At 42.1% G+C, this 144,179-nt stretch overlaps 2 long non-coding RNA genes across 3 annotated transcripts; both read right to left on the reverse strand.

Annotated features, from left to right (window-relative positions):
- Positions 1–16,506: 16,506 nt before the first annotated feature.
- Positions 16,507–27,349, reverse strand: LOC307180060. Of its 2 annotated transcripts, none has more exons than XR_013825658.1 (3): positions 26,969–27,349; positions 26,373–26,592; positions 16,507–16,797 (listed from the first exon to the last, which is right to left on the reverse strand). It is a non-coding gene; the product is annotated as an uncharacterized lncRNA (long non-coding RNA). The 2 variants fall into 2 exon arrangements; XR_013825659.1 differs by lacking the exon at positions 16,507–16,797 and adding an exon at positions 16,940–16,995.
- A 3,227-nt stretch (positions 27,350–30,576) lies between these two features.
- LOC307180061 lies at positions 30,577–68,524 on the reverse strand. Its single transcript, XR_013825660.1, has 3 exons — positions 68,444–68,524; positions 43,373–43,472; positions 30,577–30,717 (listed from the first exon to the last, which is right to left on the reverse strand). It is a non-coding gene; the product is annotated as an uncharacterized lncRNA (long non-coding RNA).
- Positions 68,525–144,179: the final 75,655 nt, after the last annotated feature.

The following is a 144,179-nucleotide window of genomic DNA, read 5'->3' on the forward strand; positions in this document are numbered from 1 at the left end:
AAATGAAGGGAAAAAATCTTATTATTGTCTCAGTAGATGCAGAAAAATCATTTGGCAAAATTCAACATCCTTTCATAATAAAAATTCTCAATAAATTAGGTACAGAATGAATTGTACCTCAACATAATAAAGGTGATATATGACAAGACCACAGTTAACATCATACTGAATGGTGAAAAGCTGAAAGCTTTTCTTCTAAGATCAGGAACAAGACTAGAATGCCCACTCTCTCCACTTTTATGCAACATAGTACTTAAAGTCCTAGCCAGAGCCATTAGACAAGAAAAAGAAATGGAAGGCATCCAAACAGGAAAGGAAGAAGTAAAACTGTCTCTGTCTACAGATGACATGATCTGAAATATATAAAATTGTATAGACTCTACCAAAAGAACTGTTACAACTAATAAACAAAGTTGCAGGAGGCAAAATCAACACTCAAAAATAAATTGTATTTCTGTACACTAACAATGAGAAATCAAACAGAATATCAAGAAAACATACAAAACAAAATAAAATCCACTTAGAGGAGCAATCAAGATGGCAGTCGTAGGACATGAAGCTCACCTTCTCCCACAAATACATCAAAATACATCTACATGTGGAATGATTCTCACAGAATATCTACTGAATGCTGGAAGAAGACCTCAGACTTCTGAAAGGGCAAGAAAATCTCCACGTAACCAGGTAGGACAGAAGAAAAAAGAGAGAAAAAAAGTGAGAAAGGAATCGGGACAGTACATACACCCCTGGGAGGGAGCTGTGAAAGAGGAAAGTTTCCTGCACCCCAGGAAGTCCCATCACCGGAGGAGAGATCAGCTGGGACAGAGGGGGAGCTTTGGAGCCTCAGAGAAGAGTGCAGCAACCGGTTTGCAGCAGCTAGGATGGAGAGAGACCTGCAGAGACTGTGAGTGCCACCGCTCTGCACTCCCCAGCCTGAGACGTGTATCCGCCAGTGCAAGCAGGGGCTGGGTGTGGAAGCTCGGGCTTCGGAGATCAGACCTGGGGAGAGGAATGGGTGGGCTGCACAGAAACAGACTGAAGGGGCTGGAGTCTGGTGCAGCCGAACCTGAGGGTTTACGTGGAGGAAGCCTGGGCCGCCTTAGAGGCCAGGTGCCATTGTGGGGGCAATGCATGCAGAGAGGGGTGGGACCTGCCATTACACCCTTTTTCCCTGTGTGAGCTCTCAGTCAACAGGACACCACTTACACGAGCTCCAGGAGTGGTTGTAAGCCACCACCACCACCACCCCCTCATCTTCAGGAGCAGTCTCAAGCTGCCTCTATTCCCATCATGTGCTTCAGGGGTACGCGTGAGCCAACACACCACCAAGAACCTCATGACTGGGCACCAGTCGCTGCATCTGCACACCCCATATCAAGGGGATAACAGCCAGCACACACTGAGGAAAGAGGCAACAGGCATCCATACTAAAAAGAGCCCATGCACCAAAAATATTAAACTCACACAAGCTACACAGGGACACTCCCACATATAAATAGCCCTCCAAGACCCCAGTAGATAACTGTGTCTCCTAAACTCACAGAATAAGAGAAATAGAAGTAAAATGAAGAAGCAGAGGAATCACTCCCAGTTAAAAGACCAAGAGAATTCCCCTGAAAGAACAAACAATGAAACATACCTCTTCAGTCTAATAGACACCAATTTCAAAAAGGAGATAATGAGGGCTTCCCTGGTGGCACAGTGGTTGAGAGTCCACCTGCCAATGCAGGGGACACGGGTTTGTGCCCCGGTCTGGGAAGATCCCACATGCCGCAGAGCAGTTGGGCCTGTGAGCCATGGCTGCTGAGCCTGCGCGTCCGGAGCCTGTGCTCCGCAACGAAGAGGCCACAACAGTGAGAGGCCTGTGTACTGCAAAAATAAAATAAAATAAAAAATTAAAAGGAGATAATGAAAATATTGAAGGAATTAAGAAAGGCTATTGACAGTAATTCAGAGTACCATAAAAAGGAACTAGAAACTATAAAGAGGAACCAAGAAAAATCAGAAAACTCATCTGCTGAGACAAAAAGTGAACTAAAGGCAATGAATAGCAGAATAAATAATGCAGAAGAAGGGAGAATTCCCTGGTGGTCCAGTGGTGAGGACCCCGCAACTTCACTGCCAAGGGCATGGGTTCAATCCCTGGTCAGGGAACTAAGACCCCCACAGCTGTGTGGCGTGGCCAAAAAAACCCAAAACAAAATAAATAATGCAGAAGAACAAATAAGTGACCTGGAAGATAGAATAATGGAAATCAGCCAATCAGGACAGCAGATAGAAAGCCAAATGAAAAAGAAATAAAACATAAGAGACGTATGGGATAATATAAAGCATGTCAACCTATGCATAATAGGGATTCCAGAAGGGGAAGAAAGAGAAAAGGGGATCGAAAATGTATTTGAAGAAATTACAGCTGAAAACTTTCCAAACCTAAATAAGGAAACAGACATCCAGGTGCAGGGAGCACAGAGCATCCCAAACAAGGTAAACCCAAACAGACCTACACAAAGACATATTACAATAAAAATGGCAAAAGTTAAAGAGAGGATGCTAAAAGCAGCAAGAAAAAAAAAGAGCTAATTACAAGGGAACCCCCATATAAAGCTATCAGTTGATTTCTCTACAGAAATGTTGCAGGCCAGAAGGGAGTGGCAAGAGACATTCAAAGTCCTGAAAGGGAAAAATCTGCAACCTAGGATACTCTACCCAGCAAGATTATCATTTAGAATAGAAGGAGAGAGAAAGAATTTCTCAGACAAGTGAAAAACTAAAAGAATACAGCAATACTAAGCCTATCCTAAACGAAATGTTGAAAGGTCTTCTCTAAATAGAAAAGAAGTAAGAATATATAGGAAAGAGAGAATCACAATTGGAAAGCACATCACCTAAATAAGCCAGTACCCAGATTTTAAAAAATCAAAAAATTTCTGTGAAAGTGATGATAACCACCATGAACAGCAAAAGGATGAACGTGAAGATGTAAAAGAGGACATCAAAATCATAAAATGTGGGGGAGAAGCATAAGAAAACGTAGTTGTTGTTGTTTGTTTTTTCATTTCCTAGAATGTGTTTGAGCATAAATGACTACCAGTCGAAGGGAAGTAGATATAGGATGGGGTTAACATACTTGAAAAACAGGGTAACCACAAATCAAAAACATAGAATAGATTCACAAAAACCAACAAGAAGAGAACATAAATATAATATAAAATAAAATCATCACACCACAAAAGGAAAAAGAAAAAGGGACAAAGAAGAAATATAAAATCCAGGGGGAAACAAGGTTAAAATGGCAATAAATACATATCTATCAATAATTACCTTAAATGTCAATGGACTAAATGCTCCAATCAAAAGACACAGAGTGGTGGATTGGATAAAAAACAAGAGCCTATAATATGCTGCCTACAAGAGACCCACTTTAGGGCAAAGGACACACATAGATTGAAAGTGAGGGGATAGAAGAAGATATTTCATGGAAACAGAAATGAAAAGAAAGCGGGGGTCGCAATACTCCTATCAGACAAAATAGACTTTGAAACAAAGGTCATAAACAAAGATAAAAAAGGACACTATATGACGATAAAAGGATCAACACAAGAAGAGGATTTTACAGTCATCAACATATATGCACCTAATATAGGAGCACCCAAATACATAAAACAAATACTAACAGACATAAAGGGAGAAACTGATAAGAATACAATAATAGTAGGAGAATTTAACACCCCACTCACATCAATGGACAGATCTTCTAGACAGAAGATCAATAAGGAAACAGAGATCCTAAATGATACAATCAAACAGTAAGACTTAATTGATATTTCCAGGACATTACATCCAAAAAAAATTAAAAACCAGAATACACATTCTTTTCAAGTGTACATGGAACATTCTCTAGGACTGACCACATACTAGGGCACAAAACAAGCCTCAACAAATTTAAGAGTATAGAATTATCTCAAGCGTCTTTTCTGACCACAACAGCATGACACTAGACATCAACCACAGAAAAAGAAATGAAGGAACAAAAAAAGAGATTACATGGAGACTAAATAATATGCTATTAAAAAACCAATGGGTCAATGATGAAATCAAAGAGGAAATTTGAAAATACCTTGAGACAAATGACAATGAAAACACAACCATAACAAAATCTATGGGATGCAGTAAAAGCAGTTCTTAGAAGGAAGTTCATAGCGATACAGGCCTTCTTCAAAAAAACAAGAAAAATCTCAAATAAAACAACATAACTTACAACTTAAAAGAATTAGAGAAAGAAGAACAAACAAAACCTAAAGTCAGCAGAAGGAAGGAAATAATAAAGATCAGGGAGGAAATAAATAAAACAGAGACTGAAAAAATAGAAAAAATCAATAAAACCAAGAGTTGGTTCTTTGAAAGGATAAACAAGACTGACAAACCTCTGGCAAGGCTCACCAAGAAAAGAGAGAGAACCCAAATAAACAAAATATAAAATGAAAAAGGAGACACAACAACTGATACCACAGAATACAAAAAACCATAAGGGATTACTATGAACAATTATATGCCAACAAATTCAACAACCTAGAAGAAATGGACAACTTTCTAGACAAATACAGCCCACCAAAACTGAATCAAGAAGAAATAGATAATTTGAACTGACTCATCACTAGAGGTGAGAGAGAATCTGTAATTTAAAAAAAAAAAAAAGAAAAACTCCCTACAAACAAAAGTCCACGACCAGATGGCTTCACAGGTGAATTCTACCAAACATATAAAGAAATACTTATACTGATCCTTCTCAAACTTTTCCAAAAACTTGAGGAGGGAACACTCCCAAAGACATTCTATGAAGCCACCATCACCCTAATACCAAAGCCAGACAAAGATACCACCAAAACAAATTACAGACCAGTATCTTTGATGAATATAGAATTTTCAAAAATTCTCAACAAAACAGTAGCAAACCAAATCCAACAACACATTAAAAAGATCATATACCACCACCAAGTGGAATTCATCCCCAATTAACGAGGATAGTTCTACATACACAAATCAATGTGATAACACCACATAAACAAAAGACAAAAACCACATGATCATCACAATAGATGCAGAAAAAGCATTTGACAAAATTCAACATCCATTCATGATAAAAACGCTTATCAAAGTGGGTATAGAGGGAACATATCCCAACATAATAAAAGCTATATGTGACAAATCCACAGCCAATGTAATACTCAATGGTGAAAAGCTGAAAGCCTTCCCACTAAAAGCTGCAACAAGACAAGGATGCCCACTCTCACCTCTTCTGTTCAACATAGATTGGAAGTCCTAGCCACAGTAATCAGACAAGAAAAGCAAATAAAAGGTATCCAAATTGGAAGGGAAGAGGTAAAATTGTCATTATATGCAGATGACATGATTCTATATATAGAAAACCCTAAGGACTCCACACAAGAACTACTAGAACTGATCAACGAATTCAGCAACGTAGCAGGATACAAGATTAACATACAGAAATCTGTTGCATTTCTTTGCACTAAAAATGAAATATCAGAAAGGGAATGTAAAAAAAAATACCTTTCAAAATCACACCCCCCAAAATAAAATACTTAGGAATAAACCTGACCAAGGACGTGAAAGACTTATACTCTGAGAACTATAAAACATTAATAAAGGAAATTGAAGATGATTCAAAGAAATGGAAAGATATCCCATGCTCTTGGATTGGAAGAATTAATATTGCTAAAATGTCAATACTACCCAAAGGAATCTACAGATTTAATGCAATCCCTATCAAATTACCCATGACATTTTTCACAGAACTAGAACACATAATCCTAAAATTTATATGGAACAATAAGAGACCCAGATTTGCCAAAGGACTCCTGAAGAAAAGAACAAAGCAGGAGACATAACCCTCCCAGACTTGAGACAATACTACAAAGCTACAGTAATCAAAACAGCATGGTATTGGCACAAAAACAGACATATGGATCAATGGAACAGAATAGAGAGCCCAGAAGTAAACCCACACACCTACAGTCAATTAATCTTCAACAGAGGAGGCAAGAATATACAATGGAGAGATGACAGTTTCTTCAGCAAGTGTTGCTGGGAAAGCTGGACAGCCACATGTAAATCAATGAAGTTAGAACACACCCTCTCACCATACACAAAAATAAACTCAAAATGGCTTAAAGACTTAAACATACAACATGACACTATAAAACTCCTAGAAGAGATCATAGGCAAAACATTCTCTGACATAAATCATAGCAATATTTTCTTAGGTCAGTCTCCCAACGCAATAGAAATAAAAACAAAAATAAACAAATGGGACCTAATCAAACTTACAAGCTTTTGCACAGCAAAGTAAACCATAAAAAAAAAAAGACAACCTACAGAATGGGAGAAAATATTTGCAAACAATGTGCCCGATAAGGGCTTAATTTTCAAAACATATGAACAGTTCATGCAACTTAACAACAAAAAAACAAACAACCCAATAGGAAAATGGTCAGAAGACCATAAAAGACATTTCTCCAAAGGAGAAATACAAGTGGCCAATAGGCACATGAAAAGATGCTCAACATTGCTAATTATAGGGAAATGCAAATCAGAATTACAGTGAGGTACCACCTCACACTGGTCAGAATGGCCATCATTAAAAACGCTACAAATAACAAATGCTGTAGAGGATGTGGAGAAAAGGGAACCCTCCTATACTGTTGAAGGGAATGTAAATTGGTACAGCCACTATGGAAAATAGTATGGAGGTTCCTCAGAAAACTAAAACTAGAGCTACCATATGATCCAGCAATCCCACTCCTGGGCATACATCCAGACAAAACTCTAATCCAGAAAGACACATGCACCCCTATGTTCATAGCAGCACTATTTATACTAGCCAAGACATGGAAGCAACCTAAATGTCCATCGACAGAGGAATGGATAAAGAAGATATGGTACCCATGTACAATGGAATACTACTCAGACATAAAAAAGAAAGAAAGAATACCATTTGCAGCAACATGGATGCACCTAGAGATTATCATACTAAGGGAAGTAAGTCAGAAAGAGAAAGACAAATACCATATGATATCACTTATATGTAGAATCTAAAATATGACACAAATGAACCTATCTATGAAACAGAAACAGACTCAACGACATAGAGGACAGACTTCTGGTTGCCAAGGGAGGGTGGGGTGGAGTGGGAGGTTGGGGTTAGGAGATGTAAGCTATTGTATATGGAATGGATAAACAACAAGGTCCTACTGTAGAGTATAGAGAACTGTATTCATATCCTATGATAAACCATAATGGAAAAGAATATTAAAAAAAGAATGTATATATAACTGAATCACTTTGATATATAGCGGAAATTAACACAACATTGTAAATCAACTATACTTCAATAAAAAATATAAAAAATAAAGCCCACTTAGAATTATTTACATTGATAAGAAAATTCAGTAAAGTAGCTACACACAAGGTAAATATACAGAAATTAATAGTTTTCCTTCCTCAAAGTAGCCAAATAGAATAAATACTTGAAAAACAGATCATACCCACAAGAGCAACAAAAACATGAACTACCCATTTATTTAATATGCAGAACCCCAGTGATTAAAAACTATGAAATCTGGGACTTCCCTGGTGGCACAGTGGTTAAGAATCCACCTGCCAATGCAGGGGACACGGATTCAAACCTTGGTCCAGGAAGATACCACATGCTGCAGAGCAACTAAGCCCGTGCACCACAACTACTGAGCCTGTGCTCTAGAGCCTGCGAGACACAACTACTGAAGCCCACGCACCCAGAGCCCGTGCTCCGCAACAGGAGAAGCCACCACAATGAGAAGCCCACGTACAGCAACGAAGAATAGCCCCCCGCTTGCTGCAACTAGAGAAAGCCTGTGCGCAGCAACAAAGACCCAACACAGCCAAAAATAAATAAATAAATATATTAAAAATAAATAAAAGTTATAAAAAATATAAAATTTTATTAAGACATATAAAGACGGAGTTAAATGTATAGAATTGTGCCATACTCCTGGCTGTCACTGACAGAATGTCATTGTCAATTCTTCCTAAAATGATTTACATATAATGCAATTCCAATCAAAAATATTTTAAAATTAAAAAATGGAATTATCTCAAAAATGTGTGTTATGATCCGATCTTTTACTCTAACCATCCTTGTAATTGCAAGTAAGGTGAAAAAGAGAAAGATTTGGCCTATGACAGCATCAATGAGATTAGAGGAATATCCTGCACTTTGGAAGAACACAGGTGTTCCAGAATCAGGACGCATGTTCATGTGTCCCATCCTGTCTCAAGCAAGGCTACTGCTCTTCAGTCCGTACTTCTTCTAGAATAGAGTTACCTGGTGATTACTTCCATCAACTTTTTTCCCTTCTCAACTAGTTGAAATTTAATATTTATGTACATCTGAATATTTGCCTGCTTATCTACTGATTATGGACATGGTGGATGACCCCAAGGCCCAATATATCTAAAATAGTCCAGATTCTTCATATGCTGAAGATCATGAGATGCCAAGAGCGCCCAAAGATGGGAGATGAGTTGAATCACCATTTGCAGCATCAGGTGGCTTATCACAGCCCCTACAGGGTTCCTCCAGCCCCACTGTTATGCACTGTGAAGAAGCTTAATGGTAGGCTGCTTTAGAAGATTCTCGAGCACTCACTAAGCCTCCATAAAGGACTCACACCCTGGAGACAGGATTCAATTATTATGTGGGTCCTATGCAGCCCACTGGTTGCGTGAGGGTCCTAATCCTCCCATGGAATTGGTCCTTGTCCTCCTTTCATTATCCCAGGACTCCAATGTTCCTGGGAATGAAGTCCTTCAGGACTTGTGGGTCCCTCAATATGTGACTCCAAGACCCCCAGGGCATAGTTCTCATCTCCATGGTCAAGGCCAGGCTGCGGGTAAGTCTGGCACTGTGGCTAGCACGAAGAGGGACCGAGCAAAGGAACTGGAAGCTGCACATTTTCAAATGGCACTGAGGAGAACTTGGTCTCATGGACACACCTAATTCCAAGGGGATCTCGGAGTGTAGATTCTACCACCTGGGAGAAGAGGAGAATGGGTTCAGGGGGCAACAAGCTGCCTTTCAAAACCCCTCTGTTAATCTCTGCATGGATCAGAGCAGCAAAGGGGCACAGGCTTAAACATTTCCAAACAAGGGGCAGAGCTCCTGCCCCATCATTTGCACACTGGGTGCCTGCATTTTAAAAGCACCTCCCCAGGGACTTCCCGGGTGGTACAGTGGTTAAGAATCTGCCTGCCGATGCAGGGGGCACGGGGTGGGGAAGATCCCACATGGGTGGAGCAACTAAGCCCGTGCACCAAAACTAATGGGCCTGCACTCTAGAGCCCACTCGCCACAACTACTGAGCCCGCGTGTCACAACTACTGAAGCCCGCATGCCTGGAGCCCATGCTCCGCAACAAGACAAGCCACCACAATGAGAAGCCCGCGCATCGCAGTGAAAAGTAGCCCCTGCTCGCCACAACTAGAGAAAGCCTGCGCACAGCAACGAAGACTCAACGCAGCCAAAAAAAAAAAAAAAAAAGGACTTCCCCTTTGAAAGTATTGGCCTGTCACAGTGTCATGCTTTCCCAGATGCACTGCTGAGCAAAGCCTCAAGCTACATGACAGAATGTGCTAACAAAATCTCAGGCATTTGGGGAAGGACCTTTACCCAACACACAAATTTAGCGAATTCCCTTCTAGGTTTGGCTAAGTAACTTTCTCCCTCTTGCTTTTTATATTTCCCTCATGGTTCAAAACAAATCACTAGGGGAAGAACTTGTCAGTTTTTAACCAATCAAGTCCAAAATGGCTTCCTAAATGTATTTTTCTCTGGCTTTGTGTTCTTCATTTATCACGTGCTTTGACGTTGTTACACCCAAGGCCATCTTCCAGTCCCACTTTTACCGAAAATGAATCACATTTATTTCTAACTAAGACATCCTTGGGGGAAAGGGAGAGAAGAATGTACTTGGTTTCCTTAAGTATAGAGCCAAGAAATGCAATATCCCTCCTCAGTTTTTGGAAGCTCCTTCCTGAGGCCATAATATATTCCTCCAGATAAGCACAACTAAGAGGTGCTGCAGCAGCAGCAAAGGAGACGTTGTTCAAAAATACCATCTTTTGACTAAAAATATAATCGTCTCGTTACTGACATTGATCAGAATAATCTAAACCACTGCATTTCACATGAAGATTGAAGAATGGTCTAAATGGAGCCTGGCATCAATTCTAAAATGGGCAAGTGGTTGGAAAAACAAAGTAGTCCTTCCTTAGGCAGCTGAGTCTCCGCTGCTGATGACTTATCCGTGTTGAATAACACCTTAAAACGGATGAACCGTCATGAATAAAGAGGTTTCTTTGTGGCTGCCTTTCTATAAACCACACACCACTTCTGTTTACTTTTACTAAAGAATGAGATGAATGTAAGTTGAAGAGTGTAGCAAATGAAGTGGCTGTTAACAGATATGTTTAAGGGATAAATCTTTAAAAAAAAATCACATTGCTTTTTATAGTGGTAGAAAAGGATAACAGATGCTAGCAGTGCCACCAGAGGCAATTTATCTGGATCTCAGAAAGACAGTTGATGACCTTTGGTACAGTACACTAATAAATAAGATTAAGGAATTTAAATCCTGAATTAAAAATCAGTGTTAACATGGAAATTATCCTAGCTGGAGTTTGAGCTGCAATATTTTAAAGGCAATGGTACCAAATATGTCATACTAACTAGGACAGAAAGACATTCCTGCTATTTGCTTAGGTAAGATAAGCTATCAGGTAAAAATTCTATTCTAAACAAGAAAATTCTTTTAAGGAAAAAAATGTATGTTTCTCTATATAAGGCTAAACATAGACTCTAAGTCTAATAATATTTTAAAGTTTAATGTGCGGCCTTCCGTGGTGGCGCAGTGGTTAAGAATCCACCTGCCAATGCAGGGGACATGGGTTCGAGCCCTGGTCCGGGAAGATCCCACGTGCCGTGGAGCAACTAAGCCCGTGCGCCACAACTACTGAGCCTGTGCTCTAGAGCCCACAAGTCACAACTACTGAGCCTGCGTGCCACAACTACTGAAGCCCGCACGCCTAGAGTCCCTGCTCCGCAACAAGAGAAGCCACTGCAATGAGAAGCCCGCACACCGCAACAACGAGTAGCCCCCGCTCATCTCAACTAAAGAAAGACCACACGCAGCAATGAGGACCCAACGCAGCCAAAAATAAATAAATAATAAATAAATAAAATAAAGTTTAATGTATAGTCATTTCTCTTTTATAAAAGGAAATCACTCTTGCCTGTCACTGGAAATTGGAATTCCTTAAATTTTTTCTTGGAAATCTGTTTGCAAAAACAATGTGATTCTGAAGTTGCAATACCAAAGGCATGGCAAAGAAGGCTTTTATAACCTGGTTCCAACATATCTTTCAACATTAATTCCCATCACACCCTGCTGCTGCCATGCTTTCTAGGCTCTAATTATTAACGAATAGCCATTCTTTCTGGAACAGGTCATTACTCTCCATCTAATTTTGTCATGTTTTATTCCCTCCACCTAGAATGCCTCCCCTACCTTCCCCACTATTCCCCTGGCATCCTGGCAAAATCTTACTTATCTGGATCTCATTAAGAACCAGTGCGTATGTCTCTTCCTTTATTGAGATGGTCCTTAATGATCCCAAGCAGAGTTGATTCTACTTTCCTTTGTTCTCTTAACAGTGTATACATCAGCTCCAGCCATGGCCACACTCTATTGCCATCTTCCTGTCCAGGGTATGAGGTAGGACAAAGAAATGATCACAAACATCTTTGAATTCCTGGAGTCTTCCCCATAGTCACTGCCCAGGGCATGTGGGATAAAGGAACTTACACGTAATAAGTGCCGTTGGTGCTGTGCCCACAGCCCCTTGGCTCTTACTTTTCAGTGCACATAGGCTCAACTTCCAACTGTGAATGCCTGCAACATTTTGTCAGGGGACTTTCTCTGGCTGCCAAAGCTTGTGCTGCCCATGCTTAGGCTCAAAGTACAGAGCAGGCTACAGATACAGGAGCAGCCTTCAACCACTGGCTGACATGAGTTGGTGGGCAAGACTCCAGCCCTCTCACCCCTTGGGTGGGATGACTCCAACTTCCATAATCTACACTGTCCACCAGAATTCCCCAGACTGGGATTAAGCTCAAATTGCCCTTAATTTAATGTCTTGATACCATACCCTGCAATGAATTCCTTACCTTCCCCATGCTCCTACCGGTGTTTCCTGGGACCGCCTTGCACATTAACTCCTAGCACTCAATCCTTGTCTGCAGGTCTACTTGCTGGGGAACCCAAATTAAGAAAACAAAATACTGAGTTGAACGTGGCACAGAGTTTCAAGAGGCTATCAGTTAAGGTGAGCGTGTCCTTTTAGAGACTGCTTGCTTGAATTTGCCCTTTAGATCAAATGTACCCTTGCAGAGATCACCTACCCTAACACTGGTAGTCTTGACTTATTTGTTGAAAAAACAGAAAGCTATTACAGCTTTTTGAGCAGAGGAAGAGCATAATATATGCGGTGTTTTAGGACACTTATTCTGGCAGCAGATGGATGGATAGACGGATGGATAAGCAAGAAGACATCAAGGAAGCTAACAAAGCAGCTGAAACCTGCAGGAGGGCCTTCACCAAACCTGAGCAGGCTGGCACCTGATCTCAGACTTCCATCCCCCAGAACTATGAGAAATAAATTTCTGTTGTTTCTAGGCCACGCAGTCTACGGTCCTTTGTTATAGCAGGCTGAAAGGACGAAGACATGTACTGTGGTTATGCACGATAACATCTTTTAAAAAGACTTTTCTTCCCATGATGACATCGTAAGGGAAAACTGGCTGAATGGTACATGGAAACTCTGTACTATTTTTGCAGTTTCTTGTGAGATTATCATACTAAATGAAGTCAGACAGAGAAAGACAAATACCATATGATATCACTTATATGTGGAATCTAAAATATGATACAAATGAACTTCTTTACAAAACAGAAACAGACTCACAGACATAGAAAACAAACTTATGGTTACCAAAGGGGATAGCGGGGAAGGGGGATAAATTAGGAGTTTAAGATTAACATATACACCCTACTATATATAAAATACATAAATAACAAGGACCTACTGTATAGCACAGGGAACTGTACGCAAAATTTTGTAATAACCTATATGAGAAAAGAATCTGAAAAAGAATACCTATGTGTGTTAATGAATATGCTACCCAAAAAAGTTCTTGGTGAAAATGAAAAATGTGTCTTTTGGGACTTCCCTGGTGGCACAGTGGTTAAGAATCCGCCTGCCAATGCAGGGGACACGGGTTCGAGCCATGGTCCAGGAAGATCCCACATGCTGCGGAGCAACTAAGCCCGTGCGCCACAACTACTGAGCCTGCGCTCTATAGTCTGCGAGCCACGACTAAGCCCACACACAACTACTGAGCCCACGTGCTGCATCTACTGAAGCCCGTGCACCTAGAGCCCTTGCTCCGCAACTAGAGAAGCCACCGCAATGAGAAGCCTGCGCACCGCAAGGAAGAGTAGCCCCCGCTCACCGCAACTAGAGAAAGACCACATGCAGTAACGAAGACCCAACGCAGCCAAAAAATAAACAAAAAAAATTTTTGTTTAATGTGTCTTTTATTTTTACTTAAAACCGAACAAACTTTTTGGCCAACCCAATACATATATAACTGAATCACTTTGCTGGACACATGAAACTAACACAACACTGTAAATCAACTATACTTCAATTTTAAAAAAGATGTTATCACAGGAAGAAAAGTTTTTTTAAAAGATGCTATCATAAGCGGAAACTGGGCGAACGGTACATGGAAACTCTGTACTATTTTTGCAATTTCTTGTGAGTCAAACTACATTATAATAAAACATATACAGAAGTAAATTAATTTTTAAAAACATTTGGGCCAAAGTCTGGACACAAGTGGATAAGTACCAACCACTATGTCCCTTTGCTCAGAGGTCTAAACCTTTCAAGTCCACTCCTTGTCACCGGATGACAGTTCCCCGTACCGCCTACCTTTCCCCTGCGCATCCAAGGCGAAGTGATTTCTGTGTGGCTCTTGTCCACCCTCTGCTACTTGGCTTCTGGAGCAACATCCTTTTCTGTTTAATCCCCAATTCCTCCTAACTGGATCACATCAGCATCAAAGCCCACCTGCCACACAGCTCAGAGGAATCCCCAAGTCTGCCCACCAGCCTCAGTCCCCTCTGCTAACCCTGGTCAGTGAGCTTTCCCACCACCCCTGCATCTGTATCCATCACTGCTGCAGCTGTCTTACCTTCTCTGGTGAGGAGAGAAGGGGATTCCTATTTTGTATCCTCTTATCTCCTCTCACACACACATCAACTCCCCTAGCCAGTCTGGAGGGCCTTTCCTCCATGCAGGAATCTTTTTTTTCCTTTTCTTAGGGATCTGCTTTAGCACTTCAACTAGAATCATCCTTGACCCATCCACGGGAATCATCCATCTCCCCTGCACATCAGGCACCCACACCCAGCAGCCTGAAGCCAAGGTACCCGGGAGACTTCGGGTGATGTGCTTCCCTCCACCACTCAGCATACAGAACCTGGCTCAGAGCAAGAGTGCTTGACTAATTGACAAAAATCATATCCTTCCTTTCAAATATTAAAGCATGTAATCCCCTCATTTTACTTTTTTTTTTTTTTTTTGCGGTACGCGGGCCTCTCACTGTTGTGGCCTCTCCCGTTGCGGAGCACAGGCTCCGGACGCGCAGGCTCAGTGGCCATGGCTCACGGGCCCAGCCGCTCCGCGGCATGTGGGATCTTCCCGGACCGGGGCACGAACCCACGTCCCCTGCATCGGCAGGCGGACTCTCAACCACTGCGCCACCAGGGAAGCCCCCCTCATTTTACTTTTAATCTCATTGTTCTCTCCTCCCTCTTTAGGGTAACCCCTTAACTCAAAAATTTTTTGAAAGAGTTACTTTGGCAAAGCCTGCCATTGCCTAGGCTCTGAAAAACCAACACAACATCGTGCATACTGTATTTCAGTGGATGTGAACATGTCCATCAAGACCCAAGGTCCTGATTAGTCCAACAAATTGCTATAGTATCCATCTAGAAACTGGGTGCAGGATGGAGGATTTCAGAGGTGCGGACATTGGAAATTGGTCTATAAAGCCCAATTAGTCTATAAATGAGCCCCTTGTTCAATTTCTGTTGTCAGTACTGTAAAATCAATTCGGCAGCAGAGCCACAAATACCTACGGGAATTCATGTTACGCTGATGTTTTTTCTGGCATCAGGCCTTCCTGCTGTCGTCAGGTGTCAAGATGCTCTCTGGCTGGGATGGCGTTGGTCCTCTCTAACACCCTCCTCTCCCAGCACCTGCGTCATGTTCCTCAGCACTGTCATCGGGGCTTCAAAGAGTTCCGCTTCCTTTGTCGTGGGTGAGGAACTTTGACTCCAAGTCCTTGGAGCTGTTATGAATATTTTATATTTATATTTATATATATTTACCAAAATACTTCTGTATTTACGTATGTAATATATTTATATTTTATATTAAGCACATTTAGCCTCAGCAGCAACAATCTCAGAATAAAGTTTTTCCTTGAATCTCAAATTTCTGGTAAATTCATACCCTTTCTATGCTTTTATCTAAGGTTTGAGAGTGAGGTAACTTTTGAAACATTGTTAAGTAGTTTAAAAAAAAAAGGTTTCTACAATCCAACTATAACTTGGGTAATGTTGAGCCAAAGACTAAGAAATCTAAGTTCTGCTACTAAATTAATTCTCTCCCAGCTCAGTTCATAAGATAAATTGGAACCTGATTGGTATCAGTTTGTTACCCAGATCAGCTATATCATTTGTAGGGCCCAGTGAAAATGAAAATGGGCCCCTTGTTCAAAAATTAAGAATTTCAAGGTCCCAACAGCAGAGCATTAAACCAAACATAAAGCGCTCCCGAGCACGGGAGCCTGTACAACTACACAGGTTTGCGTCTCACCACTAAATTCCACTGTTTCCTTGGAAATGGCTTGGAGCCTCAAGGTTGAAAGCCAGCCCTGTGTATCTGAGTTAAGAAATCAAAATTTAAACATGTTTGGTGCTTAACCAGACAAGCTGGGGAAGCCAGTGTTTTAGTTAGCCATGTCTGGGAAGCCGTTGATTATAGTTCACCCAAATAGGGATGTGTTTATTTCAGGCTCCAAGAAGTCTGGGAGTAGGTAGCCAGGGCTGGTTCAGCAGCTCATAGATGGCAGGAGAAAACAGGCTCCTTCAGTCTCTCCCATTCTTAGCAACAGGGCTGACACCTCTTAGCATCAGAGGTGTTCCAAGCGGGAAGGAGGAGGCGAAACAGCACAGCAGATTCTGCATATATCTCATTTGGTCAAGACTAACGCATGGGTCCAATATTAGCTGGAAAGGAGGCTGGACATATGAGTTCTTAGCTTTCCAGTCTCCAGAGTTAGATCATAAGGCTGGAATAGTTGATGCAGAGCTTAGAATACACAGGTTGGAATGTAAGTCGGCTGGAACGCAGTATCTGCCAAGCCACTGAGGTGCTCCTTTAGAGCAGTGCTCCTCAAATTCAATGTGCCTATAAGTTACCTGGGAACTTTGTTCAACTGTAGATTCTGAATGAGCAGGTCTGGGGTGAGGCCCGAGATTCTGCCTTTCCCAAGTGATGCCAATGCTTCTGACCCGTGCACCACACTTTGAGCATTGAGTCCCTAGGATACTGAGGGCCAGGAGAAGAAAAAGGAGATAAAAAGGAATAAACCTGAAGTAGAGGAATAGACATCGATATGCACTCGTAGGAAAAAGGAAACTCAGTTCTCCATAACTGAGGCAGAGCAGTATGGAAGCCTCCTGACGAGAATGCCCAGATGAACTTCCCAATCAAAGGGACAGCTTGTTCCTGTAGGGTACTTGCATCCTGAAACCAATAATGGGACATTTAGGAAAGATTCATTTATATTGATAACGTTGATGGTTTGGAAAAGGATAGCTCAGCCTACCTGAGTGAATTAATTAGCACAGTGAGTTTCAAAGCCTGGGTCTGTAAGTAGAGGCATAAAAATAAAAGCATGAAAATGGAAAAAGCTGGAAAGTACAGGTTAACTCTCCAAGCTGAGATTGTCCCAGCAATTATCTTAAGGGTATAAGACTCAAATTGACAGTGTGAATTCAACTCAAACCGACAGGGTGCTTCCAGAGAAGAGAGTTTTGTTTTGTTTTTGATAATTTCAGGTGATGATACCACAGAGTTACCCACGGTCAGCAGTGACAATGAACCATCCAGGATGGTATTATCCATCAGGATTCCATACTTGCAAGGAACAGAAACCAAGTCTGGCTGACTTGAACATAAGGCAACTTACTGGAGGACTATAGATGCTTACAGAAATGATGGGTCTTGGGAATGGACAAGAACCAAAAGAATCCCCGAGGATTAGGAAGCAGAAACCCCAGCCACAGTCTTAGATCAGACAAAGTCTGTTTAGCACACCATTCCTTCCTACCCCTGAGTTAAAGTCCCAGAAGAGAACTTCCAGTTGGCCAAGCTTAGGTGATGTACTTTTTATTTTGGCTGGGTTGGGTCCTCGTTGCTGTGCGTGGGCTTTCTCTAATTGCGGTGAGCGGGAGCTACTCTTTGTTGTGGTACGCAGGTTTCTCATTGCAGTGGCTTCTCTTGCTGCAGAGCACGGGCTCTAGGCTCACGGGCTTCGGTAGTTGTGGCTCGCGGGCTCCAGAGCGCAGGCTCAGTAGTTGTGGAGCACAGGCTTAGTTGCTCCGTGGCATGTGGGATCTTCCTGGACCAGGGATCGAACCCGTGTCCCCTGCATTGGCAGGCGGATTCTTAACCCCTGCACCACCAGGGAAGTCCCTTAGGTGATATACTTTTATCCTGCCAGGTCCTCTTGGCTTCTGTAAAAATTTGTTGGCATTTAGAATTGCTCTCCCACCAAGACTACACTATGCAAAAACCTAACTCCCCCAAAAGAAATCCAAATGATACCAGACAGATGAGATGGACGCTGGGCGATCAAAAACAGTAACAAATGCTTGCTGTAAGTGGAAAATACGGTTTCTCTCAAGTACAAACTCCAACTGGTTGCTGGTGGCTGCCTGGAGTATATGCTGAGAAGGTTTCTGAAACCATGTCCAAGCATAATGGGAAAAGGTGCCGTGACTGATTAGTGGAGTTGACGATCGCCACAGAAAGAGGAAGTAGTGAAGTATGTCCCAGCTCTTTGCCATTTTTTGCATAGCAGACATCTCCCTCCTCCATAAAAGCTTTCTCTCACCATTCCTGCTAGAAATAAACCCTCCCTCTTTGGCTCATATTATATTCCACTCCTGAATAGCTGAGCAACTACTAGCAACAATCTGAGCCCCTCTGTGCCTCCACTTTTCATGGGTTAATGCAATGTTAATACCCAATTCAAAGGGTGGTTTTGAGTGTTATATACACTAAAACATGGCAAACATTTTGCCTAATGCCTGGCAGAAAGTCAGCACTCAGTATTAGTATGCCCCCAATATGAACCTCTTTATGACCAATGATACATTCAGTGCTGTGTCATGGCTCTTCGTGTGTAAGTACACAGAGGTAGGATCAAGGGACACTGGACTTTGAAACCTCCTACTCATACCTTTTCCACTCACTGGCTGTGTGGCCTAGTCTTATTTATCACTGTGTTTCTACCACCCAGTAGAGCACATTATCACTTACAGCAAGAGCTCAAGGAACAGGTATTGAATGAATGAGGTTAACCTCTCTGAGCCTCAGTTCTCCCAGCTATAAATTGGGATCCGACCTGAAAACATCAACATCGCCTGGTACAGTCTTTAACCCCCTATTTGCTGCCTCAGAAACGTTAAGTTTCCTTCCTGTCTCAAAAACTGGTATTTTCAGTGAATTCAAAAAATGGCCCTGGAGTGTGATCCATTTCATATACTCAGATTAAACCAGTGAGTAGCTGGATTCAATTAGATTTGAACACATATTTTAAAAACATAAATGTATGAGCCACAAAGGAACCCACTTCAATTTTAACTGAAGGTAACTGAAATATACATTTCTATAAGGAAGAAGCCAGACCAAAAGAATCTTCTTTGTTCCTTCCCCCTTCATTATTCCAAGAGGTGTCAAATTATTGACATACACCCAGAAAGTGGTTTTCATGGACTTCAGAGGAATAGGAACAAAAGTACACTATTAAAATAAAGCAAATGGGCTTCCCTGGTGGCGCAGTGGTTGAGAGTCCGCCTGCCGATGCAGGGGACGCGGGTTCGTGCCCCGGTCCGGGAAGATCCCCCATGCCACGGAGCAGCTGTGCCCGTGAGCCACGGCCGCTGAGCCTGCGCGTCCGGAGCCTGTGCTCCGCAACGGGAGAGGCCACAACAGTGAGAGGCCCGCGTACCGCAAAAAATAAATAAATAATAAATAAAATAAAGCAAATGCTTACTATTATTTTTAGCTCCAAAACTAGAATGGATAAAAATTGAAAACTGCGTATTTCTGCAAGCTCTAAAGGACTAGTCATTCTGAAAACAAATGTATACTTCCTTTAAGATACACTTGGAAGATAAAATCACTGTAATAAGTTGAAACTCAATGTGGTCTCCTTTCACAATAGGATTTAACTAGAGGGAGAAATTTTCTAGCAATCTGTACTTCTGTACAAACACAGATGCATGAAAGAATAGTTTGGGAACTCTGTTTGCTCCACGGTAAAAAATAAAAGCTGCTCTTTTCATTTAAAAATGTTTCAATTACCTTTTGCTTCCTTCTGTTCTACCTTACAGATGATTTCTTTTCTTCTTTCTTGGTTGCTTTCCATTTCCACTTATGGAAAAGGAAGCCAACTGCATAATTCTTATGGTAGATCTATACCCTGTTGATGACAGAGCTCTCTTAATTTTCCAATTGTGGGTTTTAGCTACATTAGGCAAGAACTCTGGTTTTTGTCCTCTCTAAAGAATACTGACAGAAATCGAGCCATAGCAAAACACCCATTTGAGTGTTTGTGTGTTTGTGTCAATGTGTCTGTGTGGGCATATACAAAACACAGAGGAAGCAATAGGCTAATTTAAATGATGACTGTTTTTAACAAAAATTTCTCTTTACTAAGAGGAAGCGAAATGTCACGTGGGCCACAGGTTGATCATCAGAAAAGCAGGACTTTCAGTTCTCATTTCTTGGCTAAATAGGTCTGTGAGTGTGGTAGTCAGCCTCCAAGATGGTGTTCATGATCTCTTCCTTCCGCACTTACATGGTCCCCGCCCACATTCCATCAGGGTAGGTCTATGTAATTGACAGAACACGGCAGAAGTAACGTTTACCACTGCTGAGGCTAGAGCATAAGAGACATTGTGGCTTGTCTACCTGGCTCTCTTGGCTCACTTACTCTGAGGGAAGCCAGTTGCTGTGTTATGAGAACACTCAAGCAGCCCTGTGGAGGGGCCCTGATGGGGTTCAGGGAAGGCCACTCCAGAATGTGCCACTTTGGCATGTGGATTATTTTGAACTGAAGACAGTCAAGGTCCAACAGACTCAGGAAGAGCTTTTTACCTCCCCCTTAACTCCATATAAGAATTTACATAGGGCTTCCCTGGTGGTGCAGTGGTTGAGAGTCCGCCTGCCGATGCAGGGGACACGGGTTCGTGCCCTGGTCCGGGAAGACCCCACGTGCCGCGGAGCGGCTGGGCCCGTGAGCCATGGCCGCTGAGCCTGCGCGTCCGGAGCCTGTGCTCCGCAGCGGGAGAGGCCACAGCGGTGACAGGCCCGTGTACCGCAAAAAAAAAAAAAAAAAGAATTTACATAGAAGTCCTGGTCCTAGAAGATACCTACAAAGAGTATGGCTTAGGTGTGGTGAGCTTGGGGACTGGGAGGGGATGTCAGCAGGGCCTGTTTGTTCAAAGCTTTCTGCATGTCCCATTGTCTCTGCAGGCATGACAAACATTTGTTTACCAAACATTTGCTTTTCTTACCTCCCTGTGAATTGCCTTCCTCCTCTTTACAGCCCCAGATCCCTACCCCCTTCTCCTTAGCTCAGGATGGCATATAAGCTTCAATTGCCTGACTGTCTTTGACCCTCACATGTCTATGTGGCTCCCATACATACAATTAATGTGTCTTATGTCAATTTAATTATTACACCAGCCAAAGAACCTAGGATAGAAGAAGGGAAACTTTCCTCCCCCACAGCCCACATGGTGAGGAACAGAGATTTATGACCAACAGTCACTTCAGTGGGCTTGGAAGGAAATCTTCCAGCCCCAGTCAAGCCTTCTGATGACTCAAGTCTTGGCTGACATTTTGACTGCGACCTCATGAGAGATCCTGAGCCAGAACCAATTAAGTAGTTCCTCAGTTCCTGACCCTCAGAAACTATGACATAATACAATCGTCCTTTGGTATCCACGGGGCGTCGGTTTCAGGACCCACTGCTGATACCAAAATCCCTGGATGCTCAAGTCCCGTAGTCGGCCCTCCATATGCATGGGTTCTGAATCTGCACATTCAACCAAGCACACATCACAAATGTCGTTACATTATCTGCAGTTGGTTGAATCCGCCGATGTGGAACCCCCGGATATGAAGGGCCAAGTATACTGAAAACAATCTGCATATAAGTGGACCTGTGCAGTTCAAACTTGTGTTATTCAAAGGTCAACTGGAAGCATTCATTCTCTTAAGCCACTAAATTCTGGGGTACTTACAGTAACAATAGGTAACTAATACAATTACCCAGTAGGAGGAGCCATTTTATGTTGCCATTTCTCAGGTTATTTTTATTCAGTCAACTAATATTTACTGCCTAACATGCCAGACATTATTAAAATGAGAGTTGGACTAAATGCTCCTTCCAGAAATAACATTTTGATGTTCATGGATAATCACAGAATCTGTCAGACTATTCTTTCAATAGAATCTGCAGTTTGCTAGATCGAATGCTCACTTTTAGAGAAGAAGTCCAAACACTACCTGAAACCCATACCATTAATTGGATGACCCAACAATCATTCCCTTATCACTTGTTGCTTTCACACTAACACACTGGAAACACTACTAATTGGTTTTTTTCAGCTTCCCTTGCCATCAGTGGTGGCCATGTAACATAATGCTGGCCAATGAGACAGAAATAGTCATTTGTTTAAAGGGTTTCCAGGAAAGATTTTGATAAAATAGGCAAATAATGCTGCCACCACTCTTCCCTCTTTCTTCCTGCCTTGGCTATGGCCCAATGCCTGGAGCTGTGGCAGCCATATTGTAACCATGAGGAAAAGGCCTAGGGAATTAAGACATATCGGGCCTTGACATAGCTGAGCTGCCAAATCAATACCAGTAGCTCCCTGCCTCCAGAGATGCAGTACTTCCTATTTAAGTCATAAAAGTTACGCTTTGTATTTCTTATAGCCAAATTCAGTCTGAATTGATACAACTGATACAATATCATAGAAAGTGATTGATTTCAAAAGAAATAAGGAAGAGTTTTCCCACTAATATATCTCCTTTGCTCTGAATTCCATGAATTGTTGAGATATATTTTTCTTAACATCAACACCAACAACAAAAAAGCCTCTCCCTGCCTTCCTAAACAATAGGCAATAGTGTATTCATAAGACAACATTTCTTGAGTCCTCACCATGAAAAAAGCACTGTTCTAGAAGTATTAATTCATCTAATCTTCATAATTCCTTGAGGTCAATACTATTATTTTCTACATTTTACAGATGAGGAAACATAGAAGTTAAGGAAACTTGCAAGGTTTCATAACTAGTTAAATAGTAAAGCTGAAACTTAAACTAAAATCAGGTAGTTTCTTTTTTGTTTTGTTTTAAAGTTTTTATTAAGAGAATTTCCAAACATATAAAAAGTAGAATAGTTACAATGAACTTTCATATACTCATCAACCAGTTTCAACAACAATCAAGATTTTGCCTTTCTTATCCCTCTCTGCATTTTTTTTTTTCCTGAAGTGTGTTAAAGACTCCCTGGACATCATATAATTTCACCTATAAATATTTCAGTCTATCTCTAGCAGATAAGGACTGTTAAAAATACCATTATCATACCTAACACAATTAAAAATAATTCTTTACTAATTCTAATACTTGGTATATGTTCAATTCCCACCCCCTCCCCCATCTCAAAAAACTTTGGATTGTTTAATCAGGTCCAAACAAGGTCTACTTACTGCATTCACTGATATATAAGATCATTTAGTTTTTATCTTCACCATTTTGCTTCCTTACCTGACATAATCAGATACAGAAATAAACACAAGAAAAAGTAGCCTCCTCCAACTGCCCCCCCCCCAAAATGCACAGGATCTTCCACATTTTTAATTTAAGCTCCTTTAGTATTTTCTCCTTCTGTAACTTTAAATTTTATGTACAGCCAGCAGGTGGAAAAGAGCTGGGCTAAGCAATAGAGTAAGATGTTAGATACATGAGTCTGGATGGAAGGAAAAGTAACAGTAACAGCTGTCATCATATCTAACACTCATTGAGTTTCTGCCTTAAACTATGCACTACTCTGGTAGGTATCAAATCATCTTTTTTTTTTCTTTCTTTCTTTCTTGGCCATGCTGCGCAGCATGCAGGATCTTAGTTCCCCGACCGGGGATCGAACCTGTGCCCCCTGCAGTGGAAGTGCGGAGTCTTAACCCCTGGACCACCAGGGAAGTCCCACCATGTCATCTCATATATATAAAGATCTAGGGTTGTTTCCCCAAGGGTCGGTTAGGGCTGATTTTCAAATGACCACTCAAATCAACGGAGACACAAGTATCCACGAATTAAGAGAAAACCAAAGGCATCCTCAGATGAACCTTGGGGAAATGTAACCAAAGCTCTTTAATAGAAAGACGAAAAATTAAATAGCTATGCTTTATTGAACCCTTCCTCTGTGCCAGACACTGCACTGAATGCTTTACACCCATCATCTGTAATCTTCACACAACTCTAAGAAGTAATTCCTACCGTTAGCTTTTGGTTCCCTCTGTCCCCTGGCCACACCTGCTGGGAGGTGAGAGGAGGGGATGCAGAGGCTGGGAGTAACTAGATAAAATCTCTCAGGCACCAGTCCCATCCTCTATGTTCTATACATATGAAATAATTGGACTCTTGGCTCAGAGGCCAAAGATGAAGGACGGCAATAGCAGTAGTCAGAGTAACATCAATTGCACTGGTTCCCAAGCCCCAATTCCCACACTGATGCCTGAACATGCAGTGAGGAACTCTGAGCCTTGGAAACACAGCTCTTTGATAAGAGGGCTGCTACTAAACCTGCCCTGGAGAGAGACAAACTTCATTACTATCCTGGAAAGCAAGCAAATCTGCCCTCTGCTTTGGAGAAAGACACTATCTCTATCTTGTAAGGCTTTTCATTACACAAGTATCCTTTGAAAGACAGTCTAGAATGCAAATCTGCAGATGCCTTTGCTCAGAAGACGTGCAGAAATGCGAGACACCCGTGGAGGATTATCTCCCAACAAACAAATGATCCAGAAAGGTTTTCACAGGGTCATTCCAGCGTTCCCAGGTAAGTATGAATGTAGGAACTGAAATTAGGATTGTACATATTACTGAGCTTCTATTTACTTAATCATTTGGAAAGCAATCATAGAATGTTCGTAGCCTAAGATGTCAAAAATGATTCACCTATTTTGAAGAAAATATAGTATGGAAAAACATTTATAAATATTAGGTGTCCTTCAGGGCCTGACACGTAGAAAGACTTCACAGAACCCACTTATATCCACCACCATCTATATTTAGTCATCGACATCCTATCACTGCACTCTCGAACATTCAGTCATTAAAGTCATCAAATGTGCTTTCTGAGAATAAAGTTATTAATGATATTGATGATGAAGTTTATGAATAAATGTGTCAATACTCTAACTACTAAGCTGCTGAAAAAGCATTATAGACTAGGTGCAACTGGTTTAGTTCAATCATCAGTCTGTTAGATTAATGCCTAAATAACCCTATTAGGTTCCTCTTTACATATGAGGAAACCAGGACTCCCATAGATTAATTAGACCCCCTCAGATCACACAGCAGGTTGATGGCAAGAACCACATCTGTCTCATTCCACATGTAATCCCAAAATGTATCCACAGGATTCTTTTGATCACATTTCGACACATCAAAGTAGTCTTGGAAGCCAGGAACTTTCATAGGTTCTTAGTAAAAGAACTGGATGTAGGGTCTGAGCCAAAAAAAAAAAAACACTATTTTTTTTTCTAAAATAAACACTCTCCAGTCAGGAATTGAGACCTGAAAATACCTTTTCCCAAGTGGAATGGGAAAATATAAGCTATGATGTTTGTAAAAGCTATTCAATGATGAACTAGCCTCTGGGTAATCCTAAATCTCTTTTGGTAGTTCCCTGAATGTTATGAGGTTAATTATAACTTGGGAATGACACCTACAGTCCTCAGTCATTTTTCTAGTGCCAACAAGAGCCCAGAAAAATTATTTAAGCCACATCACATATGTTGAGAAACAAAGTTCAACTGACTAAATTCGAAGATCTAATTGGATTTATTCAAGGATTCTTTTCTCACTAGTGCTGACTAGGAAATTCTAGATTGATTGGCTTAAAATTCCACAATTGGGAAAGACTGAAACTGCAATTAGGTCAGGTATAAAGTCTTCATGGGGCTTAGCACAAGTGACTCCATTTGAGGCTTGGTGTTTCTTTTTAACACATTTATGAGGAAAAAAACAACAGGATTATTTATTAATTAATAGGAATCTCCATCCTTGGAATTTTTAAACTACCTTTAAACATACAGAAAACATAGGAAATAAATCCTAATCATGTTTAACATAGGAAATAAATAACACATAGGAAATAAATAGGAAAACATAGGAAAAAGAAATAGAAAACATAGGAAATAAATCCTAATTATGATATTATAAATGTCACAGTGTAAGAGCCCCATAGTTTGATACAAAATAGCTTTCTAACGATGTATGCAAATTCCAGTGTGAGAAAGTCAAACGATAGGATTACACAGGAATGAAAGGGAGCAGAATTTGCCACCGAAAATATGCCTCTTTGGGATAAGGATTATTTTAAGAAGGCTGTTTTTTTTCCCAGCAGACATGCGAAAAGCTCTGAAAACCAAGTGGAAGTTACCCTTTAGTAAGAACGATTTACAGTTACAAGGGAAATCTCCATATGTAAGGGTGTCTCCCTCTTAGTACCAGGAAGAGGAGGACGACTAGATCTTTAGAAACTCTTATCAATGGAGAAAGCTTGGACTTAAATGTGCATAACATCCTTACCTTTGTTTACTGTGCTTTGCCTTGAAAACCTGGCTCTCCCCTTGCCCCACGTCTTTTGTCTTTAGCTGCAGATGGTATCGAAGGTGGTGGCATGGGCCATCTGCGGGAGTGACTCAGCCTTCCTGGTTCTCTTATGTATACAAGAGGCATACATGATATTAAACTTCTGTTTGTTTTTCTCCCATTAATCTGTCTTTTATTACAGGTCTCATCCAAGAACCTAGAAGGGTGAAAGGGAAATTATTTTCCCCCCTTACAAGAGGATGTAATTCCCAGAGATATTAAAAAATATCAGAAAAACTCAAAACACATCGATCATTTTAACACACTCTTCAATAGTATATTTTCACCATTTTGGAGATGTTTATTATTTTTATTCATTTTCTTCACAATTAACGAAGTCTACATGTCTAAGTCTGATGAGCGTCTAAATAAAGTTAAAGATTATCAGCTTTCAGCATGCTTAAGGATCTATATTGTGTTTGAGATGCAGGCTTCTCTCACTGACATTTTTATAAAATAATAAAGAAAAATCTAACAAAACATTCAAATAATGGCACAAGCACTGCTGTGCAAAGATGGAGATGCTTCCAAACCTGACTGTGGATGGTACCGAACAAAACTTGGGTCCACTGGCCCGCAAGCAGTAAAGCCAATCTCCTGACGCCAGGCTGTGGTGAAGGGAAGGGCAACGTTTATCACAGGGCAGCAAGAAAGGAGTTCAGGACAGTTGGTGCTGAAAAAACCCGAACTCTCCGCAGGGTTTCAGCAAAGCATTTTCAAAGGGCAGGTGAAGGAGGGGCGTCCCAGGGTATGTGATTAGCTCATGCACAGTTCTCTGATTCTTAGTTGATGGCGAAGTAACAGGGCGGTGTCACAGGGGTTTGACAATATCAGTCCTTAGGCTCCGGTAGGTCTGGGACCACGTGCTCCTTATCATTGAGTAGTTAATTTCTTCAATTTGGTGGTGGTTTTAGCATCTGTAAAACAGCTCAGGAGATATGCATCAGATACTATTGTCTAGGTACTTCAGAGAGGAGCTACAGCAGAGGATGGGGGGCGGGGGCGGGGGCGGGGGGGTGGTCTGTCCCGGGAAGGCTCCATAGGGTCCTGCTGGGTTATGCTGAATGACAGGTAGCCCCAATATGTGATGGCTTGAAATCCTCATTCATCACCTGTTGTATGAAAATTTCAATTTGGCTCAGGAAAGGCAGTTTAAAGATTTCCCAAAGAATAATGGATTAATATGTAGGATGGATAAAACTCAAATGACAAAGGTCTGCACAGCCCCAAGGTAAAATACTTCTGAACTTCCCAGGTATGATGGTAGCAAGCTTGCACTGATTCTCCATATCCATTACGCCTGCAGACTGTCCACTGATGCACAGCACAGTTCGATTCAGAGTAGCCTTGGAAGCTGAGCAAAGCAATTAATGACACCCTGTTCTCTGGGAGAAATTCTGAGGGCTGTAGGGGAGATGAGCCTGACTGTGAAACTGACAGAGTCAGAGAGGAAGTGGGTGGGGGTGAGATGTAACTGCCTGCTCCAATAGCCACTCCTATTTCAGAAAGAACAGATCTGACAACACCTTTTCTGCAGGAAAACCATTTTCTGAGACGTTTAGGATTATAGATACCAGAAATTTGGCTAAGGGCTGTACCCATCAACTCCCCCACCCAGGTTAAAATCTGAGTCAGAAACTGTGACAATCCCTACTTGGTCCATAAACCTAACCAGGGGGAATAGCATCATCTTCACTGTTCGAGGTGTAGGGGGGCAACTGCCACCCCAAAATGCGTCTCTTTGGCATGAGGATTAATTTAGATTATTTTTTAAGAAACAAAAGACTCAGGAAGTCTTTCTACCTCACCCTAAAGAATTTAAAGGGCCTGTTCCTGGCATAGACCTATCACCAGAGATATCTTCAAACAATTAGAGCTAGATGTGGTCGGGGAAGCTCTTAAGAGATCAGAGTCCACTGTGTGTCCCACTGTCTCTGCCTGGCCCAGCAAATATTTGTTACCAAACACTTGCTTTTCCAGCTCCATGTGAATTGCCTCTCTCCCTTCTGAAGTCCCAAACCACTACTCTCAACATTCTCTTTTGTCTTGAGCTGAAGATGGTATTTAAGGTGAGGGTTTCAACTATTTTGGCGAGTGACTCAGTTTTCCTGGGTCTCTCCCATGTATACACGTTATTAAACTTTTGATTTTCTCCTGTTAATCTTTCTCATGTCAAGTTAATTCTCAGACCAGTCACAAGAACCTAGAAGGGTGGAGGAAAATTTCTTCTTCCCCAACACAGGCTAGGTCTTTCTTTCAAGGATACACTGGCAGGGAGATAAGAAAAAAAGAATTGAACATGGAAAGAGCAATAAAAATATTTTGCAACATTAAAGATTGATCACATAGCAGCTATTTTTCAAATGACCATGGTACAGGTACTCTGCTTGGCACTTTACATACTCATCTAATTTAATTTTCAGACCCTCGTCATAAAACAGAAATTATTTGCATTCTGGAGGTGAGGAAACTGAAGTGTGGGAAGGATAGCTAAATCTCCCAAAGTCACCTGACTGATGGGTGACAATGTTAGGGGAACCACTGACCAAAACCGCCCGCGCTGGCCAGGCACCATAGTAACCACTTGCACGAGTTATCTTACAACAGGAGGTCCTCATAAGGAACGCGAAACTAACAAGCTACCACCAACTGGAAGAATTTGGGGAAGGTCAAAAGGAGAGAGGAGACGCCAGTCCATCTGTCCTACCAACCTCCCAGAATCCTTCTCGCTGGAATGCATCTTGGTTGAGTGATGCATGTGCCACCAGGAAGGACCCTGAGTCAGAATGACTGGCCAGAGACAACCCGGAAACTAATCTCATCACCATAAAACCCGAGACTGCGAGCCACGTGGCAGAGAAGTCCTCCTGGGTTCTCTTGCCCTCCTGCTCTCCACCCGGGAGCCCCTCCCCAATAAAGTCTCTTGCTTTTTCAATTTATTTCCGAGTGTTAGAGAAGAGCCCACTCTCGGGCCCTGGAAGGGGTCCCCCTTCCTGCAACAGCAAGGCTGAGACTCAAATAAAATTGAGTCTCTGCTCCTAATCACAACCCCAAACCATCTTCCAGGGAAATATGGATCTGTGATTCTCAATACTTTCTCACCCTTACTCCATTATAAAAACAAATCACGGAGGGCGGGGCGGGGGGGGGGGTTCCTGTTACAATGCAGCTTCTAATTCAGGAAATTTGGAGTGAAGGCCAAAAATCTGCATTTCTAACAAGCTCCCTGGGAACGGTGATGCTGCTGGAGCTCAGACCACAGTTTGAGTAGCAAACTGCGAAACATGGCACTGTGGGAAAACAGAAGAAAACTGGGCTTTCAAAAAATAGAGAAGAAAATGCGAACTCTCTGAAGTAGGCAATTCAAGGTGAAATGAAAGCACAAAAGGCCGGAATGAAAATAGAAGGCTCTGAGAAGGCAAGCGCGGAAGTGAGAGCCGAAAACAATTGAAAAGACTCCAAGGAAACTACCAAGGCAGAAGTGTCCACCGGAGCTAACAAAGGGGTGGAATCTACATTAGAGAACAAACAAATCAAAAATGTGTAAGGCCAACTTGAACGGCATTCCAAAAATGACGAGGAAAAAGAATAGACGGATGAAAATGTAAGAGATTACAGCTATGGGGACAAAGACGCAAGCTTCTGCAAATAGGCATTGCAAAGGGGAACCAGGACAACGGGGGCAAACAGTAAACGTGAAGATACAGGAGAAGAAAACATTACTACTTAAGATACTAAGACATAACACTAGTTCTGAATGATGAAGGGTCGGACATCTTCTGTGGCAGACACTGCTGGTGTCCCACCCAGTCTCACCTCCACCCACTTCAGAGTCCACCTGTAGCTAAAGTGGGTGGTCCTAGACCCCCTGGCAGCTCCCTGCCTCAAGCACCCATGTCCCTCTCTGTGACCAAGGAAGCGCGTTCAGCCTGTGCACTGGGCAGCCCAGTCTCAACACCTCGGTCAAATCAATGAAGGCGGGACAGGAGTCAGTGGCTAAATGCTCCAGCTTCCGCTTCACAGGCTGGGACAGTTCTGAGGAGTCTCCTACATTGTCTTCCAATAGGCCCAGCAGGATTGAGCCCCAGTTGCCCACAGCTGTAACACACACATTAACTTGTTTCTCAGGTTTTCTCTCTTCCTTACCTCATTCCCCACTCCTTCACTCGTGCATCCTGGGGTCACCTCCCAATTGAGTGATCGGTTCCCAAGTCCTTGTCTCAGGGTATGCTTTTGGGGAAACAGGAGACGTGACCCAAAGATGTCAGATGAAAATACCTAACTATATTCAAAAGGAAAGAAATTCCATATTTAACAGTGTGTTATTTAAAGGATCAAGTGCTCCCACCTGCCCACCATTTTGAATTCAGGATGGAGGAGGCAATGATGTGGGTGACATATAAGCCTTCCCACATCCCATCCCTTATACCACTTCCCCCTCTTTGGGCTCCACCGTACAAGGTTATAATACCCAGAATGTTCTAGAGCATGATTCCTGGTCTCCCACTCTTATCTGTAAACTCCTCACAAACTAGAACTGTGTTTTATTAGCTTTGTATCCCGAGCACCTAACACAGTACCTTGTACAGAGATGGGTCTCGATAACTTTGTTAAGTAAATGCTGGATGAATCACTGGGTCCAAATACTGCTCTGCCACTAACAAGATGCGTGACCTTGGACAACTCACTTAACCAGTCTGAATCATAGTTACATCCATCTGTAATATGAGAGAACTCAACTCTATGTTCTCTGAGGTCAAGTTACTATATGAAATCAGATAAGCGAAATGTCTCCCTACTCTCCCATCTCTTAAGCCTGATTAATGAAGCATAAAGCTGGCTACACTAATAAAGGAGCATTCAAATCTTTTCGGACCACATTAATCTATAACTAAGATATATCCTAAAATCCTAGCATTTAGCAACCTCTTTGGGGGCCGAAGTAAAACTGTACTGGTGATTATTACGTACTCTCAATGACCAAGGCATTGTCTAGACCTATGTTGTCCAATACAGCAACTGTCAGTCCCATATGCCTATTGGGCACTTGAACTGTGCCTAGTCCAAAATGAGATGTGAAGTAAGTATAAGATACACACTGGCTTTCAAACATTTAATACCAAAAAATGAAGAAGAAGAATGTAAAATATCTCAACAATTATGTTATATTGATTACGTGTTAAATGATCATATTGGGCTAAATATATTATTAAAATTAATTTTACCTATTTCTTTTTACTTTTTTAAGGTAGCTATGAGAACATTTAGCATGAAGAAAGTTTAGTGACTCATTCTATGTCTACTGGGCGGTGCTGCTCTAGAAGCTATCAGAGATAGAAAGATGAGTGGCTTAGTCTCTGACCTTTAAGATGACTTTAGTATAGTGGAGAGAGAAATGGAGAGGAGGAATAGATCCAAAAGTAACCGATACAAGACAGAGCGACTGTGAGACAAAAGAATAGAGAGACAAAGTGCTACCCGAGTGAAGGGGAGGGGATCATTCCATCGCGGGGTTTTATTTGAAGGGGGATTCTGGGCGGGGTGGGCGTGGATTTCATACACAGAAAATCACCCTGCTGTGTTTCGGCATCATTTTTCTCACAGAGATTTGGGTATTATCACAATAGGCATTTGCTAACAGTTGCAGAGGAACCAGAGAAAACCAACCGAAACCTGGACTCAAAGATATCATTGTCCTTAAAATCCTCTGAGTACAAGAAAAAATCTTGTTTTTATTTCCTGCCTGCGGTGTTAAAATCTATGCACGGATGGGATGATACAAATTCTCCAAAATAAAGCACTACGGCTCGACTTTCCCTATACTGCTGTAAAAAGACAAACTGTTGCTCACAATGCAGTCTCTTGAATTGGCTAAATGGTCTTTCAAATAAACATATTGAGAGATGGGTCTCCCGGGTGCTTATAAATTTCTCCAGTCCCTTAATGAATGTTATCAGTGTGACTTCATGACAACTGGATGGAAAATGAAAAACGTGATGTGGAGCAGAGTTGGCTGGGATGGGTTTAATAGACATCCACTTTGTAATTCCAGATTCACAATGGTCTTACGCAATAGCAAGTGAGACCTACAGGCAGAAAACAGAATTCTACCTTTAACAATCCAATAGCTAACATGTAAAAGAATGAAATGAGAACATTCTCTAACACCATACACAAAAATAAACTCAAAATGGATTAAAGACCTACATGTAAGATGGATACTATGGAACTCCTAGAGGAAAACATAGGCAGAACACTCTTTGACATAAATCACAGCAATATCTTTTTGGATCCATCTCCTAGAGTAATGGAAATAAAAACAAACACAAACAAATGGGACCTAATGGGAGCAACCTAAATGCCCATCGACAGATGAATGGATAAAGAAGATGTGGTACATATATGTAATGGAATACTACTCAGCCACAAAGAAGAATGAAAAAATGCCATTTGCAGCAACATGGATGGACCTAGAGATTATCATACTGAGTGAAGTAAGTCAGAGAAAGACAAATATATGATATCACGTATATGCAGAATCTAAAAAAAAAAAGATACAAATGAACTTATACACCGTAGAAACAGACCCACAGACATAGAAAACAAAGTTATGATTACCAAAGGAGAAAAGGGGATGGGGGAGGGATAAATTAGGAGTTTGGGATTAATATATACACGTTACTATATGTAAAATAGATAACCAACAAGGACCTACTATAGAGCACCAGGAACTATACTCAACATTTTGTAATAACCTCAAAGGAAAAGAATCTGAAAAAGAATATATGTGTGTATATATATGTGTATACATGTGTTTACATATATATATATATGTATAAAACTGTATCACTTTGCTGCACACCTGAAACTAACACAACATTGTAAATCAACTACACCCCAATAAAAAAAAACTCAAACAAACAAAAGAACAACAATCCAATAGCTACTCCTTCTTTTCCTTCCTAACAGAATTCTGCTTTTGCTGGAAGAGGCAATATGCCCGGCTAAAAACTTCTTTCCCCAGCCTCTCTTGGAGACAGGATAACCAGATAACACAGTTGAGGCCAATGAAGCGTAGTAGGAAGTTGAGCAGGGCTTCTAAGGGAGCTCCTGCACCACGGCAGACTCAGACACGGCATCCTCCACCGTGCACTCTCTGCTCTGCCCTTCTTCATGCCTGCAATGTGGGCACAGTCACTGGGGGGCGGGGAATAGCTGATTACGGCCCCGCAAGCAGCAATCGCACACTGAGGATGGTTGAGGAAGGAGCTGGAGCCTGGAGCCGGGGAGTCATTATGGAGCCACCAGGCCTAGAATGTCCAACTCCAGACTCTTTGTTATGTGCAAAATATTAAATAACTATTTGTTTAAGCCACTTCGGTTGTGTACCCAACCAATGATTACAGCTTCTTTGTTTGGTTGGTGATTTTCACCAGATGGGTTGATGTGTGTGATCTACCAACGCAACATTAATGGCAATGGCAGTGTCCATCATTACTGATTAATGGAACATGTAACCTAAAAAAATAAAACACATAAGCTGCAAGAAAGGTTATACTGGGCGTGACCTGTGGTTTTTCTGGTCCAGTGTTGTCACGGACTGTATTCACTAACACATCTTAAGAGCCTGAGGACGATGATAAACTTGTATTGAGTACTTGCTATTGACCAGGCACTGTTTTCAATGTATTATAGATATTATGCCTTTAATCCCTGGACGGATTCTGTGGCAAACGTAGTTATTTTTCCCATGATACAGATGAGGGGAAGGGAGGGCATGTGGAATTAAATGATGTGCCCCGAATCCCAACTACTAAGTGGTAGATGCATCAGAATTCAAATCCATGTGAGCTGATGCTAGAGCATACCCCTCTACCACCTATATTTGATTGCCTGCGGCTCACAAAGAGCCCGAAATGCTTCCCTCAATGATTCTTTAAATGCCTAGGGTAACCATTCTTTTTTTAAAATTGAAGTATACTTGACTTTCAATATTATATTAGTTTCAGGTATACAATGTACATTATATCCGATATAAAATTATTATAAAATATCGACTATATTCCTTGTGGACCATTCTCTCTCTCTCTCTCTTTTTTTTTTTAAAGAGCTTCAAATGCTTGGCTTATTTATTTATTTATTTATTTATTTTTGGCTGTGTTGGGTCTTCGTTTCTGTGCGAGGGCTTTCTCTAGTTGCGGCAAGCGGGGGCCTCTCTTCATTGCGGTGCACGGGCCTAGCACTATCGCGGCCTCTCTTGTTGCGGAGCACAGGCTCCAGACGCGCAGGCTCAGTAGTTGTGGCTCACGGGCCTAGTTGCTCCGCGGCATGTGGGATCTTCCCAGACCAGGGCTTGAACCTGTGTCCCCTGCGTTAGCAGGCAGATTCTCAACCACTGTGCCACCAGGGAAGCCCTCTCTCTCTCTTTTTAAAAACACCTACCTAATGTTTTAATGTCTTGAACCTATTTACAATTTTATTCAATGCTACTGATACTTCTCCTGGCTTCTCATGGTATGTTTCAAAAGCATCACCACCACCACAAGCAGGGTCACCCAGGACGTATCTCCAGCTGATGGTGGGTTAGAGATAAAATAACGACACATACTCTTTGGTTTGGAACAGGCCAGTTTATATATCCACTGTCCCAGCATCTTGTCAAGTTTAGCATTTGTTCTGGATTTTTCATTTTTAATGAAGTGACATTATTTTTTAACAGCTTTATTGAGATATCTTTGTATATATTTAAAATATATAATATATAAAATTGTATATATTTAAGGTGTCCAATATGATGTTTTGATATACCTCTATCTTGTGAAAAGATCACCACATCAAGCTAATTAACATATCCATCATCTCTGCAGAGTTATCACTGTGCGTGTGTGGTGAGAAGATTTAAGATCTATCCTTCTAGCAAATTTCAAGTCTACAATACAGTACTGTTAACTATCCTCACCGTTCTGTACGTTAGATCTCTAGAATTTACTCACCTTGGAACTTCCCTGGTTGCACAGTGGTTAAGAATCCGCCTGCCAATGCAGGGGACACGGATTCGAGCCCTGGTCCGGGATGATCCCAAACGCCATGGAGCAACTAAGCCCGTACGCCACAACGACTAAGCCTGCGCTCTAGAGCCCACGAGCCACAACTACTGAGCCTGTGTGCCACAACTGCTGAAGCCCATGCACCTAGAGCCCATGCTCCGCAACAAGAGAAGCCACCGCAATGAGAAGGCCGCGTACCGCAACAAACATTAGCCCCTGCTCGCCACTACAGAAAACCCGCGCGCAACCAAAAATAAATAAATAAATAAATAATAAAAATTAGCTATTAAAAAAAAGAATTTATTCCCCTTGCATAACTGAAACTTTGTACCCTTTGACCAATATTGCCCCATTTCTCCCTTCCCTCATGTCCTGGCAACCATCATTCTACACTCTCCCTCTGCTATGGCCTCCTGCAGTAGTGTGCGACACCCAAAGGCAGCCAATAGAATTCACCTTTTAACAAGTGATTAAGTATTAAACATGGCTACTAATAACCAATCGCTTCTTTTCCAGTCTTTTCCAGATACAGATTTCTCTCCACCACCCTTTCAAGGACAGCATGCAGAGCACCAGTTGATAAAATGAAGTGCTCTCAGACTAGAGCATCTAAGGACAGGGCATCAGTTACCTGTTACTGTCTAACAAACCACCCCAAAACTTCATGACTTAAAACAACCACTGTTTTGTTTGCTCCTAAGTCTATGTGGCGGCAGCTTGGCCTGGTAGCTCAAATATCACTAAATGATCTAGACAGTGCTTATCAAACATTCTGGTCTTGGGATCCCTTGAGGACCACAAAGAGCTTTCATTTAACTGGATTATAGTTATAGATATTCACCATATTAGACAGAATTTTTTTTTAAACATGAATACATAAGCACACATTTTCTATTAACCATCAGCAGTGATGTCATCACACATCACACAACCTCTGGAAAATTCAAATACGCACTTGTGAGCGAAGGAGAGCAAAGAAGGCACTTAGGATTATCCCCATCTTAGGATAAGACGTCTTAGGATTACTATGCAAATAGTTTTGAACTCACAGACCCCCTGAAAGGGCCTCAGGGACCACCAAGAGTCATCAGACCACACTTTGAGAACTGCTGGCCTAAGATGATCTTGTGCACATGTCTGAAAATTGGTACCAGCTGACCCCCGGGCTTCTCTCTCATTATACTACAGTCTCCCATCCCCCCCCAGCCATGGTGATCTCAGGGCAGCAAAGAGAGTAAAAGAGGAAGCTACAAAGGGTCTTGACGTCTTGATCAGCAATCCCTCAAGAGTGCTTCCACTACCCTCTAATGGTCAAAACAAACCACGGGGCTATCCCAGGTTCAAAGGGAAAAGAAGTAGGACCCAGCTCTCGGTGGTAGAAGTGCAAAGATATGGCCTTCTTGGCAAACAATCTCCCTCGGACAGCTAACCCCTTCTAGAACGAGGTGGTTGTAGGGCAAATAGTTGACGCTGCTGACTCAGCTGGTCACATGAGCCATCTGGTAGTACATGGTCTGTTATCGGCCTGAGAAATACACAAATGAGTCAGGTCACCACTAAGTGGTGCTGGTGGGAACACAAGACAATTTAGGATAAGACTATGCGAACTACGTGTGGAAAATAAAGGCTGGGGCTTCCCTGGTGGCGCAGTGGTTGAGAGTCCGCCTGCTGATGCAGGGGACGCGGGTTCGTGCCCCGGTCCGGGAAGATCCCACATGCCGTGGAGCGGCTGGGCCCGTGAGCCGTGGCCACTGAGCCTGCGCGTCCGGAGCCTGTGCTCTGCAACAGGAGAGGCCACAACAGTGAGAGGCCCGCGTACCGCAAAAAAAAACAAAAAAAAAAAGGAAAGAAAGGCTGGACAACAATCCTGTCGTAGAGCATGCGGAGAGTAGTCTGAATGTTCTTTTTATAGTGCTCTTGTCATTTATCGTATGAGGTAAATCATAAACATTGATTTATTTTATTGTTTGGCAAACCTTTTTTTTTTACTTTGTAGCTAACAAAAAAGGTTTAATGAAATATTAAGTACTGAATTTCCTTTCCTCAAGCAAGGTATTGACACATTTATAATTTGCACAAAATATTTGTTAACATTTACCATCTACAGTGAGGGTATCCTTATGATATCATTTTCCACCTGAAAACCAGAAGACCAAACCTACTAAGGAGGCCTCAGCATCTCTTCAAAATTTGCCATTTTAAAACCTCTGTAGCTAAAGATAATTTAACACAAGCAGCTGCCGAAGTTCTGAGGATCTAGCCCTCCGCAGCAAGGCTGCTCATTTTGACCAGCTGACAACTCTTCATTTGCTCATTTTCAATTCCAAATGTTCTGGCGCACATAACATCACAGGTAATGTGTCAAGTCAATTAGCAGAAAAGAACTCCCCAATTAAATGAGGCCAGATTTATATCAATGGTTTCCGATGTTTCAAATGGAAAGTCAGTTAATACCAATGACAGTTTTTCCATCAGTTTCATGAAAACAAAGCAAAGTTCAAGTCATTCTGTTGAAAGTGAAGCAGCTGATGCTGTGAACACTAGTACACATTCAGTTATAAAGCTCAACACGGAAGGTAAAAGTACTTGTTTTTATGTGAAATATATACTTCTTATTTCGTGGAGGGCAGTGATACGGTACAAACAATGGCATTAGTTCATTAAGAAACCTATGGAAAAAACGGTTCTTGGAATTGGTTTGCTGCATACATTATTCATGATCTGATGGTGCTCAAACAAGCAGGAGTATTCCACCCATCAAAATAGAAGCTGTAGCCGTCAAAATTCCAAATGTGTCTATAAATACACAAAGCAAATGAACTTCAAAATTTTTTGAAAAAGACAGTGTTAAATGCAAATAATAATGATAATAATCAGCACGGCAATACATGCTTTCTTTCTTTGCTACCCTCATCCACCCGATTTTAGAAATGTTTGAGCTTCTGAGTCTTCCCACGGCACAGGATTTTTGCGAGTGTGCAAAGAGTTCTCTAACTTTTGGTTACATTTTTCCAAAATCTACTGAAAATCTTTAGTCAAGTATTCAACAACGGAGAACCAAAATATTTGGCTTTCAACAAACTGTAGTAATTGAAATGAAGCCTGTAAACAGAAGTCATTAAAACATCCATACAGGTTAAAACAGTTATCACCCTCATCTAAGCAGAAATTGCTTTCATGTATTTCCAAAGTAATTGTCTAATAGAGTTTAAATGATATCTAGTGTTAAATGACAATTTGTTCACACACACACACACACAAAAACATATCCATGCAGATGCAAGAGAGAAAGCAAACAATATAAATGATGAGAACTCAGATCATGTACATGATTTAACTTTGAGAGTCTATTACTGTGTTTTGGGATATGTTGTTGAGGAAGAGCCTTTAGATGGCGCTCCTCTCATTAACTGGGTTAATCCACAGATTCTTCACTAAATGAATTCAAATTGGTAAAGCTTACAATTTTGCAGCATCTAAATGTGGTGACATACAAAAGAATTAAAAAGAGACAATTTTTGGATAAGTTTTGTCTGTAAAATATTTCTTGAACATACCTGGAAGCAAAATGATAGCACCTGTAAAAAATTAGTTGGGCTTAAATGCTTACACATTTCAATATCCACAAACATAGAGATGAGAGGATCCCCCTTTAGCAGAATTTGTTCAGAATCTATAAAGAGGGTAAATTCTCAACTAAAAATATTGTGGTCTAAAGAGAAAGAGTTGATTGATCTGTCAACAACTTCAAATTATCAACCACAAAAATGCAACTTTAAAGAAAATTACAGCCAGTTTTATGAAAAAATGATTAAAAACAATAAAACCATATTAAAACACATTCTTTAGGACTTTCCTGGTGGCGCAATGGTTAAGAATCCGCCTGCCACTGCAGGGGACATGGGTTCGAGCCCTGGTCCGGGAAGATCTCACATGCCTCAGAGCAACTAAGCCTGTGCGCCACCACTACTGAGCCTGCGCTCTAGAGCCCATGAGCCACAACTGCTGAAGCCCACGCGCCTAGATCCCACGCTCAGCAACGAGAAGCCACTGCAATGAGAAGCCCGCGCACCGCAACAAAGAGTAGCCCCCGCTCACCACAACTAGAGAAAGCCCGCGCACAGCAATAAAGACCCAGCGCAGCCATTAAATAAATAAACAAATTTACCAAAAAAATACATTCTTTAGATAAACATCAGTGACACAGTTTCAATGCAGAAACACAGCTAAGAAACTAGTAAAAATGTATAAATTACAAACATTAACTCATTATGTTATATACCTGAAAGTAATATAATGTTATATATTAGTTATACCTCAACTTTTTAATGTATAAATATATACAATAATTGCTCTGCTTCTGTTATTCTTTAATGTCAAAGTTATCAATGTAAAAATGTTTTCATTTTGCTGTAATGTATACACATATATATTACTTTTATTTTGAAAGATTTTATTTCTAATAAAACTATTTTTAGATCCATCAGTATAACAAAACCAAATCATTTGTCAATAAATAAATATTTATTTTGATGGTCAATAAATAAATATTTATTTTAGACCTTCCCCCTTTCACTTTGAAAGCGTCCTGGTTTGGACTAACTTATATGGTGACCCTAGTTATAATCGTATGGTGTATGTTTCCGCAGGGCTATCTAATATTGGGTTAAATTGTATTAGGATAAGAGAAGCTTTGATGCTATCATAAGAGGGGCTGAAGAGATGCTCAATTTTCACTCAGCATAAAAGATCTTTTTTTTTTTTTTCCTCTGTCTTTTTCGCCTGATAGCTTCAGGGAGCAGGATTTGATGGTATATCATCCTGTTGGTTATATTTCTCATTCCTTCCTACTATATTCCATCTTCATGATGCTCAAGGAGGGGTTCTTACTACAGAGTCCCCAAGGGTTCTTCTTTTAAAGGTTAGGATATTTGCCCTAGGCCAGCACAGTGCCCCTTTCCTGAGTGGTCACACCCTGCATGACCTACTCAACCTTATTTGGATCAAGTTCTGAACCAGAAAAGCCACTGGAGAAAGCCAATTGTTATTCCCTTACAGCCCTTCTCTTCTTTCTTTCTCTTTCCTCTCCTCACCCCCACCACTTTTAATAAGTTACCACAGTAAGTAAAAAAGCAATAAAACCCTTCTGTCATTGAATTATAAATAGGAAAGTGTCCTTCTTCATTAATGAATGGTTTTTTGAACTGAAATGTTTTACATTCAGTTTGGTTATTATTTTCGTTGGTCCTTATTGAGGCCCCACTTCAGTTATTTGCCAGTATGTGGGCAGCTGCTGCATAATATTTTGAAAATGGACTGGCTCAGATCACTACAATGGGAGAGGTCGAGTGTGCCTACATACTTCTGTCGTTTCTATTTTTACAACTGTAACGATCATCACAATTCCCGTTTCTGTTGTTTGTCCATGTTTCTGTTGCTTCTGTTCTAGAGTGTTTTCATTCTCTACCCTGTACGTGAGTTAGGGTGATGCTGGTTGCCCAGAAATCTCAGTGGTCTAAACCATCAAAACTGATTGCTCTCACAAATCAAGCCCAGTCAGCTGGAGGCTGGGGATGCGGGTTGGGTCTCTGTTCCACAGTCTTCCAGAGACCCAGGCTGACTAAGACTTTGCAACTTTCAAGGAAGTTGTAAAGAGTCAAACCTGAAACTGAACCACATAGCTTCCGCCTACATTCCATGGACCAGCGCTCAGTCACTCCTAAAAGTACCTAACTGCAAGGGAAGCTGGGAAATGAAGTCCAGCTGTGGGCCTAGGAGGAAAGAAAACAAGTGTGGCGAAAAGCCCACTAGCGTTTGCCACAAACCAATGAGACATAGTCACTGTAGTTATTAGAACCTCAAAACAGGCTGAAGGAAAGCTTTCTGAAGAAAAAACCTTAAAGTATAAGCTCACTGCCAAATGCACGTTATGACTGCTTGTTAAATGATGAAAATTGCCTTTAATTACCAGGGGAACTGGTAATTCATTTTAAAAAGTAGCAACATAACTTGTTTAGGGACTAAAAAAGTTCGTCTCTGAAGAGAATGTGTGATACAAATCGACTCCCCTTTGTCTTACTATTGATACTTTTGAGTATCTGACTGCCCCATATGCCCTGACTGCCCATTTGAAAACAACTGGCAAAGCTACAGCCCTATGCCTCAGCCCTGCTGAACCTCTGGAACAAATTTTACACACAATTACACAGTGTTGGAATCTGGCGCTCTTTGGAATCGCTTGTCTACAACATCATAGCAGAATGGAATTCTCTAACGTAAGTCTGAAACTGCTTATCACTGCTACTGCAATGATAATTTTGCAAAATTGTATTTTGCAAGTTTGTTGCAATCATTGCAATCCTTCACCGACTTTGACAGAATTTCCATTCTCATTTTACAAGTGAGGTAGCAAATGACGCTCAAAATTCTCGTTTTGCAGTCCTGAACTGGGCCCCCTCTCCCGTATCTTTATCTGCAGATAGATGATAAGTAGATAGATAGATAGATAGATAATCTGCAGCTGTAGTTTCATCATCCTTCTTGTTAATGTATTTGTGAACATGTTTCATCTACAAGTGATAAAAAAAAAATTGACCACATCTGCTTTCATGAATCTCTGCCCTAATAAATGACAATCCCATTGGTAGAGCTTACTTCCGAAATTGTCTTCATAAAAGCATTTACATGATGGCAAAGGAAAATGGTATGATCCAAACTAGATTACTGTTTAAGCCAAAAAAATATTCATTTTACCTGTGTTAGCTCATTTGTTCATTTTTTTTCATTTCTCCATTCATTCCTTCAGTCAATCATTCACAGATATGGTTCCATCATTTTAGTCAACTGAAAAACAGCTACATCTGTGGGGTTCTTTTCAGAGGACACATTCTGAGCAACATGAACAGGGTTCAAGTTCCACAGACACAAAACTACAAGCAGAGAACTCTTGTTACTAAGTTGTATTCATGACATATTTGCACGTGCTGCACAGATACCCAGTTCACACATTCATTTATTTTTTCCAGCTGTACTGAGGTATAATTTTAAAAAATTGTAACATATTTACAGTGTACAGTGTCATGATTTGATATACACATATATTGTGAAATGATTAACATGATCAAGTTAATGAACACATCTGTTATCTTCCATGGTTACTTTTTCCCCCTTTTTTGAGAATGCTAAGATCTACTCTTTTAGCAGAGTTCAAGCATACGATACAGAATTAGTTAATATAGTCACCATGCTGTACATTATAGCCTCAGAATGTATTCATCTTATGATTTAAAGTTTGTACCCCCTTTGACCAGTATCTCCCAACCCACAGCCTCTGGCAACCACAGTTGAGCTCTCTGTTATTCTGTGAGTTTTTATTTATTTATTTTTAGATTCCACATATAAGCGATAGCATACAGTGTTTGTCTTTCTGTCTGGTTTGTTTCACTTAGTATATTGCCCTCCAGTTTCATCACTGTTGTTGCAAGTGGCAGATTTTCCTTCTTTTTCATGGATGAGTAGTAATATTCCATTGTATACATACATCACATTTTCTTTATCTACTTAGTCATCAGTGGACACTTAGGTTGGTTCCATAGCTTGGCTACTGTAAATAATGCTGCAGTGAACATGGGGGCACAGATATCTCTTCAAGAGAGTGGTTTCCTTTCCTTTTTATTTATACCCATAAGTGGGATCACTGGACCGTGTGCTGGCTCTATTTTTCTCAGGAGCCTCCTTACTGTTTTCCACAGTGACTGCACCAGTTTACATTCTCACCACCAAAGCACAAGGGTTCCCTTTTCTCTACATACTCGCCAGCACTTGTTACTTCCTGTCTTTTTGACAGGTGACATCCTTATTTATTCATTCATGCATCTGTTCTTCACTTACCTATTGAGCAGGTACCAGTGCTGGGCTCTGTCTTAGATGCTGAGGGTCCCAAGATGGATCCCAAGACAGACAAAGTCTATCCCTCATGGAACTTCCATTCCTGTAGAGAAGACACTCAATAAGCAGATATATGGATGGATAGATGATATATATATAATATTTATAGAATTATCATATACATCGTTAACAACCGTAGATAACAATGATATATATTATATCATGGGTAAAGCCAATCTGCGACTTTTCCTGTCTCGACAACAGCCCTATATAAACACCCACATTCTACCTCTGCCCTTTTAGCATTCAGCACTTCAGGAACATTCTGGCGATTGGTGAACAAAAGGGCTACAGCATAATAAAAGGTAACAAAGTTCATGAATGACCAGGATACACATACAAGGGTTGCGTTTTGCCATTTTTAAATTATATTATTTTAGAAAAGAAGACTCCAGGGCCCCAAGTTGTTGCTGGTTGAGTTGTTTCTCTTCTTCCCGTCACATGAACACAAATATATAGAATTCTAAAGGCACTGAGAGATCATCTTCGCTCACCATATTATGTTACAAATGAGGCGAGTTAGGTTCAGAAACATGAAGCAATTTGCCCGAGATTACAGAAGTAGTCGGGGGAAGAGCTGGACTGGATTTCTGTTCTAGTTTTACATCCCTGGGAGAGCACAATAATAACAATCTATTTTATAATACTAATGAGAAGGCAGACTCAGCTATATAAAGTGCGAATTTGAGGTTGTAAACTAGAAAATTGAAAAGTCTATTGAAAGTCGTTTTCTTTTCTTTCTCTCCCTGCCTCTCTTAGGGAATGAGACAGATTTTCTTCACAAAGTTGAATGACTTTCTGACATGGTTGGGAAACTGAATCGGAGCCGAAAATTGAGAAAACAACTCACTGGAGAAAAAGAAATTAAATTCAGGATTGTCCCCCTAAACACAAGCCAACTGGAAGGCACTTTTTCAGAAAAATATACCAGGAGTCCTGAAACGCTCACACCCTTTGACTCAGAAATGCACTTTTAGGAACTGGTCCTAAGGAGATAATCAGCGATCCAACTAAAGATTTATATTCAAGGATACTCATCACTGTGTTGTTCATGATGGCAATATATACATATTTTTAATACACATTTATATATTTATATAACAGACTAAACATCCAACAAACAAAGCCGTGAGTTAAGTAAAGTATGGTATGGATTTTTCTCTGATTATTCATGATGTGAGAGAAAACGCTCACAATGTAAAGTTACATCAGAGATTCTCAACTGGGGATGACCTGCCTACCAAGGGACACTTGGCAATGTCTGGAGTCGCTGCTGGGCACCACAACTGGGGGGAGGGGCACTACTGGCAGCTAGTGGGTAGAGGCCAGGGAAGCTGCTGGACATCCTATAATACACAGGCAACCCTCTCCGCCTACAGCAAAGGATTTTCCTGTCAATAGGGCCACAGTTGAGAAACTGTGTGTCCGATGGATAAAACACGCACCTTGTTGATTTATCTCAAGCTTTAAGAGGATAAAACAAAGACATCACTGGGTGATAAAATTAGGGATGAGGTTTATTTTCTTTACACTTTACTCTCCTAAATATTCTACCATGAACATGTATTATTCATAGAGTCAATTAAAAAATTGCAAATAATCCTTCAAAAGCTCTCTGCAGTCTCTCACATCAAATCAAACTCCTCACCTCCACCCTCAGGATCATGCGTAACTTGGCCCTGCCTGACCTCTAGGAACCTTCTTCCCCGCTTTTCATCAAGAACTCTCCACTTTAGACAGATTTCTCCTGCACCGCCAACCTACCCTTCTCATGTGTTCATCTCCTCGATCGTCTGTGCCACGGGGTAACTGCCCACCTCACGGGATTGTTGCGAGGATCAAATGAGCTAAAATGTGCAGAAGGATTTTATAATTGTCGAGTCCACAAAGGGCAGTTTGCACTGTCACCATGCCCACCTTCTCTCCAGCTCAACTAAACCCATCCACGATTCAGCTCCTCACCCATGAATCTCTTTTCCTATGATGTCTGTCCTGACTTCCCCCAGGCTGTTTTGGGGAACCGTGAACCCTACAACTTTGCCACCCTAGTAAAAGCAAGGTTGAAGTTGAAGCATAGTTTCCCAAAGTATACTCCTTGGAACGCTAGTCTCATATCAGTCGAGGTTATGTCAGGAAATACATGGTACTTCGAATTGGGCGATTTGAGGGAAGTTTAACAATGGGCTATTCACAGAGATGAGGACAGAGTGTAGGGAAACCACAAGAGATAGAGCAGGGCCCCCAGATCTAGTAACAGCAGGGAGCTGTGACCGTCCCTAGGGGAAAGAGGGTGGAACGATTTACCAAACCCATAACCAAGAAGGAAAGAGTCCTAGGGAGAAGGTTCCAGATAGGAGCTGGGAGTTCTGTCCACAGACACAGCCAAATATAAGTGACTCAGCGGAGTGTGATCCAGAGAACACCGTAACCTGACTCTCCTTCCTTCCTCTAATCACCTGCAGGTAGGCCTTACTGGCCAAACCAACCCAGAAGTTAAGGTGTGTATCAGTCAGGGTTCTCCAGAAAAACAGAATCAATACTGAGAAAGAGAGAGAGATTAACTGTAAGGAATTGGCTCATGTGATTGGGGTTGGAGTGGGAGGCTGAGAGTGAAATCTTGAACTAGAATTTCTTCTTCAGGAAACCTCAGTTTTTGCTCTTAAGGCCTTCAACTGATTGGGTGAGGCCCACCCACATTACAGAGGGTAATCTGCTTTACTTAAAGTGCACTGATTGTACAGGTTAGCCACATCTACGAAATACCTTCAGAGCAACATCTAGATTCACTGTAACCATGACAGAGGTCAGCCTCCCTCGTGAGCACACAGCAGAGGGAGGGAGGGCTGAGGGCAGACCTGGAGGAGCAAAGAGGAGACAGAAGCTCTCCAGCACAGTTTTAAAGGCCATCTTGTGAGCAACAGTCTTCCATGGGAAAATAAATTTGAGAAACACTGAGTTAAACAAAGTTAAACCAATTATATCCCTGGTAAAATGAAGCGGGGAAGCACTGTGAACAAGAGAGGTGGGATGTGCAAAGGCTCACAGTTAATAAGTGGGGATAAACGTACACTGCGGGTGTCAATGGTCTTATGAAGCTGGAGTAGGATGCCCAAGTGGAGGAGGGCAGGCAGGGGGCCATTAAGTGGAAGACTTTACAAGCTGAGGACTTCAGCGTATATAATTACGAGGTTTAATTTTATTCAAGAGGTAATTGAGAGGTATGCTGGGCTCCTTAGAATGAGAGTGACCTAATCCAAATAAAAGCCAAAGAAAGTATTCATGCTGCTATGTGTAGGATGCATTGGAATAAAGACAAGAAACTAAGAAGACAGAAAGGAGGCAGCTGATACACTGGGACCTAAGGTGGCCGTTCATTATTATGGGATTATGGTGGGAATGAAAAGGAAGCAGGAGAGCCAGAAAAGCTTCCAGAGGAAAAAATGCTTAGCGGCAGGCTTGAAGTAGAAAGGAAAGGAGGGAGATACTTCTAAAGGTGGAAAATAACTGCAACGTTATTTCATCATAATTGAAGGTCTAGGATACTCACGCAGTCCAGCCAACTCCAATCAGCAACCAGTTCTCTCATCCCCAACAAAAGTTAGAAGATGCTTTATGTGAGAGGTCAAAATAACACAACCCCCATCCACTCCATTGTGCCACCGGAGAGCCACTTCTTATAATAATAATATAATTGAGACGAAAACTGCAGAAGCTTCTTGAGGAAAAAGCTCAGAAAAGAATAAGCTCATAATGGGAAATAATCAGTGTAACTGAAGAAAACTGTGGAAGGATCGTGTTACCAGATGCAATAAGAGAGTGTCTTTCATGATTGCAGTCGATGAGGACCTCCACACTCCAGCAGGCAAAGAATCAGGAACCAGGGAAGAAAGGCCATGTGCATGTTTTCTACAAAATATTAGTCTCTCGTGCCGGCACCTGAGCTTTTCATGGAAATGCATAAAGCTGTGTCCCGTTCCCCATCACAGCCTCCAAGGAGGACACAGGTAAAGCCTCACTCTCTCCAGCCACCCAACCTGCCACAGTGGACAGGGAAGACGGTTTTGGCATATACCATGGCCCCAAAGTAATGGCCATTGTTCTGAGAGTTGGATGATACAGACCCTGGCTCTGCCACTCGACTTGAGCAAACCCCTTCACCTCTGCTTCCTCGTCTTTCGAACGGAAATAACTTAGAGTGATAACACGATTACATAAAATAATGTAAATAAAAACATTTCATGGACTGAAAACTATAATCCGGTTTATGGTATGACTGTTCATTGGGATCCTTTTGCTATCAGCAGTCACCACGACATCCACTGGCCCCACCTTGAGTAGAAAAGGGCATTTGGAGCTCGGGACTTGGGTGCACTGAAGACACAGAGAGACGCCATCCACAAACGGATTCTCTAGGGTCCCCAGTGAGTGGGAGAAAAGTACCAAGAGCCCAGAACTCGGTTTCCTCCCTCCCTTCTTCCTACCTGGTTGCCATGGAAACCCCTAGTCATACTTCCAAAGATTCATTTGACCTGCCATTTTGATGTGATAGAGACAGAAAAATAGGCTTTAATATAGTTAGAATTAAAGACTAGTGTTAATTGCTTCTACAGAATTTTTCAGCCATTTAATTAAGGAAAAAGCAAACAGCGGTAATTTTCCCCAAAGGTCAGTGAACAAGAACATAGAGGTAATTGCTCTTCTCTCAGAATGGCTTCAACTTGCCTGATAAAATACCGTCTCCCCTGAGTAAGAAGTTACTGTTTTCCCAGAAGACGTGGCAGAAAATTAGAAAATGTCAACTGTGATGACAGTTCCCATTACAGAGGGCCTGAGATTAAGAAGAAACCATGAGCTGTGTCCTCTTGCCACATCAACCATTAAAGATTAGAAGAGGGACTTCCCTGGTGGTCCAGTGGTTAAGACTCCATGCTCCCAATGCAGGGGGCCCGGGTTCGATCCCTGGTCAGGGAACTAGATCTGCATGCCGCAACTAACAAGTCCGCGTGCCGCAACTAAAGATCCCGCGTGCCGCAACTAAAGATCCCGCGTGCCACAACTAAGAGCCCGCATGCTGCAACTAAAAAAGATCCCACGTGCCACAGTGAATATCCCACACGAGGCAACGAAGATCCCACGTGCCACAACTAAGACCCGGCGCAGCCCAATAAATAAATAAAATATTTTAAAAAGATAAAGATTAGGAGGGATCCAAGACCCACAAGTTACCGACGATATCACGGTAGTCCAGTCAGCGGGTCATGTTAGCAACTCCAAGAGTTCTATAAAACTGAGAGAGTACATTTCAGACTGTGGATGTGATGACCACACAACGAGAGCTCACGTTTATTGAGTGCTGACAATGTACGCTAGGCACCAGGCAGAGCTCCTTCCCTCCATCAGCCCACTGAATCCTCACAACAATCTCTTAAAGTAAGTGTGATTATCTGCCTCCGCTCTACAAGCAAGGAATCAGAGGTTTAGGGAGTTAAGTACGTAAATAGCTGAAGCCCTCCAAGAGAATAAGGAGCAAAGCCACCATACCGGTGTGGACAAGTATAAGAATCCCAAGGGCAAAGCAGCCTGTCCATAAATTCAGGGTGATTACCATCAGCATCTCAAAGTTCTTGCATCTTCCTGCTCACACAGACCCTCAAAAAAAATCCTCCCACCCCAAAAGAGCAATAAAAGCCTTCACAAGATGCCTCTCCTGTGCCCATGGACCAGCTTGTCAGCCAGTCAGCACCTGCCATTTTCACAGCCCTTTCTCCTCCAGTTCCCTCCATCAATGTCTTTGCTAATGCAGCCACTAGGGGGAGACTCAATGCTGACATGGCTGACGGACGTCTTGGAACAACCTTGCCCATGTCTCCTCCTCGTCCAGAGTTGCCAGTTTTGAAAATGCCAGAGTGGTCCTGGGTGCCACGGAGAAATGGGGACACTGGCTCTCATCCTTTCACAGTGATGCCCGTTGTCACGTGGACCCTGAAGCAGCTCACTGAGTGTCTGAGTGTCTTCCTCATGAGGGTTCAATACCTGACCCGCCTTTCCTAGTTTTCCCCAGTCCCCTTCCCTGCACCTCAGGCACAGAAGCAAACACAAGAGAACAGAATATCGAAGTCAGTTTACACTAGGGTATTTTTCAGAGCACCTTTCATAATTAAAACTTCTATAATTCAAGAATAATTTTCCTGTAGGATTGACAAAGAATAGCATCATGTAGTTTTGTTTATCAGTGACCGTAGTAACAGCACAGAGTTTTCGATTCACTCAGTCCTCCAGTTCTAAACATATGTGATTACGGACTTTTTTTTTTCTCATTTGGGGAGGTTCACATTAGTTCAAATTTTGTTCCAGAAATAAGACTTTGTAAGTATATTTTTAACCACATTTATTTCATATTTACATAACCCAAATTCACATAAGGCTACATTAATACAGGAATATTTCAGCCCTTCCCACTTTCCGCCTGTTTCTAAAGAGGAAGTAATCTTACTTGTGAGTTAAGCGCCGAGTGTCTCCTATGGAGTGTGGAATCTGGGAAATGAGATGATTCTCAGAGAAATAAAACCAGATTACCCACCCCAGAGGCCCAAATGTATCACAGAGGGTCAGATACCGGCTAGCTTTAGGAAGGTATGACTGTATATGAACAACTTAGGGATGGAAAAGAAAGAGGTGGTGAATGAGGGAGTATCACCGTGATGAGGGTAGAGTTTAGAGGACAGGACAAGAAAGAGATACTTAGCTCTATACTTGATCGGGGACTCGTAGTCAAGAGACCAAAAAGCTGCGCCTTTTGGCTTCAGGGAAGAGTTTTCAAAGATTAAAGAGAAAACGGGAAGAGAACATTTTATTTTTTCATGAGCCACTTCCAGAGAGTTCTTAGGAGTGCTGTTATAAGGCATTATAGAAAGAAAGACTGAGAACAATAAAGATGTCTAAAGAAGATGCTCTTTGAAGCTCTGCTAGCATTAAGAATGTACTCCCCTCTTTGGCATTTTTTTTTTCAAGAGGCTGAGTACAGATGTGATTTGCTGTCAGTTATGTTTTTCTGCCACAATACTGTTTCTTTGAAGGCAACATTGCTCAGAGACTGAGCCATATAGGGCTTCAGTTGCACTCAGGTTATACAGAGTAACAAAGAACTCCCTCTCTTTTCCGGAAAAAAAAAATTGGCCCTCAGGCGTATCATACATATAAACAGATACCAACCAAGGCCACCAACTTCTGAATCTCAGTATGACATGAACTGGGACATAGACCATAAAAGTTGAATGCCTTCTAGAATCGGCGCTATCTTCCTTCATACCAGTAGGCGTGTTTAAGATACTCAGACCCATTCAAATACTCTGGATTTTTCACAGCAAATACTGCCAAGAGATTTGTGTTTTCTGGGTAGTTTTAGATACGTGCATCTCCATATCCTTTTTTTCTTCCCTTATTCTCCTCTTTGGGCCACAAAGTCAAATTTTACAGATCTCACTCCACTCCATTGCTGAATCCATCCCATTCTCCCTGTTTAAAACTAGGATCACAATCACCTCATATGACTGCTCATATCAGTTCCTAGTGGATTAAAACAACTACCATTTATTCAGCTCATGATTCTGGGAGTTGGCTTGTTGCTCTTCTGATCGGGGCTGGCTCAGTAGATCCCTGCTGGACTTCTCTGTGCTCCTGGCGTCAGCTGATGGACAGATGATGGCTGGATGATCTAAGGTGGTCTCACTCATATGTTGGGCGGTTGGCAGGCTCGAGTGACAGAGCCATGCGCCTTTCATCATCCAGCAGGATCGCCTGGGTTCCTTCACACAGTGGTCACAACGTCCCAAGACAAACAAAAGCAGAAGCCGCATGGCCTCTTGATGCCTTGGTTTGGAACTCACTTGATGTCACTGGTCACAGCAAGTCCCCAGGCCAGCCTCAGTTTCAAGGACCGGGAGATAGACTCCATCTCTTGATGAGAGGAGCCGAAAAGTATTGAGGCCATTTTTTGCAATGTGTTTTACTATTGCTGTATCTGAATGCATTCTACCCCACTGCAGAGAATGACACTGCAGCTGAAGCTTCATGCACTCTTCCTGCCATTTACTGGCCGCTCCTGAAGCGGGAGCAGTATTTTGGCAAAGCTCCTATCAAGACTACCAAAAGGTAACCACTTACATGGGTGTGTGTGTGTGTGTGTGTGTGTGTGTGTGTGTGTGTGTGGTAGTGAAAGACCTGCGTATGTGCTAAATTCCAGTAGAGCCGCTAGCGTTGCTACACGGCCTGCAGGGAGAATGTCCCCTCTTATGTATCTTCATTAACCGGTTAATCGAGTGGAAAGATGGCCCTTAGAAGAGGACTCTGCCGTAACAGAGTGGGACATAAGACATACAGACGAGACACATCGAAAAGGATGAATCCAGAGACTGGAGACAGAGATAGCCAAGGTCACCCGGTGGAGAATGGGAGTGGGGTTGGGAGGGAAAGGGCCCTTCACTAGTTACAGAGCGATAGAATGTCCTAGAAATTTGAGGAGGCTGCTACTAACAGATAGTAGGCACATGAAATGGTGATGGAAAATTCCAGTCACCTCACAAGTTTATCTAGCCCCTTTTTTCCTAGCCTACCCTCTCCCTTCCCACCTCCCCCATCCTCACTCCAATTCACTGATCCCCATTTGCAATTTGCTAAATGATGTCTTCTTTGTCTTAATACCCTGCCAGCGCCTGACACAGTGACCAACTCATAAAGGTGGTCAGCAAGAATGAATGATGCTTGGGGGGGATGAATTGGGAGACTGGGATTGACATATATACACTAATACGTATAAAGTAGATAATTAATAAGAATTACAAAAGATAAATAAATAAAATTCAGATCAAAACAAAAACCAAAAAAACGAATGAATGACGGCAAGACCCTGACCCTTGAAATTAGTGAGTTGATCGATTCACTTTTTCCCTGAAGTTTTCCCTAGGTCTGAGTGATTAGGTAATGCAGATCAACATCATTCCCAACTTCATCGATGCTTTTATAATTAACTTCTTATAAAGTGGTGCTCAACAAAAGCTTGTTGGATAGAAGGAGGGATGGACAAATGAACACCAAGGGTGGGAAGGAATTCTGAGGTCCAACTACAGCAGCAGTCAGAGGTGGAGCCTGGGACAGCGAGGTTGTCCAGAGGCTTTCACTGAAGAAGAGGCATGTGGAGGATGAAAACATTCCCCCAGCTGCTCTGGAGCAGCCAACTCACACAACAGCAAACCTGGTACTTTTATCCTCAGGATGTCTCTGAAAAGATCTGGCCTCGTGATCTTGGGTTGTTTTAGTTTTGAACCATGACTTTGCTAGGTAATGTTTTAAAATGCGAGCTTCCTTTGAACGAGTTTTTGCATAGTCCTTTGGCTACTCAATTAGTTCTCTCCAAAGTCTGATCCTCATTTCCACATCTGTGTCGTCCACAACATCGACAACATTTGTACACTGTGATAGAATAATAAAATCATGTAGCTTACAGACATCTGTAGCTCTCGGTGTTTTAGAAACGCAGACCTGTAGTATCAAAACTTTAAAGGATAAAACCTGTAGCCATCATTTTATTTCTCTGCCTATGCAATCCAACAACATTACAAAAATCCCGTCATACGACATAAACTGTGGCATCAAAAGATAACTTCAATAAATGAAATATTGTTCTGTCCTTTCTGTTTAATTATGTAGTCCCAAATCCAATTTTGGATTGAAAGCCACTTGATTGATTTTGAAACTATGTATGTCGGGAATAGTCTCTTCAAAATTATAACCAAATAAAGAAGTTAATAAAATCGACTTTTTTTAAAAAAAGCAAAACCTGCCCATATCTGGTATCTTCCTTCTGTAGAGTCTGGCATATTTTATTATTTTATTTCAATTAGTATTCAAGGAGAGCTTTTGAAACCATTTTGATTACCCTGACAGCTGAAATAAAATTTTTACAAGAGCAGCATATTTGGAGCCAAAGATCGGGTTGACACAATGAATGCAATGATGAAAATCATTTTACAGTAGTCCAGCTTAGCATATTGGCTTCATTTAAAATTTATATCACAAGGGTTTAAAAAAACAAAAAACAAAAAACAACACTTTTCCTCTAAAAGAAAACAGTAGCTTTCAATTCTTTCTGTTGGCCACAAAAAGTCCTAAAGCTTTGGAGACTTGAATAGTTATCAGAGTCCCAGAAACCCATTACCCAGCATCTCCGAATTATTTTCAGAGGTTTTGAAAAGGAAAGATACCTTGGGAGCTACACAATTAAGAAATGAGTCAATTACCAGAACAGTAGCCTCCTATAGAGACTTAATAAACTGTGCTTGAACATGTGAAGTGCTCCCAGTAAAAACCCGCCCTCTCAAAACTGTGTTCTAATGGACACTGACGCAGTAGTGGTCGCAGATTCAAACTGGCAATCAGATTCAAGACACATTTCAGGCTTTCGTCTCCATTTACATCCCTTTGTAGAAGGTTAGAGGACAGGGAACAGCATCTTCCTTTCATCAGGAACCTGTGGTACACAGAATCATGGCCCCCCAAAGATGCCCACATCCTAATTCCCAGACCTGTGAATATGTTATGTTAAATGGAGAAAGGGAATTAAAGTTGTAGATGGAAGTAAGGTTGATAATCAGCTGACCTTAAAATAGGGAGATTATTCTGGATTGTCCAGATGGGCCTAAAGCAATCACAGGAGTCCTTAAAAGTGGAAGAGTAAGGCAGAAGAGATTAGAGGGATACAATGTTGAGAAGGACTCAATCCACCATTGCTGACCTTAAAAACGGAGGGAGAGACCACAGCCAAGGAATGCAGGCGACCTCTAGAATTTGGAAAAGGCCAGGAAATGCAATCTCCCCTAGAACCTCCAGAAAGGAACACAGACCTGCTGACACCTTGATCCTAGCTCCGTGAGATACGTGACAGACTCCTATCCTACAAAACTGTAAAGTAATATGTTTATGTTGTTTTAAGGTGCCAAGTTTGCGGTCATTTGTCACAGCAGTGACAGGAAACTCATACGACACTCAACAGGTACCCAAGTGCACAGCTTATTTTGTCCCCACACCCACGCAGGAAATGCAAGGCTGCCAAAGAATGACACCCAGGGTGCGCATAGGTCACCTTGACACAGAGGCACCACAGCTACAGCTTCCCAACAATCTTTCATATGGGGCCAGTGATACAGGCCCCAAACCTGCATGCCAGCGCCCAGCAGCCCTGGTCCAGGAGCAGTCTCCCAGACCAAGGCCTCACAACAAACGGAACAGGCACAGTACGCCACATTCATTGATCGCTACAGCCCGCAGAGACACAGGACTGAAGTCCTTCTCACAGGCAGGCTGGGATCAGCCCAGGGCTGAAGTGAACCCTTTCCTCACAGTTATGGTCCCAATGTCATTATATCTACTACATTCTAAACCTGAGCAATCTGTCATTGTTTGAATCTTGGGTACAAGTAGGGCCCCCTCCCCACAGACATCAAAGGCCAAGGACTTGCTTTCCCTGGACACAGGCAGCTTGGAAGGACACGGCCGTGTTTCAGTGCTCACCAATTCAGTGTTCCATGTTACTTTATGGAACATCCCTACCACACGTGATGAGAATCAGCTGTGTTTACATCACCACGAATTGGGACTTCCCTGGTGGCGCAGTGAGTAAGACTCCGTGCTCCCAATGCAGGGGGCTCGGGTTCAAACCCTGGTCAGGGAACTAAATCCCACATGCATGAGGCAACTAAGGAGCCAGCGAGCTGCGACTAAGACTCGGTGCAACCACATAAATAAATAATCAGGGAAGGATTTAAAAAATAAATAAATCACCAAGAATTATGCAGGAATAGAGCTAGAAAGAATGACAGGCATTCTGAAGATACATTTTTGTCAAGGAAGAAGAGTGACACGCGCACCTGGAGATGAGCACAACACAGAGTAGCAGGTGGTAAAGTAGGATGCAATGAGATGCAAAGCTGGAGGACTGGAGGAGGGAGGAAGAAAATTCTGGAAGAATCAGTGAAGAGCAATTTAACACAAGGAATGGGTTAATATCAGAAATGGGAGACATCAGGGGCAGGTTTGTGACAGAAGTTTTTTTTTTCTTGGTTGTTGACTAGCTCTAAACCTCACCACGTCTGCAGTCACCCTTCCTCCTATCTGTTTGGGAGCCTGGCTTCTCTACCCTCCACACAAGGACAGTAGCAGGCCAACCCTCTTCTCAACCTCCACGCTGGGAAAAAGAAAAGATCAGCTGGCTGAGTACTGAAGCATAATTCTATCTTATGACTCAATATGTCACAAAATAGAATCCATTTTTTTTTGCTACTTCTATATAAACACCTCTATTATGTCCACAGAAGACAAAGGTTACCTTGTGAGAGAAATTATTCATGAGGGAAGAAATTAGAATTTTGAACAACCCTCTTAGGTGACCTATACAGACGTATGAAAATAGGACTTCAATCTATACTAGATGACGAATCCAAAAAGATGAAAACATAATCAAATTGCAGTAGCACTCAATTTAATTTAACCTTTGAGGGGCCTGGTCAATGGTCTCTTAAAATTAATTTCACCCAGTGATTCTCCAGGGAACAGAGAGAAAGAACTTATATTTAAATACATGCATGCACAGTTATAAACATACTTTGTTTATAAATGTAGTTTATTTGCCTTTATGTTTTTTCTCCCAACAAAGAATTCTAGATTGATTAAGGCTTCTCAGCTTAAAAAAAATCTCTGGAAAAGAGGCTTCATTCTGAAAAACTCCAGGATTAGTGTTCAATCCTGAAGTATTTCTGAAAAAACTTTCACCAAAAAATGTAAATTTTACACTGCCCTCATTATTAAGCCAACTTGTAATAGGTTTTTCTTAGGGTTTTTGCACTTACGAGATTCCTGATTAAAAATTCACCAAAAGTTTAATATCCAACAATAAGTTCAAAGAAATACTCAGACTTCCTTTTCTAAACTTTTGAGTTGGTCATTTAATTCCTGTAAAAAATATTAAAGTAGAAATCAATAATCTACCAATTTGACAAGGTTCTTCCACCTGTAGGAACAAGATAAACTTAATAAATTGTCGGCACTAACCAGAAAAGATTAACTATATAATTTACCCAAAGTTTAATGGAACAGCTGAATCAGGGGACGCTGTGGAGAGGTGTTTCATGGGAGAAAAAAATGAGCTAATTTATATAAGAATTATTAAAGCCATACTTGGAGCTGCTGCTCGATTAAGTTTAAGAAGGAGTAATACTACTGCCAAGGGCTGGCATTTAGGAGCAGGAAGCAGCATTATAAATTGGATCCAACTTTCTGGAAGGCAATTTGGCTATATATATATATATATATCAAAAGCCATAATAACACATGACCTCATTGAACAGGACTTCTGTTTCTTGGAATTTATCTTAAGAAAATAAAGGAAGGATGTAATAAAATTACACTATTCCTTTTACTTTATTATATTAAACAAATAATTTTATTATTGCACAACATGGATTACTCTGTTGTTTAAAACTAGAGAAAACTAGAAACGATGAAAATGCTTACCAATTAAGAATTGTTTAAATAAATGGTCTTTCTTCTCCTACCCTCGCCCCCTCCAGTCTATTTCCAACACAGCAGCCAGCATCATCTTATAATTAAAATGCAATGACTTGAATGTTAACTCGACTTACTGTGGTGATCATTTCACACTATATACAAATATTGAATCATTATGTTGTACACATGAAACTAATATAATGTTATATGTCAATTATACCTCAACAACAATAACAACAACATTTTAAGGCAATGACGATGGCCATGTCACTCCTGTGCTCAAAACACTCCAGTGGTTCCCCTCAATCAGGGTCAAAGCCAAATCTGTATTGTGCTCTAGGCCATTTAAGTGGCTCTTCCTTGAGCAAGTGTATGTGCCCCAAGTAACCTTTCATGTTCACTTTAGACACAGAAGAGCCTAGGATCTTAGCTCCCTTGTGAAGGACATCCCATTTGATATTTGCCTTGACACCCTCCTACATACATTTTTTTAAAAGTTTTCTCCAAAACTGTAATTATATTAGAGATACTGAGCAGAAAGCTGTTTTTCCCAATCACCACCAAGTGACTATCATCTCTCATCTGGACTACTGCAAAGCTGCCCACCCTAATTATTCTTCCTACTTAATTTATTCTCCACACTACATTTCTTTTTTTCAAAAATATGGTCACAATTTCCCTCAAGCTTAAAATGCCTTCCCATTTCTCTGCAAATGAAGATCCAAATTCCTGATGGTCAAGGTTCTGAAACAGTGCTATACAACAGAAACATATTGGGAACCATGTATTGAATTTTAAATTTCATAGTAGCCATATTTTTTCAAAAACTTTCAAAATGGTAAAAATAATACTATATTTAATTTTAGTCAATCTATCCAAAATATGGCCATCTCAATATGGAATCAATAATTCAAGTAGATCTTAAATGTTATCACTACAAAAACTACACAGCTATGTGAGGTGACTGATGTGTTAATGAACCCTACTGTGGTAATCATTTTACAATATATATACAGTGCGTCTCAAACTGGACAAGCCACATTTCACATGATCTGCAGCCCCATGTGGCTAGGGGCTGCCCTATTGGACGATGCAGCTCTGCAACAGGGATCCCCAACTGCCAGGCTGCAGACTGGCACAGCAGGAGGTGAGCGGCAGGCGAGCAAACGAAGCTTTATCTGCCGCTCCCCATCACTCCCCATCGCTCACACTACCAGCTGAACCACTCCCCGCCCACCCCACCCCCGCCAATGGCAAAAGTGTCTTCCATGAAACTGGTCCCTGGTGCCAAAACGGTTGGGGACAGCTGCTCTACAAGGTCAGGACTATGCCCACCTCTTCAGCCTTCTCAGGCTATAGACCTATTTAACCTTCAGGTACTCAAAACTCCAATTCTTTGAACTCTCCTAGTCCTTTATACATGTTGAGTTTTCATACAACAGATGATTTGAAAGAAGACAACCAAATTTTTTAAAGGACAAAAGATTTGAACGAGGACTTCCCTGGTGGCACAGTAGTTAAGAATCCGCCTGCCAACGCAGGGGACATGGGTTCGAGCCCTGGGCCAGGAAGATCTCACATGCCATGGAGCATCTAAGCCCGTGTGCCACAACTACTGAGCCTGCGCTCTAGAGCCCGCGAGCCACAACTACTGAGCCTGAGCCCTAGGAGCCCGCGTGCTGCAACTATTGAGCCCACGTGCCTAGAGCCCATGCTCTGCAAGAGAAGCCACCACAGTAAGAAGCCCGTGCACTGCAACAAAGAGTAGCCCCCACTCGCCTCAACTAGAGAAAGCCCACGTGCAGCAAAGAAGACCCAATATAGCCAAAAACTAAAACTTAAAAAAAATAAAAATAAAAGTAGGAGATTCAAGATGGTGGAGGAGTAGGTGGACGTGTTCATCTCTCTTCAAGGATACATCAGGAATACATCTATAGATGCAACAATTCTCACAGAACACCGGCTGAAAACTAGCAGAAGACCTTGGACACCGGAAAGGACTATAAAGATCCCTGCATAACCGGGTAGAATGGAAAAAAGGGAGGAGGAGGAGGGGAAGCGGGATGGGACCTGCACCCTGGGGCGGGGGAGCTGAAGCAGAGGAGAGATTCCCAAATTCGGGAAAACCCCTCTCCTACAGGGAAATCAACTGGGACAGAAGGGAAGCATTTGAGGCTGTGAGAAGAGGGTGACACGGCTGATCTGTGGCAGATGGGACAGAGTGAGAAACACACAGATGGTCCCTACCACAGCCCTCCATGTCCCGGACTGGGATGTGTGTTCACAGGTGTGCGAGGGGGCAGCGAGCTGGCGTGTGGGGATTGGAGAACAGGACCGGAGAGAGAACTGCTGTTGGCTGTGGGAAGATGGACTGAGGGGATGGGAGGGAATGCCTACAGAGGAAGACAGGACTGCCATGGAAGCAGGGCACTACTGCTGAGTCACACGCAAGGGGAGGAGCCACTACCGTAACCGCTCTCTCCCCACACGCCAGCGCCTGCCGATGACAATAAAAGAAGCCCACTCAGGGCTGGCTCTTAAGCGCCGGCTGCCGAGCAATAAAAAAGCCCCCTCAGAGCTGGCCCTCATGCGCCAGGTGCAGGGCAATGACAAAAAAAAAAAGTCGGGCCGGGGCTGCCCCTCATGCGACTTACACCAGGCACCAGAAAAGGCCCTCACTGGACATATCTCTTGCACCTGTGGCCGTTGGCTTCCCTGTGAATTTGGTGTCGCTGGGCCTCCCATGATCCAAGCAGTCATAGCATCTCTGCAGCCTGTCCTCACAAGGGCAGACCCAGAAGCTCCAAGGCAGCCTCAGGACCAGACTCTTCTGGGTGGACCACACGCAGAGGTGGGGATAAAACCAAAGCTGAACCCCAGGGATGGGGTGACTAAAGAAGAATATCAAAAATCTTTCCATCAGCTGTACGAGTTACAGACTGAACCCCCGTCATCAGCTAGGTAGACTCTGCATCTATGAAATATCTGAGTAGACAATGAGCGTTCCTGCAAATGAAAACGGCCTAGCTCTGGCAGCTGTGGACTTCGGGGGCAAGCACATGCAGAAACTGGGCCATATCAGAGTCTGAGTGGTGCCCACAGGGCCCACAGCAGGTCCAGAGACCAGCCCAGAGGCAGAGGAGAGCCTTTTGGGGAGGCAGAGGTAGGCTGTGGCTCATGGTGTGTGCAAGGACACTTACAGCAGAGACTCCCGAGAAACATAGTTATTACTATTAATTTTCCTACGTTTTGATTCATTCTGTTGTTGAATTTGGCTTTTTTTTTTGGTTTCTCTTTTTTTGTTGTTGTTCATTTGTTGTTGTTTTAGTATTTTTTTTAATTTAGTCTTTCGGGATCTCCGTGTTTTATAACATGTTTTTTTTATGTATTTCTATTTTTACTTTGCTTTTCTGTTATTCTGTGTTCTTTTCCCTTATTTTCTTCTTCTTAACATATTTTTCTTCTTTTCTTTTTAATATATGTCCATTTCTACTTTGCTTGTCTGTTGTCCTGTGTTTCTTCTATCATTATTTTTTTAAAATCATTTTTATTGGTTTGTTCTGTTTCCTTGCCTTATTCTTCAGTTGGCACACTGCTTTGGTTTTGTTTTTAGATTATGTGTTTTTGTTAGTTTTGATTCTAATTGTTTGATTTCGATTTTGAGTTCTTCTATTTGTCTGGTTGTTCTCTTCCTTTTTGTTTTATTTGGCTCTGTTTTTGCTTCTTCTACGTGTGTTTCCTTGTTTCTGTTTTTGTTTGTTTGATATTGTTTTTACCACTTCTCTGGGGTTTCGTTTGTCTTTTTTTTCTTTAATATATCTTCTACTTTATTTTTTTTTTATATTTCAATTTCTACATTGCTTTTCTGTTGTTCTGTCTTCTTTCCCCTTTCTCTTTTTCTTTTTTTAATCATTTTTGTCGGTTTGTTTTCTTTCTTTGCTTCATTCTTCAGTTGGCACCCTGCTTTGGTTTTGTTTTTGTGTTTTTGTCAGCGTTCTTTTTAATTGTTTGATTTTGTTCTTGGGTTCTTTTGTTTGTCTGGTTGTTCTCTTACTTTTTGATTTATTTGGTTCTGTTTTTGTTTCTTTTCTGTGTGTGTGTTTCCTTGTTTCCATCTGTTTGATTTTACTTTTCACCATTTGTCTGGGATTTTGTTAGTCTTCTTTTTTTTTTTTTAATCCCCTTTATTGCCAGGATGAGTGAATTGTGGGGTCTTGGTCCCTTGACCAGAAGTCAGGCCTGAGGCTCTGGGGTGGGAGCACTGAGTCCAGGATGCTGGACACTAGAGAATTCCCAGCCCAGGGAAGATTAACTGCCGAAAGCTCTCACGCAGGCCTCTATCTAAATCCAAGAGCCGGCTCCACCCAACTGCCAGCAGCTCCCAGTGCTGGACGCCTCACACCAAACAACAAACAAGACAGGAACACAAACCCACCCATCAGCACACAAACTACCTAAAGTCATACTAAGCTCACAGACACCCCAAAACACACCACCTGACATGGCCCTGCTCCTCAGAGGGAAAAGACTCAGCTCCACCCACCAGAACACAGGCACCAGTCCCTCCCATCAGGAAGCGTATGCAAGTCACTGAAGCAACCTCACCACCAGGGCAGAGAAAAGAAGCAAGAGGAACTATGACCCTGCAGCCTGGGGAAAGGAGACCTCAAATACTGTAAATTATACAAAATGAGAAGACAGAGAAATATCTTGCAGGCAAAGGGGCAAGATAAAAACTCATAAGACCAAATAAATGAAGAGGAAATAGGCAAATTACCTGAAAAAGAATTCAGAGTAATGATAGTAAAGGTGATCCAAAATCTCCGAAACAGAACAGAGAAAATACAAGAAACGTTTAACAAGGACCTAGAAGAACTAAAGAGCAAACAAACAATGATGAATAACACAATAACTGAAAGTAAAAATACTGTAGACGGCATCAACAGCAGAATAACTGAGGCAAAACAACGGATAAGTGAGCTGGAAGATAGAATGATGGAAATAACTACCACAGAGCAGAATAAAGAAAAAAAAATGAAAAGAACTGAGGACAGTCTCAGAGAACTCTGGGACAACATTCAACGCACCAACATTCGAATTATAGGGGTCCCAGAAGAAGAAGACAAAAACAAAGGTTCTGAGAAAATATTTGAAGAGATTATAGTTGAAAACTTCCCCAACATGGGAAAGGAAATAGTCAATCAAGTCCAGGAAGCACAGAGAGTCCCCTACGGGATAAACCCAAGGAGAAACATGCCGAGACACATAGTAATCAAACAAAAATTAAACACAAAGAAAAAACATTAAAAGCAGCAAGGGAAAAACAACAAATAACATATAAGGGAACTCCCATAAGGTTAACGGCTGATCCTTCAGCAGAAACTCTACAAGCCAGAAGGGAGTGGCAAGATATATCTCAAGTGATGAAAGGGAAAAACCTACAACCAAGATAACTCTACCCAGCAAGGATCTCATTCAGATTAGACAGAGAAATCAAAAGCTTTACAGACAAGCAAAAGTTAAGAGAATTCAGCAACACCAAACCAGCTTTACAACAAATGCTAAAGGAACTTCTCTAGACAGGAAACACAAGAGAAGGAAAAGACCTACAATAACAAACCCAAAACAATTAAGAAAATGGAAAGAGGAACATACATATCCATAATTACCTTAAATGTAAATGGATTAAATGCCCCAACCAAAACACACAGACTGGCTGAATGGATACAAAAACAAGACCCATATATATGCTTGCTGTCTACAAGAGACCCACTTCAGACCTAGGGACACATACAGACTGAAAGTGAGGGGATGGAAAAAAGATATTACATACAAACGGAAATCAAAAGAAAGCTGGAGTAGCAATTCTCTTATCAGGCAAAATAGACTTTAAAATAAAGACTATTACAAGAGACAAGGAAGGATACTATATAATGATCAAGGGATCAATCCAAGAAGAAGATATAACAATTGTAAATATCTATGCACTCAACATAGAAACACCTCAATCCATAAGGCAAATGCTAACAGCCATCAAAGGGGAAATCGACAGTAACACAATCATAGTAGGGGACTTTAACACCCCACATACACCAATGGATAGATCATCCAAAATGAAAATAAGGAAACACAAGCTTTAAATGACACATTAGACCAGATGGACTTAACTGACACTTATAGGGCATTCCATCCAAAAACAACAGGATACACTTACTTCTCAAATGCACATGGAACATTATCCAGGATATATCACATCTACGGTCACAAATCAAGCCTCGCTAAATTTAAGAAAATTGAAATTGTATCAAGCATCTCTTCCAACCACAACACTAAGACTAAATATCAGTTACAGGAAAAAAACTTAAAAAAAAAATACAAACACGTGGAGGCTAAACAATACGATACTAAACAACCAATAGATCATTGAAGAAATCAAAGAGGAAATCAAAAAATACCTAGAAACAAATGACAATGAAAACACGACGACCCAAAACCTATGGGATGCAGCAAAAGCAGTACTAAAAGGGAAGTATATAGCAAAACGATCCTACCTCAAGAAAGAAGAAAAATCTCAAACAACCTAACCTTACACCTAAAGCAATTAGAGAAAGGAGAACAAAACAACCCCCCAAAGTTAGCAGAAGGAAAGAAATCATACAGATGAGATCAGAAATAAATGAAAAAGAAATGAAGAAAACAATAGCAAAGATCAATAACGCTAAAAGCTGGTTCTTTGAGAAGATAAACAAAACTGATAAACCATTAGCCAGACTCACCAGGAAAAAAAGGGCGAACACTCAAATCAACAGAATTAGAAATGAAAAGCCAGAAGTAACAACTGACACTGCAGAAATACAAAGAATCATGAGAGACTACTACAAGCAACTACATGCCAATAAAATGGACAACATGGAAGAAATGAACAAATTCTTAGAAAAGTACAACTTCCCAAGACTGAACCCGAAAGAAATAGAAAACATGAATAAACCAATCACAAGCACTGAAATTGAAACTGTGATTAAAAATCTTCCAAAAACAAAAAAGCCCAGGGCCAGATGGCTTCACAGGCGAATTCTATCAAACATTTAGAGAAGAGCTAACACCTATCCTGCTCAAACTCTTCCAAAATATAGCAGAGGGAGGAACACTCCCAAACTCATTCTACAAGGCCACCATCACCCTGATACCAAAACCAGACAAAGATGTCACAAAGAAAGAAAACTACAGGCCAATATCACTGATGAACATAGATGCAAAAATCCTCAACAAAATACTAGCAAACAGGGGCTTCCCTGGGGGCACAGTGGTTGAGAGTCCACCTGCCAATGCAGGGGACATGGGTTTGTGCCCCAGTCCGGGAAGATCCCACATGCTGTGGAGCGGCTGGGCCCGTGAGCCATGGCCACTAAGCCTGCACGTCCGGAGCCTATGCTCCGCAACGGGAGAGGCCACAACAGTGAGAGATCCACGTACCGCCAAAAAAAAAAGAAAATACTAGCAAACAGAATCCAACAGCACATTAAACGGATCATATACCATGATCAAGTGGGGGTGATCCAGTTATGCAAGGATTCTTCAGGATATGCAAGTCAATCAACGTGATACACCATCTTAACAAACTGAAGGAGCAAAACCATATAATCATCTCAATCGATGCAGAGAAAGCTTTCGACAAAATTCAACACCCATTTATGATAAAAATCCTGCAGAAAGTAGGCATAGAGGGAACTTTCCTCAACATAATAAAGGCCATATATGACAAACCCACAGCCAACATCGTCCTCAGTGGTGAAAAACTGAAACCATTTCCACTAAGATCAGGAACAAGACAAGGGTGCCCACTCTCACCACTATTATTCAACATAGTTTTGGAAGTTTTAGGCACAGCAATCAGAGAAGAAAGAGAAATAAAAGGAATCCAAATCAGAAAAGAAGAAGTAAAGCTGTCACTGTTTGCAGATGACATGATACTATACATAGAGAATCCTAAAGATGCCACCAGAAAACTACTAGAGCTAATCAATGAATTTGGTAAGGTAGCAGGATACAAAATTAATGCACAGAAATCTCTGGCATTCCTATACACTAATGATGAAAAATCTGAAAGTGAAATCAAGAAAACACTCCCATTTACCATTGCAACAAAAATAATAAAATATCTAGGAATAAACCTACCTAAGGAGACAAAAGACCTGTATGCAGAAAACTATAAGACACTGATGAAAGAAATTAAAGATGATACAAATCGATGGAGAGATATACCATGTTCTTGGATTGGAAGAATCAACACTGTGAAAATGACTATATTACCCAAAGCAATCTACAGATTCAATGAAATTCCTATCAAACTACCACTGGCAGTTTTCACAGAACTAGAAGAAAAAATTTCACAATTTGTATGGAAACACAAAAGACCCCGAATAGCCAAAGCAATCCTGAGAAAGAAAAATGGAGCTGGAGGAATCAGGCTCCCTGACTTCAGACTACACTACAAAGCTACAGTAATCAAGACAGTATGGTACTGGCACAAAAACAGAAAGATAGATCAATGGAACAGGATAGAAAGCCCAGAGATAAACCCACGCACATATGGTCACATTATCTTTGATAAAGGAGGCAAGAATATACAGTGGAGAAAAGACAGCCTCTTCAATAAGTGGTGCTGGGAAAACTGGACAGCTACATGTAAAAGTATGAGATTAGAACACTCCCTAACACCATACACAAAAATAAACTCAAAATGGATTAAAGACCTAAATGTAAGACCGGACACTATCAAACTCTTAGAGGAAAACATAGGCAGAACACTCTATGACATAAATCACAGCAAGATCCTCTTTGACCCACGTCCTAGAGAAATGGAAATAAAAACAAAAATAAACAAATGGGACCTAATGATACTTAAAAGCTTTTGCACAGCAAAGGAAACCATAAACAAGACCAAAAGACAACCCTCAGAATGGGAGAAAATATTTGAAAATGAAGCAACTGACAAAGGATTAATCTCCAAAATTTACAAGCAGCTCATGCAGCTCAATATCAAAAAGAAAACCAAACAACCCAATCCAAAAATGGGCAGAAGACCTAAATAGACATTTCTCCAAAGGAGATATACAGATTGCCAACGAACACATGAAAGGATGCTCAACATCACTAATCATTAGAGAAATGCAAATCAAAACTACAATGAGATATCACCTCACACTGGTCAGAATGGCCATCATCAAAAAATCTACAAACAATAAATGCTGGAGAGGGTGTGGAGAAAAGGGAACAGTCTTGCACTGTTGGTGGGAATGTAAATTAATACAGCCACTATGGAGAACAGTATGGAGGTTCCTTAAAAGACTAAAAATAGAACTACCATACGACCCAGCAATCCCACTACTGGGCATATACCCTGAGAAAACCATAATTCAAAAGGAGTCATGTACCACAATGTTCACTGCAGCTCTATTTGCAATAGCCAGGATCTGGAAGCAACCTAAGTGTCCATCGACAGATGAATGGATAAAGAAGATGTGGCACATATATACAATGGAATATTACTCAGCCATTAAAAGAAACGAAATTGAGTTATTTGTAGTGAGGTGGATGGACCTAGAGTCTGTCATACAGAGTGAAGTGAGTCAGAAAGAGAAGAACAAATATCGTATGCTAACACATATATATGGAATCTACAGAAAGAAAAAAAGTCATGAAGAACCTAGGTGCAAGATGGGAATAAAGACACAGACCTACTAGAGAATGGACTTGAGGATATGGGGTGGGGGAAGGGTAAGCTGGGACAAAGTGAGAGAGTGGCATGGACATATATACACTACCAAACGTAAGGTAGATAGCTAGTGGGAAGCAGCCGCATAGCACAGGGAGATCAGCTCGGTGCTTTGTGACCACCTACAGGGGTGGGATAGGAAGGGTGGGAGGGAGGGAGACGCAAGAGGGAAGAGATATGGGAACATATGTATATGTATAACTGATTCACTTTGTTATAAAGCAGAAACTAACACACCATTGTAAAGCAATTATACTCCAATAAAGATGTTAAAAAAAAAGACCACAAAAAAAACCCCACCAAAATGAGATACCACTTCACATCTACTAGAATGATTATAATTAAAAAGCAGAGGGTGGGAGGGAGGTACAAGAGGGAGGGGATATATGTATTCATATAGCTGATTCACTTCACTATACAGCAGAAACACAATACTGTAAAGCAATTATACTCCAAAAAAAAAAAAAGACAATAACAAGCATAGATGAGCATGTGAAGAAACTGGAACTCTCATATATCGCTGGTAGGATTGTAAAATTTTTCACCATTTTACAATGGAAAACAGTCTGACAGTTTCTTAAAATGTTGAACATAGTCACCATAAGACCACACAATTCCACTTCTAGGTATCTACCCAAGAGAAATGAAGACATATGTCTACACAAGACAGATGTCCACACAAGACTTACAGAAGCAACCCAAATGTCCATCAACTGGTGAAAGGATAAAAAGTGGTCTAGCCATACAATGCAATACCATTCAGCAATAAAAAGAACAGAGTACTGATCCATGCTAAAACATGGATGAACCTCAAAAACATCATGCTAAGTGAAAAAAAGCCAGATACAGAAGGACACATAATGTATAATTCCATTTTTATGACATGTCTAGAAAAGGAAAATCTGTGGAGACAGAAAGTAAATAAGTGGTTGCCTAGAGTGGGGCATGTGGATGGAGGATGGCTGCAAATGGGCACAGGGACCTTTTGGGAGTAATGGAAACGTTCTAAAATTGGGTCGTGGTGATGGGGACACAACTGTATAAAATTACTACAAATTACTGAATTGTACACTTTAGTGAATTTTATGGCATAAAACACGTATCTCAATAAAGTTATTTTTAAGAAAAATGAAATATTCACAAGAATTAAAAAATAAAGTTGAGGGGGCTTCCCTGGTGGCGCAGTGGTTGAGAGTCCGCCTGCCGATGCAGGGTACACGGGTTCGTGCCCCGGTCCGGGAAGATCCCACATGCCGCGGAGCGGCTGGGCCCGTGAGCCATGGCCGCTGAGCCTGCGCGTCCGGAGCCTGTGCTCCGCAGCGGGAGAGGCCACAGCGGTGAGAGGCCCGCGTACCGCAAAAAAAAAAAAAAAAAAGTTGAGGCAGTGCGCTCGGCGGTCCCGTGGATCTGTCTCTTGCTTCCACAGTGTTTGGACAGAACAGACCCAGACACAGCCCTTCCTCCAGCCCCCGACCACCCTCCAACCTTTTTTTCCAGTCGTAACCTTCAGACCCGATCACTCAGCTATCCTTGGCCTCCGGACCAGCCAACACCATTATCTGAGCTCAGCTCCTTATTATCCATCAACCATGAGCTCCCAAATTGATCAGAATGATCCCATCCAGGTGGAGGCCACCATCAACCGCCTGGTCAACATGCATCTACGGGCCTCCTGCACCCACCTCTCTGGGCTCCAATTTCCACCGCAGTGACGTGGTTCTGGAAGGCCTGGGCCACTTTTTCTGCGAATTTGAGACAGGCTGGGATCCGGGCTCTGGGACCCTTTGCTGCAATACTGGCACCTGGACAAACGTCTCCTCGAGCAACAAAACACAAAGAAACTACAAGGAACTAAAAATAACCACGTGCGTGTGCAGTTGGGACAAGTTATGAACAATAAGATATAATACGACCAAAACCCAACTGCCACTTCTGAAGAGCTGGGAGCAAAAGCAGGGTGTTGGGTGAGCCATGGCCACTGAGCCTGCGCGTCCGGAGCCTGTGCTCCGCAACGGGAGAGGCCACAGCAGTGAGAGGCCCGCGTACCGGGGGGGGGGGGGGGAAGCAGGGTGTTGGGAGCAAAAGCAGGGTACTGTGCACGATCCCTGCACGCGGCACCACCAACTAGTGGGCATATCACCTCAGCCGCCCCTACCCCTGGACCCGCCCCTACCCTCACTCCATTTAAGGCTCCCCCTCAGGGAGGGGGAGCGACCAGGGTAGCCTGTGACCAGTTTTCCCTCCCCTCGTGCTGCAGCACAAATACCAATAAAGCCTTGCCTGAATTTCTTGTCTGGCCTCTTATCAACTTCTATTGATTAAAAAGTCTGAGGGTCTTCCCTGGTGGCGCAGTGGTTGAGAGTCCGCCTGCCGATGCAGGGCACACGGGTTCGTGCCCCGGTCCGGGAGGATCCCACATGCCGCGGAGCGGCTGGGCCCGTGAGCCATGGCCGCTGAGCCTGCGCGTCCGGAGCCTGTGCTCCGCAATGGGAGAGGCCACAACAGTGAGACGCCCGCGTACCGCCAAAAAAAAAAAAAAAAAAAAAAAAGTCTGAGAACCCAGGTCGGTAACAAATTAGCCAAGGAGAAGCACGAGAGCCCCCAGCATCTCTTGAAGATGCAAAACCAGCCCTCCAGTCGTGCCCTCTTCCAGGACGCGCAGAAGCTGTCCCCAAAGGAGTGGAATAAAACCCAGGACGCTATGGAAGCCGCCATTCTCATGGAGAAGAACCTGAACCAGGCCCTTTTGGATCCGCATGCCCTGGGTTGTGCCCGCACAGACTCGCACCTCTGTGACTTCCTGGAGAGCCGCTTCCTAGATGAGCAGATGAAACTCATCCAGAAGATGGCAACCACCTGACCAACCTCCTCAGGCCGGCTGGTCCCCAGGCGGGCCTGGGAGAGTCCGTCATCGAAAGGCTCGCCCTCCAGCACAAGTAGGAGCGTCCAGAGGCCAGCGGATTTGAGGAGCCCCTCTGGCGTCAGGGTGTCTGCCTGAAGCCCCGCTCTGCAGCCACTAGGCAGCTTGTTAACTACTCTGGAGCCCTATTGTTTTATGGAAACAATAAAGCTTTTTGCAGCAAAACGAAAAACAACTTGAATGTTTACATCGTGCTGTAAATGTTTCAAACCTTTTATATTCCCAGCCTCCTCCCACCAGATGGTTAAGTTCCACGCAGGGCCTCAGACAGCTCTTGAATATATTGTGGATAAACTGCTTGGGCAATTTCAAAAAAATCACAGACACATAAAAGTTTTTAAAAATCCTACTCAGCAATAAAACACACTCAACAACATGGATGAACATTATGAAAGAAGCCAGCAACCACTGAGTACATACTATTTGATTCCATTTATAAAGTTCTAGAACAGCTAAAACTAGAAATCTGAACAGTGGTTTCCTAGGGCAGTGGGGGGCAGGCATTGAGGGGGGAGGGGTACAAGGAAACTGTCACAGGTGATGGAAATGTCCTATATGCTAACCGGAATGGCAGTCATACAGGTGTACATTTGTCAAAATTCATCAAACTGTAGACTTAAAATCAGTGCATGTTGTATACAGATTATATCTCAATTTAAAAATGTGAATACCTCTGGTAAAAAATAAAATTAAAAAAATTACTTAATAAAGAAAGCCTCCTAGTTCTTTAGCAGGAAACGCAAGGCTTTCCATGGTCTGGTCCCTGCGTGCCACTCCAAACTCACTTCCAGAAACTTGCCCCACTGCCCTCCCCAAACTGCTCCCCTAAGCCCATCCCCACAAACCCTGGGCTCCAGTCTTACTGAACTGCTGGCATTTCCCCAAATATACCGTGTCCATCCATGCCTCTGTGCCCTTCCTTCTTGAAACTCCTTCCCCCTCCCTGAACCTCCTTCCCCCTTCCTGACAGCTGGGCACCTACTGATTTTGCAAAACTTCGGAAAGTTGAGTTGCCAATGGGCACTAGAGATCTTTTTGGGTGATGGAGCCATTCTAAAACTGGGTTGTGGTGATAACTGCACAACTCTGTAAACTGACTGACATTCATTGAATTATACACTTAAAACAAGAGGCTTTTATAGTATGGTAGATAAACCCCAATCAAGTAACTAAAAAAAAATTTCACAACATATGTAAATCAAACCACCACGCTGTATGCTTTTAAACTTATGAAGTGGTGTCTGTATGTCAATTTCTCAATAAAATCGGAAAAGGAAACAAAAACTTAGCTCAAAGATGACCCCTCTGTGAAGATCTTCCTATCCCCTCCCAAATCCCCAAACCAAACACCTCTTTTCTCTGTCACAGCCCGCTGTACTCTGTACCTACTCCTGTTAAAGGCCTCCACGCTTCAGTGCACTTTTTTCTCTAAATGTCTTTCTCTCCTCAGACTCCGAAGTCCCTGCGGGCGCTGCCTTAACCAAGCTTTTGCCACCCACGCCTAACACCACACCGGGCACCTAAAGCAACTTAATTGCTGCTTATTGGATAAACGTGTTGCCTTTTAACTTCATAATTCCTTGTACTACTGCAAAATTAAGCCTAAGAGTTGGGTCCTGGTTAAAACTGGATGTTTACTTATTTTGACAGGTGTGGCTTTGGCTCTCTCGAACTCAGCAGTGTTGCTGGTAGAAACACAACGAAGCATTCCCACAGCGTGCTTAGCTGTGACTCTTGCCCTTGGATTTGCACTTCACCCCATCTGGACTCCCCCTACCCCTACCTGCACTCAAAATACCCAGTTCATTTACATGGACTTAAAAGCCTGTCAGGAACAGAATTTGGAGAACACCGTCCAGTCTCACCAACTTGAATTCGTTGGCCCCCAGTTTGGTTAGCAGTAGCCCTGCAGGCTTCAGAGTGTCTCAGAAACCATACTGTGTTCTGATTCTTAGCTTTCTTGTCCTAATGAGGTCATCCTAATTTCACTGAAAACCCTTGAAAGGAGTGTTGGCCCCAAGTCTTCCCCAGGCAGCAGGCACTGTTTCTGGATCGTGTGAGATATTACAGGCAAGCGAGGAGAGCACTGGATTTCAGGTCAGTGGCCCTGAGCACAAGCCCAGCCCCACTCATCGCTACCCATGTGACCCAAGGGAGCCGCTGAACCGTTCTAAGGTGTGGCTTCTGCTTCTGCAAAAGCGGGTTTAATAACAGCTGCCCGTTTCAACTTACCGAGTAACCCTGCACATCAAGAGAGGCAGCGTATGAGAATGTGCTCTTCAGTTAAAAATGCTCCACGTAGGGCTTCCCTGGTGGCGCAGTGGTTGAGGGTCCGCCTGCCGATGCGGGGGACACGGGTTCGTGCCCCGGTCCGGGAGGATCCCACGTGCCACGGAGCGGCTGGGCCCGTGAGCCATGGCTGCTGAGCCTGCGCGTCCGGAGCCTGTGCTCCGCGGCGGGAGAGGCCACAACAGTGAGAGGCCCGCGTACCGCAAAAAAAAAAAAAAAAAAAGACAAAAAAAAAAAAAAAAAAAAAAAATGCTCCACGTGTCCAGAGTTGCTAATCACTGCCTTCCTTGCTGGTTTACTTTTGCACTTTGCCCTAATGGGTCATTAGGCCACTGGGACCTGCAAATTATCCCGCAGTTTCTGTAGAACAAAGAACCACTTGATCCCCTTCAACCCAACTGGAGAAATGTACACGGAGTAAAGTCTGTATAAAGGGCTTCCAAGTGGCTCAAATGATCTTTCTCCAACAACTGATCACAGTAGCTTGATTTAAAATAAAGTGTGTTATTGCTAGGTCAGCACAAAATCTAAGGGATGACATTTCTTCTCATGTTTATACTTTTCCTGTATTTTTTTCCAATTTTCCACAAAGAACAGATAATTGCTATTACATTTAGGGAAAAGTATTGTTTTTAAAAAAAGAAAAAACTTTAATTCTGATTCTATTTTGGATCAACCGTATGTAGCTAATACTTTCAAAATACTTACTTAGTAGGAGTCCCTATTAGAAGAACTTTGTATATATTATCTTCTTGACAACTCTGTGAGGTAGGTGTTGTTATTTCACTCCATTTCACAGATGAGGAAACAGAGGCACAAAGGTGAAGCAATCTACACAGGGTCACACAACTAGTAAACAATGGAACTGGGATTTGAACCCCAGCACTTGGGGGTCGGACTTCATGCTTTTGACTAGTATTCCAGGGGGAAAGAATGTGAGTGACTGGTATTACCATCTACCGTGGCTCTAAGAGTCCAGTTACACAAGCAGGCTCTCTCAGAAGAAATCAGTGGTTTACTAGACTATGGGACCCTGAAGGCAAAAACAATGTCTTATTCGTCCGTGTTTCTGAATGTCTTATTCATCTGTGTTCCTATACAGCTTTTGCTGCATAACACACCCCCAAACTTAAGTACTTAAAAACCACAGCCATCAGTTTCACTCACAGTTCTATGGGTTGGCATTTGGGCCGGGCCTTTCTTTGCTGGTCTTCCGCATGCTTAGCTGAGCCATGTCAATTAACTGCTGCTCTGCTAGACGTCCCTGCTTCTGGAAGTTGGCTGGCTGTCAGATGGGGCAAGAGAAGCCCCCCGGTCACAGGTCTCTGATCATCCAGTGGTCTAGCCTAGGCTTCCTCACATGGCAGCGGTGGCAGAGTCCCAAGAGCCTCAAGAGTGGATAAGCCCCAGTGAGCAAGAGCTTTTCAGGTCTCCGCTTACATCACATTTGCTATTGACCTACGGGCCAAAGCAAATCACACGGCCAAGCCCAGAGTCAGTGTGGGAGGGGAGGGGAGGGGAGGGGAGGGGAGGGGAGGGGAGGGGATGGGAGGGGAGGGGAGGGGAGGGGAGGGGAGGGGAGGGGAGGGGAGGGCCCACCCAAAGGCATGGATGCAGAGGGGTACATAACCTGTGGCTATTTATGCAATCTCCCAACATCTCCATAACCAAACACAGAACTTAGTAAAGAGTAGGCACAAAATAAATGCTTATTGAACTGAATGCTATCTCCCCTTCATGAAAAAGCAAAACAAGACCAACCATCTCTTCCCTCTCTACGTGAAGGACGCCATCTTCAGCAAATGGAAAAGGCTGACTGACACCTCCTCACAAAGGGGCACCTCACCCTGGGGGATGGAGCCTACCACTTGATGGTTACCTCCCAACACAGGGTCTTCTCAGCTCTTGGGGTGAGGGGTGTGTTCTTACTGGGGGCTGCTTCCCTAGAGCTCTTAGAATCTCAGGCCTTGCTCTCATCAATGGTTCCATCAAGCTTCCCAAGGGACCTCCCCTTCTCCCACAGCTTCTGTGGGGTCCCTCAGGGACACCTCTCTAAAGCTGCTCCAATTAGCATTGCTGCTCGCCCTCTAGCGGTTCCCTAAAGTTCTGCAATCCTTTGAAGAAAAGTGCTCAAAGCTTTCTACAAGGGCACCAGAAGAAACCATTGTGTGTGTTTTAGGTCAGTACTTTCCAATAGGGGGCAGTATTTCCCCCACGGGATATTTGCCAGTGTCTAGACATTTTTGCTTACCACCACTGGAGGAAGGGTGCTGGCATCTAGTGGGTAGAGGCCAGGGATGCACTTCACATCGTATAATGCACAGGACAGTCCCCACAGCAAACAATGATCCAGTTCAAAATGTCAATAGCCATGTTTGAGGAACCCTGCCTAAGTTCAGAGGGAGCCCTTCTTCATCCTAAGGATGCACCCACTGCCCCACCTGGGGTTGTTACATGACTGGATCCATCACCCCCTCTGAGAAGAATCACTCTCTAGGCAATAATGCTAAATTTTCTCTCTGCAACTTAAATCTCAAATGGTTCACAGGGCACCCCATAATTCCCCAGGTTAGACCGACCAACTAAGATGTAAATAGGAGCTTGGTTACATGCAAGATGATCTTATTGCCTCTTCCTATTACCTATGCTCAATCCTACTGATTCTGGGAGCAATTTTCTCAAAAAAAGAGGAGTGCTTAAAGGTTTTTATTGTGAGCCAGTTAATAGCCTCAGGAAACAGAAATGGCTTCCTATGGAGACGAGCATTGTGGGACTTCTGTGTGAACCACCTAAACCCGTTGATAAAATGCACATGAGTTGCAAGGAATAGATGACAGGCATTCAGTTTTAACAAAATGACATTTGTTCCACGGAGGAAGAGAATTTCTTACTGTCAGAGAGAACACCAAGATCCGGGGGAATAAAGCTACACAGACATCGATTGCTATGGGAGCTCCATGTACAAAAGCGTCAGGAAATGAAAGCCTTGGTTCTAGTAGCCCATCTCACTGTGGCACTGTAGCAATGCTAATTAGAAGAGAGGAACTGACATTTCCCTGGCATGAAAGATAAACTAAAATTTACCCAGGAAATTTACTTCTGAAGTTTTCACAGAAGAATTCTAAAGGTGCTTTTTATTTTATTTTATTTATTTATTTTTTTTTGCGGTACGCGGGCCTCTCACTGCTTTGGCCTCTCCCGTTGCGGAGCACAGGCTCCGGACGCGCAGGCTCAGCGGCCATGGCTCACGGGCCCAGCCGCTCCGCGGCATGTGGGATCTTCCCGGACTGGGGCACGAACCCGTGTCCCCTGCATCGGCAGGCGGACTCTCAACCACTGCGCCACCAGGGAAGCCCTAAAGGTGCTTTTTATTAACCCTGGACTTTATTCCTTGCCTATTCACTTTCTTAGACTCCTGTGTGCTAGTAGCTAGGAACATCCTCCTCGCTCATTCCCTGGAGCTCCTCATTCAACAGTGAGGCAGGGACGGGACTTCTTCCCTGGTTGTGCAGTGGTTAAGACTCCGCGCTTCCAATGCAGGGGGCGTGGGTTCCATCCCTGGTCAGGGAACTAAGATCCCACGTGCCGTGCAGCATGGCCAATAAATAAATAAATATGTAATATTTTTAAAAATAATTTTTTTTTTTTTTTAGCGGTACGTGGGCCTCTCACTGTTGTGGCCTCTCCCGTTGCGGAGCACAGGCTCCGGACGCGCAGGCTCAGAGGCCATGGCTCACGGGCCCAGCCGCTCCACGGCACGTGGGATCTTCCCGGACCGGGGCACGAACCCGTGTCCCCTGCATTGGCAGGCAGACTCTCAACCACTGTGCCACCAGGGAAGTCCCCTAAAAATAATTTTTAAAAATTAAAAAAAAAGAGGGAGGCAGAGAGTGGAAGACGGCAGTGAGGGTCCATGGCTCCAGCTACTCTTTGTTTTACTTAAAACCCTTCCTTTCTTCACTTCTTCCCAGGTCCTGAGGCTTCTGAACACCCTCCTCCCCCTGCCCTTCATCTCCATCTCCTCTCTTCTTCCTTCTGTTTCCCTCACCCCCACCTCTGGACCCCAGAGCCCCTGGAGGGCAGATGGGGACTAACAGAAATCCCAGGCATGGGGTAGAGATATGGCCAGGGCTGGGGGAATGTATATCGCTCCTTCCACACCCCACAGGGTTTGCAGTGTGGCTCAAAATAGGATTCGGAACAAAAGGCCCTCTACGTTGGTCATTCTCCTGATACAAGGCCAGTTCTGGGATCTAGACTCATCCAAGGAAGAGCCAGGAGTCCATCTCTAGCCCCATGCATTGTGAACCCAGCTTCCTATGTGGGCCTCATCCTCTAGCATCCTCTAAGCTAGCTGCTACCTGTGACTGCCTAGACTTCTCCAGGGTAAGCCATGGAGCAGCAGGAAAGTGTGCCGAGGAGTTTCTCAAGCAAAGTTCCCCTTTGGGTTCCTGATTAGGATCCCACCGCTACTGGTTCTCATGCCAAAGTCCTCTCACTTCAGAGCAGAAACTTTAAGGAACTGTGAGGCTGGGCTCCCCATCCAGGCCAGGAACCACTTTCGGCTGAACACCATTAATTTCCATTCTGTCACAGTGGAGTCAGAATCTGTGTCAAGTGGCATTATGGAGCGTAAAGGATAGAGACCGCTGACATGCTGGGACAAAAGGGTGGCCCAAATGTACATCGACAAAAACATGAGCTTCTGAGTCATAAGGTTCTTTATTAAGTGCCTATTCTGTACTAGACACTGCACTAAGCCCTTTATGTATTTTTTCCCACAGGCTGTGTGACTTTGGGCAAGGTGGTTAACTTCTTTGTTTCTGGTTGCATCGTCAGACAGAAATAGCTACCTTGCAGAGTTGTTTTGAGGACTACTTGAAACAGCATGTGGAAAGTTCCTGGCATGTGGTGGCTATCTTAGTCAGCTCAAGCTGCCATAACAAAATACCATGAACTGAGTGGCTTAAATAACAGAAATTTATTTTCTCACAGTTCTGGAAACAGTGAAGTCCAGTACTGGCTGATTTGGTTCCTGGTGAGAGCTCTCTTCTTGAGTTGTAGGTAGTCAACTCCTCACTATGTCCTCACATGGCCTTTCTTCAGTGCATGTGTGCAGAGAGGGAGAGAGAGCTCTCTCTCTCTCTTTCTTCCTCTTCTTATAAAGCCACTCATCCTATCATGAGGGTCCCACCCTCATAATCTAACATAACCCTAATCACCTCACAAAGACCCCATCTCTAAATACCATCACTTTGGGGGTTAGGGCTTTAACATATGAATTTTGGGGAGACACAAACATTCAGTACATAACAGTAAGCAGTAGGCATTAAGTAAGTGGTAACTGTTATCACCACTAAATTATTATTAACAAAACAGGTACTGACACTCAGGAAACAGCTACAATAACACAGCTTTGTCTAAAACAAAGGAAATCTGTCTTGCGCACCCACTCACCTGACTTGGTACTGGCAGAAAGTAACGCATCACTTTCTTAGTGCCCTTTCTCAGGATCCCAGTGCTGGAGCAGAGCCAAGCTATTTCTCCTTGCTGAATCTTGAGGTTTCTGGTGACGCAGGGTCCCTCAACACTGGTTGAGCACCATTGATCTGGGCAGGTTGCAGCTGTGCCACGATCATTTCCACCATCTACTGTGCATTAACCATGATCATTTCCGCCATCTACAGCGCATTCTCTGTGGTCCTCCCACATCTAAAGTGCTATATTCCTACGTGTTCTGCTTTTGTCCAGTTGCGGAACTTGCAATCCTGGTTGCTCTTCCTTATTCTGAGGGTCCACAGCACCCAGGATTAAGCTCCTCCCCTCCTGGTTAATTTCCAAAACACACAAATAGCTCATACAACTCAATTTAAAAAAAGGGCAGAAGACCTAAATAGACTATACAACTCAATTTAAAAAAAAGGGCAGAAGACCTAAATAGACTTTTCTCCAAAAAAGACATACAGATGGCCAACAGGCATGTGAAAAGATGCTCAATATCAGTAATTATTAGAGGATGCAAAGCAAAACTACAATGAGGTATCACCTCACACCAGTCAGAAGGGCTATCATCAAAAATTCTACAAATAATAAACGCTAGGGAGGGTGTGGAATAAAGGGAACCCTCCTACACTGTTGGTGGGAATGTAAATTGGTGCAAACACTATGGAAAACAGTATGGAGGTTTCTCAAAAAAGTAAAAATAGAACTACCATATGATCCGGCAATTCCATTCCTGGGTATATATCCAGAAAAGATGAAAACTCTAATTTGAAAAGATACATGCACCCCAACGTTCATAGCAGCACTATTTACAATAGCCAAGACACGGAGGCAACCTAAGTGTCCATCAACAGAAGAATGGATAAAGAAGATGTGGTGTATATATATATACAATGGAACATTACTCAGCCATAAAAAAGAATGAAATACCATCATTTGCAGCAACATGGGATGGACCTACAGAATGTCATACGAAGTGAAGGAAGTCAGACAAAGACAAATATTATATGATGTCACTTATATGTGGAATCTAAAAAATAATACAAATGAATCTATGTACAAACCAGAAACACATAGAAAACAAACTTATGGTTACCAAAGGGGAAAGGGAGAGGGGGAAGAATAAACTAGGAGTATCCTAATTATTTAACAGATACACACGACTATATATAAAGTAGGTAAGCAAAAAGGATTTACTGTATAGCACAGGGAACAATGGTTAATATCTTGTAATAACCTATAATGGGAAAGAATCTGATTATACTGAATATATATAACTGAATCATTTTGCTGTACACCTGAAACTAACACAATACTGTAAAGCAACTACACCTCAATAAAAAAAAAAGATGTACAAGTGGGGAAGAGCAAAAAACAAAAGCAAAACAAAAAAGAAAGATTCTCCCCTCTTTAAACCTCTAAGTAGAAGTCTCCACCCTCCGCGTCCTCACATTCTTTGATAGTCCAACCCAGTTGTAGGCTGTGTTCAGGGAAGCTTTCACACCTCCCAGTAAATTCTTCCTTTTCCATCCTGAGAAGGGTGAAAAGTATGTTTATTTCTATCTTCGTGAATCTTCAAGCAAATAAGTCAAAAAGTAACTTCTCAATTATTTTCTACATGATTTTCAAAAGGACATTTGCTGATGGAGAGATAAGATGCTACAAGATTTCAACAAATTCAGTTAAAGGGGAACTAAGCATCCTCATTTGTTTTCATGGATATGGAATATGGACTTTCCTAAGTTCTTAGAGGCCATTTAATCAATACTCAGATGAAATATTAAGTTCTCTCTGTCAGTTACACCTTTTATTCCACCAATGCAAGCAGAATGTCTGATGAAAAGAACATCAAGTTAGACCTCAAAAAATCTGGGCTCTGGACGAAACTCAGTCTCTATTGGGGGTTTCAGCTTCCTCAACTTTAAGGTTCCTTTCATCATGAGCGTTCTGCATTGCTTTAAGAAAATTTCCTGAACCCCAAAGTGGTTACATTTAAACATGGCATTCTGTTCTACAGTGAGCCCCCTTTCCAAACGTCCACTGTATTTCAAAGAGCAGAGAGAACCATCACTAACCATTTAATCCAGCAAACACTGATAGAGTGCCAACAGAATTCTTTGCACAGGCTCCGGACGCTCAGGCTCAGCGGCCATGGCTCACGGGCCCAGCCGCTCCGCGGCATGTGGGATCCTCCCGGACCGGGGCACGAACCCGCGTCCCCTGCATCGGCAGGCGGACTCTCAACCACTGCGCCACCAGGGAAGCCCCAAAAGAATTCTTGATAGGTTCAAATATTTCAAAATTCCTTGAGCACCCACTGGCTTGAACCCTTAACCAAGCTTATGTGAAATACACTCGTCTGATTTACCATTGCCTTCTTAGGCATCGGTCTTCTGCTGTCGAACCACAGTGGAAAAGGGATAAAATTTCAATACAGAGAGACTAAAGTTTACTGTCTTTGAGGCAAATATTGCCCCCTGTCTTATCACCCAAACATAATATATAATCTGTGGGCTGAAAAGTGAAAATGGGGCACAAAAGTGAAGGCTATATGGTGGCAATGTGATCTGTGCATTCTGATATAAAGTAGAAGACGGTATCTGGCATAAATCCTCTCGTGCCTCTCCTACAGCGTGCAAGAATCTGGGGAACAGAAGAGTGTGATTCTTCAGACTCCCATTTATCTTATGTGGAAAACGGGTAAAATTGTGGGTCTCAAAAGGAAGTTGTCAAAATGAAAATATATTCAAATCAGAAAGATTTATTGAGCATCTAGCCTGTGTCCCACGCCATGCAGGGCCAAGAGGAAACAGATCGCAGCCTCTGTTCTCTCGACACAAGCAGGACTGAGCAAATCTTTGCAGATGCCATGAAGGATGCATTTGCACCAAAGAATTCATGAAAATTTTACTGATTGTCTCCAGAGGAAATCAATAAGGAATTTCCATTGCATAGCACACAATATTGTCCTAAAAAAATATTGATTTTTTTTTCATTCCTATAAATAACTCTTCCCACGTCTCTTCTCTGAGCCATGTAATTCCACGGTCTTCTTCCTCCATCTTGGACACCACAACCCACCCTACTTGTGAGAAGATTTTAGCCCTGTCCCGCCTTCTCTCTTCAGTCTCGTGTATCCCACCCAATAGAAGTGGTTTATACTGAAGTAGCAAAACCGAAAGCACTTTTATAAAAAAATCTTCCATTCTCTCCATAACAGCAGGCTGGGGGTGGGTGGGTGTGCAGAGTCGGAGGCACCCCGGATGCCTTACCCTCAGTAATACGGCTTTTCCATGTCTGAGGAATACTAACTGTTGAGTGGGAGTACACAAGACTGGAGAAAGGTGCTGGGACAGCAGAAGAAAGCAGAGGAATGGAGGAAGGGGAGTAGCCTGGAGCCATAAGTGGGGTGGCTGGTAGCATCTGGGCTGAAGCTGGGGAATTGAATGGCTGAGGACAGACTTGGCAGGAGATATTAATAGAGAGTTTTTGAGACGGAAGCGCGTTGTACAATGTACACAGAGCCCTGGCATAGAGTGCGGACTTTACGCAGAAGGAGGGGCAGTAGAAGTAAGGGCAAGTGCCTAAGTGTGAAGCGTGAGGGCGTACGTACGGGTGGTAGCGGGGAGTATTCTGAAATCAGAATAAAAAATATTTTGTCTAAATTTTTATTGCTTTTCTAACATGGCTAGATAACAATTCGTAAATGTCTCCCACCTTAGAATGACCCTCTCATCCCCCTCTCAATCTTCTTTGCATCTTTCAAGACTCAGATCAATTTCCATTCCGTCCACGAAGCCTCCTCAGATCTTCTGGCCACAGCAACTCTTTCCTTCTCTCAACTTAACACGTACAATTTGCATTGTTGAGCTGCTTTCTTTGGGTTCTCCCTCTCCTGCCATCTGTCCAATTTATTATTATCTAAGTAATCCTTAACCACAGTTTTCATCATCATACCTCTACTCAGAAAACTTCACTGGCTTCTTTCTGCCAACAGGACTTTAAAAATGGAAGGAAATCAGCCACTTATGATCACAAGCAACATATTCCACAGACACAGGCCCAGTACCTCTCATGTGAAAGCATCTTCCCAGGGCTTGAGTGAAAGTGGCAACCTGTCATAATTCATTCCTTTTTCATACTATTTTATAGCCTGTGGTCTGGCCTGCTCATCTACATGCCGATTCAATACAGCTTCCAGAAATTCAGAGCCAGAGGGGACAAAACTTAAGGCAATACCTTAGTGGTTTTCAAAGCCTGGCATAACTTAACAATCAAAGACTTATCCACCGTATCATGCCCAGAAACATGCAAATGTTATTAAAAGGATTCTAAAGCCCCTTTGGAAGGAATCATTCTGAAACTTCCATTGTTACGCCGTTGTAATGCTATTTAAATAGTCCCAAACCTGTTGCCCAAATCCAGTCACGTGTTCCTCATTAGACAGTTTTCCTAAAAGTTTATCCTAACTTCGGGTGAATGTTCAAAGGGTTGGAACAAAAATTATAACTGATTCAAGCGATGTTTTGAACCCTGGCTGTGCATCAGAATCCCCAGTGCTCCCTCCAGGCCAATTAATTCAGGACCTCCGGGGGTGCGCCGCACATCGGTATTCCGATTCTGCTATGTGGTCAGGGTTGGAGCCACTGCATTAAAGGGGCCGCCTCTTGCTCTCTCGGCAGAAAAGGGGGCATTCCTAGGTCAGGTGGAGTGGCTTCAGAAGCCATGTCAGTGCACCAGTTCTTGAGAAGGCTGGCAAGAGCGAAGAAGGATGCCAGCTTCGGAGAACCCGGGCACCACGCAGAGGACTGAGGCAGGGACACACCCAAGAGGACCAGGACACCTGGCGGCACAAGAAGGTGGGCAGCCTGGCCACACATGCTGCCCCTTTAAGGAATCAGCCACATTTCTACAGCGAGCTAGATACGCAGAACCTTGCCGGTATTCAGAGCATCACACAGCAGTAAGGAGAACTGGTTAAACTTTCCTACGACACTCTCTTGATTCTAGAGAAAACAAATCTGTATGATCTGTAATTCTGCAGAGAAACCCTGTTGTCCTCTGACTTAATTTGAACGATTATTAAACCACTTCTTAATAGATTCTGAAGACGGAAAAGACAGAATGGCCTTATTTTAACACTGATTTTTGTACCAACCACTCCTCACTTTGGGACCAACTCCCAGACTGAATTTTCAGGGAGATTCAGGGTAAAGATCAATGAACAAACACAACCTCAAATGATAAAATTGGGACTATGTGTCAGGCTCACTTTAGCTCAATACTAGAGATGACATAGAAAGCGAGAGACCAGACATGACGCATGGTAATTACCATTACATGCATGTAATTACATGGTAATTACAAACAACTGCAATCTTCACATAATATTGTATTTTAATCCTGATAGGGTAACGTTCTCTTTTTTTGGACATTTATTTATCTAATTATCTATTTATCTATGTACCTATCTATCTACCTATCTTTTTTTTTTTTTACAACATTTAGATTTTACGGCTTCCAGATATTTCCAAAACTTGAATCCACTTGTTGACAAAGTACAACAGAGCCTTTACATTCTGGAGAAATATGAATCCTCGGAGTAGTCAATGCTGCACAGGTGACCATGTCTTCCATAATATATAATAAAAACTAGCTGGGTCCTGTAAGTCAGTCTCCTGGGCTCCACGATTAAGAGAGAAAAACAAAACCTCGTGGCCCTCCTTGTCCCTAAGACTTGGGGTCCCAAGACCCTCAATCCCTTATTTCTGTCACACTTGTCCAACCACTCAAGCCACACCCCAAACACCCACCATGCTAGCCTGTCCTCTCCCTCAGGCTGGAGTCCATGTTCATCCCTGGGTCTCCTGCCCTCAAATTCAACTCCATCCTGCCCAAATGGTGAAACGTTCCTGCTCTCTTCTTCTTAGGAGGTCAGCACTGGGAATTTGAAACAGGGGTGTGCCTCCCGCCATGGGACCACTTTGTCACCTCCGCTCTCATTCTCTTACCCACCAGCCTCAGAGAAAACGAGAGATATATGTGTAGATACATGCAAATATATACGTGTGTGTATGTATACTCGTGTGTATGGATGTGTATGTTCATCATTGTGATCAGTGAAAGAAAACAGAGGATCCCCCCCACACACCAGCTTCCTTATCATCTCAACCCACTCCTAGTGTGTAGCTGTGACAAAGAGTTCAAAGGAATAAGCATGTGTGCACAGACCAAACAGGACGCCTCACTCCAGCACCCTGCGTCAGCCAGCCAGCCCACAGTCTTTGAGACCTCAAGACTCCAGAGACCCGTAATTCAAACCCTTACAGCCCCAAACACTAGGCTGTCAACTTGCCACTGTATGGAACGTGCAGGACGGCGTATGCATGAAAGGAGTCCCCAACTCGCAAAGCAGGAGGCAAGCCCCTCCCTGCCTCCACCAGCCTTGCCGTGCGAGAGACGGACAATCCGTCCACAGCTTTATCCACTCTGTGACTCTCCTGCTTAGAATCATAGCATTTCCCAATCCCACTGTAAACTTCTGACAGTGTTACCTTGGAAATGAATGGTGGGATTAAGAGAGTGATGGGGAATGAAAGGTGACTCCAAAGAGAAGGAGGGAAGGTACTTTCCTGGACTCAGAGAAACTTGGGGCTGGAGGCTCTGGTTGGAGTTTTGTGGCTCATAATGACCTCAGATACGTGGCCACCCAACCTATGATCAATACCTTCTGAAGCAGCCCATTCTATTTTCTGACCGTTATAATCATCAGACCCATGAAAGTAAGTGTAGAGACAGTAAGCTCTACAGAGCGTGGATCTTAGCCTGTGTCGTTCACTGATATGCCTCGAGTGACTGAACAGTACCCAGCATAGAGCCATCACTTAACAAATACTTGTTAAGTGAATGAATGCCTTCCAGTGGCTCCCCACAGTGATGGCCTGGCACATATTTTAAGACAACTATTATGTTTACCCCCCCACACACACAACTTTTTTCTTTTCCAAGTTTAACCTCCCTGGGTTCGTTGAGCCATTTCTTATAGGGTAGATCACCAGTCCCCCCCCCAACAAAGATGTACTGGATGCCTGCTGTGCAGTCATCACCAGAGAGAGGTGGGACCCTCAAAGAATTCTAGGTGTTATCTACTCCATTCATCAGAAGCCAACCCTCTCATCCCCCCATGCTGTTCTCATTTGTCCATCAGGACACCAATTAAAGGCTTTGGCAAATGGCCCACGTAAATCCAGGTGAACTGTGGCTACTATTCTGCCCCAATAAAGCTCTTTGGCTGTTTCATCCAACAGGAGAAGGAGAAGGAGGAGGGAGAGGAGGAGGAGGAGGGGGAAACAGGGTTAACCTGGCACTACCTTCATGGCTACATGCAGTGGTTCTCAACCTTGGCTTCATGTTGGAATCACTTGGGAAGCCTTGATAAAAGATGGACTCCTGGGACACCATCTCAGAGATTCTGATTGAATTGGTCTGGGATAGAGGCTCGGCACCAGAGTTTTTCAAAGCTCCCCCAAGTGCTTCTTCTATGTACCCAGGACTGAGGACCACTGCATTTCTGCAAACCCCTGGGGATCAACACATCTCTTTTAAAGAGCTCAAAATCTTTTTTTAAAAGCCCATTCAAGGAGCCATCTGGCTTTCCACCCATTTTTAAAAATAAAGTTTAGTTGAACCACAAGCACCCTCGTTCACGTACACACTGACCATGGCTGCTTTCACCCTTCAACAGCAGAGTTGGGTAGTTGTGATGGAGACCATGTGGCCGGTAAAACCTAAAATATTTACTATCTGGCCCTTCAGAGGAAAGTTTGCTAGCCTCTAGCTTAAAATCAATGTCAAATTCACCAGTGTATAGTTTGAGGAATTTACAGCTTTTCCCTTGAAAAATCAAGGCACCATTATTTGTCTGTTTTTAATACTGGGCCTTCCCACCTAGTATGCTCCAAGACCTGCTACTACTTCCCATAATTAATTCAGAAAAACTGGCAGGATTTTGCCAATATCACCTATCACAACTCTAAATGAGAAGCAATAGGTTCTATTCTGTTGTATGAATGTATGTAGTAGAAAACCTAAGGTTGCCGATGACTGCATTGAATAATTCCCATGAACACAAGGTTATTGACCAGAATGAGTATGCATTTTATAAGTGTGTACATATTTTCTATCTGAGCAGACTGTGCGCAGCCAAGCTTCCTACTCCATTCTCTGAACCTGCAGTCTATTAAAACCTAAGCTTGGGCTCCCCTGGTGGCGCAGTGGTTGAGAGTCCGCCTGCCGATGCAGGGGACAAGGGTTCGTGCCCCGGTCCGGGAGGATCCCACGTGCCGCGGAGCAGCTGGGCCCGTGAGCCATGGCCGCTGAGCCTGTGCTCTGCAACGGGAGAGGCCACAGCAGTGAGAGGCCCACGTTCCACAAAAAAAACCCAAAAAAACCCTAAGCTTATAATATACGTCCCACACCATATTTGACATACAACGTTTACTATTTAGTATATACCATATACCATAGATACTAGGCAAGATCTATCTACGAGGCAGATAGCCCTGCTGTTGCACGGTCTCTTGGGCATTTTTGGATCCCACCCTGCAGATGTTTCTAAAGCTTATGATTAATGATCCATGGGAAATGAGCCCTAAAAATGAACGTGTTTCACTGAAATTTGACGCATGAAGAATATGCAGGAAGACACCTGTAAGAACATCCACCTCACCCAACTGTCCCTAGATGGTTCCCATATTGCACAATAATCTGAATTTTGATATCACGCAGCACCATCTGCTGGTGGGGCGGCCTGAGCATTTATAAGTTAATCATGACACATGCACTTCCGCCCCAGGAGAATTAGAATTAGTGATATTTTCTCTGTCTTTTTTAGAGACTTGTTTTCCATGGGACATTGATAAATCCTAAAAATTGCCACAGCCAGAGAAACTGCATTGAGGCCTGGGCCTGCCTCACTCCCAGCCTTGCTGCGATCCTGGGAGCCTGCAGGTTCAGAGGATGCAGCGCTGAGCTGGGCTGCTGGCAGTCCTCAGAAATTAAGTGTGTAATCATGTCTCCTGTGTGAGAGTCACTCTCGTTTCAGTCAATAAGCCTGCGAAGGAAATGGAATCATTAACCGGAATAGTAAAATCTGAGAAAGCACTTTAACGCATTTACTATATGAAATGCTTTCACCGCTAGAAAGCCCTTTGATGGAAGGGTAGAAAATTGCTGAGAATTTACAAAGGCTGAATGATCTTCAGAGCTACTTCTAAGCATTATACCAATTTGATCTCAATCACAAGTAATGAGTGGCTGTACAGTGGGCCCCACACACGAATATACACAATTTATTAACGTGTGTTTTGACGAGAAGATATAGGAACCTGTTTTGATTAAAATCATGACTACGTATTCAAGATACCCAACTGCACATGCACCTGGTCCTCGAGTGGCTGAGAAACCGCCTCCCAGCTCTACCTCAGCAGAACTGTCATCTCATTACTCAGAGGTGGCTGGCCCTGCTTCCTGGTCCCTCAAGTTGTAACCGTCTACATCATCACTGATTTCTGGAAATCCATTTCAAATGATCACAAAGAGCTGTTGTACTTTTACTGTCAAGTATGTGTTTTTTTGTCATCTAATTCTTTTCAAAAGCAATCTATCCATGGTAGATCTGTGGTATATCTCTCTCCACCAGAATGTGGAAGTAACCAGAAGACCCCATTGTCACATGTAGCATAACGTAGTCTAGTACACCAAGTCACAGAAAAATAATTGTTCTGATTCCAGCACTGAGCAGGGAAGACCATACTCTGTTCTTTCCCTTATAGAATATCCCATGTCTCAGCCAACAATGGTAGAGAAAGGATTTGACCCCAGCCCATCACTTCTGAGCAGGGAACATCATGCTCTGTTTTTCTCTCCCTCTCAGAGTGGCCCACATCTCAGGTGAAAATGGTGGAGGTGGGAGCTGACACAGGCCAGATTGGCTCTAAAGCCCACATTATTTGCTCTTCACAATAATGCTTCAGATTATGTTTTCAATGTACCAAGGCTGCTTACTAGTTAAAATAAGGATGGGATAAATCTTTTAATAAGTCAATTAGTCACCTGATACTTTCTCTGCTGGTCAAATCCAAAGTTAAACAGAGTCACCATATGACCCAGCAATTCTACTCCTAGGTATATACCCAAGAGAAGTGAAAACAGAAACTTTAAGGTCACACAGAAACTTGTGCACGAACTTTCTTTCCAGCATTATTCATAACAGCCAAACAGTGGAAACAACCCAAATTTCCATCAACCGATGAATGGATAAACAAGATGCGGCATTTCCATATGATGGAATATTATTCAGCCAGGAAAAGGAATGACGTTCTGATTCATGCTACAACATGAATGAACCTTGAAAATATCAGGCTAAGTGAAAGAGGTCTGACACCAAAGACTGCACACCTATGAGTGTATTTATATGAAATGCCCAGAAAAGGCAAACCTATAGAGACAGAAAGTAGATTAGTGGCTGGCAGAACCTGCGGTGATGGGGTGGGGAATGGGGAGCGGCCGCTAATGGACATAGGGTTTCTTTTGGAGCGGATGAAATCATCTGGCTTAGATTGTGGTGACAGTTGCCTTACTTTGTGAATGTACTAAAACCCACTGAACTGTAAACTTTGACAAGTGAATTTTATGGTATGTGAATTATATATCAAATTTTAGGTTGTGGTCATCCATTTACAATGCTTGGTGTCAGTTTATTTATCACTTGTAAAAATAAAATAGTGTGTGTGTGTGTGTGTGTGTGTGTGTGTGTGTGTGAGTTGTGAAGAAAAAAAAAAGAAAATTTTCAAGATGAGATTATAAATAGACATCTCCAGAAGTTAGTAAAAAAAAATCTAAATTCAAAATTTCAAGCAATAAGCATGAAAGATGATTCTTCAGTAAATTAAAATTCATTTTCTAACCATGTTGGAAAACATCTACTTATACATATACACATTTATGCATATAACATTTTATTATGCTTTAAAGAAAGCCAATTGGAGGAATCAATATAAATGTATCATGTCTTAATATTCCCAAAGTTTAACTCCATCTAAATACTGACAATGAAAATATCAATTTTAATGTAACCCATAACTATAAGTTTGCTTTAGAATCTACAGAAGTGTTTTAATTTCTTAACTTGTCAGAATCCACCTGCCCTCCACTCCTGCATTTAGCTGCTGGTTTCAATTTCCATCCTTTTCTGCCCTGCAGTCTTCATGTTTTTTCAGTTAGACTCTGGACTAAATATCAGCAGAGGACACAGACACCCCCCTCCCCCCCCAGCTGGAAGAGAGGAGGTGACATTTACATTCTTTATTGAGATGTGCCTATAAACTCATAAAAAGTATCCAAGGAATAAACAAAAACTGAAAGAAAAAAAAAGAAAATTTTAGGAAGGGAGGGAGGGAGGGAGGGGGAGGGAAGGAAGGAAGGAAGGAAGGAAGGGAGGAAGGGAAGGAGGGAGGGAGGGAGGGAGGGAGGAAGGAGGGGAGGGAGGGGAGGGGAGGGGAGGGGAGGGGAGGGGAGGAAGATAGCCCTAAGGACTAAAAGGGAATACCAAGGAAGAAACAAACTTGGAACGGCGTGAGAAGATGGCTCTCCAAGGCTGAGATTCAGCCCTCACTGGAGAGAGTGTGGCTGTAGCGCACCGGGTGGCAGAGAAATTTGCTAGGTTGCCCTGGGCCAGAGCTGGTCTGTGAAACAAGCCAAGAGCCATGGCCGGGACGTGTGGACCAGGGCTGGCAAGCTGAAAGTCCCCAGCCAGGGGCAGGCGGTGGGAAGAAAACTGCCCCCTGGGTGCTGATGAAATTCACTGGAAAGCTGCCCTTGGGGCTGCTGCTGAATTTGTTGGAAGCTGGCAAGGGTACTGGCTGGACTCTCCAGAAAGCCACAAGGGTGCCACACACAGGAGGTGCCACTGAGTTCAGGGAGAAGCCAGCCGAGGCATCCACGGAGGGGCTGCCCCTGAGCCCCATGGCTGAGACACCTGCCAAACTTGCCATAAAGCTGCCTGCAGGGGTGCCACTGACAGACGCTGGGGGGGCTCCACCAGGTTTCCCACATGCCCACCCACACCGCAAGAACGAGAAGAAACAAGCGCACAGAAACCCCTCCTACTCCAGGGTCTCCCCTGCACCCCTACCCCGAAGCTTAACCTTGGGCCAGCTGGCAATGGAGTTACATTCCAGGACGACAATCAGGGCAACAAAGAGTGGATCTGGAGCTGAGAGGCAAGAGACCGATCATGGGCACACATACTAATGGCTGTCCTTCAAAGAAAAAAGTTCACGTTCAAGTGAGTTTGGAAAACACTACTTAACATACCACCCTCAAAATACACATTAGCGTTTTGGCAGCGCTGAGGCGTCCTATGGGGAAGAACCCCCTTGAACTCTGCTCCACGTATCATTTCCAAAGCTCATTTGATCACACAACTCTGTTTCTCCTGATAACTGACACCTGCAGAATCCTCGCTGGGAAACTGCCCCGGGCATGGTGTGGGGAGACGGGCATGCCACACCCAGAATAGGATAGAAGCAGCGTGGCCGGCGAGCGGCTTGTGCACCTTCGCCGCAGCACACGGAGCCCTTCCGCTGTTGAAGGGACTCCTCTGGAACAGAATGCACACAAATGGAGTCATCTGGCTGGGCTCCTTCGTGGCATTTCCATTGCTTTATTTACTGCACAAAAACCGTAAGTCTGCAGACACTGTGGAAATACAGTTTATTTAGGTAACTAAAAATATCCCCCAAATGGCATTTGGCCACTGCTGCATTTCCCAACACCTCCTGCTCGCCCAGTGTTGGCTCTAAATTACCCCTAGATGGTACAATGGAAAGAGGATGGGATTTAAAAGCTGGAATTGATGGCATTAGGGTCAGGGGCCTTGGAATGCCATAATCCTGCCTGGCCACTCACCCCATTTTCCCTTTTGGGGTTCCTGAGGGAACTAGAAACACAAAAAGGAATGGGCATGAATCAAACCAGTGTTTATTATCTGCCCACTGGAAGGGGCAGAATGCAGCTAGGGAACTAGAAACACAAAAAGGGGGCTTCCCTGGTGGCGCAGTGGTTGAGAGTCCGCCTGCCGATGCAGGGGACACGGGTTCGTGCCCCAGTCCGGGAAGATCCCACATGCTGTGGAGCGGATGGGCCCGTGAGCCATGGCCGCTGAGCCTGTGCGTCTGGAGCCTGTGCTCCTCAACGGGAGAGGCCACAGCAGTGAGAGGCCCGCGTACCACCAAAAAAAAAAAAAGGAATGGGCATGAATCAAACCACCGTTTATTATCTGCCCACAGGAAGGGGCAGAATGCAGCTAGGGAAAAGGTGTGCATAGGTGGGCTGTGTGGGGAGAGAACCCCTACATCATTCAGTCTTGGGTTAAAACCCAGTTCACCCCAGTTTTGGACAATGTAGGGGAGGAAAAAATAATCTTCCCTCTACCCTATCGTGTTTTCATCTGGGGCCCCACTAACCAAAGACAGATTAGCAAGAGAAAATGAACAGATTTATTAACATGTATACATGGGAGAGACCTCGGGGAAAATGAGTAACTTGCAGAGCTGGCTTAGAATTCAGTCTTAAACACAGGCTTAAATCAACTATACTTCAATTTAAAAAAAAAAAGAATTCAGGCTTAAATACCATCTTCAGCTAAAGACAAGAGAGAAGGGTGTGAGGGGGAAGCCAGTTATGGGGAAGTAACAGGAAAAGTACAATGAACAAGAGTAAGTGCTGATATGCAGATTTAAGCCAGGGCCTCCTCCTTGGATAAGGGGACATAAGTGGCACTCCAAGTTACCAGAAAGATTCAGATTATCTATATAGAATGTACAGGATTCAAGGCTTCTCTTGGATTACTTGCTCTGGGAGAAACCAGATGCCATACTATAAGCTGGCCTATGGAAAGACTGATGTTGTCAGAACTGAGGGAGGCTTATGACCAACAGCCATTGAGTATCTGAGACCTCCTGACAACAGCCACGTGCGTGGGCCATCTAGGAAGCCACTCCTCCAGCCTCAGTCAAGTCATCAAATGACTGAAGCCTCGGCTGACAGCTTGGCTACAACCTCGCGAGAGATCCCGAGCCAGAACCCCTGGCCAAACTACTCACATATTCCTGACCCTCAGAAACTATGTGATAAGAAATTTTTGTTAAGTCACTAAATTTTGGGGCAATGTGTTACACAGCAACAGATAACTAAGACTCTCCAAATGTAATTCTGAGTAAATGATTCTGAACTCTGGGATTCCATCTCATTTCGAAACACACACACACACACACACACACAAATAGCCTTGAATACAATTCTCTGGTCATGATATCTGGTGAAACCAGGATTAAGATCTCCCAATTCTATTATATCACAACTGCATTTCCTGCATTTCTTCCCATATTCATTCATTCAGCAAACATGATCAAGCACTTGCTATGTGCCAGGCAATGTTCTAGACACTGAGGATACAGCAGGAAGCAAGACAGGTGAAAACCTCTGCCATCATGGGACTTCCATACTGGTGAAGGAGAAACAAACAATATATAGAATGTTAGGTAGCAATAAAAGCTAAGGAGGTAGAACAAAGAGTGAGTTCAGTCAATCAAACTTCACTTCTAGCTCTCGAAGTAGTTTAGGGCAGTTTCTCTCTGGGTGGTGATTCAGAGACAGGCTCCTTCCATCTTCTGGTTCTACCTCCGCAGGGTCTCAGGATCCTCTGAAGATGACCAGCCAATGAGGACGGGAAGGGAGGAGAAGGTACCCTTGTTTCTCAATCGCCTCCAACCAAGAGTGGCCACATCCTTTCCACTCACAAACCGCAACAGTAAAATGCTACGCTGCCCCACCGGGATGCAAATCACTCTGGGAAATGTAGCCCCAACGAAATCTCTTTGCTACAGATGGGAACCAAATCTCTACTAGGAGCCATTTTTCTCCGCTCCAGCCTCATGGATCTACTCCAGCTCTGCCTGTTCTACCTGCTGGGCCAGCCTTACGCCCACAGTCACGCCAAAGGGGGAAAGTGTCTCCCACCTTGATATCGAAAATCCCACCACAGAAAATTCAATTCTTTTTCTGAGTCATGTCCCTATTTTTTAACACCTTGCCGAACACGCAGTCACCTGGAGTGGTGATGCATGGCATTCTCAATCCTTAGAGAGGCTTATCGGATTTCCTTCTTCATTCCCTGAGATAAGAAATACCAGCTTAGCTGGGAACTCCCGTGAATTTTAATGAGGGAAGAGAACAGAGGCAGAGTGGGCCAGCGCCGATAACCACTCACAGCTTTGCTGTGAGTGAGTGGTTGGGTTCTCATCACAAACTCGAAAGTACTCCTGGCATCATCTTAACTGCTTAGCCACAGCTCCTCTCCCAAGTCAAGGGAACACTTGACAAACGTATATTAGCTGCATAGAGTTCTCCTCAAAGAGAAAAGAAGGGCCCCAGTTAATTGCACAAGAAGCTAAATGTCAACAGTAATCACTGAGATGAGAGTGGTTCATCAAAGCAAGCCAGGGAAGGAGTCTATTTAAAAGCTAAATGCGATTTCCCGGCAGATTTTATTTTAATGCAAAGATCCATTCTTTCCTCTCCCTCCCTATGATTATTTTTGTACAAATCGTATTACATCAGTCGCTTGGGAAATACAGGTGTAAGCTTCATTTCCACTTCCTGGGACTGAAAATGACTTTGAAGGGGCCAAATCGGATTTTTTTTGCTTTAACATTCTTTAAACCTTCCTATGTTCTGCAAGTAACAGATGCAAACACAGAGACGCATTGCCTTAGGTGACAGTCTCAGTGTTTCTAACTTCACCCTGTAACCTTCTATGCTAAAGAAATTTGTTCACCCAAAACAACTTACCAACTTCCCCTAGAAAAGGCAAATCATCAGCCTATTTCTATAAACGTGAATTAATTTGTTAACCCACAAGAATAAAAAAAACCACCCTGGGTTTGTATTAGCAATCACATCTGTTCCAATTCTGTCTTGGGAACTGAATGCGTAAAATGTTACTACACAGACAGAACACTGTAGTCATTTTAACCCAGGCGACACTAGAATACATGCTGGTCTTGGCGTTTCTGTCTGTGACATTAGAATCAGACGCTCCGTGAGGACAATACTCTCATCCCAATGATGCTTCTTCAAGCCATTCAAGGGCTCTTCCTTGGAAACCAGTTTCAACTTGGTCAGGACTGTGTTTACCACTGACGAAGGCTTCAAGAGGAGATATGTCTAAAGAATGAGGCTGCTTTTCTTTAGGTGACTTCAAAACCATCTTTGAAAATGTATTAGTTTTCTAGGACTTCTGTAAAAAAAAGTACCACAAACTTAGTGGCTTTTTTTTTTTTTCAATCAAAGTACTGTAATGGGAGCCATTGTAAAGCAGATGTAATCCTACGTAATTGAAACTGCCAACAAAAGAACATTCCAAGTTCTTCATGCTCAAAATCATGTTATATTTTGGTGTTCAATATGTAGTCTACGCGTTTCTTCTTCAGCGTTTTGTTCTCTAAAGAGTTTCTAATTGTATTTCTTATCACTGGCAGCAAAACACCCCCTTGGTGGCTTTAAACAGCAGAAACTTATTCTCTTCCAGTTCTGGAGGCTAGAAGTCCAAAATCGAAATGTCAGCAAGGCCACGCTCCCTCCGCAGTCTGTGGTAGCATCACTCCAACCTCCGCTTCCATCTTCACCTGGCCGTCTTCTCCCCGTGTCTTCGTTCTTCACTCATTGTTTTCCCCTTCTTATAAGGATGCCAGTCCTAATGGGTTAGGGCCTGCCCTAATGACCTCATCTTAACTTCCTTACATCTGCGAAGAGCCTATTATCCACACATTCCAAACCCTATCTCCTCACAGTCACATGTACCAGGGATTAGGACTTCACCCTATCTTTTTAGGGGGACACAATTCAACTCAGAAGGTACTCCAGAGAAGGGGTTCAAAGCAATGTTGAAAGATCATAAGCCCCTCCAAGCTAGTACAAGGACTTGGTGAAGTAAAATTTGCAGAGCCTGGAAGCAAGAATACAAAAGGAAGGCCACATTCCATAACTCTAAAGAAACAGCACTTACAAACCAAGCTAGAGCCACAGCCTGGCCCACGTTCCCACCCAACGCCCCACAGCCTGGGGGCCTCTTTTTACCTCAGGGAGGCTGACGGAGCTGAGGCTCCTCCAGCAGCAGCCCTACTGTCTGAATCTAGACAACACGATGGTTCTCACGGGGGGTAGGGCGCAGTGGAAGCCAGACCCAGGGCTGACTGGACCTGCTCCAAATCGACCAGGTCCCCAAGGAGCCAGAGAGCCGTTCTAAGAACTTCCCAAAACTCCACCAGCTGAGCAGAAGGGAAGGAGGGAACACAGTTACCTGGGAAACCCTGTTTGCCTAGTCACCCACATGGAATGACTGAGGATGGTCAACTTTAAATGAAAGCAGCCACCCTTCTTCAGGTTTCCTGGGGCAGAGGCAGTGTTTCCCACATACACCCCAACACACACACACACACACACACACACACACACACACACACACACACACACACAGGCTCTCAGCCTACCATTCTCTGGCCCGGGGCTGCGGTGGGGGGGGCGGTCTTTCTGGCCTGGGGAGCCTGGGTCAGCCAGTGCATCTCTCCCATAATTCCCAGTAACTTAATCAGTTACCACACTTTTTTAAATGTTCTTAAACCTGTAAAATTCATAAAACTTGTTTCAATTTTCAAATTTTATGAGTTCAGAAAAATTCCAAAAGTCATTGCCTTTCATTGCTTATGATGTGTGGCCCAGAGCAGGGGCCCCTCGTGTCCTAGTCTGAGGGCAGCACTGAGGCCCGGGAGGTATGCCTTTGTTTAAAAGAAGAATCCTCGGGCTTCTCTGGTGGCGCCGTGGCTGAGAATACGCCTGCCAATGCAGGGGACACGGGTTCGAGCCCTGGTCCGGGAAGATCCCACATGCTGCGGAGCAACTCAGCCCGTGTGCCACAACTACTGAGCCCGTGCTCTAGAGCCCACGAGCCACAACTACTGAAGCCCACGCGCCTAGAGCCCGTGCTCCGCAACAAGAGAAGCCACCACAACGAGAAGCCCGTGCACCACAATGAAGAGCAGCCCCTACCCGCCACAACTAGAGGAAGCCCACGCGCAGCAACGAAGACCCAACGCAGCCAAAAATAAATAAGTTTAAAATATATATAAATAAATAAAAAGAACTAGGCTAGGCTTGATATAGTTCACTGTAAGGAAAAAAAAGAAGAATCCTCGTTCCTTTATAAGCCCCAGAGGGAGGTACAAATCCTGCCAGGCCCCCACTTTGGGGGGAAGGCAGGCCACACTCATCTCACCACTAGGAGGTGAGGTGGCTACTGAGGCACTTCTGACTCCACTGACAACTGCCACCAGCCAAGCCGGCCAGGTTCTTGGAGCATCCAAAAGCAAAACACCTGTTCCACTTGTTTCCTGGGCAACCCCGGTTGAAACACTTCAGTGGAGGCAAGAAAGTTCAGACTGGGCTAGGTTGTGAGGCCGTGACATCCGAGGTTGACAGAAGTTATCTTTGAGGGGACTTTCGGTTTTCCTTTGGTTTCTCTCTTAACCAGCCCCAGCATCCTGCTTCCTGCTCCCGAGCTCGTTTCTTCTCCCCCAATTGCCACCCCTTCCTGGGTCCAGAGGCCTTTTGGGCTTCTCACCTCCTGTCAGGAAAGTACGCTATCTGATAAACACATTTGTACTGACATGTTAGTAAAGTTATACATTATTCTTTCCAAGGTTAATGACTTTTAAAGTGGAACATGGGAAGAGGGGCAATGTTTAACCCCAGGGGAAAATTCTGGTAATTGAATTGTAGACATCAGAAGATGTATTATGTTTATATTGGGAATTTTCCCAGCACTTCTCCCTTTATGGCATGTAAATCATTACCCACTCCACTGGAGGTAAAGCCTGTCCTTGTTTTATTATTATTATTTCAGTATTTATATAACATATTAACTAACTGATTATATTATTATCATATAAGCTTGAATTTATTAGGCTTAGAGGGTAAGCCATTCTAAAACTCTAACTCCTTAGAGGAAGTTATATCTCTTTAACGACAGCTACAAAATGTTACCCAACACACACAGGGGATGGTGTAAGAACAGAAGCAACAGTTCTTCTTATCTAATAAACCTTGCATTTCTAGTTTACACTTGGACATCTGATCCTGGGAGCAGCCCTGTATAACATATGCTGGATAGTTAGTATGACCTGTATTCCCATTTTACAGAAGAGGAAACTGAGGCTTAGGGAACTTAAGTGCCTTGCCCAAGTTCATATACCTTAATGCGGGGAAGAGGTGAGGTAGGGCTCAAACTGGTCTCTTCACTTCAAGCCTGGGAGATGTATACTAGCATACAGACAAGAAGGGAGAAATGAGAAAATATGATGTAAATAGGTAAGTCCTAAAAAGTAGGCATCACAATGTGAATACTGTAGACAGGATTTTCAGAGGCCTAATAATATCTCACAAAGAAACTGAGGCATCGTTTTGAACTTTATCTGAAAGGAAAGTCTTTCCAGTTATAATAAAGTTACAAACTAGAAGAGCTCAAAAAGTTCTCCAGCTTTGTAAGCGAAAACAGATCTGTCTTTAAGTGGCACAGGCCATGTCCTCCTCTCTCAACTCAAAGTACTCCAGGACAAGCAGAAAAAAACGGATCTGCAATCTGATTACTTTTTTTCAAAAGAGAGAAAATCAAAAAGAAATGTGAGAGTAGCTTGCTGGGAGTCCTTTACAGAGTAGTTCCTCTTAGAGATGGAGAATGAGAAGAAAGTCACTGTCATTTGACACACATTAGCTTAGACCAGGCACAAATCAAAGTCCTGCTCCTCCTGAAAGGTACATTTCACCTACAGTGCCCTCAGCCACACGATCAGAGTCTGTGGCAGACTGACTGCACCAATTCTCCACGACTTTTGTCATGTGGTTTTGTAGTTCATCTCACTAAAGACACAGAGTCTATTTCCTCACTCCCTTCAATCTGAGCCCACCCAAGGGCTTTGGACAATAGATGAGGCTTAGACCACAAACAGGAAGGCTTGCGTGTTCCCACTTGCTCTGAAATTGCCACGAGAACCTGCCCAGGAGAGCCTGCTGGAGGATGAAAGACTTATGGAACATAACCACAGTCCACCTGGCTGAGGTCAGCCTAAAACAGCCAATAGTCAGCAGAGCCCCAGACAAGAGAGCAAGGTCTCAGAACGCTCAGACATACGGGTGAGCCAAGCCCGGCCTACAGGAACCTACAGCCAGCCAAGCTCCAGATGTGGGAGTGACCACAACCAAGAGCAGGACAGACCACAACCAAGAGCAGTGACCACAACCAAGAGCAGGACAGCCACCTGCCCAACCACCCCAGATGTGTGAGCAACAGCTCTTCTTGTTGCTTAACGACCAAGGTTTGGTGGTGGTTTGGCATGCAGCATTACTGGAGGAATAGATAACTGATACAGACTCCTAGCTTTTTGGCTCCACTCTTGTTAGAGGAGAGTCTAGAAAGCCAAAGACAGCTTCATGATACCTGACCACTCAACAGTTTCATGGGGCAGCCAACCAATCCACTTCTTGTTTGTAGCATCCTGCCTTTGTCCCTGAAAGGATGCAAGCCTGTGGGTAATTCTGTAGGTAACCTCCCTTGGTATATTCCATTAATAGGCCAGCCCTGACCATATGAATCATGTAGATATAAAAGAATGAGGAAAGTCTATGCCTGTTAAAGATACTTGGTGGTAGCATAACATGGTTTCATTTATGTAAAAAAATTATAAAATATATGCATATGCATAGAAAAACACCTCATACGACCTTACATACTGAGGCTTCCAAAACGTTTTTTTCCTGGGAAGCTAGGTGGGATTATAGGTTAACATTTTTCTTTTGCTTATCCGTAATATCTGATTTTCCTGAAATGAACATGAATCTGTTTATAATTTTAACAGGGAGAAATATAAACCATGACAGAACATTAAAACTTTAAAAGAAAAAGAACAAATATTTAAATTTATTTTCAGGGGTTGAGCAGGTTATTATTTATAGTTTGGCAATTATGCAGAATTGTCAGATGAAAATTAGCTGAGACTTTAAAAGCAGAAATCGGGGAAATTGTGAAAGACAGACAAAATTACTTGCAGACATATAAATAGTTGCCAGGTGCACCCAAATTAGCAATGCTAAAAAAAAAACAAAAACAGGGGCTGGGTATAAGCCTTTTCCCATAAATTTCTGCCTAGAGCGGGGGTGAGAAAACTATTTCTGTAAAGCGTCTGATAGGAAATATTTGAGGCTTTGTGGGCCAGACTGACTGTTAAAACTACTCTGCCACTGTTCCACAAAAATAGCCTCAGGCACTCTGTGAATGAATGAACGTGAATGTGTCCAAATAAAACTTTACTTATAAAAGCAGGTGGCAGGCCGGATTTGGCCTTCCGCCATAGTTCGTCTACCTTTGGCGTAGATAAACCGCTGTCATAACAGTAGTAGCTAATGATCATATTGACCATAACTTACTATGTCATCGTGATAAAGTGTTCTCTGCACCGGCAGGCCCTGACCACCTTTGCCTGATGTCAAATCCTTTTCCTTCTTTATGTCTCAGCATCCTCTTCAAGAAGCCTGAGACTGCTTATCTTAGAAGAATGTTCTAGTCACCTATTTACTTGTCCTTCTCCTCCATTAGGCTAAGAGTACCTAACAGCAAGATAATATCTAAATCACTTTTATATCTCCAGAGCCTTGTGGAGAACCTGGACCACAGTAGATGCTCAATAAATGAATGTGAAGTGAATGATTCAGCAAAACAACAGTCAGATCAAGAGAATGAGAAGACAAGCCACAGCCTGGGAGAAAATACTTGCAAAAGACATCTCAAGTAAGACTGTTATCCAAAATATACAAAGAACTCTTAAAAGCCAACGATAAGAAAATGAACGACCCAATTAACAAATGGGCAATAGATCTGAGCAGACACCTCACCAAAGGAGATAGACATATGGCAAACAAGCATAAGAAAAGATGCTCAACATCCTATGCCTTTAAGGAATTGCAAATTAAAACAACAGTGAGATACCACTACACACCTATTAGGATGGCCAAAATCCAGAACACCAACCACACCAAATGCTGGTGAGGAAGTAAAGCAACATGAACTCGCATGTATTGCTGGTGGACATGCAAAACGGTACAGCCTCTTTGGAAGACAGTTTGTCAGTTTCTTACAAAACTAACATACTCTCCAAACAATCCAGCAATACTCCTTGGTATTTACCCAAAGTATTTGAAAACTTACGTCCACACAAAAACCTGCACACAGATGTTTATAGCAGCTTTATTCATAATTGCTAAAACTCTGAAGCAACCAAGATGTCCTTCAGTAGGTGAATGGATAAACTGTGGAACATCCAAACAATGGAATATTAGCACTAAAAAGGAATGAGCTATCAAGCCATGAAAAGATATGGAAGAGGCTTAAATACATATTACTAAGTGAAGGAAGCCAGTCTGAAAAGGCTACATACTACATGATTCCAACTGTATGACATTCTGAAAAAGGCGAAACTATGGAGACAGTAAAAAGATCAGTGGTTGCCAGGAGTTGGGGACAAGGGGGAAGGATGAATAGGTGGAGCACAGAGGATTTTTAGGGCAGTGAGAATATTCTGCATGATACTATAATGATGGACACATGTCATTATACATTTGTCAAAATCCATAGAATGTACAACACCGAGAGTGAACCACAATGTGGACTATGGACTTTGGGTGATGATGATGGATCAGTGCAAGTTCAATGATGGTAACAAATGTACCTCTCTGGAGGGGGATGTTGATCATCGGGGAGGCTGGGCATGTGGGGGGAAAGGGGGTCTATGGGAAATCTCTGTACTTTCCACTCAATTTTGCTGTGAACCTACAACCAGTTTAAAAAATAAAATCTACTTAAAACACACACACAATCACATCATTATTGCAAGTGCTTACTCAGGTTCTTCTATGTCCTTTAGGAGACATTGAAAGCTAATTACCTGTAGGAAATGGTTTTGTAGATCTGACACCAAAAGCATAAATAACAGAAGAAAAAAATAGATAAATTGGACTTCATTAAAATTTAAAACTTTTGTGCTACAAATCAAGAAAGTCAAAAGACAACCCATAGAACTGGAGAATATTTTTTACAAATCGTGTATCTAAGAAGGGACTGGTATCCAGAATATGTAAAGAACTCTTACAACTCAATGATAAAAAGGCAAATATGTCGATTTTAAAGTGGACAAAGGATTTAAATAGACATTTCTCCGAAGGTATACAAATCCATATTTCCTAGTACAAGAGTGAAATACCACAATAATAATAAGGACTGATAATACTATGAATTTTATGTTAAAAAGCAATTATTAAAATCTTTCAAATAAATAAATAGGGAAAGGGATTGACAATAAAACTGACTACTGGGAGAATGCATTAAGTGGATACATTTAAGAAAACCCTTATAATGGTTTATCCCCACCAATGTTATACAGTTTTAATAGTGATTAGATTATATGTAATTCTAATTTTTGCAGAATTGTTTGATGGACATTCAGTCATAACATTAATCGAAATAAGCTTTAAGAATTGGATGTAGGGACTTCCCTGGTGGTCCAGTTGGGCAAGACTCCTGCTCCCAATGCAGGGGGCCCAGGTTCGATCCCTGGTCAGGGAACTAGATCCTGCATGCTGCACCTTAGATCCCACAGGCCGCAACTAAGACCAGGCACAGCCAAAATGAATAAATATATATTTTTTAAAAGTTGTATTTAATATTTTCTTATTTAAATGACGTCTCAAACCACTGCAGATATGAAAACACAGTGGGGAACGTCCAGGCCAATTTCTGCACAAAAGCTTGACATGGAAGAGGTAAGCGGAAAAGCAAAGCCTCAAGCTGATTTAGTCCTTTGGCTCCTAATAACTAACACAAACACTTGCCCTCAATCCCAAGACCATTCCAGTCCAGGTGAACTGAGCCGGAGCCCCGGGCACAGAGAAAGGGGGACTTGTGGTAGGTAGGAGTGGAACTTGCCTGTCCCTCCCTTGCCCTAAACCACCGTCACCAAACTTCTGCTAACAACATGCATCTGAGCCAGAGCAGGAGAGGGAAGACATCCCAAATATTAAATCAAGATTGGAGGAGCCAGGTCTGGGGGATAATCATCTACTTAAAATTTTTGATGTTTTAACAGTACCTGAAATTAAATTTATCACCGATAATCCCTTCTCAGCCATCTGTAATCCTTTATGGACTAAGACAGGTTTAAATGGATCATTAAAATAAAAATTGTTCCTTATATATATATTTTTTTTAATTTTAGAAATGACAATATCAAAAGTTCAACTTTTGGAGAGGAACCAAGATGGCGGAGTTGAAGGACGTGCCCTCACTCCCTCTTGCGAGAACACCAGAATCACAACTAGTTGCTGGACAATCATTGACAAGAAGACACTGGAACTCACCAAAAAAGATACCCCACATCCAAAGACAAAGGAGGAGCCACAATGAGATGGTAGAAGGGGCACAATCACAGTAAAATCAAATCCCGTAACTGGTGGGTGGGTGACTCACAGACTGGAGAACACTTATACCACAGAAGTCCACCCACTGGAGTGAAGGTTCTGAGCCCCACGTCAGGCTTCCCAACCTGGGGGTCCGGCAACGGGAGGAGGAATTCCTAGAGGATCAAACTTTGAAGTCTTGTGGGAATGGATTGCAGGACTTCGACAGGACTGGGGGAAACAGAGACTCCACTCTTGGAGGGCACACACAAAGTAGTGTGTGCATTGGGACCCAGGGGAAGGAGCAGTGACCCCAGGGGAGACTGAACCAGACCTACCTGCTAGTGTTGGAGGGTCCCCTGCAGAGGTGGGGGGTGGCTGTGGATCACCGTGGGGACAAGGACACTGGCAGAAGAGTTCTGGGAAGTACTCCTTGGTATGAGCCCTCCCAGAGTCTGTCATTAGCCCCAACAAAGAGCCCAGGTAGGCTCCAGTGTTGGGTTGCCTCAGGCCAGACAACCAACATGGAGGGAACCCAGCTCCACCCATCAGCAGTCAAGTGGATTAAAGTTTTACTGAGCTCTGCCCACCAGAGCAACACCCAGCTCTACCCACCTCCAGTCCCTCCCATCAAGCCTCTTAGATAGCCTCATCCACCAGAGGGCAGACAGCAAAAGCAACAAGAACTACAATCCTGCAGCCTGTGGAAAAAAAAACCACATTCACAGAAAGACAGACAACATGAAAAGGCAGAAGGCTATGTACCAGTTGAAGGAACAAGATAAAACCCCAGAAAAACAACTAAATGAAGTGGAGATAGGCAACCTTCCAGAAAAAGAATTCAGAATAATGATAGTGAAGATGATCCAGGACCTCAGGAAAAGAATGGAGGCAAAGATTGAGAAGATGCAAGAAATGTTAACAAAGACCTAGAAGAATTAAAGAACAAACAGAGATAAACAATACAATAACTGAAATGAAAACTACACTGAAGGAATCAACAGCAGAATAACTGAGGCAGAAGAATGGATAAGTTACCTGGAAGACAGAATGGTGGAATTCACTGCTGCAGACCAGAATAAAGAAAAAAGAATGGAAAGAAATGAAGACAGCCTAAGAGACCTCTGGGACAACATTAAACGCAACAACATGCACATTATAGGGGTCCCAGAAGGAGAAGAGAGAGAGAGGACCAGAGAAAATATTTGAAGAGATTATAGTCGAAAACTTCCCTAAAATGGAAAGGAAATAGTCACCCATGTCCAGGAAGCACAGCGAGTCCCATACAGGATAAACGCAAGGAGAAACACAGTGAAACACATAGTAATCAAATTGGCAAAAATTAAAGACCAAGAAAAATTATTGAAAACAGCAAGAGGAAAACAAAAAATAACGTACAAGGGAACTCCCATAAGATTAACAGCTGATTTCTCAGCAGAAACTCTACAAGCCAGAAGGGAGTGGCATGATATACGTAAAGTGATGAAAGGGAAGAAACTACAACCAAGATTACTCTGCCTGGCAAGGATCTCATTCAGATTCAATGGAGAAATCAAAAGCTTCAGAGACAAGCAAAAGCTAAGAGAATTCAGCTCCACCAAACCAGCTCTACAACACATGCTAAAGGAACTTCTCTAACAGGGAAACACAAGAGAAGAAAAGAACCTACAAAAACAAACCTAAAACAATTAAGAAAATGGTTATAGGAACATACATATCCATAATTACCTTAAACGTGAATGGATTAAAGGCTCCAACCAAAGACACAGGCTGGCTGAATGGATACAAACACAAGACCCATATATATGCTGTCTACAAGAGACCCACTTCAGACCTAGGGACACATACAGACTGAAAGTGAGGGGATGGAAAAAGATATTCCATGCAAATGGAAATCCAAAGAAAACTGGAGTAGCTATACTCATATCAGATAAAATAGACTTCAAAATAAAGAATGTTACAAGAAACAAGGAAGGACACTACATAATGATCAAGGGATCAATCCAAGAAGAAGATATAACAATTATATATGCACCCAACAGAGGAGCACCTCAACACATAAGGCAACTGCTAACAGCTATAAAAGAGGAAATCGACAGTAACACAATAATACTGGGGGACTTAAACACCTCACTTACACCAATGGACAGATCATCCAAAGTGAAAATAAATAAGGAAACAGAAGCTTTAAATGACACAATAGACCAGATAGATTGAATTGATATTTATAGGACATTCTATCCAAAAACAGCAGATTACACTTTCTTCTCAACTGCGCACAGAACATTCTCCAGGATACATCACATCTTGGGTCACAAATCAAGGCTCAGTAAGTTTAAGGAAATTAAAATCATATCAAGCATCTTTTCTGACCACAACGCTATGAGAATAGAAATGAATTACAGGGAAAAAACACAAACACATGGAGGCTAAACAATACGTTACTAAATAACCAAGAGATCACTGAAGAAATCAAAGAGGAAATCAAAAAATACCTAGAGGGCTTCCCTGGTGGCGCAGTGGTTGAGAGTCTGCCTGCCGATGCAGGGGACACGGGTTCATGCCCCGGTCCAGGAGGATCCCACATGCCGCGGAGTGGCTGGGCCTGTGAGCAATGGCCGCTGGGCCTGTGCGTCCAGAGCCTGTGTTCTGCAACAGGAGAAGCCACAACAGTGAGAGGCCTGTGTACCGAAAAAAAAAAAAAAAAAAAAGAAAACCTAGAGACAAATGACAAAGAAAACACGACATTCCAAAACCTATGGGATGCAGCAAAAGCAGTTCGAACAGGGAAGTTTATAGCTATACAAGCCTACCTCAAGAAACAAGAAAAATCTCAAATAAACAATCTAACCTTACACCTAAAGGAACTAGAAGAAGAAGAACAAACAAGACCCAAAGTTAGCAGAAGAAAAGAAATCATAAAGACCAGAGCAGAAATAAATGAAATAGAAACAAAGAAAACAATAGCAAAGATCAATAAAACTAAAAGCTGGTTCTTTGAGAAGATAAACAAAATTGATAAACCATTAGCCAGGGTCATAAAGAAAAAGAGGGACAAGACTCAAATCAATAAAATTAAAAATGAAAAAGGAGAAGTTACAACAGACACCGCAGAAATACAAAGCATCCTAAGAGACTACTACAAGCAACTCTATGCCAATAAAATGGACAACCTGGAAGAAATGGACAAATTCCTAGAAAGGTAATAACCTTCCAAGACTGAACCAGGAATAGAAAATAGGAACAGGCCAATCACAAGTAATGAAATTGAAACTGTGATTAAAAATCTTCCAACAAACAAAAGTCCAGAACCAGATGGCTTCACAGGTGAATTCTATCAAAGATTTAGAGAAGAGCTAACACCCATCCTTCTCAAACTCTTCCAAAAAATTGCAGAGGAAGGAACACTCCCAAACTCATTCTATTTGGCCACCATCACTCTGATACCAAAACCAGACAAAGATACTACAAAAAAAGAAAATTACAGACCAATATCACTGATGAATATAGGTGCAAAAATCCTCAACAAAATACTAGCAAACAGAATCCAACAACACATTAAAAGGAGCATACACCATGACCAAGTGGGATTTATCCAAGGGATTCTTCAATATATACAAATCAATCAATGTGATACACCATATTAACAAATTGAAGAATAAAAACCATATGAACATCTCAATAGTTGCAGAAAAAGCTTCTGACAAAATTTAACATCCATTTATGATAAAAACGTTCCAGAAAGTGAGCATAGAGGGAACCTACCTCAACATAATAAAGGCCATATATGACAAACCCACAGCAAACATCATTCTCAATGGTGAGAAACTGAAAGCATTTCCTCTAAGATCACGAATGAGACAACATGTCCACTCTCACTACTATTATTCAACATAGTTTTGGAAGTCCTAGCCACGGCAATCAGAGAAGAAAAAGAAATAAAAGGAATACAAATTGGAAAAGAAGAAGTAAAACTGTCACTGTTTGCAGATGACATGATACTATACATAGAGAATCCTAAAAATGCCACCAGAAAAACTAGTAGAGCTAATCAAGAATATGGTAAAAAAAAAAACAAAACTGTAAAATAGACAGCTAGTGGGAAGCAGCCACATAGCACAGGGAGGTCAGTTCGGTGCTTTGTGACCACCTAGAGGAGTGGCATAGGGAGGGTAGGAGGGAGGGAGATGCAAGAGGGAAGAGATATGGGAACATATGTATATGTATAACTGATTCACTCTGTTATAAAGCTGACACTAACACACCATTGTAAAGCAATTATACTCCAATAAAGATGTTTAAAAAAAATAACTCAATGAGATATCATTTCACCAAAAAACAAAAAGAATTTGGGAAAGTTGCAGGATACAAAATTAATGCACAGAAATCTCTTGCATTCCTATACACTAATGATGAAATATCTGAAAGAGAAATTATGGAAACACTCCCACTTATCACCACAACAAAAAGAATAAAATACCTAGGAATAAACCTACCCAGGGAGACAAAAGACCTGTATGCAGAAAACTATAAGACACTGATGAAAGATATTAAAGATGATACAAACAGAATATACCATGTTCTTGGATTTGAAGAATCAATATTGTGGAAATGACTGTACTACTCAAAGCAAGCTACAGATTCAATGCAATCCCTATCAAATTACCAATGGCATTTTTTACAGAACTAGAACAAATCATCTTAAAATTTGTATGGAGATACAAAAGACCCCAAATAGCCAAAGCAGTCTTTTAGGAAAAAAATGGAGCTGGAGGAATCAGACTCCCTGACTTCAGACTATACTACAAAGCTACAGTAATCAAGACAATATGGTACTGGCACAAAAATAGAAACATAGATCAATGGAACAAGATAGAAAGCCCAGAGATAAACCCACACATCTATGGTCAACTAATCTATGACAAAGGAGGCAAAGATATACAATGGAGAAAAGACAGTCTCTTCAATAAGTGGTGCTGAGAAAACTGGACAGCTACTTGTAAAAGAATGAAATTAGAACACTCCCTAACACCATACACAAAAATAAACTCAAAATGGATTAGAGACCTAAATGTAAGACTGGACACTATCAAACTCTTAGAGGAAAACATAGGAAGAACACCCTTTGACATAAATCACAGCAAGATCTGTTTTGATCCACCTCCTAGAGTAATGGAAATAAAAACAAAAATAAACAAATGGGGCCTAATGAAACTTCGAAGTTTTGCACAGCAAAGGAAACCATTAACAAGACGAAAAGACAACCCTCAGAATGGGAGAAAATATTTGCAAATGAATCAATGGACAAAGGATTAATCTCTAAAATATATAAACAGTTCATGCAGCTCAATATTAAAGAAACAAACAACCCAATCCAAAAATGGGCAGAAGACCTAAATAGACATTTCTCCAAAGAAGACATACATATGGCCAAGAAGCACATGAAAAGCTGCTCAACATCACTAATTATTAGAGAAATGCAAATCAAAACTACAATGAGGTATCACCTCACACCAGTTAGAAGGGGCATCATCAGAAAATCTACAAACAACAAATGCTGGAGAGGCTGTGGAGAAAAGGGAACCCTCTTGCACTGTTGGTGGGAATGTAAATTGATACAGCCACTATGGAGAACAGTATGGAGGTTCCTTAAAAAACTAAAAATAGAATTACCATATGATCCAGCAATCCCACTACTGGGCATATACCCAGAGAAAACCATAATTCAAAAAGACACATGCACCCCAATGTTCACTGCAGCATTATTTACAATAGCCTGGTCATGGAAGCAACCTAAATGTCCATCGACAGACTAATGGATAAACAAGTTGTAGTACTTATATACAATGGAATATTACTCAGCCATAAAAAGGAACAAAATTGAGTCACTTGTTGAGACATGGATGGATCTAGAGACTGTCATACAGAGTGAAGTTAGTCAGAAACAGAAAAACAAATATCGTATATTAACGCATGTATGTGGAAACTAGAAAAATGGTACAGATGAACCGGTTTGCAGGACAGAAGTTGAGACACAGATGTAGAGAACAAACACGGAGACCAAGGGGGGAAAACCACAGTGGGGTGGGGATGGTCGTGTGCTGAATTGGGCATTTGGGATTGACATGTATACACTGATGTGTATAAAATTGATGACTAATAAGAACCTGCAGTATAAACAAACAAACAAACAAAAAACAACTAATACTAAACTTTCTTTGGGTTATTTGTATGGAAATATGTTAATATAAATGTTTCAGACACTACATGAAGTTTCTAAAAATCTTGTATGTTCTGGTATAATGTTATAAGTCGTAATTCTAGTTATTACTTTAAAATGTATATCTCAGAAATAACTAAATTTCCTTGTCAATTGTATCATTATGAACTTTCATCAAATCTTTAACCGTGGTCATTTTTAAGTCTTGTCATTTACAGACAGTTCTGGGTGTACTCTGACGCTTTTGCAAAAATGTTCCTATAAAAGGGTTTCATCTCAAGGAATTCATGGAAAAGACTCTGACAAGTACAGGTTTCTGGTAACTGCCTATACTGTTGAACTGAATGAATAAGCATTTTCAGAACTCTAATGGAAAACTGATGAATTCATAAAAGTGCTAACAAAAGATCAAAATGAAAAAAAAATTAATTACATGGGACTGAGTGAACTGATGAGGATGAATATAATTTTTGTGACTTTCTGTTTGAATAATAATTAAAAAATCCCAACAAGGACTCAGAGGCAAAAAATATACAGATCAATTTTCACTGCAAAGTAAAGGAGCTGTTACAGTGGAGGATTCCTGGACTGAATGTCAATATTATGACATAGTGTGAGTGTGTTTTGTGTTTGGTAATTGCAATCATTGTTGCTTCTGTTGTGGTCATCCACTTACAATGCTTGGTGTCAGTTTATTTATGCCTTGTAAAAATGAAATACAGTGTGTATGTGTGAAAAAAAAAAAAAGTTGATGTTGGAATGTGTTCAGATTTGGGGGAATGTTGGGATGGGGTGACTGTATTTTGCATGTGAGAAGGACATGGTTTTGGGGGGCGAGAGGGTGAACTGTTATGGCCTAATGGTGTCCCTCCAAAATTGTATATTGAAGTCCTAACCCCCAGTAGATGAGAATGTGACTGTATTTGGAAATAGAGTCTTTAAAGAGCTGATTAAGGTTATCTGAGGTTGTTAGGATGGGCCCTAATCCTTTATGTCTCGTGTCCTTATAAGAGGAGGAGATTAGGACAGCGACACATACACACAGAGGTCCATGTGTGAAGACACAGAGAGAAGATGGCCATCTACAAGCCAAGGACAGAGGCCTCAGGAGAAACCAACCCTGCCCACACCTTGATCTCAGGCTTCTAGCTTCTTAGAATTGTGAGAAAATAAATTTCTGATTTTAAGCCAAAAAAAAAAAAAAGTTCAACTTTTCCTACCTACTTCATAGGTTGTGGGTTCCATTTCTCAACAGACATCCACTAATTAATTTTTGCCAATCTCCATAGCAAAGTGAATAAATACAGAATTGTAAAAAGAGTGCTCCACCGTTTTTTCCGAGTCTGTCTCAAAAGTCCTTTTATTTAAACAGAAGAAGAATTGATTTCCTTTAAAAAGAAAGAGCACTTTGAAAAATCAAAAATTAGGAATGAAAAAGTTGTACTAAATCCAGTCAACCAACAGCCAGGTTTTGTTTCCAGCTAATTAAAAAGTAGAAAAGAATCTGGCTTCCATTCAATTATAATTGTGTTCCTTTCAACAACAGTATGATAAGCTAAGGGATCATGACAAAATGCTATTACTTACTTCTAATATTTTCAATCATCCATATGTGTTTGATTATATTCTATACATTTCTAAAAATATTTGCCTTACTCCCAACATTTTAACTTTATTATTGGGGACCTCATAATTCCTAAAGCATTGGTTTCTGGCTTAAGTGTGCATTTTGCAAATATATTTTGTCCATATTAACTAGAAAAGAAAAAATAATCCTATTACAATCACTTAGGACAGTAACAAAAGAATACACAAAGATGCTCTTAGGAAAACTTGTTGAAGACTTGGAAATGGGCAAAAGATAACTGAATGTCCTTTCAGTGGAGTGCTGGGTATTTTCCAGCTGACCCTCCCAGGATTATTTAATTCTATAGGGGTGTGCACCTTTGATTGAATGCCATTACATTGATTAGGCTATTTTACAACTCTGTAAGGGTAGAAGTTGTAGAAAACTGTAAGTAATGCAAATTAATTGCTATCCATTGAAATGCATATTAATTTTGTCTAGTAGAAATATAATGAATTTCTGCCCTGTGGAAAGAATGACCTCAAACATTACATTTTGTTGCCATATAGGATAGCCCTTGTTTTATATCTATAAAACAAGCCATGTATATAATCTTACATTTTCTAGTAGCACATTTAAAAAGGTAAAAAGAGGTGAAATTCATTTTAATAATATATTTTATTTAACTCAATATATCCAAAATATTATCATTTCAACAAGTAATCAACTTTTAAAATCCTGAGATATTTTATATTCCTTTTTTGTATACTAAGCCTTCAAAATCCAGTGTGTAGTATTTTACATGTACAGTACATCTCAGTGCATACTAGCCACAATTCCAGGAGCCCATTATGGTTAGTGGCTACCATACTGGATGGTGCAGCTACAGTTTTTTTGTGTGTGCATAGGTCTGGATGGTTTGACTATTACATCTTCCCATGCAACTATTTTCTAAAACACTTTTGGCATTAGCCCTAGATACTTCTTTTGCACCTACTGTGTGTCTGGCTGTTCACTGCTTACTAGGACAGGTATAAAAACTGTGTAATGGATTTCCTCTGCCCTTAAAGAGTAAGGTGAGATAGGACATACAATTATTAAAAAATTAGAAAACAAGACATTATAGAAATGAATTCTTGAATTTAGTGGATAATAGAGAAGCAAAAAATCAATCCAGATAGGCATAGTCAAGGAGGAGGAGATTTGGAAGGGAAGAAAGGAGTCAAGGATATTCAAGCCTTAATAAACAGGATGAGAGAGGAAAGGGGTAAGTTGGAGCTTAGACAAAACAGGAAGTTACTGGCCTGATTTTATCAAAGACTCTATTTGTTTGCCTTAGATCCTGGTTTTCATAATGTATGCTTGCTCTTTCGTGGCTTGGCCCTTGGGTGGCTTGGCCCTTGGGTGACTGGATTGATTATGGTGGGGTAGAGGATGGTCGTGCTTCTCTGAAGTTTCTTACACCTTTCATTTTTTTCAATAATCATGTGACATCTTTATAATTGGAAAAAAATATTTACTGTTTATAATGTGGAAAAAAAGTTGCACTTATCTCATGGCTCCAGAAATTCTGAAATGAGATTGAACAAATAGGTATGTCTTAACCACTCCAGGATGATCTCCTGAGGTTTTAGAAACTCGAACAAGAGTCCAGGGCTTTTCTTATCACATAGTTCAGAACCGAGGGCTATTGGACTGATACACAGGGGAGTAGGCTTTCCTCCATTTTCCATGAACGTTGTCTTGCAACTACGAGAAAAGTCAAGCACTGCTGAAGGTAATATGTGGCCATCTACGGCTGGTTTTACTTTTGGACAAGCGGTTTGCTAAAGGTGATTGCCTCACTGTTTAATAAGGTTCATGGCTAATGGTTTTGACAGGGATGACTGTTGAACTGCCTGCTGGCCGTGAAACTGATGGGGATTTTAAACACAGCTTTCAGTCTTTGACCTTCATCTTTATGATGTAGCTCACAGAGCACACTGTTGCCTTATTTTCCAGTCAACTTGATCAAACAACCCTTGAAGAATCACTGGATCATTTCCTTTCACTTTGCCCACCTTACCTCTAGCACCACATTGAGTATGTCTTATCCTTATTTGCTTTTGATATTTACTAATTACTATTAACCATTGCCCTGTGTCTACTTCATTCTCTCATTCTGACTCTTTCCACCTACTCAGCTATTTCTCGTCCTTCCCATGTATTCTCCTGCTTTAGCCCAGTAGTTTTGAGTTGACTTCTTGAAATACACCTGGCACATTTTCAAAATGTTAGGACACTTAGTAGACTCATAACGAGATGGCTGTTGAAGTGTAATAACTCCTTATCAATTAACAAAGTTAGCAATTTTTACTGACCAACCACTGTATTTATGGTTTTGTGGTGCTATAGAGACTTTTTTTTAAGCAAATGTGGCCCTAAAGAAGTTCTAAATAGCTTGCTTGTACTCATGGGGTCAAGCAGAGAAAACGACAAACTATAGCAAATAGCATACAAATATATATATGTGTTCACTATAGTGCTCTCTATGCTAATGAAAACACTGGAAACAACCTAATCATCCAATAGGGGAATGACAGGGGAAATTATGTATATATATATATATATATATATATATATATATATATATATATATATATATATATTACAGTGAAATATCATGCAACTATTTGAATAGTGATTATGATATCATTTGAGTAAACAGTTACTAAGAATAGCCTTTTAACATGACTTGCTTTAATATATATGCTCCCACTCACTTTCCCGTCTCTGGATCTTTAATGACCCTCTGTTACCTGGATGAGATACCTTTCCTCTCCCCTCCCTGCCAATCTCCATGTCTCCAAAGCCAAGTGCTACACGTTCGTCAACAAGCATTTATTGCGCACCCTGCCAGTTGGCCATTGCTCTCACGGGGCTCATGGTCAAATAATTACGTAAATAAATATACGATTACAACTAGAATGAGTGCTGTGAAGTACAGTAAGTCCCCTACGTATGAATGAGTTCTGTTCCGAGAGTGCATTTGTAAGTCTAATTTGTCTGTAAGTCCAACAAAGTTAGCCTAGGTACCCAACTAACACAATTGGCTATATAGTTCCGTACTGTAATAGGCTTCTAATACTTTTCACACAAATAATACATAAAAAACAAACACACAAAAAAATAAAGGAAACATTTTTAGTCTTACAGTACAGTACCTTGAAAAGTACAGTAGTATGGTACAACAGCTGGCATCCAGGGGCTGGCATCGAGTGAACAGGCAAGAAGAGTTACTGACTGGAGGAGGGAGAGGAGGTGAGAGATGGTAGAGCTGAAGGATCGTCAGCAGTAGGAGACGGAGGGCAAGATGCAATTTCACTCATGCCTTACGTGACTGGGCACGGGAAAGCATGTTCCCATCTTTGAAAGTTCGCAACTTGAATGTTCGTATGTAGGGGACCTACTGTAAAGTAGTGGGTGTAAAAGGCGGTAACCTAGGGAAGTCTTCCTTAGGCAACTGACACTTGAGCTGGGACCTAAAGAACAAGTAAGATTGGGACTTCCCTGGTGGTGCAGTGGTTAAGAATCCACCTGCCAATGCAGGGGACACAGGTTCGATCCCTGGTTCAGGAAGATCCCACATGCCGCGGAGCAACTAAGCCCATGTGCCACAACTACTGAGCCCACACACCACAACTACTGAAGCTCGTGCGCCACAACAAGAGAAGCCACAGCAATGAGAAGCCCGTGCACTGAAACCAAGAGTAGCCCCCGCTCGCCGCGACTAGAGAAAGCCTGCGCACAGCAACGAAGACCCAACGCAACCAAAAATAATTTTTTTTAATTAAAAAAAAAAGAGCAAGTAACATTTATGAGGCAGTGGGGGTGGGGGTGGGCGGATCAACATGTGCAACGACGCTATTACAGAAAATGCATGGTGTTTTCAGAGAACTGAAAAAAGGTCAGTGTGGCTGCAACACAGGGAATGATAAGGAAGTACTTTGAGATGAAGTGGAGAGGTAGACAAGACCGTGACTATATAAGACTGTGGTATTTAACCGAGCGATGGGAAGTTACTGAAGAATTTGAAAGTCGAGAAGTGGAAGGATGATGTTATCAAATTTGCACTCTGAAAAGCTCATACGGCTGCATTGTAGAGACTGGATTGGAAAGGACCTGGGTGGACACTGGGAGACCATTTACGAGTCTGGCACATTGATCTGGGTGATAGTTCTAGCTTGATCTAGGAAGCTGGCTGTGGAGAGAGAATAAAGGAGACAGACCTGAGAGGTATTTAGAGATACACTTAGTAGGGCTTGATAACAGACCAGAATGGAGGATGAAGGAGAGAAGGGGCCGGGATGACTCATAGGTTTCTGGCTTATGGAACTGGATGGACAGTGGTGTCATTCATTAGAAGATAAGCTTCAGGATCGATGATCATGAGTTTGGTTAAGTGTGACCCTCCCATCACGGACTTAAAGATAATCACTGAAGCCGTGGGCATAGATGAGACTGTCTAGGAGGAAAGGATACAGTGAGAAGAGAGGAGGGTCTGAACTGAACCTAAGGGAACTCCAGCATCAGATGGAAGATGTGACTGCAGAGGCAGAGAAAAAACAGAGAGGGAGCAGCAAAACCACGAAAGTGTGGTGTCTCAAAACCGAGAGAGAGTGTGTCAAAAGTCTGCAGTGGTGATTCGTCAGCTCCAAAACTTTAAGCACTTTTTAGAGCACATTTTCCTTTTTACTGTATATTCCTTTCCACATATATATTATGGCTACCTGTGTGCACATCATATTACCACCATTACAGTGTAGGATCCTTAAAGGCAGAGGCTGTGCCTTGTTTATCTTTGTGTCTACAACAAATAGTGCAGAGTATTGATGATGTAGTATGCTCAATAATTATTTGTTAAAGGAATGAATGAATTGTGGGATGGTAAGCCATTCAAAATTTAGTCAAAGAACTTTTGTAGCATCCAGTGATGTTAATGGCTCCCTTGGAAGTGAAGTCTTAGAGATGCACCATATTGCACCCTCCTGAGAGGATCTAAGATAAGATGCTTTAGGATGTGCAGTATTTTCAACAATTCTCATCAATGTCAGGGAAGTAAAAGGAAAGCCAAATCTGTACTCTACCTATAATGAATATAGTTATGGTCCACGACACTTTCTGAAATGGACTTCTCCAAGGTTGTTGGGACCAACAACACTGATAAGGTGCAGTGGAAACGGATTGGAATAGCCATGTGGTCAATTTACATAACATTCCCTTCATTAAGAAACTTCGAAAATTGTGGTGGGAAGGGATTTCAGAAGTTGTTTGGGGTGGGGGGGTGGGAATTGTTCAAATCACTGGGAATCTATGTCCAAAGCACTGATGCCACTAGATTAACTAAACTATAGGAAGTTGTCGATGGGTTTCCATATAAAATAATCTGTTTATTTTTCTACATTCCCGGCCTTCTCTCCCCACTGCTGGCTCCGCTTAACTACCATTCAGAAACAAGGTCCAATCAACCAGTGTGGCTGGAGCATTTATGGACAGCTCCATGAAACAAGAAGGACCTGAGGGGTCCCTGAAGAATGGGAAAACCTTTGATACGTGGTGTATGAAGGAGAAGAGTCAAGCACATGATTGCTGAGCAGTGGGACTGAGAAGGAGTATGAGGGGCCTGGTGTCCAAGAGACCCTGACCTGGCCACAGTCATGAGTTCAGCTGGGAGGCAGTGCCAGGTACAGTCTGGGCAGCCACATTAATAAGGTTCTTATGGACTTCCCTGGTGGTCCAGTGGTTAAGAATCCACCTTCCAATGCAGGGGACGCGGGTTTGATCCCTGGTCAGGGACTAAGATCCCACTTGCCATGGGGCAACTAAGCCCACAAGCCACAATTAGAGAGCCTGCGTGCCACAACTACAGAGCCCACACGCTCTGGAGCTGGCACGCACCACAACTAGAGAGAAGCCCTTGCACCGAAACGAGAAGCCTGAGTGCCGCAACTAAGACCCAACGCAGCCAAAAATAAAATTAAATAAATTTAAAAAAAAAGAAAGTACTCTCGAGAGGGTTGACTGCTTATCCACCAGTATTTATTAAAAAAAAAAAAAAGAAGGTTCTTAAATGTTTGATGCTTGAGTTTAAACGTTATTCTGAGTCAGTGGCAAATCCGTGGTGCAAATGGATATGAAGGGGGGGGGAGAGGAGAATATGAGCATCACACATTCAACTCTTTCAAACTGCACTCAGTCTCCCTCGCTGCAGCTGCGAACTATCGCTATAAGAACACAGCACTCAGATAAAACCCTCAATAGCACAGAAAAACTCTTGCCAACTGTGATAAGAAATTAACCTGCTCACCCCTGAGCTTTGTATTCACTTCCTGTTCCCTCATTCTGATGGCCTCTGTACCTCCCCCCGAGGTAGCCTTCTCCCTCATACTCTAGCTGAAAAGCAACTCAGGGAAAATCTTTTTCTTTGTATTTCCATGCAGAGTGGAGACAGACTGACATTTTCCAAAATTACATTAGCAATCACTAAGAGAAATAAAACAAAAAGATAAGAATAACACAAGAGAGTCAATTTCCCAAGTAAGGATTTGGGCTCCGAAATTCCCCAGGCTAAGTAACGTCACTGGAGCAGTGAGCGTGAGGGGCCCTACTGTTTAAGGAGCACCTTCCAAACAGGAACCCCGATCCCGACATAAGGGAGTCCAACTCCATACAGAGCATACAACTCTTATTAAAGCCCTCTCTTCTCTCCAATTTTCAGCATCCCCAAATTCCCAGGAGCTTTTCCCTATCTAACCTGAGAAGTTACTCTCTCATCCACGCCATCCAGTCCCACCATCCTGCTCCCTTGACTATTTCTCTTCCCTACAAACCATTCCATATATCACCACCCCCACCCCCCACCCCCCAGATATCACCAAGTCTGTGCTACAAACTCTGTTGCAGGCAGGCAAAGACCAAAGGCTGTGAATGCCTGAATGTCATACTTTCACCTGAGAGCCATTCTTCCCAGTTACTCGTCTGACCCTAAGTTCTGTGGTGATGAAGCTCTGCATGTTCTTCAGCACCCAGGAAAAATGTCAATGTTCACAAATCCAACCTTATTCTCTTTCAAACCTCCCTTATCTGCTTGAGGCCTGTTGCTAAGATCCAGGTTCCTGCCGGAGGTACCTACTTACTTCACACCCAAAGAAGGGCAGTGGTGACCAGCACCCTTGAGCACCCAGTAAGTGACATAGAGCATGAGTCCAAAACTACTTGGTCTGCCACCCTTGAAATGACCCTCTCGACGTACTCATCCTCCTCTACTCCCAGGCCCCCAACACTCCTAGCATGTACCTGGAAAAGATATTCTCATAGACTTTCACAGTACAACCATTTTCTTAACTTTATTAGAGACTAAGATAGATTATGAAAGAAAGCTGACAAACATTAAGAGGAAGGAAAAGGAGAGAGAAATTTAGGTAACAACTAGTGGCAACGGTCTGCTTTGAAAAGGCCCTAAAAGTGTTTATGAACTTCCCTTTCAGTAGACTTGCTCGGCAAAATATATTAAAAGTTATGGGTACTACGATTCCCTCAGGAACTCTTAGCATTCACCTGGAAGTGAGGACCAAGCATAATACCCTGCTCAGAGTGTCCTGCAGAAGACTGCAGTACGTGCAGCCCAGCCGAAAAGAGAAATCAACTCTTGTGGTGGATCATTTCCAAAGATGGCCACCAAAAATTCCCTCCATCCCTGTACACACACGCCACTCCTCCCATGAAGAGGTGGACCCCTTTTCTCCTGGACTGGTCTTGTAACTTGCTTTGGCCCAAGTGACATTCTAGTACTCCTAAGAACTACAAGAACTTTAAGGCCTTAATAAGACTTGTCATTTCTGCTTTTGCCTTTTGGGGAATCAGTTGACAGGTTAAAAAGCTCAGGCTAGGGCTTCCCTGGTGGCGCAATGGTTGAGAATCTGCCTGCCAATGCAGGGGACACGGGTTCGAGCCCTGGTCTGGGAAGCTCCCACATGCCGCAGAGCAACTGGGCCCGTGAGCCACAACTACTGAGCCTGCGCATCTGGAGCCTGTGCTCCGCAACAAGAGAGGCCGCGATAGTGAGAGGCCCGCGCACCGCGATGAGGAGCGGCCCCCGCTCGCCGCAACTAGAGAAAAGCCCTCGCGCGCGGAAACCAAGACCCAACACAGCCAAAAATAAATAAATAAATAAATGTAATTTAAAAAAAAAATAAAAAGCTCAGGCTAGGCCACTAAATGAGAAGAAAGAGGCCTAGCTATCCCCCAGCCATTCCACCTGAGGCCAGACTTGTATGTGATACTGTCTTAGACATTCCAGCCACAGCTGAGCTCCCTGCTGAGTACAGGAACACCATATCTAGCAGAAGAACTACCCGGCGGAGCCCAGCCAACTCAGACAATCCATGAGAAATACTAACTTGCTGTTGTTTTAAGCCACTAAGTTTTGAGGGAGTTTGTTATACTGCCATAGAAAACTGAGATCTGTTTATCAATTCAACCCATCTCAGTCAAGGATATCAACAAATCTGGATCCCAGATAAGCTCTTAGTTCTCCTAGTTTTTATGTTTGAACTGTCCTTTTGTTACTTGAGTGTTCTATATTGATCTCAACCATGCATTCCAGACAGTTTCAATTTCAAATGTTATGCCCCATCATTCCCATAAGAACAGTGTAAGTTATTAGAGCTTACTTTGAGTTCAGAAACTCTGACCATTTTATCTGTATCACTCCTTTAATATAGTTAATGCTTTAACTTCCTCTTTGATTCTGAAGATACTTTGGATTTTATTATTGACATGAATTTTAAATTTTACTTTCAAAATGTCCTGTGTCTATATTTGCTGTGATGATGTCCTTCTGAATGTGTTTAGCAAGTTTATTCATGCTTTTCAAGTGTAAATTCAATGATGTGAGAGCAATGTGTATTCAGACAATAGCATTCCTCAGATGTCACCACTGAAATGAAAGGATTCTCCAGAGATTCAACTCTAATCCTTCTCTCTTCCTTACTCTACAGAATCTCAGCATGACTTGACCAATGTCAATGACTTCAATTAGCATCTGTAAAATGCTGACTCACAAATCTAGACTTCCCATTTGGACTTCTCTCCTTAGATTCAGATATCCTTCCAACTGCCTACCAGGTATCTCTACTCGGATGCTCTACAGGCTTCCCGAACTCACCATCTCCAAAGTGGAATTCGTTATCCCCCAAAACTTATTCTTCCTCCCTTAATCCTTCACTCAATGAACGATAGCAGCATTCTTCCAGAAATCTGGTGTCAGAAAGGAAAAAATCTTCCTCTACCCTTCTAGGTTCTTCTGGCTGGTCTAAGAACTAAATTGACATGAGACAGATTAACAGGAGAAAATTAAACAGAAGTTTAACAGCATGTATACGTGGGAGAGACCCAGGAAAACTGAGCAACTTGCCAAAACAGCTGAAACCCTTAAATACCATCTTCAGCTAAAGACAAAAGAGGATTTTGGGGGTATGGGTTTTGGACATCAAAGTGGGGGGAAGGCAATTGACATGGAGATGGAAAAGCAAACGTTTAATAAACAAATGTTTGCTGGGCCATGCGGAGACATTGGGACAGAGAGAAGAATTTTAACAAACAGACTTTGCTTGGGTTCCTCCCTGTCTACACACCTAGTTCATATTACATTTATCTATGGACATAGCTCCCTTCCTGGAACAGGTCCTCTATCTACGATATTTAGGCAGCCAGGGGGAAGGTCAAAAGTTCTTCCTGAGTCTTTTGAGCCTTGATTGTTTTCACCTCAAAATGATCCACATGCCAAAGAGACATTTTGGGGTGGCAAGTTTTTCCCCTACAAATGTGGGTCTCCCCACCAGACCAGAAGCCGTAAGTCCCATTCATTGCTACATCTCCAAATCCTAGCATAGGACCAAGTATACTGTAGTGTCCACTAAATGTTTTTTCAATTAATAATGAGTGAACAATGTTTCATTCTGGTTCTATTAATCCCAATAGGAAATATAACCCCTGTTTAAGCCAGCTACATGTGCCAATACTTTCAGCACCATCTAGTCACGTCTAAGGTAAGACGTCATGAGGAACCTTGTCACCACTAGCAAGAGAAGTAGGAACCAAATTAGCCACCACAGGCCACATATGCTTGGGAAAATCTTGGCCTCCACATGCTATGATATACAGCCTTCCTTACCAGAACTGACAGAATTCCTTTGAACAAGTTGCATGATAGACCCACTGTCTCAGTTCCTAAGCCACTGTTGAACTGGAGCTCCATTCCGAGCAAAACACACCACCTTCCTAATTACAGGAATGAGACCTCTTTCCAGTCATTCATGCTGCCATGCCCCCATGGTATTCCTGTACTTCACAGCTGCACAATATCACATGGCTCTACCTTTTAGAAAACAAGATTTTAACTTTTTTTCCTCCTGATTACAGAAGTCCAGCCAGTTCTAAGTAGTTTAATGTCAACTCACTTCAAATCTATGGTTTCTTTAAGGCACCATGTTGCAGATGTTATTCCCTCTTTCCTGTTGGGTCACGTATACAAACCCATGTCCTGCCTGGTTCATTGTGCCCCACTTCCTCTCTGTATAGCTCCTGGAGTCCTGCCTGCTTCAAATCCAAACCAGTCTGGGTCACAGGCATTTTGAGCCTGTCTTTGTGACCTGAATGTCTTTCATTCTCTTGGTAGGATCATGACTGAGAGTTTTGTGGAAAATATTTTTAAGATTTATGACTGGGGTCTTCCCCGGTGGTGCAGTGGTTGAGAGTCCGCCTGCCAATGCAGGGGACACGGGTTCGTGCCCCGGTCCGGGAGGATCCCACATGCCGCAGAGCAGCTGGGCCTGTGAGCCATGGCCGCTGGGGCTGCGCGTCCGGAGCCTGTGCTCTGCAACGGGAGAGGCCACAGCGGTGAGAGGCCCACGTACCGCCAAAAAAAAAAAAAAAAAAAAAAAAAAAAAAGATTTATGCCTAAATTAACTGCTTTTATACTCAAGATTAATTTATAGCATCTTAATTATTTGATCTGGCAATTTCTTTACGAAATCAAGCACAATCACAGTTATACATGAGATATCCTCTGGGTTTATAATTCTACACTCTTAAAAGTAACTCTACTTTTTTTTCATTGAAGCACATTTGCTTTTCTAGAGTTTGGGGTGATTATAATGGGTTCATTCAAAATAATCTTTATTAAAACAGCACTTCCCAATTTCATAACATCTGAATAAAAAAGCAATTTAATTTCCCTGAAAACAATTTTTGGCATTAAAATTCACTATATCTATTTACATAATTATAGCAAAAGCTCAGTGAAAACTAGCAATCTATTTAACATCTAGTGCTTTATGAAGCACATAAGAACATGAATATACAGTCAAAAGACAGGTTCTTTAATTACCAGCTGTGTTACACTACTTCCTATAACAAATCTTATCACCCCCTACCCATCCTTTGCCTTTCTGTACATAGTCTATAAAATTAGTCTATTAAAAGTTAAACTAAGGACGGGAGATTTAACACACTTGTGAAATGTGGATTATAAATAAATCAATGCCAATGTGTTATCATTAAAGGTCTTAACATATCTATTTTACTTAATAAAGTAAACATATTAACAGTTTGCAAGAGAATGGATAATGCTCAAATATAAAAAAAAACAATTCAGTTCGGCAAATCTTTTCACTTAAGCCTAAAAGTAATCTTTGGATTTATAAATTCAATGCACTCCCTATCAAAATTCCAGCTGCCTTTTTTTTTTGGCAAAAATTAACAAACTGCTCCTAAAATTCGTATGGAAATGCAAGAGACCCATAATAGCCAAAACAATCTGAAAAAGAAGAACAAAGTTGGAGAACTCACATTTCCTGATTTCAAAACTTACTGCAAAGTTACTGAAATCAAGACAGTGTGGTACCGACATAAGGGCAGATATACAGATTAACAGAATGGAATTTAGAGTATAGAAATGTACCCTTACGTTTATGGTCAACTGATTTTTTTTTTTTTTTTTTTTTCCGGTACACGGGCCTCTCACTGTTGTGGCCTCTCCCGTTGTGGAGCACAGGCTCCAGACGCGCAGGCTCAGTGGCCATGGCTCATGGGCCCAGCCGCTCCGTGGCATGTGGGATCCTCCCGGACCGGGGCACAAACCCGTGTCCCCTGCATCAGCAGGCAGACTCTCAACCACTGCGCCACCAGGGAAGCCCTGGTCAACTGACTTTTTACAAGTGTTCCAAGACAATTCAATAAATGAAAGATAGTCTTTTCAACACATGGTGCTGGGACAATATGCAAAAGAATGAAGTTAGACCCCTACCTCACACTGTACAGAAAAATTAACTTAAAATGGACCGTAGACCTACATGTAAGAGCTAAAGCCATAAAACACTTAGAAGAAATCATATAAATACATCTTCATGACTTTGGATTAGGAATGATTTCTCACATAATGACACCAAAAACACAAACGACAAAAGAAAAAACTAAGTTAGACATCATCAAGATTAAAAATTTTGTGCTTCACAGGACACCATCAAGAAAGGACACCAACCCATGAAATAGGAAAAAATATTTGCAAATCACATATCTGACTGGTATCTAGAATTGTAAAAATCTCTTACTACTCAATAATAAAAAGACTAGTAACTCATCTAAAAAACGGGCAAAGGATTTGAATAGACATTTCTCCAACGGAGACAAACAAATAACCAGTAACTATATCACAGAATGTTCAACATCATTAGTCATCAGGGAAATGCAAATCAAAACCACAATAAGATATCACTTCATACCCACTAGGATGGTTAATAATGGTTAATGGTTAATAATGGTTAATAAAAAAAACAGACAATAACAAGTGTTATAGAGGATGTGGAAAAATCGGAATGTTTATACACTGCTGGTGGGAATGCAAAATGGGATGGCTGCTTTGGAAAACAGCTTGGCAGTTCTTCGGGAAGTTAAACGTTGTGTTACCATACGACCCAGCAATTTCACTCTTGGGTATATACCCAAGAAAAATGAAAACATATGTCCGCATAAAAACTTTTACACAAATGTTCATAGCAGCACTGTATCAAATTAAGCAAAGAGTGGAAACATCCTAAATGTCCATCACCTGATGAATGGTTAAAGATTTGGTACATCCACTCTTTCAGTATTCTTGGACCACTTCCAACGTGTGTGTCTGGGTGGGTTTCCCACACAGCACCAAGCAATTCTTGGACACGAGCAGTGTGTTTGAGAATTCAACTCAATTCCATCACTGGCTGCCCAGAGATAGCTTCAGAGTCTACAGGTTAGAGGTTCAGTCCTACAAGAATGCCCCGTCCCCCACTTCAGACACCATCTGCAAGCCCAGGTTATCTGCGCTTATGACCAACTGACTATAAATCAGAAGTCTCCATGACCCCCTCCTTGGGTTCAATTAGTTCGCAAGAGCAGCTCACAGAACTCAGAGGAACATTTTATTTACTAGATCACCAGTTTATTATAAAAGGATATAATTCAGGAACAGCCAAATGGAAGAGTTGCATAGGGTGAGGTATAGGGAAATGGCACGGAGCTTCCATGCCCTCTCCAAGCATCATCCCACTCTTCCCAAATCTCCATGTGTTCACCAACCCAGAACTCTCCGAACCCCATCCTTTTGGGGTTTTAAGGAGGCTTCATTACATATGCATGAAATTAACTAAATGATTTAACTAAATCATTGGCCATTAGCAATTGATTCAACCTCCAGCCCCACTCCCTTCCCAAGAGGTCAGGGGTGAGACTGAAAGTTCTAAACCTCTAATCACGTAGTTGGCTCCACTGGAACCAGCCCCCATCCTTAGGTGCTTTCCAAAAGTCACTCCATTAACATAGTAAAGACACCTTTGTTACTCTCATCACTTAGGAAATTGCAAGGGTTTTAAGAGCTCTACGCCAGAAACCAGACGAAGACCAAGTATATTGTTCTTATAAATCACGATATCACATCCATGCAATGGAATGTTATTCGGCAATAAAAAGAATGAAGTACTGATGGGTGCAACTGCTAATGAAAAATCCAGTCACAAAACACCACATACTACATGGTTCCATTTATATGAAATGTCCAGAATAGGCAAACCTATAGAGACACAAAGCAAATTAGTAATTTCTTAGTGCTGGGAAGGACAGATTGGGTTGGGTAATGGGGAGTGACTATTAATACAACCCAGATTTCTTCTAGGAGGGATGAAAACTAGATTGTGATTATGGTTGCACATTCTGTGAATATAACAAAAAAATTTAATTATACACTTTAGGTGAATTGTGTGGTATGTGAATTATATCTCAACACAGCTGTTAAAAAATAAAAAGTAATCTTCATCCCGCCTCATGTCAAAATCATTACAAAATCTGAATTAGGAAATGTGAATTAAGAAAGTTTTATGAACTTCCTTTTTCTCCCTTAATAGTTTTGATCTGTAGCCGAACATTTTGTAACTGAACTGTCTGCTGAATTGATCCTATTCCTCTCCCCAGTGCTAATCTCATCAAATTTCTCTTCGACTGTTCTTTCCCCCATTGAGATCGGTACTCTTGTACTTAAAAGATGCAATCCCAAATGACTCTTCATTTATCTCTTGAGTGGCAAGCAGTGTTGCCACAAGAAACCATTTTTCTTTTGAGTCAGAAGACTTAGCCAGTCTGCAATCTACATTCTGCTTCCTGATACACTGCTCAGAGATTATTTCTTTACTTCTGTCAGGAAAACTTGTGAAAGACTTTGAAACGGAGGAAAGAAAAGTATTTTCTGGGTGTCTGGATGGTGCATCTTCCCAGGTTCTCTGATTCTATAGGGGCTTGTGCCTTTCAGTGTTTGAGCTATTTTACAACTCTATGAACTATAGAAAAATGATAATGATGTAGATGATTCGCATCCATAGAAATGCAAATGAATTCAGTGGAATGGAAGGGATTATTGCCAGTGGATATTGACTAGTTTTGCATCTATTTCTAAATCCTTGGAAGCATTCCTGATTGCCTTTATATGTGTATTCTTTTAATTCTCCTTTGAACTGGTTGTACCATCTTACTGGTTCCCTCAGTAATTAATGAGATAGATATTTCATATGTGTTCATTTTATATTTGTCGTGGTCCCAATTTTAACATTTTTTAGTATCCTTTAACGCTTCTACTTTACACACGGTATAGTGAAATTTGGTTTCCCCCAGATTAGTCCCTAAGAAAGTGACAGATAATAAATAAACGAATAATCCGTAGTTCAGTACTAATGCAGTTTCACTGTATCACAGGTGGGCATATAATGTTAGCACAATACCTAATATACAATTGATGCTCGATAAATTTTTGTTAAATAATCCTTTTTCTCTTTTGCTACATATCTGGAAGTCTCGTCTATTGTCAGAGAAGCCCCTCATGTGCATTTAGTTCACGTCTTCCTAAAAAAATCAGCTCTCTCTATGATGTCGGCACTGCCTTTCACCAAGAACGTCGCACACAGCAGATCTGGCCCCAATTCGTGTGATTTGAGGACTTGCATCCTCCATGCCAACCCCATTATTTTCAGTCTCAGTAAAAATGCACCAAAACTAGGGAGAAAAGATGTCAAAATAAATAACTCTGTAACTGAAGAACACACCTGTCAGCCCACCGCCCAACTCCCCAGTTGTCACTAGCAAGGATGGGAGAAGGGTACAATTTCCCATCTAAGAACTTCATTGTGCCTTTGTAGGTGAATTTCCAGTCCTCATGAAGCTAAAGGAGTTGTCATTAACAGGCTCAGTGATTCAGCCTTTTCTCATTCTTGGCAGGTCTAAGGGGAGAAAAGAAGGCAAGGGGTGGATGCATAATAAAATGAGGTGCTAACTCTATTATAAATAAAGAGGAGCAGCCTTACAACTATGGGGCAGTTAAGGAGAAGCCTATCTTCCTCATCAACGAGTTTTGACTGTAGTCTGAGAACTAAGGCTTGTCCTTAAATGATGTGTTTATTCATTCATTCAATCAACATTTATTAAGCACCTGCTACGGGTCTGGCCCCTTGTTGGGCAATGTAGCAGACACTAAAGGTGTCCTGCTCACAGCCCTCAGACCTTCCCAGAGGTCACCTGCAGAGAATTCCCTCATAAGCTACAGGACTGCCCTGATGGCCACTAAAGGAATGTGCTCAGTGGGTAGATGAAGACCCCTACTTTCTACTCCTACTCCTCAGGGGACTGTGCCACAGTCTCTCTCAAAGTCCCCAGAGGGTTTGAGCCTCTGTTGCCCACAGTGGTATCCTGCTCATTCATGCACCTCGGTACCCCCTTTCTACCTTCCCTGTCTCTCTCCCTGGAATCATCTGTACCCAAATCCTTGCCTTGGTGTCTGTTTGGGGGAAAACCCCAACTACAACAGGAAATGTCTGTACGTGTGGTTGTTACCAAACTGCACTTGGATGGGCTCACCCGCAGGCCAGTAAAGCCAATCTACTGACATGGGGTTGTGCTGTGAAGGAAAGTATAGCGTTTGTTGCAGGGCCAAGCAAGGAGAAAGGGCAGCTCATCCTCAAAAGACCCAAACTCCCCGATGGCTTTCAGGAAAGGATTTTTAAAGGCAACATGTGGGGTGAGTGTTGCAGCTCATAGATCTTCTTCTGATTGGTTGGTGGTGAAGTAACAGCGTGATGTTTCTGGAATCCTAATCCCAGCCTTCTGGTTTAAAAGTCCTTCCTTCACGGTTGTAATTCCCTTTAGTACTCTTTGACCCTTCAAAGGTACCCTTTGAAAGCCTGATTCACCTACAGATTTTTGTGAGAGGGTGCTGTGAAGGGCAGTGAGGGACAGGGTCATGAGGGGAGGTGAGTCCTGACCATATCCCCCCTTCTCCCCTCTGAGGACACTCTGGTTAGAGGAAGCCGTGAGGTTATATCCAGGAAGACTGCACCTTAATGCAAATCAGCAGCTCACGCCTCGCCCAGCTATGGTCCACGATGGCACGTCAAGCCACACAGCCCTTGGAGGATAACAAGGAGGGACCAAGGGAGGCTCCCTCTTTCTCAAATGCACCTGAGCAGCACTGCCCAATAGAAATATACTGTGTGCCACAAATGCAAGTCACAGATGGCATTTAACGTTTCTTGTTAACATATAAAGTAAAAAGAAACAGGTGAAAATAATGGTTTCATTTATCCAAAATATTATTTCAACATGTAATCGATATAAAAATTGTTAATGAGATGTTTTCCTTTTGTTTCCTAAGTCTTTGAAACCCCGTGTGTATTTTACACTTAGAGCACATTTCATTCCCACCTGGCCACAGTTCAAATGCTCACTAGCCACGTGAAGTTCATGGCTACAGTACTGGATGTCACTGACCTAAGGGAAGGTGACCCTGACAGAGAACAGTCCCTTAGATAATAACATCTCATTCACTATGTTTCATGTAGCAGCTGAGCTAGGGCTCTCAATAGCAATCAGAGACCAAGGCGAGCAGGAGTGAACCATGGCAGAGGAATAAGGAATGAGTGGGAAGCCAGCCCTCCTCTGAGAGAGAATTGTGTGAAGGCAGCCCCATTGTCTGGGCCACATCTGCTGTGTCAAAACCCAATTTGGATTCTTACTTTCTACTGTGTCAGGAACAAGTTGTACTTCCTGGTCTCTTTATTTCCCCCTATTATTCCTTCTATAAATTTCTCTTTTAAAATAAGAAAAAAAAAAAACCCTGGCTCATTCTACTTTTGTGCTGTGTGTCATAAAGTCCCCTGTCTCTGCTCTCGGGATCTTATGTGCTCTGCCAGCATCCATGGAACTGTGGCGGGCTAGCTTGTTAGGAAGGGTAAAATTCCAGACCTGCTACAGTTCTTGACATTATCATCGCATCCTGCAATGTCTAACCAAGGTCTAACTCCTCCAATGTGACTTTACTAACCTGTCAGGGCTCTTAACACTTCTTGTTTCTACTTAGCCTTTAGCATTTACCATAGAGAGAATATTTTGTTGTAATTTTGCATGTGTCTCTATTTTAACATCTCCAACTCCCCCGCCACACACACACACACACACACTGCTCTATGCACAATATTCCTTTAAATATTTGCTTATTAACTCATTAATTTTTGTCCCATAAATGTGAACCATCAGAAAGCTTTGGCACCATGTGACGATGGTGCGTGTCCTCCTCTCCTCCCTCATATACTCTCCTTCCCTCGTCCATCCCCTCCCCTTCAGCATCCCTTTCCCCTATAGTCACTTCCGGTGCTTTCCTTCTCATAATGCTAAAACCCATCAACTCAGCGAAATCCAGCCCGCTGAATCTGGAGTCATGGGACACAGGAGCTAAAGAACATCACTTTTTAATGGAATCAATGAATGCGCAAAACACATTTGTCTTCAGAAGGCCTCAGGAAAAAAATTCTTCCCTTCACCAATGCAAATCCCTTTGGAAGGAGGCTGCACTAACGGGACTAAAGTTAATAGATCTCTGGTCCTTTTCCTCATAGGAAAAGGAATCATTACGGCATGAGTCCACCAACAGATGCAGGATATTAACCATTTTACTGCAAATAATTACACCACAAAATTCCAATTATTTTAACCTACCCACCATTTAACATTTAAAAAGGTACAGAAGTAATCGTTCACTCTCTAGACTTAAGTGATCCTTTTCTCTCTTTCTTCCCTTCCTACCTTCATTCTTTCTTTTTTTCCCTCCCTTTCTTCTTTTTTTCATGTTTGTTGTTTTCAAGCCCATAGCATTAAACATGCATTTTTCAGAGCTTTTCAAATTGCAGTGGGCAAATGTCTAATGATCCTTACTACCTAGGTGGGGTACACGGTAAGCAGCTCAGATTAATCTGTAATATCAAAATACTATAGCTTATCTTAGTGGCATAGAATTGCTCTCAGACCACAAGATACGTCTATAACCTGATTAAAGGTCGAAGTATCTATGTGAAATGGAGTATTGTCAGCTGTAGAGGGAGTGGGAAGATAAGGTGGATTGAAGTGAAACTTCTTCCCCACACTCCCTTCCCTCCATCATCAGGGTTCGAGGTAGGAAGAACACTGAACTTTGGAGAAGAACTTCACCGCGGTGCCGTTCACTGTCACTGTCATGGGGAAGTTGCATCCTGAAGCTCAGGACCAGTAAGCACTGAATAGAACACTAGCACGTTAAGGATTAGCTCCAGAGCCATGTTGCCAATACTATGCAATTTTCAAATCGTCTTTGGAAGGCGATTAGTGCCCTAGGTGACGAATGGTGCTCAATTCTTAGGAACCTAAGAGGGAAATCATCTGTAGCTTGCCATTTTTTGCCCACCCCATTCATAAAACCAGAGCTTCCCACACTGTAGTACCAGCTGAAGTGAAGGGAAAAGGTCTTCACATACAGTAGCCTACTGGGAGGTTTGAATTCAAAACTCCCAAGAAGAGATAGGGGCTTTATTATTCTACAGGGAGGGTTAGCGATGCCTGGGCATGTGCCAGAAAGGAGCGCTTCAACGTGGAAGCTCTTAAAGAGAGAGGACTTGAGAGGTGGGAGAGCTAGAGAACAAGGGGACATTCACATACCCCAAGGGCTTGGACAGTGAGGACTTTGCCTCTATGTATAAAACAAAGGACCAAGGAAGCCTTGGTCACAGCACTTGATCTCAATCCCTCCCCATCTCACACCATCCCCCAACTCTAGACATTGGGATCATTTCCTGAACCACAGAATAAAGAACTGCTCACACCTCCATAGGATGCTGTATTTGTTTGCGGGAAGACAGAAAGAACAGGACCCAGAATGGACAGACGATGACCCCGCTCAACAGTCATCTGACCACTGGCTCACCATCACCGGGAGGAATCGCAACCAGCCAACCTAGATGGACATAAGGCTATCTCCCCAACCTCTCCCTTCCCCAGAGCGCAGCTAGATACCCACCCTGTAGAAAAGAAAGTAGCAGCAGAATCAATATCACGCCCAACCACCAGCCAGGCGAGAGTGCGTCCAGAACCACAGGACTCACACGTTCCTGGTGTGTCTCTAGGCTGGAGTAGGAGGCAACAGGCTTACTCAGTCTGATCTCATCTGTGGTGAACATTTGTTGTTTTTTGATTACAGGACTTCCAAATACCCTTCCATTTGTGGCGAGCCCTCTGATGGCAGGTCCTCCCACCACGGAAGTGCTGCTCTGTTTAGCACCACACTGTTTGGTTAGGCTGACACTTTTTCCAGAGCCAATTTTTCTCGATGGAGAAAGCACTAAATTGATTAATGTTCGAGCACAAGTTCTTTACTTCATCACAAAATAAAAACAGTTAGTCCATAGCCTGGCACCAGTCTGCAGACTACGCTTTGTGAAGCACGGATCTGGGGCCATACATTACCTCTCTTAGTATTCAGCCAGGTGTGCAGATGCACATGACCTAAATTCAGTGACCAGGTGCTCCTACCTGGGTCTTTGGATCTCGAAGGAGAGAAACAGACGCAGGGACAGTTGAGAAGCTACACACGGTGGTGTGAGCATTTTCAGAAGACCAGCAGGAGTATCAGCCTTGAAAGTCCACAGGTAGCAGCAGCATTAACCGCTCAGAGTTGGGACAACAGCGACACCGTAAACAGACGACAGCATGCCCTGCCATGTTCGCCACTTACAGCCTCTCTTGGTTTCCATTTTTCTGAGCCTGGTTCTCCAGCCTGTCCATCATTTCTGTGAGCTACCCAAGAACTTCCAATAAATTCTTTTTCTGCCTAGGTGAGCCAAGAGAGGATTTTGTCTCCTGCATCCAAGAAATTTGATTGATAAACTCTCTCACATTCCAATCAGATGACTGGTGATACCTGTGTGCGTACCAAGGTCACCAAGCAATTTTCTGATTGTAATTTGGCCTCTCCTATGTTAACTAGAAAACTCTGGGCTTCTTGGTAACTATAGTTCTCATTGAAAATTAATTGATTGGCATTTAGGTCTTAAATATCAGGTGATAAGTAGGGATAATGTGAGTCCACTCCAGAGAGAAAGATCGATACTCTGTAAGTTGATAAACTTGGACTTCATATGCTACCATGGTGACACTCAGAACATGGGTTGTGGCAAATTGACCACATGTGTATCTGTGAAGACCTGGCCTGCGGACCCCTTCTGCAGAGTTACAACTCCTACTCTACCTTCCACCACCCTACGGCTTTCTTACAGTTATTGAAGATTAAATCAGACTTATTTACAGTCTTCTAAGTCTGAAACAGGCAATAGAATGAACAGGTTCAAATTAAGCTCTTAGAAGTTCATAACTTGCCAGCAAGGCAACTTATGAATCCTTTTTCTTATATAAATTTATTTATTTATTTTTGGCTGCGTTGGGTCTTCGTTGCTGCACGCAGGCTTTCTCTAACTGCAGCGAGCGGGGGCTACTCTTCATTGCGGTGCACGGGCTTCTCATTGCGGTGGCTTCTCTTGTTGCAGAGCACGGGCTCTAGGCGCACGGGCTTCAGTAGTTGTGGCACGCGGGCTCAGTAGTTGTGGCTCGCAGGCTCTAGAGCACAGGCTCTGTAGATGTGGTGCACGGGCTTAGCTGCTCCGCAGCATGTGGGATCTTCCCGGACCAGGGCTCGAACCCGTGTCCCCTGCAGTGGCAGGTGGATTCTTAACCGCTGCACCACCAGGAAAGCCCCAACTTATGAATCTTGAAATAAACTTGTCCACGTGCATCACATTGGCACAGTTCCCCATTTATCACCCGTAAGCATCCCATACCAAAACCATATGGAAAGAAATTATTATCAGAAAGCAATCTGGGGCTTCCCTGGTGGTGCAGTGGTTGAGAGTCCGCCTGCCGATGCAGGGGACACGGGTTCGTGCCCCGGTCCGGGAAGATCCCACATGCCGCGGAGCGGCTAGGCCCGTGAGCCATGGCTGCTGGGCCTGCACGTCCAGAGCCTGTGCTCCGCAATGGGAGAGGCCACAGCCGTGAGAGGCCCGCATACCGCAAAAAAAAAAAAGCAATCTGTGAATTTTAAAAAATAAGTCTTTTTTAAAAAGCAGCCAACTGTAAACCCATATTGACTACATCTCGTTAATTTCTGGCTTGATTCTAATTTGTATCATTAAATATTTGCTTGTTGGTTTCATTTCTTTAAACATGAGTAATAATAATTCTACCTCCTTATACTTAACAATTAATTCATAACAATTCTATATTACACAATCATTGCTTTATCCAAAATATCTGGATGAAGGTACCTGCAAAATATTCCAATATTATCCCACCACTGTCAACAAAGGTACTGGACAAATAAATCAGTGCTGTCATCTCACTTCTAAAAACAATCAAATAATTTTCTACCAGACAAATCTTAAACCTACAAATAAGTAAACTTTGGATCCCCAATAATGTTATTAATAAATCAACCCTCAGTTTGATGTTTTATACTCTCCTGATTCTACAGGACCAGCTCTTCATTATCAGGAAGTATCACCTGTAGGACCACGTACAGCACTTGACAGCTTGCACCGCGCTTCTATGTGCATCTTATTAATTCTTATGAACACCCAATGGAGTGGTACAGCACGCAAGCATTTTTATCTCCATTTCACAGATGAAGAAACCAGGGCTCAGGGTGAGCCAAGGCCTTTCTCAAAATGACTCATCTCAGAACTGCCAGGGCCAAGACTGGTTCAAATCTCAGAACCACCACCCTTCACCACCTGCATATAAAGTATGAAGACCTTCACATAACCCCCACCGGGCATATCCTTTCTTCTCTGAGCAACAGATGGCATGACCTTACTGCCTTCATACAGGCATCCGATTTTTCTCTGAGTCTCCTTTTCTTCACAGTTGCCTCCTCCAAAGGATTAGCGCAAACCTGTTCTTAATAGATCCTTTGCTTCCTGCTCATTTTATGGGCTAGTTATGCAGATTAGATTTTTAAATGTCTGTAAAAGGACTTTGCAATCATGTGCAGCACCAGCGTGTACAGCAAAGTGTCATTATAATAATTACCACTTACTCAGAAGCCAACGAGAGCAGCTCTCCTTCCTCCTCCCTTCTCCCCCTCCTTCCTCCCTCTTCCCTCTCCCTCCCTCCATCCTAAATACTTCAGAGCAAAAAGCAGTAATTCATCGAATCAACAGCCAACATAGACACCACAGGACACAAAATGCCAGGAATATAAAAGATCACAGTCTCCTGAGGGAATAAATGGCTCTGAGATTGGCCTGAGTTCAGGGCATGGCTGTGGCCGCATTAATCTGAGTCCCCATTTTCTGCCCTGTTTTGGGGATAAGCTAAGGGATGAAAGACAGTAAAATAAATATAATATGCTTAGATATCAATGAAGTATGTTGCACACTGTTCCACCAAATATTAAATTTTAATGTGATCAAGTTAACTCAGATAAAACATTAGAGAAATCATGAAATACACACTTTCTCTCTAGAGGACAAACGCAGCCTTTATCTACACATCTCAGCTTTCGAACATCCCAGAAAGAGAAGGTCCCCAAATTTTGGCTTTGCCAAGGGCAAAACAAGTATGACCGTAGAACAAGAACAAGCCCTTCTTGAGCACAGATTATGACGTATTCTTTTTCCTATGTTAATTTGTACCTCAGTACAGGTATACCTTGGAGATACTGTGGGTTCAGTTTCAGACCACAATAAATTAAATATTGCAATAAATCGAATCACGAATTCTTTGGTGTCCCAGTGTATATAAAAGTTATGTTTATACTATACTATAGTCTACTAAATGTGCAATAGCATGAGGTCTAAAAAAAAGAGGTACATACCTCCATCACAAAATACTTTATTGCTAAAAATGCCAACCGTCATCTGAGCCCTCAGCGAGCTGTAATCTTTTTGCTGGCGGAGGGTCTTACCTTAACGTCGATGGCCGCTGACCGATCAGGGTGGTGGTGGCAGAAGGTTGGTGTGGTTGCAGTAATTTCTCAAAATAAGACAACAGTGAAGTTTGCCGCATCGATTGATTCCTCCTTTCATGAACGACTTACCTGTCTGCTGTCTTATATGGATGCAATTCACGGCGCCCAACACAATTCCAATAGTAACATCAAAGATCACTGATCACAGATCACCATAACAAATATAATAATAACGAGAATGTCTGCAATATTGCAAGAATGACTAAAATGTGGCACAGAGACACAAAGTGAAAAAACGCTATTGGGAAAATCGTGCCGACAGACTTGCTCTACGCAGGATTGCCACAAACCTTCAATTTGTAAAAAGTGCATTATCTGCAAAGCACAACGCAACAAGATATGTCTGTACATACGACAGTGTTAAAAAGATGTTATTCTTACCTCACACATTAGAAAAAGTGAGGCACAGAAAGGGAAGTTACTTTCCACTAGCCTCTAATGCCAAAGCCAAGGTCAAACGGTGATAAACAGAGTGAAGTGGAAAATCAAGAACGGAAGTGGGAACAGAGGAGGCAGTAGAAGTTTTCGGGTTTGCCCGCAGGAAAGTCCAAAGCAATGTCAAACAGCAAAATTAACAAGCTAGAAGGCCCTCCACGCCGTAGGAGTAGCAGGAGCCATCTGCAACCCACCATATCCCCACACTTACCATTTCCACGCACACCCATCTGGCTTCCAATGTCAGCGCCTGCAGTTCTCTTCTGCGGACTTTCTTTGGCTGCCAGAGCAGGTCTTTCCACTGGAGGTGCTGAGGAACTAGCATCGCCCTGGGAATAACAAGAGTGGGTGGATGAATACCGCAGCTCTCATACCTCTCAGGAGAGATGACTCTTAGCTGTGTGATCTACACTGTTTCCCAGGGTTTCCCCACTGATATTGCACACAGGTTGCCCACAGTACTAACTGACTTAATAACCCACCTTTTATTTGCTACCTTCTTTTCCCTGTCTCGCTTCCCCACTCCCTACCAGTGTTTCTTGGAATTAACTCAGCAATGAACTATTTGCATAGAATTTTGGTCTCAAGGTCTTCTTCTTGAGGGGACCCATACTAAGAAAACAGCCTATCTTATGAACCTAGAACAGTGACAAACTTGTATTGGAGTCATCTCAGTCCAATAAATTCATGCAATAGAATTCATTCAAGGACTAGTCTGGAAAAGATGAGTTTCTACACCACACATTTCCTGAATGTGTCTCATGTATGCTGCAAACAAACCAATCAGGTTCCTGCCACTTGAGCTGGCTCTATCCCCTGCCCACTGCCCTCAGTAAGGGTCACCATCACAAAGGAGGCAAGAATACACAATGAGGAAAAGACAGTCCCTTCAGCAAGTGGTGTTGGGAAAGTTCGACAGTCACATGTAAATCAATGAAGTTAGAACACTCCCTCACACCATACACAAAAATAAACTCAAAATGGCTTAAAGACCTAAGTATAAGACACCATAAAACTCCTAGAAGAGAAGGTAGGCAAAACATTCTCTGCCATAAATCATACCAATGTTTTCTTAGGTCAGTCTCCCAAGGCAATAGAAATAAAAGCAAAAATAAACAAATGGGACCTAATCAAACTTAGAAGCTTTTGCACAGCAAAGGAAACCATAAACAAAATGAAAAGACAACCTACTGACTGGAGAAAACATTTGCAAATGATGTGACCAACAAGGGCTTAATTTCTAAAATATACAAACAGCTTATACAATTCAATAACAAAAAAACAAACAACCCAGTCGAAAAATGGGTAGAAGACCTAAATACACATTTCTCCAAAGAAGACACACAGATGGCCAACAGGCACATGAAAAGATGTTCATCATCTCTAATTATCAGAGAAATGTAAATCAAAACTACAGTGAGGTACCACCTCACACCACTCAGAATGGCCATCATCAAAAAGTCTACAAATAACAAATGTTGGAGAGGGTGTGGAGAAAAGGGAACCCTCTTACACTGTTGGTGGGAATGTAAATTGGTACAGCCACTATGGAGAGCAGTATGGAGATTCCTCAAAAAACTAAAAATAGAGTTGTCATATGATCCAGCAATCCCATTCCAGGGCATATATCTGGACAAAACTATAATTCAAAGAGATACATGCAGCCCTATGTCCACAGCAGCACTATTTACAATAGCTGAGACATGGGAACAACCTAAATGTCCATCGACAGATGATTGGATAAACAAGATGTACATATACAATGGAATGTTACTCAGCCATTAAAAAGAATAAAGTAATGTCATTTGCAGTAACATGGGTGGGCATAGAAACTATCATACTTAGTGAAGTAAGTCAGAAACAGAAAGACAAATATATCACTCATATGTAGCATCTAAACTACGACACAAATGAACATATCTATGAAACAGAAACAGAGTCACAGACATAGAGAACAGACATGTGGTTGCCAGGGGGAGGGAAGGATTGGGAGTTTGGGATTAGCAGATATAAACTATTATATATAGGATGGATAAACGACAAGGTCCCACTTTATAGCACAGGGAACTATATTCAATATCCTGTGATAAACCATAATGGAAAAGAATATGAAAAATATATATGTATAACTGAGTCACTTTGCTGAAATTAACACAGTGTAAATCAAATGTACTTCAATAAAATTTTTTTTAATTAAATTAAATTAAAAAGTAGCGGTCACCATCCCTTCTCCGGGGTTCTTATTGCACTGAGGTTACACTGAGCTCCATAGGAAGGGAGAAGAATGTCCTCTTCCCTGCCTTGGTCACGCTTTGTCACATGGGCACCTACATGGTATTGTTTGTGCTCCTGAGTCACATAAACTCTTTGTGAAAAAGCCTCTCTGGCATCTGCTGCCTGCAGCCCCTCCAACCAGTGACCTCAATCATGATCCCATAGGGCCATTTTGGAGAGCATCTCCAAGACAGGACCATGCTGCGCTCTCTAAAGTCTTTTCCCATAGTCTTTTCCCATAATCATCCCTGAGCTCCCTTGATCTTACTCCTCCCCAAACTCCTCTGCCCTTAGACCCTTGATGCCCCATTAGTTACCTCTTCCCAGGTATATATGAATTGCAGGACTGCTCACAGCTTGGGCCTCAGCAGGAATCCATACTTCACTTACTATCTAACACAGACACATACACATCATCCACACTCTCTATCTTTACTCAGTTGACCTAAAAAATCAGAGCTAAAATGACTTTGGACCTGGAATCAATTGGATACAGTGATGAATTGGTCTGATAATCCACATCATAAAACCAACTCTATAAAGTGTGGTCATGGACTCAGTGGCTTTCATTCTGTTCCGTCTGAAATTCTATAACCTTTTCTAAAGAACATACTGTACCTTTACTTTGCCCTGGAAATTTTACAAAGGCTATTGGTCCAAAGTCATAAAGTTCTGACCTGATTAGACTTGGGTAGCTGATGGGAGAAATCAGAGGTCCAGGAGTTCTGAAGTATTTCAAGCAGAGTATAATTGGAATGTTAAGAAAAGATCAAGATGTAATGAATTGAACATAGAAACACATGAAATCAGGAAGATGCTCAAATGCCACATCCTCTTTAAATCCCGTTCTGTTTCCTGCATACGCACGCACGCATAGTCACGTGTGCACACAAGCGATCGCTCGCTCACTTGAATAGGCACATAGCACTTGGGTCAACACAGGCAGGGTAGCATGCCAATTCTGAGACTGGACTCTCTGGGATCAAATCCCAGATCTGCCACTTATTACTTCTGTGACTTGGATGAATTACTTAACCTCTATGTGCCTCAGTTTCCCCATATGAAAATGAAGGTAGTAATTGTCTAAAGTCCTAATGAATTAGCTATTTTTAAAGTGCTTAAAAGAGTGACTCACAGAGTAAGCACTCTGTATAATGGTATTTGCTATCTTGTTTTATTTTTAGTTACCTGAGCATTTGTCTTACACTTTCTCCTAAATTTTAGATGACGGAGAACAGAAATCACATCTTCATACTAATATTTCTCCTGCATTTGCAAGACACTTGATGACAAATGCTTACAGAATTTGATATGATTTAGTGCCCACCAACACTGAGGCCTCCTCTAGGCCCATAGGGAATATTTTTTATCATGACATGATGTCACAATGATGAAATTAACTCAGTATAAAAAAAGTAAATAGAAAAGAAGATTGAAATGATATGCAAATGAACAACTAAGATGAGGAATCAACTGACACTAAACACAAGTAATGGTAAGGACCAAGTCTGAAGCCACAGAGATCCCCTAACAATCCCAATAATGCTTGAGGAGACCCGGCTTCCTTGTATTTCTCACAAGATAAGCCAGAATCTTCAAACTGAATATTCATTGCAAAACTAAGAGGAAACAAAGAATCTAAAAATCCATTAAAGCATGAGAAATGTATGTATTTTGCATGTACCAAGAGAACAAACTCTTCCAAATTTATCAAAGGTCTCTCATACCTTGGAACGAAAGAAATATACTCATTGATTCCTACAGCTCTACCACGACCACCTGCAATAACAATAGCTACCATTGATGTTGTACCTATTCTGCGTCAAGCACTTTAAATTATATATATTGGTACCTTCCAAGCTAAAGTGACATATTAAATACACATCTAACCTTGTTCCTTCCCCAAATTCACACTAATCTTATCAAAAAGGGAAGTTTTTTTTTTTTTTTTTTTTGAGTAGGGGGAAAGGAGAAGAGAAAACATCAAATTTTTGAAAGTTGGCCAAGCAAGGTACTGGAGGACCTTTTTAAAAATCCTACTATTCAGAGTGAATTTGAGTGAATAGGCTGGGTAACCAAACTTTTACATTTCTGATTTCATTTGCAGTGAAATGGTCTATGGTGTGGAACAAAGTTTTCAATGCCTGAACAGAAAACTAATATTTAATGGCTTACCAAAAAAAGTTAATTTAACTATGAGTGAAAGTAATTATCTTTCTGTCAGCATCAGTACATCATTTAAATATCTTTACACATCTGTGAATTGCAGATGCAAGGTTCACAGCTTAGGGAACCATTTGTAAACTTTCCTTAGCCAAGGATCTAATGGACAGTAACAGAATGATAGTGGGGGACTTTAACACCTCACTTACACCAATGGACAGATCATCCAGATAGAAAATTAATAAGGAAACACAAGCTTTAAATGACACAACTGACGAGACAGATTTTTTTTTTGCAGTACACGGGCCTCTCACCGTTGTGGCCTCTCCCGTTGCGGAGCACAGGCTCCGGACGCACAGGCTCAGCAGCCATGGCTCACGGGCCTAGCCGCTCTGCAGCATGTGGGATTTTCCCAGACCGGGGCACGAACCCGTGTCCCCTGCATCGGTAGGTGGACTCTCAACCACTGCGCCACCAGGGAAGCCCTGACCAGACAGATTTAATTGATACTTATAGGACATTCCATTTGAAAACAGCAGATTACACTTTCTTCTCAAGTGCACATAGAATATTCTCCAGGACAGATCATATCTTGGGTCACAAATCAAGCCTGAGTAAACTTAAGAAAACTGAAATCATATCAAGCATCTTTTCTGACCACAAGGCTATGAGGTTAGAAATAAATTACAGGAAAAAAAACTGTAAAAAACACAAACACATGGAAGCTAAACAATACGCTACTAAATAACTAAGAGATCACTGAGGAAATCAAAAAAATACCTAGAAACAAATGACAATGAAAACACGATGACCCAAAACCTATGGGATGCAGCAAAAGCAGTTCTAAGAGGGAAGTTTATAGCAATACAATCCTACCTCAAGAAACAAGAAAAATTTCAAATAAACAATCGAACCATACACCTGAAGGAACTAGAGAAAGAGAAACAAAACCCAAAGTTAGCAGAAAGAAAGAAATCATAAAGATCAGAGCAGAAATAAATGAAATAGAAACAAAGAAAACAATAGCAAAGATCAATAAAACGAAAAGCTAGTTCTCTGAGAAGATAAACAAAATTGATAAACGATTAGCCAGACTCATCAAGAAAAAAAGGGAGAAGACTCAATTCAATAAAATTTGAAATGAAGGAGAAGTTACAACAGACAATGCAGAAATACAAAGCATCAGAAGAGACTACTACAAGCAGCTGTATTCCAATAAAATGGACAACCTGGAAAAAATGGACAAATTCTTAGTAAGGTAAAACCTTCCAAGACTGAACCAGGAAGAAATAGAATATATGAACAGACCAATCACAAGCACTGAAATTGAAACTGTAATTAAAAATCTTCCAACGAAGTCCAGGACCAGAAGGCTTCACAGGTGAAATTCTATCAAACATTTAGAGAAGAGCTAACACCCATCCTCCTCAAACTCTTCAAAAAATTGCAGAGGAAGGAACACTCCCAAACTCATTCTATGAGGCCACCATCACCCTGATACCAAAACCAGACAAAGATGCTACAAAAAAAGAAAATTATAGACCACTAACACTGATGAATATAGATGCAAAATCCTCAACAAAATACTAGCAAACAGAATCCAACAGCACATTAAAAGGATCATACACCATGATCAAGTGGGATTTATCCCAGGAATGCAAGGATTCTTCAATATACGCAAATCAATCAACGTGATACCATATTAACAAATCGAAGAATAAAAACCATACGATCATCTCAATAGATGCAGAAAAAGCTTCTGACAAAATTCAACACCCATTTACGTTAAAAAGTCTCCAGAAAGTGGGCACAGAGGTAACCTACCTCAACATAATAAAGGCCATATATGACAAACCCACAGCAAACATCATTCTCAATGGTGAAAACCTGAAAGCATTTCCTCTAAGATCAGGAACAAGACAAGGATGTTCGCTCATGCCACTATTATTCAACACAGTTTTGGAAGTCCTAGCCATGGCAATCAGAGAAGAAAAAGAAAATGAATATGAATTGGAAAAGAAGTAAAACTGTCACTGTTTGCAGATGACATGATACTATACAGAGAGAATATTGAAAATGCCACCAGAAAACTACTAGAGCTCATCAATAAATTTGGTGAAGTTGCAGGATATAAAATTAAGGCACAGAAATCTCTAGCATTCCTATACACTAACAATGAAAGATCAGAAAGAAAAATTAAGGAAACAATCCCATTCACCATTGCAACAAAAAGAATAAAATACCTAGGATTAAACCAAACTAAGGAGGTAAAAGACCTGTACTCAGAAAACTGTAAGACACTGATGCAAGAAATCAAAGATGACACAAACAGATGGAGAGATATACCATGTTCTTGGATTGGAAGAATCAGTATTATGAAAATGACTATACTACCCAAAGCTATCTACAGATTCAATGCAATCCCTATCAAATTACCAGTGGCATTTTTTACAGAACTAGAACAAAAAAATCTTAATATTTATATGGAGACACAAAAGACCCTGAATAGCCAAAGCAGTCTTAAGGGAAAAAACAGAGCTGGAGCAATCAGCCTCCCTGACTGACTATACTACAGGGCTACAGTCATCAAGACAGTATGAGAAATGCAAATCAAAACTACAATGAGATATCATCTCACACCAGTCAGAATGGCCATCATCAAAAAATCTAGAAACAGTAAATGCTGGAGAGAGTGTGGAGAAAAAGGAACCCTCTTGCACTGTTGGTGGGAATGTAAATTGATACAGTCACTGTGGAGAACAGTATGGAGGTTCCTTAAAAAACTAAAAATAGAACTACCATATTACCCAGCAATCCCACTACTGGGCATATACCCTGAGAAAACCATAATTCAAAAAGAGTCATGCACCAAAATGTTTATTGCAGCTCTATTTCCAATAGCCCGGAGATGGAAACAACCTAAGTGTCCATCATCGGATGAATGGATAAAGAAGATGTGGCACATATATACAATGGAATATTACTCAGCCATAAAAAGAAACGAAATTAAGCTATTTGTAATGAGGTGGATAGACCTAGAGTCTGTCATACAGAGTGAAGTAAGTCAGAAAGAAAAAGACAAATACCATATGCTAACACATATATATGGAATTTAAGAAAAAAAAATGTCATGAAGAACCTAGGGGTAAGACAGGAATAAAGACACAGACCTACAAGAGAATGGACTTGAGGATATGGGGAGGGGGAAGGGTAAGCTGTGACAAAGCGAGAGAGAGGCATGGACATATATACACTAACAAACGTAAGGTAGATAGCTAGTGGGAAGCAGCCGCATAGCACAGGGAGATCAGCTCAGTGCTTTGTGACCGCCTGGAGGGGTGGGATAGGGAGGGTGGGAGGGAGGGAGACGCAAGAGGGAAGAGATATGGGAACATATGTATATATATAACTGATTCATTTTGTTGTAAAGCAAAACTAACACACCATTGTAAAGCAATTATAAAAAAAAATAAAATAAATAAATAAATAAAAGACAGTATGATACTGGCACAAAAACAGAAATATCAGTCAATGGAACAGGATAGAAAGCCCAGAGATAAATCCATGCACATATGGTCACCTTATATTTGATAAAGGAGGCAAGAATATACAATGGAGAAAAGACAGTCTCTTCAATAAGTGGTGCTGGGAAAACTGGACAGCTACATGTAAAAGAATGAAATTAGAACACTCCCTAACACCACACACAAAAATAAACTCAAAATGGATTAGAGACCTAAATGTAAGACCAGACACTATAAAACTCTTAAAAGAAAACATAGGAAGAACACTCTTTGACATAAATCACAGCAAGATTTTTTTCACCCACCTCCTAGAGTAATGGAAATAAAATCAAAAATAAACAAATGGGACCTAGTGAAACTCAAAAGCTTTTGCACAGCAAAGGAAACCATAAACAAGATGAAAAGACAACCCTCAGAATGGGAGAAAATATTTGCAAATGAATCAATGGACAAAGGTTTAATCTCCAAAATATATAAACAGCTCACACAGCTCAACATTAAAAAGACAAACAACCCAATAAAAAAATGCGCAGAAGGGGCTTCCCTGATGGCGCAGTGGTTAAGAATCCTCCTGCCAATGCAGGGGACACGGGTTCAAGCCCTGGTCTGGGAAGATCTCACATGCCGCGGAGCAACTAAGCCCATGCACCACAACTACTGACCCTGTGCTCTAGAACCCACAAGCCACAACTACTGCAGTCTGCGCAGCTAGACCTGTGCTCCGCAACAAGAGAAACCATCGCAGTGAGAAGTCCACACACTGCAACAAAGAGTAGCCCCTGCTCACCACAACTAGAGAAAGCCCGCATGCAGCAACAAAGACCCAGCACAGACAAAAATAAAATAAATAAATTTATTTTAAAAAATGGGCAGAAGACCTAAATAGACATTTCTCCAAAGAAGATGTACAGATTGCCAACAAACATATGAAAGGATGCTCAACATCACTAGTTATTAGAGAAATGCAAATCAAAACTACAATGAGGTATCACCTCACACCAGTCAGAATGGGCATCATCAGAAAATCTACAAACAATAAATGCTGAAAAGAGTGTGGAGAAAAGTGAACCCTCTTGCACTGTTGGTGGGAATGTAAACTGACACAGCCACTATGGAGAAAAGTATGGAGGTTCCTTATAAAACTAAAAACAGAATTACCATATGACCCAGCAATCCCACTACTGGGCATATATCCAGAGAAAACCATAATTCAAAAAGACACATGCACCCCATTGTTCACTGCAGCACTATTTACAGTAGCTAGGTCATGGAAGCAACCCAAATGTCCACTGACAAATGGATAAAGAAGATGTGATTGGGCTTCCCTGGTGGCGCAGTGGTTGAGAGTCCGCCTGCCGAGGCAGGGGACACGGGTTCGTGCCCCGGTCCGGGAAGATCCCACATGCCGCGGAGCGGCTGGGCCCGTGAGCCATGGCCGCTGAGCCTGTGCATCCGGAGCCTGTGCTCTGCGACGGGAGAGGCCACAACAGTGAGAGGCCCTTGTACCGTAAAAAAAAAAAAAGATAATGTGATATATATATATACAATGGAATATAAATCAGCCATAAAAAGGAATGAAATTGGGTCATTTGTTGAGACGTAGATGGACCTCGAGACTGTCATACAGAGTGAAGTAAGTCAGAAAGAGAAAAACAAATACCGTATATTAACGCATATATGTGGAATGTAGAAAAATGGTACAGATGAACAGGTTTGCAAGGCAGAAATAGAGACAGAGATGTAGAGAACAAATGTATGCACACGTAGAGGGGAAAGAGGGGGGTGGGGTGGGATAAATTGGGAGATTGGGATTGATATATATACACTAATATGTATAAAAAGATAACTAATAAGAACCTGCTGTATAGCACAGGGAACTCTACTTCACTTTGCTGTACAGTAGAAACACAACACTGTAAAACAACTATACCCCAATAAAAAAATTTTGCACTAATGCCAGGCATATGATAC

The sequence above is a fragment of the Stenella coeruleoalba genome (genome assembly GCF_951394435.1).
Source record: "Stenella coeruleoalba genome assembly, chromosome: X".
Classification (NCBI taxonomy): domain Eukaryota; kingdom Metazoa; phylum Chordata; class Mammalia; order Artiodactyla; family Delphinidae; genus Stenella; species Stenella coeruleoalba.